Source organism: Pinus tabuliformis, chromosome 4_2 (assembly GCF_031772625.1).
Source record: "Pinus tabuliformis cultivar Carrire ecotype Pingquan chromosome 4_2, CPIR1, whole genome shotgun sequence".
Lineage (NCBI taxonomy): Eukaryota > Viridiplantae > Streptophyta > Pinopsida > Pinales > Pinaceae > Pinus > Pinus tabuliformis.
The window spans coordinates 889604857-889749035 of NC_142304.1; the positions used below are offsets into that span (position 1 = coordinate 889604857).

Below are 144179 nucleotides of genomic sequence, written 5' to 3' on the forward strand. Positions count from 1 at the left end.
CAAGTTTAATTTTTGTGTGTTAATTTACTGTGCATATGGTTATATGGCTTTGTGATTCTTCTTCATGTGGTATCAGAGATTATGGTTTTCTCTTTGAGAGTGACAGAGTAAGTGAGTAAAGAATGGTCTCTTTCTTCATTGTAATCTACATAGAGGTGTAATCTCAAGTGTGCAGACTATTGCACGAGAGGAGGATCTGTAGACTTAGTGTCGCGGTGAAACCTATATGTAGCGAATGGAGGGCTGACGTTTGTGTGTGAATATTCCTAGGAATTGAGAGTGCGTAGGCGTTCGATGGAAGCTGCGTGTGATACCACTTACATAATCGTAGAAGCATATTCATCTGCTAATTTTTAAGATGGAATGGAAAGCATAAGGTATCAGATGCTTGCATCCTTGGATATCTGACCGCTCACTATCACAGGAATTGCAGTCGAGCTTCTTGAAAGAAGAGGATCTACCTCTATAATTACACCATAGCCATGATACATCATTGGTGGCATCGAGACTCATCTTGATTTCTCATTTTGGGCGCTTCCCAAGATGGACACGCAAAATAAAATTGGTGTCGTATGAGATCCCTTATGCAAGAGCAATGGTGGTTCTGGCGCTGGATCACCCCTTGCTTCTGCCTGTGAAAAACCTTCCAGGCCAATCCTGTCATATAGTGATCGTTTTTCATCATCTTTCAATACCTCATAAGCACGTTGAATTTCCTGAATTTTTTTTCTCTGCATCTGGATCCGCTTTATTCACATCGGGATGATGCTTCTTAGCAAGTGCATAGTAGGCCTTCTTGAATTCGCCTGGAATGATAATTTGTGGAGTCATTTGACATCTTGGCAGAAGTGGAGGCATTGACTGTAAAACAAAATTCACCAAGTGGAGCCATCAAGTGCACCGATGAAAGAGAATGTTGAATGCTCTGCTTGACATAATATGCCAGCTGAAAGCACTCATTCCATTTTTCAAATTTGAGATCCTGTGGTATATGCAAGTCGTCACCATAAATGAAGAAACAAAAACAGGCTCCTGAGTTTCGTCGGTGGTATGTTCACGATCTTTTGGTATGTACATAGAAAAATTTACACCATCTCATACCTATCTGCAACTTGACATACAACTTCTCAGATTTATTGAGATCATCTCTTGAGATACTGTAAAGTAAAGTTCATCTGCTAATCCATGCTTAACATACAGTTACCTCATTAGAGATTTCATGGTTATGATCAGATGTCTCATTACCAACTCCAGTTTCTAGAATTTCGATTTAATTTTGATTTAATTAGCTTGTGAGAAAAGAATTTGTTATGTGTGACACAACATTGATTGTAGGGACCGCAACTGCATTGATTGTAGGGACAACAATAGCCACAGTTGCATTGACAGGAAGATAAAATGTTGCAACTAGAGGACCGACTATAAGTTTATGTTGATATTGTTGCAGGCATATATTCATTAGATAACTCTCTTCCTTCTCCTCAGTGCTATCCACTTTTGCATTGCGGATGCTAGATGGGACGAACAAAAACATGTTCTCCAACTCTTTGAGTTGCTTATATGTAAAAAGCTTACGAGCTTCATTGTTCACAAATTGCAACAACCTTGGAAATGCACTACACTTGTTTTGATTCTGTTGATTATTGCTCCACATATTTCGAACATCATATGCAGCCCGAATGCTCGCAAAGCTCTGTTTAACAAGGTCAGCTACACCGCTCGCCTGAGCAAGGGGGTATTTTCATTGAGACATTCCAAAGCTTAATGTAGTTGATGGAAAACGCTAACAAATGATTTCTGCGCACCCTTGAAAGATAGCCAATTATAGAGTGGAATGCGCAGTGTGTTTGACTGATATGCGTGGAGTATTTGGCCTGATACTACTCATTGTTGACGTGGAGCCCTTTGGTGATTCAAAGATTGTGCGTCTCATAGTAGACATGGTATCGACTACTGCATTGAAGTGGTGAAAATTTCCATTGTGGAGGACTTGCCTAAAGGTATGCGCCCAGAACATTACAAACAATTTGATACATATGGTGAATATTATTCAAATGCGTTTTCCCATTATTCACGTATGGTGAATGTTTAAAAGCAAAAATTTTAATTCACTTCTTTCAAAGTGATTTAAAAAAAATGAAGGAGAGATAAGTAGTGTTTGTAAATTTTTAAAGTAACTTATATTTTGAAGTGATGGAGAAATAAGGTATATTTTTTAAATGAGTGATTTTTTTAGGAGAGATAAAGAGAGGTAAAACAAATATTAAAGTTAACTTTGACGATAGAGCTTGGCATTATCATTGTTTTAGAGTCAGTTTTTGAAGACAATTTGACACCAAGGAGTTCTCAGTCTGTGCTTGAGATGCCTCACTGAAGACATTGTCATGATGATGCATCTTGAAGGTTAATAAAAACATATCTTTTTGTGGTGACCGTCTCCTAGATCCGCCTAAAATTGAATAAGAGGATCATAGGTACACTCAATGTCGTGAATGTGCTTGCATGATTTGAGTCGAATTGTAAAACACTCTCTTTATTATGCTTAAACAAAACAACTACATGCACATAAGAAAGTTTACATATACAAGTCATCGATCAAGCTCCTGAAATCAAAGCTCCCATAGTCAATTAAGTTCATAAGTACAAAGCGTCACATCATCAACTTCATAAAAGTAATATTCTGTAACAATATTTTACAACAGCTAATTCACGCCATCAAGTTAAGGACACTACAAAATCAAGCATTTCAAGCAAAGTTGACATCAACATCATCAGCACTTTTTGTATCACTTGCAAATAAACATTTTTTAACTAAATTGTACGGGTGCATTCTTGGTTGTAACCGACACCCTAATTTTACTTGTTAAGGTCAATACATTAAGTCAAGTAAGTCTTCAACTGATTCATCAAGATTGAACTTGTCATTTGTATCTTGGGTGCATTTTCGATAGTGTTCGACACCCTTTCCTTTTTTTACAAATCATCACATTTAGTGAGTACATTCAAGAAATCACAAGTGCCAGTAATCAATCAAGCAAGTTCAAGTGAGCATCAAATCAAGCCAGTGTTTAAAGCGAGTGTGTAATTCAACCAACAAAGCAAGCGAGTGTGTCATTCAAACAACCAAGCAAACGAGCGTGTCAAAATCAAGTGCGAAAGTTCAAATCTCAACATCTACAACAAACGAGCTAGTGTGAAGTTGATTGAAGAATTCAGAAAGTGTCAGTGAAGCATTCAAGCAAAGTAATCGTCATCAAGCAAGCATGAAATCAAGAGTTCAATCAAACAAGTTATAAAATTCTAGCAAGTGTTTACAGCATCAACGATAAGAAACAGTACCAGCGAGCCTGAATTCAATTGAGAAAGCTAACATAGCGACACACATTCAGCTGTCCCAAATTCTTACCAATTTGATTTTATCATCAACTGGAGACATGGTGAACACCAGCAAAACAACTCTTGCTAACATTCAAGTGCATATTCAACATGCACATGAAATGATTGAGTTCCTTCAACTAGAGGCGCAACTGTAGAGAAATGAGTTGCAAGAGAAGCATGTTGCTTCTAAGTCATTGACCAATCCAGAGACAACTGATCATTCGAATTCATTCATCCAACCAACTTAAAGTGTTGAAGTTGTTCCAGTTCAACTTTCTTCCAAACCCATCATCAAGCCATGGGAAGAAATTCAAAGTAATCGAAATCGACGTGGATTAGGATATGACAAAGATGAAAATAACCTGCATATCCCCGATTATTATAAGCCGATCAAGTTCATCAGTGCAGGGTTTCTTGATCAAATAACATCAACAAGCAATGAGAAAGTCGTAGACAAACAAACATGCGTACAAACTCAAGTTGCAGCCAAACCAAAATGTTCTCATTGTCAAAGAACCTGTCATCTGGAAAACCAATGTTTTGATCTCCATCCTTGTAGCCATTGCGGCAAATCAAATCATACATCATAGAAATTTTGCAACCAACGATAGTCATCTAGATTGAAGATAAATTATGCATGGATTGACCCCTAGGAATGGTCATCCACAGCCAGTAGATTGTACAAGTTTTACAATTGGATTCACTCACACATATTGTAGCCAACATTCAAATGAAGATGGTACTCTTGTGTAACTGAATGGGGGAGTACACTAGTGAAATACTCCACCTGCAGGGGGGAGTTCAGATATAATTTGGATAAGATTGCCTCTCCTTTCAGTTGACAAAGGGAGAAAAATTTCAATGAAATTGACAAGTGGTTGTCATACTGAAAGTCTCGACAACATCAGCCAAACAACCAGTGGGCATCTTCATCAGCCAGTGGGCGTTCATCAAATTGTGTGAGTGGATAACGGATGTTGTTTTCAAGCAAAGGACAGTTGGATCCTTTTATGGCTTGTCACATGATGGAGTTGTCATGCAACATTCAGAGATGTATTAGTCATGCAGCTGACTCATGGTCTCTTCATATTGTAGTTTTTTTAGCATCAAGCTTTGGAGGTTTTTCAGGCAAATGTTTTTTAAGGATCAACTTGAGAACTTGGAAGATGGTTCCTTGTTTGTTTTGGATTTATCATTTAGGGGGGGAATGTTAGCCTCACTCTCTTAAAAATCAATAATAAATCCAATTATTAAATTAAATAAATAAAATCATGAGAATTCCTCAAACTAAGGATTCTACTTTGGATGAGAGATTCTCTCCAACTAGCTCTCCTAAATTAGTGTGTAAGCTGAGAAATTGTCTCAACCAAGTGAGTCTAAGATAGACACACTATCTTAACACCACTTACTCATGTATTTAAATTTATTATTAAATTATTTGAATAATGATAATTACATGAGCATGAGAGACCACATGATGGCTCTATGCCTTTTCTGCCAGTTTAATTTTTGTGTGTTAATTTGTTGTGCATATGGTTATATGGCTTTGTGATTCTTCTTTAGTGACAAGAAGTTTGCTACATTGGTGGACACGAGGGCTACTCATAACTTAGCAGGAAAGAAGAAAAATATTTTGAGAATAAAGTTGAATTGGGAAGAGAGTGGAGTGCTTTTAAAGCAGTAAACTCTACCATGAAAGTTGTGACTAGTGTATTGAAGGACACTCAGGTGAGAGTGGGTTCATGGTTTGGAAACTTGGGCTTGAGGATTGTTGACTTGGATGATCATACTATGGTGTTGGGGCAAGACTTTTTGAATGTTGCATAAGCCATACTAATGGTGGACTGAGACATTCTCTTGATTACAACTGAAGGAAGAACTATGTTGGTTCCGATGAATAGGAGGAGTTGCTTGGGATATAGACCAAAGATGGCTTATGTGACTTTGTATCCAAATGATCTGAATGTGAAGCATGACCATGTGGAGAAAAGAGGGCTTGGATGGAAAACTCAAACAATGAAGAAAAGGAAGTTTGTTGACTTCGTTGCAAGAGCTAGAAGGAAAGATGAAGGGGGAAAGTCAATTTCACACATCTTGAAACACTTGACAGGTGCATCTTCTACGAAGGATCTTCACCATGGAGTTGCAGATGGAGGGAGTTTGAATAATTCTTCAAAGGTAGTAGTTGGGGAAGATTATGCAAGTAGAGATCCGGCTGGCATAGTGGATTTTTGTAGGTATGCCATGGGCATATATGACTTTCAGTTGATGAAAGACAAACTTGAGAAGCTTGGTTGTACACATGAGGAGGTTGAAGCTCTGCAAGTACTTGAGGACACAGTATCAATCAGTTTCATGGGTGGATGAGAGTCAGGGAGGGAACTTCCTAGACCTCCTTTCTTGATAGACAACCAACTTAGAGATAGGTGTGTGTAGGTCCTTGATTATCTAGGAGAAATGCACCACCTTTACAAGGGGCCTTGGAGATAAGGCTTCTTTCTTTTACAGGTTGATGATGCTTGGATGAATGCGACTGTATGACAGCACATTGGCATTAGCATCATGGGAAACATGTTGCAGACGAGATGATGGACATGTCATGGACCTGAGCATGGCTTATTTTACACTTGGATGGATTCTTGATCGAGTTGAGATTGTGACAGGATGCTGAGAAACAACCAATAGTGGCATGGGGAGGTACATTCTCATGGGTTGAGAATTACGGTTGGATTAGCTACCCAACTAGTTTGATGACATGGGGGCATGCAGTGCACCGAGTTTGTGTCAGATAGATGTCTTGGTTATGACTGAGATGTTGTGTTGGATGGAGTATTATGAAGTGGACCACATGATGACGATACATGATGAGAGTTATGGATTGAGGAGAATTCCTATTTATGGAGACATAGAACTTAGCGGTTTATGCGATATTGGAGCAGAGATGGGCAACATGAGCATTTTTGGATGTTGAAGCTAGTGACATTTTGCGACGATGGATGACGATGTTGTCGAGTATGACAATAGTTTATAGTGGGGGAGTATGTCATGCCCATGAGTTGGCATTTGCGATGTGCGATGGCTGGTGGCATGACTTTCAATTAAAGTCGACAAGTTGGCATGTGCAACGAGCTAGGTGTTCAGTTAAACGTGCCCACGTGAACGAGACATAAGTTGTGATGAGACAACACAAGGCTTGAAAAATCGAAGGGAGAAATTTGGCTAACTGTGGAGAAGTGTGACAAGTTTATTGGAGGGTTGAAAAGCCGAAGGGGTTGGTGGAGCTGACGCATGGTTGGGGCGAGCCGACTTAACACAGTGGTGCAACGACTGAACTACATGGTTGGCTTGGGCAAGCCGACCCACCATTATCCATGGAGGATGCATATATATTCGCGGTAGATGCATGGAGGAAAATCATCGAATTTCAATCATCCAAAGAAAAAACCGAGCTAACTCATTACTCGAGAAGCATAGGAGGAAGAACGAATGAAGGGGCCGAGAGTGCAGGCAGATAGGGGCTGTAGCAATTGGCCAAAAATAGGAAATAACTGAACTACAGGTAGTCGGACCGAGCGAGGGCGGAGCTACCTAGGCGAGTTGGGTAGACAAGCCGCAGGGCGAGCTGTCAGGGCATGCCTGCCCAAAGGTTTGAACAAAGAGTGGTTGAAGTGGAACGGGTTACACGGTCGGGCGAATAGCTGGACTATGGTGTGATGGGTGGTGGACAGAAGGGCAGTTGAGCTGAACGATAGTACGAGTGGTCAAATGAATGGAAGCACATTGCGGTGGATTGAATGTAGGCAGTGGCAAACAACGAACACAAAGTTGAATGAGTGAAGTGTTGGGTGAGTCAGACCCAAGCTCTAGGCGCTCCTGCCTGCGGGTGGGGCAACACAACATGACATGACACGGTAGTGCGGGCGAAGGCAAACGAGGGCACATAGGTGATGACCTGGGTGCCCTGCCGAACAACGAGTTGGGTAGGCGACCTGAAGGTGAGGGCACTCCTGCCCAAGCGTGAGTCAAGCCGGGGCAAGGCTGAAAGAAGGCCGAGTTGGCGAATTTGGCATTTGTGAAGGTGAATTTTGGGGTTGCCTTACAAAGGCTAAACATTGCAAATACTTGTAAATTGTATTATTATTATTATTATTCAAGCAAGCTCTAACCAGGGAGTTACCCCTCCCTTTGAAAGAGGTATGAATCCGCTATGCATATTTTTAATGATGATGATGAATGTTTTCACTGTGTAAAAACGAATGATGAATGCTTAGTAAAGTTGAAGGATATTCTAAGTATTGAATGTTAGGCGTCGTTCGTAATCGAGAGTATTGGTGAAAATAAATTGGGTAGTGGTGTTTCACCTTTCTATGAGTGGTTGAAAGACCACCGCCAGGATAAGGGTGTGACAGGGAGGGTTTATATATATATATATATATATATATATATATATATATATATATATATATATATATATATATATATATATATAGATATATATATATATAGATATTAATTTAAATATTTTTTAATGTAAATTTTTTTATTTTTTTTTTGAATTTTTTTTTTTTATTTCTATTTTTATAATTTAATTTTTTGTCTTATTTTTGTTATTTTCTTTTAATTTTATTTAATTTTATTTTGTTTTTTAATTATTTAATTGAAATATTTTTTATTTAATTGATATTTTTTTTTTATTTTAAATTTTAATTTTTTTGTCTTAATTTCTTTTGGTAATTATTTTAGTTTTTTTCTAACGAATTTTTTATTTTTTATTTATTTTTTTAACTTAAAAAAGTAAATAAAAATAAAAATAAATAATGTTTTTAGATTTTTCAACAACAGACCACCTCGTTACGCTTAGGATCATTGTGGAGGAATGTCACAATGATAAATCCAATCCCTTTTGTTGCTTTGTGGACATTAGAAAGGATTTCGATACGATTCCTAGAAACAACCTTTGGAACAGATTAGAAGAGCTAAAGGTTCCTTTTGAGTTGAGCGCTGCCGCTATAAGGTTATATGAGAATGTAATTGCCAAGTTAAAGAGAAATGAGGGTTGGTCGAAAGATATTAAGTGTAATATCGTAGTTAAACAAGGTTGCCCCCTCTCCCCTACCCTATTTGGCATTTACATCGACAAGCTGGAAGGTTGTTTAGAGGAAGCAGTATGTGTTGGCACGATCTTAGCTTGGATAGTCATCATCCTTCTTCTCTACATTGACATTATTGTTCTTCTCACAAGGTGCCCATCTAATCTTGATAAGCAACTTATACTTCTTAAGGGTTTCTTCTCTACCATGGGTATGATTGTTAACACTCACAAAACAAAAGTTATGATTATCAAATCCAAGAAGGACACTTACGCTAATTTTATCTATGACAATAGTAACTTGGAGGAAGTGTCTTCATACAAGTACCTAGGAATTGATAATCATCACAAGCTCAACTGGAACTATAGCATTGAGAAAAGGATTAATGGGGGATGGAAATCTTATTTTGGTCTTGAAAATAACTGTAAAACAACAAACCTCGTAATGTGGGATAGAAAGAAGTTCCTCTTTGAAACTTTTGTCACTCTGGTTATCTTATATGGATGTGAGGTTTGGGGTTGTAGCATCTCTAGAGAATCCTGGAGAAAGATTGAGCAAATCCAGAAGCATTTTATAACATATAGCCTCAAAATTAAAAGCAACACACGCTATCCTATTCTCCTTATAAAAGTGGGTCTTTCCCCTATCGAGAGCCTAGCTATGACTAGGCTTCTGTTGTACAAGCACAAACTCAATAACATAGGAGACCATAGACTTCCTAAGCTAGCTTTAAATTCCATCCAAAACCACCTAAAGTTCAAACAAGGTTGGTATAAAGACACCAGGGCTTGGTTAAACCATTGGGAGATCGACGAGAATGTTGCATTGCAAAACATTATAACATTAAAAATATTTTTACTTCTAAGTTCAAAGAAAAAATGTGGTGTGAGAAAAATTTAGCAGCTAAAATAAAATTAAGATATTATAAGGAGGTCATCAACCCCACCCTAGAATATCAAAAGTATCTCTCTATTTTAACTAGCTCAAAGAAGAAAATTAATATAGCCAATATTAGAACGAACTCTCATGAGCTCCATAGTGAAATAGGTCATTGGGTAGTTCCTAAAACACCATGGATGGAAAGGTTCTGCCATCTCTGTGAGAATACGAACATCGAGGATGAAAATCACTTCCTCTTAGAGTGCCCCGCGTACAACCACATTAGATCTCAGTTTCAAAATCTTTTTTGCAATACTAACCTTCCTAGCCTTTTACGTTGTCAAAATTATAGTGAGCTCGGGAGGCTTCTCTCCAAGCTTTTTGAGCATAGGAATAAAATATTAAATCAAACTAAATAATTCATTTCTTTAGGTCCAATAGACCAAAGTTTGGTCTCAGTGGATGTTAACCATCATCATCATCATCATCATCATCATCATCATCATATATATATATATATATATATATATATATTTTGAAAAAAAATAATTTATTTATTTATTTTTTGATATTTTTTTTTTCTGTTATTTTTTATTAATTTTTTTTTTACAAGTTAATTTTGTTTTTTTTTTACATTTTTATAGGTTTTGTTTTTTTCTTTTCTTTATATATATATATATATATATATATATATATATTTCATGTTTTTTATTTTTATTTTTATTTTGATGTTTATTAATAACATGAAAATCACAACATTTAAAAAAAATTATCCACACTTAATTCATTAGAAAATTTAAAGTGTAAAAGGTAAGCCCTCTAAACAAAAAGGGTTGATGCTCATGAGCACTTTCCAAAATCAAGATGAAAATCACTAGCAAAATAAAATGTTCACACTTGGTACATACAAAAATTTAATACATCAAAAATAAGAGGTCTAAAAAAATGTGTTGATGCTGCATCAACACTTTTCAAAATCAGCATGAAAATCACTAACATTTAAAAAAATTGTTCAGACTTGATACATAACTAAATTTAAAGTGGCAAAAATGTGCTCCAAAAAAGGGGTGTATTCTGAATCACCAATTTTCAAAATCGAGTTATTTTTTGTTACCTCAAAAAAATGGGTACTTGGTAATTTTCTTGTTTGTTCGGTAACTATGTTAGTACATCTCTTAGTTGAGTTTGCAGAACTGCTTGGCATTGTCATATCATCTTGTCTTCAGTAACATGCATGTGTGAAAACACAAAAGTCATTTCATGTGTTTCCTCTACATGTCTTGCTTCATTTTCGCTTGTTTGACCAACTGTCATCTTTGGCATGTTGATTGCTATGTCATGCTTGCGACCTTATTCTGGTGATATCAAAGGTTTGTCTTTGTGTGCATGAGTTGTTCTGACTATGTAAACACCCATCATACTCACACACAAAGTTGTAGACATTGTCGTGCAAGTGTCGTCACAATCATTCAATGACCCATCTTAAGTGTCGCACTTGTCGCTCTCACCTTTAGATGGTCACATTGAGCACATGTTGTCTTGTTGGTTTGAGGTGTCTTGTCGTCGAGTCATGTTAAGTGTGTGTTCACAAGGTCATATATACACGATTTCTTGTTAAGAAATTTACTGCATAACATAAATAATTACTAAGAGGAATAAATACAAAAATAACCAGCAACAACCATAAACACATAAACACAAATGTTTATCCAGGAAAACCCCAAATCTGGGGAAAAACCCATCCTAATAAGATCTCATTAGCATTGGCCAAAACCCTGGCCAATACGACCAAGTGACCCTTCACTGCTCACCTCCAGGTCTTGCATTACAATGAAGTCCTTCAAGCCGTTTATAAGCTCCATTACATATAATACCACGGGCAAAATACTAGGGGTGCACAATACCATGTGCTCCAAAACCATCATTGTTTAACCTGGTCAACTTTGACTCTATCCCGAGTCAAGTTTACCTAATAATTCCCCCCTTAAACTTGACTTGGAGTTCCTTGACTAACACCAGCCAAACCTGCTAAGTGAGACAATCTTGCTCATTCTAGCTCTTACCCCCCTCAGATTTTTTACCCGGAGTATTGTTAACCCAACATCCCCCCTATCACCTAGGTCTAACCCAAACTTTACCGGTGATTACCCAGGGGTACACATGCCTTACCAGGTCTTACAGTAGTATGCCCATTTACATGCAATAATTTTGACTTCATTAATTTTTTTGTTTGTTTATTGCTGCTGCGATTCTGATCCATCCTCTCTCAATTTGATTTGCTCAAAAAATTCTATCAAACTGCTCCAACTGCGAGCTCGACCAACTACAAGCCCGACGAGAACCTCGTAGATTCCAGCACCAGTGGCCTCACGTAGCAGAAAACGAACAATTTTCAAAGCTGCATGAACAATTTTCTTCTGCTAACCTTTTTTAAGTAGCCACATGAATCCCGAACAATTCGTCAGCATGTTCCAAACCGGTAAATATCGCAAATTCACTGCGATGCCTGGCAGTTATGGCACTATCTTCTGCACATTCTCCTCGAGTTTCTTCCGCGTATGATTGTCTCACCATTATTTTCAAACCCAGATCTGTAAAAAAATGTTGCATTGATTTCATCAGGCACTATAAAACCCTGGCATCAAAGAATCCCTTTGAAGCCAATATCTGGCTCTGATACCACTTGTTCAGAAATTTATAGCATAACATAAATAATTACTGAGAGGAATAAATATAAAAATAACCAGCAGCAACCATAAACACATAAACACAAATTTTTATCCGGGAAAACCCCAAATCTGGGGAAAAACCCATCCAAATAAGATCTCATTAGCATTGGTCAAAACCCTGGCTAATCTGACCAAGTGAGCCTTCACTGCTCACCTCTAGGTCCTGCATTACAATGAAGTCCTTCTAGTCTTTTATAAGCTCCATTACATATAATACCATGGGCAAAATACTATGGGTGCACAATACCATGTGCCCCAAAACCATCATTGTTTAACCTAGTCAACTTTGACTCTATCCTGAGTCAAGTTTACCTAACAGTTCTCTCGCTCATACACACAACCATTTTTCCCAAAAATTTGTCAACCGGACAACCTTCCATCAAATGAACCTCCACTGAGCTGCACTATGCAGTCTCAGCCCTCAGTGACTCTGGATTGTTTCCCAGAATTGCGCAAATCTTGAGGCTGTGCTCTTGGGAAGCCTGCACTGGGGCATTCTAGAAATGAGCCAACTGACTGTCTCCTAGAACTATAAAGAAGTTTTCCAAGAATCCATTCCAATCCATGCTTCCTGCAAGACCATTCGCCAAGCCTCCCTCTGGTCAACCGGAAGATCTAACTTGAGCTGTGACCCAGGGCTGCACTCATCCCCAAAATAATGCAGTAGTTTTCTAGCCTACCTGCCTGTACGACCTGTAGAAACTGTGCAGACATCAAGGACAGGCCTTTGCTGCTTGTCACTACATTGTCTCGAGAAATTGCGCAGTTCTTCCAGGGAATTCACCTGCTGGGCCGCTCTGCTCTCCTGCTGAAAACTGTGCAGTTTTCAATTGCAATCCTCCTGTTGCTGACACTCCACTCAGCCTAGAAACTACACAATCATGTCCTGCCTTGACTATCTCCTAGAACTGTGCAGTTTTGACTAGCAGCTCCCGCAACCTGATCGTGGAGTCCTCAGGAAAACTGTGCAATTTTCACTACTAGTACTTCATGCTGCCCGCACTGCCTCCTCAGAAAAATTGCACAATTATGCATCCCAATTGAGCCCTCTCTCACAGATGTCACTGTTGTCTCAGGCTTCTCAAATCTACCTCCCAATGACCTTTGCGTAGTTTTTCCTGACAATGCCCTAGAGTCTCGCATCTCGGCTTGAGTTGCGCTCTTCACAGTATCAGTACCTTGTCCTCCCTCCTGGTCACCTGGACCGATCACATAAGACAATGCATCATGGTAGATAAGGATATTTCTGGATTTGATGTCGTCTCGTCATGAATGATTGCAAAAGAAGGTACATGAATGGAACATGGCACGACAACGAATGAGATGAAGACGGAGAACATGCTAGAAGAGTTGCTCACAGTTGGACAAACACACAAAGCATACCAAGTAGCAAGCGAAGGAGATAGATATACATGCATGAACCATTAAGCAAATAACAATACCATCATAGACCCCGCACACTTTCTCATGCAGAGGTGAAGATATGATACACCAATAGCCTACTCATCACCCAGCAGCATAGCAGCTCGAAACAGACACCACAGTCATCATGTTCATGTCAGCAGAGTCATGTCGAGTTGTTTCATGAGTTGTATCGGCCACATCACTACTTTGGACCATACTTGTTGTAATCAATGTAATGTAACGTGGAAGTCCAACAGACCCATGGATGAATTTGAAGAGTCATGTAAGTCGAAGAGTCATGAGGGAACTCGAAGAGTCACAAGGGTCAGTTTCACCCTTGGTTATATATACCGCCTCATTTGTACATGCAAAGGAATTTTCACCTTGGCTCCTGCCACATAGGCTTAAGATTCTGTAATCTTTAATTTGAGGAGCGAGCAGCGGCTCCAACGCTCCACTATGGGGCTAGTGATGTATAGTGTACAAATGTGTCTTGGACCTTTTTCTTAATTCAGAAGCCTATCAGAGGCCATCAAGTTTTCATGCATGCGTTGTATTTGTTTGTAAGATTATTCTTTAAACACTTGTAATGCATGTTTTCTTAACTTGTACTGGGATAGTTGAACTACTTTGGTTATTCTAGTGCATATATATTTTAAGATGTGTTGTAATGGTTGCTATTTTTGTCTCATCAGTGTGGAATACTCCACTAGACACTAGACATATTTATTCTTGTATGTTTATTATAACGACCACCTCATCTTTGTGGACTACTCCACTAGGTGTTGTACGTGTTATTTATTTACCTTAGTGTTTGTGACTTCTGCATATGTGTGGACTACTCTGCCAGTGGCTGTGCAGATCCTGTTGTCTTGTGTGTGTCTCTACCTGAGGTGGGACTACTCCCTCTCAACCAGAGAATCACTTTCACCCTCCCTCTCTGTAGTGAAGGAACTTAGACATAAGTTACACTAAGCACTCACCAGGCACACACACATCGCTTTTTGAAGACCAAGTATATCACTCTCATGTGCTGACAAGAAAGAGATAAGGCATATCTTTAAGGTAATGACAACCAAACCATCCTACTAGATGGGGATCCTACACCAAATAGTGTGAGGTCTAGTTCAGACTTCATACCAGGGAGATCCCCTGAATGTTGGTAGGTCTATCATCACCAATAAAAAGGAAATTTACATCAAGTGAAACCATGCAGAGAGATGGATTGTATGAGAGAAAAAAAAATTCGACTTAGTTCGAGGGGCTTACCAGAGTCGTGAGATCTTGAAATAGCCATCAACGGTAGTTGAAGTGCCTTGACTCCTTGGCAGGTCCTGGAACTTCCCAGGATTGTAGAATCGCATTTTGAAGCTTGGACCAAATCATGCATGGTTTGAGGATAGTTGTTATTGTTTGTTTTAGTAAGACCACTTCTCATTGGATAGCAGCCATCTTTGTCACAAAATTTATTGGATTTTTCAACTTCAACAACCAGATTGCTCAATTCGGAAGACTCTTCTGATAAAAAATTCAAAGATAAATGAATTGGTGAGATCTCATGGGTAAGCTAATTTGAATAGTTTTCCTCATTCAATATAAGAGATGATGAGAGGTGGGAAGGGTTCTCTGTGATCTGACTATTTTCAATTTCATCATGGACATCCTCACCAGCTTATGTCCATCGATGGGATAACTCATCGAATGAATAAACGAAAGAGCATGGAGCATCTCCTTCGCAAGTAGATGCATTGCAAATGGTAGCACACAAGGGATATTGAGGTGAAGAGGAAGTTTTGATATGAACATCTTCTTTAACCGAACCAGATTCTAGATCTAAATTAAAATCTTCTTGAGAACCTAAAATATCATGTGATGTGCTTGGGAATTCATCATGACATATAACAATACAATCATCTTCATTAGAATGATTACTACGGAAGACTGGGGGTTTATTGAAAGAGTTTATTACATTGGATTGTCTACCAAGATTAGTATATTAAGAATCATCTAGGAGAGGAAACTAATTATTTTGACATGGAATATTCTAAAAAAGAGAGGAAATATTAAAAGCACCTTCACCTTTCTTCTCCTCTACCTCTATAATGTGACTGCTTTATACCTAATCGTAATTTGAGCCAACGGCTTGAGAATCAAGAGAATGTGAAGAACTAGCTCGTGGAGCATATTGATCAAAAGGGTCATGATACATAGAGTCAAGATATGTAGATGATAGAGGATAACAAAAAGCTGGATTAACTTTGAGACTAGAGTTGTGAATGGTGACATCATCTTGTAGAATGAAGGAGTGAGGCTTCACTGTAGGCTTCATGAGCGATTATGAAATTTCCTCCATTGAATTGGAATCATGCAAAGTGGAAGAGGAACGAGAAGATTGACTGGAGATTTGATCTGCATAATTCCTAGTTTTACAACCACCGCAGGGAGGCACCTGCATTGGGACTGGAAAGGGAGGAAGACAAAGAACAAAAGGGGTAGTAAGCTCCTCCTCTAAAATTTGAGGCGTCTCATTATTCACGAGAGTTGGGGGAGTGGAAAAATCAAGAGGTTCAGGTTCACCATATGAAGAGACAAGAACCAAGTGCTCAAACTCCTATCTCAAGAAATCCCAGTTCAGATGTTCTTAAGGAATTTCATTACAGAGGTGAGGGAATTGATTATAAAAATCTTCAATTGATTCATCAATCTTAATTCTTAAAATATTTATTCTTCCATAAACATCTCAGTAGTTATACTTATCAAAGGCTTTATGAAGCTTCTTGGAAAGCTAGTCGAGTGAGTGGATAAAAGTAACAGTAATGTATCACACCATCGATTAACATGAGCTTCGAATGTGAGGGTTAGTAATATAGCCATAACATATTTGGAATGTATTCTATTAGAAAGACAAAGATGAACAACTTGAAACAATTGTTCACGAAAAGTTGATTCACCCTCTACATCGAACTTAAATTCGGACAGGTTATGAATAAAATCTGTCGGGATGGTACAATTAAGCTCTTTAGAAAAACATTCTAGAATTATGATTTAGGGAAGAGCCATTTTAAATAGGAGATTCAAACTAGACACAACGGGCACAACCAATCGTCTGACCCTCCTTCTAGCACCATTTTATTGATGGTGCTGGAAATTCGTTAACCAAGGGGATCTCCTCGATAAAATCCCAATCAGACCTCACATTGTTTGGTGTAGGAGTCCCATCTGGTATAAAGGCCCGGTTTCCAAATCCTTAAAGACCTTTCACATTGGCTCCCCCTGCAAAGAATTAGATAGATCAACAAGTTCTTTGAGGAGCAAGGAGTGGCTCAAATGTCCCACTATTGGGGCTAGTGATGTACATTGTAAACATGCGTCTTGGAACTTTTTCTTAATCAAATAAGCCTTTTAAGGCCAACATGCTCTTCACGCATGAACTATGAACCTTTGTAAGACTATTTTGTGGACATTTGTATTTCATGTTTTCTTTCACATGTGAAAAGATAGTTGAACTATTTCATTTATTTTAGTGTTTATCTTATTGAGAATGTGAGCTAATGGTTGTTATTGTTGTCCCATCCTTGTGGACTATTCCACGAGATACTAGAAAAATATTTCCTTGTTTGTTGGTTGTAACGACTGTCACATCCGTTGTAGACTATTTCGTTGGATATTGGACAAATCTTTATGGTTCATGTGTGTCTCTTCCTCGGTGGTACTATTACCTCTCACTTAGAGGTTCACTTTTCTCCCGCCCTTTGTAGTAGAAGAACCTTGACATTGTTGCAACTACAAACTCACCACGCACACCTCCCTTTCTTTTCGAAGACACCATTGCATCACTCTTCTATTATGACAGCTAGAGCCAAGGGAAATCTTTAAGGATTTGGAAACCGAGCCTTTATACTAGATGGGACTCCTACACCAAATGGTGTGAGGTCTGATTGGGACTTCATATCAGGGAGATCCCCTTGGTTGACAGATTTCCCACATCATCAACACGCTCACACTTAAAGTTCCAAATAAAATACCTTGAAAATTGTTAAAAAGTGGTTTTCCTACCTATATTCTAAAAACTCTCTTTCTAGTAAACATTTTTTAAACCCTTTTTCCAATAAAATATGGCCATAACCTAAATGCATCTCACGTATATTAAACAATTTTACTACAAAACATGATCTCTTATTTTATTTTTAATCAGCTATAGTAAGAATACAAATACTATGGAAACTCAAGTAATATACAACCACTTTATGCTCACACATTAAAGTTCTAGAAAAAAATACCATGAAAATTGTTAAAAAGGTGTCTATAAACTATCCTTTCTATAAATATTTTTTCAAACTTTTTATCCAATAAAATATGCCCATAATCTAAACAAACCTCATCGATCTTAAGTTTTTTTATTGTAAAACAATATCTCTTAGTTTATGTATCCTTTCTCTAAATATTTTTTCAAACCCTTTTTCTGATAAAAGTATTACCATAACCTAAACAAATCTTTACTTGATCAAGTAGAACGATTTATATGCCTAATTTCTTCAAATAAAGCAACCACTTTGGAAAAAATAAAATTAATTAGAATTTTATGCCTTTAAATAGGTTACATTAGAGAAAATATGATGGGAAAAACCACGGGTTTTCAAAAAATGGAGTTCAAAAACCGTTGGTAATTTGATGGGGTCAGAATGTTTAGATAACATAATAATAACATAACACGACAAGACATTAGAATATCTTTTCTATAATAACACTTCTTGGCACAATAAAATTTAATATTTCAAATTGAAGTGTAATTAAATAAATATTTATGTTTATTTGAAATAGAAGTTTCAAAAAAAAAATTTAATTATCAATAATTATGTTTATAGATATTGTTGTTTGAATATGCCCTAAAACTACTTTTTTTAGCTAGAGCTCGTCTTCCTTAGATGTAAGGAAACAAGTTAATTCCAGAAGACCCAAAGACATTTGTAAGGAGTAAAAATATTTCCTTTTATGCACCTATTGATGGCCAAAACGTACCATGATCAACATTAGGGAGGTTGCTTGTTCATGACCCCAATTAGGCCTTATCAGTTTGAGATGTCGATTCCAACTAGTTAAAATGGGTCTAGTTACCCTTTTCGTAAAACTAGCCTAATCTAAAGTTAATCTAATCTAACTCTAAATATACCTTCTGCTAAATAATGTATGATATTACTTGTTGTTATAAACAAATAGAAAATAAGGCAATTGTTTGAAGAAGGTAAGGATTTGAGTTAGCTTAAACAAGGGCTATGCCAATCCACATTAATGTTTTCTCTTGTGAAAGTAGGCTTTTGAAAATGTGTTTAATCAAATTAAATGCAAAATGAAATCTACTTCAATATGCAGCCAATAAAAATAAATCTAATCTCTCTCATCACGAAAAGATATAGATATCATCCTAGTCAAGAGAAAAGATGAAAATAAATTGACCAAAATTGAACCTAAGATTAAGGTGGCCTAACAGATCTGTAGCTAATAAAGTAGATGTGTAGATATGAATATCTCTATAAATAGTTATGAAGATTCACTTAAACATATAATTAAATTCAATTATGAATGAATTCAAAATAAACAATGCCATTGCATTAAGCAAATAGTTCTCATAATATAATCATAATTAAAACAAAGATAAATGTGTCATGAAACCGCTAATAACTACATCAACCTGCTAATAATTATTAATGATATATATATATATATATATATATATATATATATATATATATATATATATATATATATATATATATATATATATGAGTTAATTGCTCAAATATCAATCAAAGTTTCACAATGAAAAAATAGTTTTCCAATTATTTAAATAAGCAATACAATTTAATGGAATTTACAATAGTGGAAAACTTGTAAATTAAACACTTATCTCGAGAAAAAAATAAATAAGAAATTGAATGAAAATGAAGGCAATCAACCAATCATTAACTCTAACAACACTGCACATGAGTTGTGGATCTATCTGAAGCATTTATAGTACATAAAATCTCAATAAATTTCATGATAACATGAAATTCTTGAAGTTGTAATATGTCCCAAAATTTTCAATTTCCTCCAAGGATTTGACTCCTAAAATAGTGTAAAGATCTTCCTCTCTTTAGAAATTGGAACTTCTCTCATGTGTTCCTCTTTCTCTTATAAAAATGAAAATTTTCTTTCCTTCATGATTTTGAGCCTCCAAAATCTCTATTAACCATTTGTAATCCAAAAAACTAACTATTTTAAAATCCCATATTATCTAAAGAATCAAATTAAAACAAAAATAAATGTTGGAGTCACGATTTCCGTTACACCAAAACCCATAGGTGTTAGTAAACAGACACATCGCTAGATTTAAGCACATGCCACGAAACACACGGGAGCGTTGGATCAACATCGCCATTAACAGGGAGCACAACAATCTCCCCCCTCAACACGAGCCAAGTGTGTTTCGAACTCGAGACCTTTGGCTCTGATACCACTTGTTGGAGTCACAATTGTCGTTACACCAAAACCCATAGGTGTTAGTAAACAGACACATCGCTAGATTTAAGCACATGCCACGAAACACACGGGAGCGTTGGATCAACACCGCCATTAACGGAGAGCACACCAATCTCCCCCCTCAATGCGAGCTAGGTGTGTTTCGAGACCTTTGGCTCTGTTACCACTTGATAGAGTCACAATTGCCGTTACAACAAAACCCACAGGTGTTAGTAAACAGACACATCGCTAGATTTAAACACATGCCACTATACACACAGGAGCGTTGGATCAACACCACTTTTAACAGGGAGCACAACAATAAAATCTAAACTAAAATCTAAAATAAAAAATAATAAAATACTATTAAAATATAATTATATAAAAAATTTAAATTAAAACTTTGACAATTTGAAAATAAAATAACTAAAACTATTTATTAAAATAACACTAATTAAATAATATTCCAATAAATTGAAATAAAAAATTAATTAGAGTAAGTTTATATATTTTTATAAATAAATTAGGATAAAGTAAAAGCTAAATTATAACAAAAGTGAACGTACAGTAAAACTAGATCCAAAATAAATTCAAGTTGAACTAAATTACAAAGCACTTAAAACTATATTAACAATAATAAATAAAAGAAATAAAACTATTGAAATATGAATTAAAATTAAAATTAAATAAAAGTAAAGATATAAGTTAAAACTACAAAACCTAAAAATACATTAATTTAAAACTAAATCCTAATAATAAAACAAGATCAACTTAAAATAAAGGTTAAAATAAACCAGATTACAGATTAGAATGAAAAGGGTGATTAAGACTTGGAAAAATAAATAACTTAAAGTGAAACAAAAAGGAGGGCAGCGAAGTCAACGGATCTCACAAATTTTAAGTTTAAAATAAACCAGATTACAGATTAGAATGAAAAGGGTGATTAAGACTTGGAAAAATAAAAAAAATTAAAGTGAAACAAAAAGGAGGGCAGCGGAGTCAATGGATCTCACAAATTCGCGTGAGAAAGGTTTGAAAAACACCTTCCTATTTTATGCTAAGGAATTCTTCTGCATTTCAACACATACAAAATCTACGTATGTTGATCGAGGTGGTTCTTGACCTTTATTTGCATGCACAACATCATTTTGGAACTGAAATAAGACTGATTGAGATGCATGTTTCCATAAATACTGCTTGGATTCTAGTTAAGAATAATTAAAACCGGAGGAATGAAATGTAACTGTTAAGAATAATTGAAACCAGAAGAATGAAATGTAACTGTGATATAAAGAAATTATTATGTGAAAATGGAAGGAGGGAGTTGTTTTAATCACGATTTTTTGGATTTTCTGGTATCTGAATTTAATTGAAAATTTTGAGGTGAAATCTTAATTTGTGTTATTTAAATTGGGATATATGGATTCAACATTGATATAAAGAGGAAATTGTTGTGCCAAAAGCAAGGGGAGTTGTTTTTAGTGCGATTTTTTGGAATTTCTAGTATCTGAATTTAATCGAAAAAATTGAGGTGAAATCTTAATTTGTGTTATTTAACTTGGTTGTTTTACTATATGGATTCAACACTGATATAAAGAGGAAATTATTGTGCCAAAAAGAAGGGGAATTGCTTTGGACGTTCAATCTAACTGAAAATTTTGAGGTGAATTCTTAATTTGTGTTATTTAAACTGGTTTTTTATTATATATGGATTTAACACCTTCAAAAACCCCTAGGCTCTTCGATTGTGCAAGGGTTACCCATCAAACTTGTGATTTCAATAAATTCTTGGTAGATTTTAGATAAATTAAACCAACCATCAGAAAAGCTTCTAAAAAATCGCACTAAAAACAACTCGAAAAAAAAGTATTAAGGCAACTAACCTAATCTGAAATAAAAGTGTTAGCTGAGCTAAAAACTGCAAAAGACAGGATTGGATATTTTTTTTTTCAAAGTTGTTGCAGTTTCCTCCTGATGGTGAAGATGGCCACTTGGCGTACTCCGATTTATTCACTAGTGACTAAAAGGTAACCCAAAAATAGCTGAATGAATGCTTTAGGATAGCCCGCCTGAGATTCTGTGTGTAGGACTCCAAATTCCGTGCATTATGTCTATCTAGGCCAATGACTGTTGCCGATTTCGAAATGGGGAAACTACCATTCCAGCTAGAAATGGCCTAATTTAAGAAAAATATTCCTTTGAATTGTAAATGGGTCAATGTGTCCACTGACAACGAGAGTGTATCCACCATGCCTTGGATATTATCCATGCCAATGATAATATGATTTCCATTTCAAGTAGTATAGAGGGCTGACAGGTATAGGTATTTAGGTGGGAGGTTATGTGGAACCAAGGTAGGGAGTTCTCCTCATAATGCCTCCCCTACCTACGTATTCTTGGCAGAAGAAATGGTGCCCAGGTTTATAAGGGATAAAGGCACTTCCCCTCCCTCCATATCGTAAGTAGGTTGAAGCATAAGATCTGGTAGAACAGGACCAACCTTTCCAAAAGACCAATTAATCCCTTGAAAAAACAAATCTTTCACCTTATTAAAGTCGTTCTAGATGTAAGAACCATAGTTGATCCCAATTTTTCCACTCCTGGTCCTATCCTCAACATTTTTGTGACGAATATATTTTGAGTTGATGATATCTCTCGAGATGCCTTCATTAAAGACACCTCTCCACAGGGATTTTATGATAAGAGCCAAGCCAAAAATCTTAATATCCAGGATTCCACATCCACCAACATCCTTAGGGATGGAAAACTTCTCCAATTTTATTAGGTGAAATTCGTGCATTCCCCTGATCCCAACCAGATGAATTGGACCATGATACCTTTAATCTTCATTATAATGGAATATGGTAAAATGTAGAGGTGTGCCTAATAAACCACCATCTTTTGTAAAATGACTTGTGTTAATATGTATCATCCACCAAGAGATAGCCATCAATGTGCCCAACAAAAGAGTCTTTTCCTAAATTTTTCTACAAGCCAATTGCAATCTGAAACTCTGTAGTTATTCAGCTTCAGGTGAAAACTGAGATAAGTAAATTTGTCATCTAAGGGCCGAGTGCCAAAATTAAAAATATGGGAAATGTGATTGATCTCAACAAATCTTCATACGAATGTAATATAATAGACTTATCCTCGTTAGTTATCATACCTGAGGCAACACCAAATATAATCAAAATATGTGAAATACCATCTATTGGGCCCTCGAAACCATACAAAATGTGAGCATGTCATCAAAAAAAAAAACTGTGAGTGATATAAATATCTTTGCCCAAATGAATGCCTTTAAGAACACCGTTGATTGGGCAACATTTAACTTGAGACTGAAGAATTCCATCACCAATATAAATAACAAGGCCAAGAGTGAATAGCCCGGTCGTAGCCCCCTCCGAGCTTTGAAAAAGTTAGAAGAAAATGATCGGGTTAACAAAGTGTACATTAGTCACACAAGCCATGATCCATTCAATATTCTGAACAATTAGATCAGTCTTGGAAAGTATGAGATGCATGAATGCTCTGTATACACAATCGTAAGACTTTTTTAGGTCCACTTTCATAATGAGAGCCTTCATTTTCATGGTGTGTATAGAGTGTATCACCTCCTGAGACATGGCCACAACATCATGGATCAGTCGATTTGGCAGGAATCCGAACTGTTCCCCAGAAATGACACTTGAGAGGGTATTGTTAAGGCGCGCAACAATAATCTTGGAGATAAGTTTGTATACAATATTACAAAGACAAATGGGCAAAAAATCAAGGAAATTATTTGGGATCAATACTTTAAGAATAAGAGCGACAAAAGTGGAATTAATGGATCCCAAAACAAAGTCAGTGGTTCTAGACCCTTCAACCAAGTGTAGCAGGTCCAATTTCAACAACTCAAAAAAGCGAAGAAATAATTTCAAAGTCCAGCTGTCTGGACCTAGGCATTTATCCAAAGCTAATTGTTGGCTTAATGGGCCCTAACCTAGGTTCAACGTTAAGCAGCCAAACAAATCCCTACACTACTGGCCCTTTCAGCATCAATCTGCGGAGCACGGACTGAAGTCTCACCTGAAGCAATATGGGGGGATGTAGGAACCAAGTTTCCGCACCCTGAGATGGTTGTGATGTGGGTTTTTAGACCTTCACTCTGTCTTCATGCATATAGATAAACCCTTTAGGGATTATCAATGTACTTATCTTATTCATCCTTGGAGCCTCCACGAAAGTCTCCGATCGTCCTTCACGGACCCTAAATAGATAGATCAAGTGCTTACGTGCCTCTGTAATTATCCTTACTTCTGTGTCTACCCACATTAGCTTAAGTATTGGCTAACTTTAACATGCATTATGGTTATCTTTGTGTAACATATATTCTTACTTGCATTCGTAGGACAGAGTGAAATGCATTGATTCACGCATCAATATAGCATTAATTCATAACCCCAGTATTCAACATAGCATAAATGCATCATTCACAACAAAAATAGAATAACACATACACATATGGAAAGTACACAACAATTTCAGAATACTTCTCTTTATTGATGATTCAGATTCTCAATACATACTCTATCTGCCCTGTGCACACAACTGCAGGGGTCCGTGCACTCAGCTACGGACTTCTACCCTAGGCCTCTACGCACTTAGCTGCAGAGCCTCTTCCTACGCTAAGACTCTTGCTCTTGGCTATTTATATACTCATCAAGTACTTCTACTTCCCCACTTTTTTCCCCTTAGACTCCTCTAAGACCTCCTTTTATACAATCCCATGGTCCGCAAACCAAGGGCGGATCTCCAAAACCAACACAACCTATCTAGACTAAGGACGGAAAACCCTTTTTGACTTTAGATATCTTCGTGCTCTGCGGCCACAAAAAGTGGAGACTTTACATTTATTTATACAATCTTCGGGCCTTCTACCCCAAAACTTGGGTTTTTAACCCCGAAATTGACCCCTAGGGGACTTGTTCCCAGCAGGTCCCCTACACAAACATGGTGACTCGCCCTCGAGTCACTCGTCTGGCGCGGAGATCTTGTCGTGAAGACCTCCCAGCTCAACTTGGAAAACTTCTACCACAGCAGCGCACTGTGTTGCCGCCTGCTTCATCTTCTCAACAACCTACTCTATCGCCAACCTTGCATTGTTAGACTTAATCTTCTGTTGAGTCTCCTGAGACTAGACAACTTTCCTTCAATAGTGGTTGTGATCAAGTAGGCCTTGTCCAACCAGGGCTTCAAGCGAGCCTTCAGAACAGTTTCCTTGTGCTGAGCTTCATCTACCTACTCTTTCAATGCCTTGGCCTCCTGCGGCTTAGCTAACCTCTATGTAATGGCGATAGTGTGCGCTATTGCTTTGACTTCATCATAGCACTGTTGCAACTCTCGTTCTTCTGTTTCCAGCTATTGTACCATAGGATCTTCTTGCAGGCAGGTCACTACCTCGAGCGATTGCTCGAAAAGAGTGGTATAATATTTTACTGCGCTCTCCACTACTACTACCTCGTCTTTCATGGTGGTCTCATGTTTCTCTCTAATCTCTAGTGGAGTCGAAGCCTGAGCCTTCAACTGCAATCCTACCATTTTTAGATTCAGCTCTAGTTGAACCTTTGCCAATTCAATTCGCGCATCTCGCACTCCAACAATGAGCTTCTGAACCCTCACATCGATCGACTCAGCCTCGGGAATGCCAAACTCTGGGACAGTCCTGCACGCCTCAGTTACGACGGTGGTAATGCACTAGTTCTTGTCTGTAATGTCTTTGACAAGGTTAAGGGCGGAGTCTCTCTGCTTGGTTAGCTAGGCATTGTTGATCTTCTATTCACTCATCACCTATAACGGTCGTTGTTCACGGGCCCGAAGTTCCATGATCATGTTGTCCTACAAAAGGTAAAGCGCCTCATTCAGAAGCACGGTCAGGTTGAGTCCAACTCTCTTTAGTGCGCTGACAATGGGTCTGTCAGTTTCAGTCTTTGTTGTTAGTGCTCCATCTAGTGACACTATTGCTTAGGGATCCCTTTCGTGCAACATCCCTTTAGCTTTTGAGGTGTCGGGCGCCAAGCTGGGTGACGGCGTGTTGTTCTATATCTGTGATGCGTGGATCTGCAACTCGCACAACCCCATCTGTATAGCTCCCAACGCTTGCTACTATTACTGCTCAAACTACTGTAGAAGTTCCTCAATGGCATCCCTCACCGTATCACCTATGTCGTTTAAGTCCCCCTCTGTTAGGGTGATCGGATCCAATGATGTCTTGCTAGCCTATGATTTCTTCTGTGGCCCTACTTTCTCTGGATCTCTGGTGTGCTTGGTGTGGAAAGGAGTTGCCTATAGGTCTGCTCCACCTTTCTATGTCTGATCATCTTCTTCCTCGGTCTCCAGGGATGGCAACTTTTGACTCCAGTCAGAGTCGCGCTCTTCTTCGCTTTCCTGTCCACCTGACTACTACGTGTCAATGTGCTCTACCTTCGCCTTGTTGTTAGCCTCCTTCCTCCTCTTCACATCCAATTGTTCCATATTCAGGTTGGTTTCGTCATTGTTCCATTGCATGGAGATCTTGCTAGACACCACCATCGAGTCCGTGGCATTGCACTAATCTACCCGCCAGTAGTCAAGGATTGTGACAATTGCATCATCGGTGGCCAAGTATGGCAATTCGTGCCATTTCTTCTCAGGGTCCTTTTGCGCCCATATTGACACATGGTGGAATTTAGCCTTGAATTCCCTGTATTCCTGTAACTTCTCAAAAAATTTAGGTGTAAATTGTGGCTTGTCGTTGATGGCCATATGTATGCTCATTTCCATCGAGATCCAAACTCATTTCCATTGAGATCCAGAAGATCTTGTTGTCTTTTATCTGTTGAGGATCCTTCATCGCCCATAGCGAAGAGAACTTCGCTGCTGCTGGTAGGTCCGGTGTGATCGGAGGGAATCAGCTATCGTCAAATCATGAACAATGACTTTAACAGTCACTTTTCGGCTATCCTATTCATTTTTTCCTTTGGTAACACAGCTCCCCGCGTGGTTATGTGGCCTTTGTTACATATCTTTGTTCCGCGAAGTTTCTTGATCGCACAACTCTCCGAACTGGGTAGTGTAGTTTATAGTCCCACACTTCCTTTTAGCTACCTTGAGTGCTAAGACTTTGCTTCCCTCATATAGTCACCTAGCTAGATCACTGGTGTATGGCTTCAATCTGCTGCCATTCACCTTCCCTGGGATGAGTTCTCCATTCAATTTAACTAGTTGAACTGCTCCACCATTAGTAATCTCCTTGATAACATATGGACCTAGCCAGTGCATCCAAAATTTCCCTGGAAATTTATCAAATTTATTTTCATATAACAAGACCAGATCTTTTACCTTGAAGGTGCACAATTTGATGTGCCGATTGTGCCATGCCTTTTCACACTCCTTTTGAACATGTTGATGAAATCCAACTAGAAATCAATCCTCCTCAAGCTCTGCTAGTTGTGCAAGCCTCTCTTCTAGGGCTTCGCGATCTTCCATTCCTGTGAGTGCCACTATGCATATACTAGGTACAATGTATTCCATTGGCATCACAACTTTTACGCCATACACGAGTCTGAAAGGCATTTGCCTAGTCAGCTTCTTGCAAGTTGTTCTGTAGGCCCATAGCATTGCGGGTACGCGCATATCCTAGTCATTTCTCTCAGCATTTCAGCCCTTCGTTAGTGCACTCTTCAGTATCTTATTGAATGCTTCCACCATCCCATTAGCCTACAGATGATAAGGCATACTTTTCCGATGATACACCTGAAATTATTCTGTCAACACGCTAATTGTTTCATTAAGAAAGTGCGTATTGCGATCGCTCATCAAGATCTTTGGACAACCAAATATTGTCAAAATATATTCAAAAATAAACTTTTTTGTTTTCACGCCTGTACAATCCTTCATAGGCCGTGCCTCCGCCCACCTGGTCAAGTACTCAGTCGAGGTGATGATGTACTGCACACCTGTCTTCTTTCCTTGAGCCTGAATTGGACCCACAAAGTCAATCACCCATTTCTTGAATGGTTGTACTGTCAGCTGTGGCATCAGAGATAGTCCATCCCTCTGCGACAGCCTGCTAGTCCTTTGACATGCGTCACATGCCCTACAATATGCTTTCGAATCCTTATGCAGGGTTGGCCACCACAACCCAACATGTAGAACCTTCTGTGTTGTTGCTTTCCCTACATAATGTCCTCCTGCAACTCCTCCATGAGCCTTAGCGAGGATGCTTCTTTGTTCAAAGTCAGGCACATAACATCGCAATATTTCATCTGACCCCATTTTGTACAAGTGCCCTGCAATGATAGAAACGTCTGCCACAAACACTACTAGTTCCTTCTTTTGTTTACTTGTATAACCTTCTGGAGCTGATCCTATCATCATGAAGTGGATAATATCTTCAAAATGACTGTCCACGATGCATACAGCAAAGAGTTGTGCATCAAGCAGCCCTTCCTCCAAATTAGTAGGTTCCCCTCTCGTTTCAATGCACGACAGATGATCAGGTCCTCCATTTAGTCATCCTAGCTTCACAATAACTTCAAATCCGTACTCCTAGAACAACAACAACCACCTACATACTACCCCACCCCAATACAGGCTTGTTGAACAGGTACTTCAACGCAGAATGATTCGTATACATCTTAAAGTTTTTGCCCAACAAATAGTGCCTGAACTTCTGGAGCGCGTACACCATAGCTAATCCTTCACGCTCTGTCGTGGAATAATTTTTTTCTGCTTTAGAAAAATTCCAACTCGCGAACGTTATAGGGTGATCCAATTCTCCCTCACTGGCTTGTGTCAGCACGACCCCCAACGCAATACATGATGATCCACATGCACATGAGATTCCTTCTTCTAGTCCGGGAAGACTAGGATCGACATGGTGACCATTTTCTCTTTCAGCATGTCCAAGCTCTTCTGACATTCATCATTCCAACAGAATGTAGCATCCGTTTTCAACAATTTCTCCATAGCCACGGTGATCTGGGCATAGCTCTTGATGAACTTCCTATAGTATCCGGTATGCCATAGAGTTGCGCACACATGTTTCACATTCCTTGATGCCTCCAGGTTGATTATCGCCAGGATTTTTCTGGGGTCTACAATCAATCCTTGTCTGCATACCACATGACCGAGCAAGATCCCAAAAGGGACACAAAATATACACTTCTTTAGATTGAGTGCATTCTAGTATCTCTGACATGTATCTAGCATCAAGCGCATACTTGCCACATGGTGCTTGACCAATCCAAACACTGTCCAATCGTCAAAGTAAACCTCCAGAAATTTATGAATGAAGTCTTTTAATGCCACAATGACTACGCGTGAAAAGATTGCTGGCGCATTCTTTATCCCAAAAGGCATTACGGTGTACTGAAAACATCCCCATTCAGTCACAAGGGTCATCTTGCTTCTATCCTTAGGCGTGATTTTGATATGATGGTATCCATAGAACCCATCAGTGAAAGAGTATGCTTCTTGGCTACCTATATTATCCAAGACCTCATTAGTGAATGGGGTCGGGAAAGGATCATGCACACAAGCGTCATTCAATTTCCGGAGATCCACGCATATCCTTATTTCTTCTTTTTGTGTCTCTTCCTAAACCACTATTGGGCTTACACAATCAAATTCTTCCACTAGTTCAATAATTCCTACCATGAGCATCTTATCTAACTCAAAGTAGACCCTTTCCTTATACTTCAAATTAAGGCGGTAAGGTCTTTGTTTCATAGCTTTCCTATCTGGTTTCAAGGTGATCTTCATGACACCTAGGTCTCCTATTATTCCATGTAGATCATAAAACTTCGTGGGGAACAAACCTTGATATTCACGTAGGAGCTCAGCGACCTTGTCTATTGTCGCATCATCCCAATTGTCCCCAATCTTTGCAAATTTTGGCTCTGCCTCTGTGTCAATGTTGACTTGCCTAGTTTTCAGCGTCGTGGTTATGTCTGGATCCTCTATCTTCTAACCTTCAACCTCATAGTGACCCTCAGTTTCCGGAATATTAATCTTTTTTGGATCCTCGTCTTATTCCTCAATGGTCACGTGATAGCATTCGAGCACGTGGTTCAACTGGGTAGTCCAATCAGGTTGAATCAGGTCCAAAGGATCCTATGGTATCATAAAGATCATTGCTTTAACCTCCTGTAGCGCCGCGTCAATACAATCAAACCCATCCTAAAACATGAACATCATTATATACCCCAGGCGCAAGATGTCCCATTCTTCAGTGCCATGGTGGAGCTCTATTTCCAAGTACCAATTCATTGGTATGACATCCAGGGTATGACAAAACATATGCACCCATTCAAGCTGGGGATCTGCTCCATAATCCTTAGTCCATTTGGTCAGGTGATCATGCGGATCATCCTTTCCATCATATTTGTTTGTTATCTGCACTTTCGGCTATCCAAAACATATTCTCATCATCCTCCTATAGTCGTACCAATCACCGAAATTATCCTTGTGTGTACCCCACCATCTTGCGGGCGTAGCGCATAGTTCCCAATCCAAGGCTCAAAAGTGATGCTTCTCTAACACTTCTCTCTCAAATGCATCCAAAAAGCAGTCATAATTAGTTATCCCATGATAGCGAGGCAAATTCCTTGCATCTATTGATACGCAGCGCAGTGGCTTGGTCATCATATTACAATGCAGCATAGATACTTCATGCAGCTGGTTTTTCCAGTGCTCTAATTATTCGTCTGAATTTGATGTGCAGGAGTTCTCGTGGTCCCATGCAATACGTCTGTCTGCTGTCGGATTTAGCAAGTCCCAGTCTCACACCATTATCTTGTAAATCTGGTCCAAATCGTCATCACTTTCATAATCACGGACTGCTTCTATATAGTGTGGTCCTTCTGCAGGATCTAGTGACACCACTATGCGGAGCGATTTGTTTTCAAATATCATCTTTCGCTTCTTCAAGTTGATTACCCTATTCATGTCAATGGCCCAATCGATTCCAAGGAGCATAGGGTAGGGATTGCTATCATCCATACTCTCTATTACCTCAAAATCTACCAGTGCGCTCGCACCTTCGATGTCAACTGTTATGCCCTGTAGCCTCCCAATTGGGATAATTTTATGTTGATTCGCAATCCTCAACTGGATCAGAGACCACTGGAGTGCACGTCACCCCATTCTTTCCCGTGTTTTTTTTCGTAAAACATTTGCATCGGACCCTTGATCCAAGATAACTTAGTCCATTTCATATTCGCTTATTTGCGTAGTGAGCCTCATCTCACGCCCAGTCATTGCCTTATGCTTGCCAAGATTTCCAACTATGCGCGGTTCACCATTAGCGCCATCCTTGCTAGCACACTGATTGATCAATTCCTATAGGCCCTTCACAGCCTTACTATCGTGGAGTAGTTTCATGAAGGTCTCCAAGAACGTGGTAATGATGGACGGGTCCATTTCTTCAACTGGTTTCTCCTGACTTCCTGACCGAGAGGCCTCAACGAAGCTTTTCTTTACTTCCATAAATGTTGCTTTCGCGTGCTCCAAATCAAACCCAGTCTCCTTTTCTGGTGCTCTATGAACCCATTCACCTTCTACATGCTTCTTCTCTTTATCCTCCCAGGTCGTCGTTCTGCTCCACAACATAATGTTTACCTTAGGGTCTTCCTCACGAGGCTCAACCCTCATCATCTGGAGGTTTTGCATCGGCTATGTCCCCTTTTCTCGAATCTTAGCCAACAATATAGGGCAATCCTCAGTCGCATGGTCAAACTGAGTACAGTAGCAGCATGAGAGTCACATCAGATTTGGATAGTCTCTCGCGTAGTGTCCTGGTCCTCAACAACTATAATAAATAAGCTGCCCTCAGCCTCTACCACGCCCCCCTCCACCTCAGCCTCAGCCGCGCCCTTGATACTCACCTCGTGTTCCCCCAACACCTTGGTTTACAGGCTACGTTTCTGCCTGCACCTGGTATGCAAGTGTCCTATCCATCATTAATTCGTAGCTATGGAAATTGCATTCGTCATGACCTACTGATTGACAAAAATTGCAGAAGAGTTGTTGTAGTTTCTGTACGAATTTCTGCAGCAAATGGAAATTGTCGATCGCATGTTTCCCAACTACTTGGCATATGGCACACCATAGCGTGGGCCCTACACTTGTCCCCACTGTAGCTTCCAACCTTAGAGGCATTGGTACCCCTACTGCAACATAGTTCCCAAAGACTAGACAATGATCCTTTTCATGCCTTGACCTTTTCATTTTAGGCACTAAACTTCTTCACACGCCTCTAGATGAGCTATTTTGTCTTTCTTCAGAATTTGCATTTCGAGGCAAAGGTTCTGCAACTGTGCATGAATTTGCTGAACCCCCATATTAGCATCTTGCATTGGTGTCTCATGCGGTCTCATTGCAATTTCTAGAGCTTCTCCCTGGGTCCCAATCTTCTGTTGTGACAGCGCAACCCTTAGGTGGGGCAAGAGCGAGGCCACAAACCATTCACGGTGCTACCCATCAGTTAGGTTCATGTTGGCTTCATGTATCATATACTTTAATCTTTGATCCAAATCCGAGGGCGTCTCCCCAAGATTCATCATGATCTCCTTGAATCCCACAATTGATTGTGCTTGAGACTTAGGTCTACTAAATTCTCTATTCAGTGCAGCTTGGATATCTGCCAATGTGGACGTTGGGTTATGTGTACTGTACTTAACGTACCATGTTAGTGTGCAGTCCTGCAAAGCACTAACCAGCATGGATTTCTTCATTTGGTCATCCGTGATACCTTGAGCTTTCCACACAGCCTTCGCGACGAACCAAAATTGGTCTAGATCTTCATTCCCTACACCCTTGAATAAAGGTAGCTTTACAAAGTTCACCATTTTGAACAGTGGTGGAGGTGGCAGTGGTGTGGGTGATGGGGTGAGTGGTGGAGGTGAGGATGGAGGTAGTGTGGATGGATGGGACGAGGATGGGTGTAGTGTAGGTATTCGTGGGAACCTTTGTCCTATCAGATGAATAGAACTCAGTGGAGAAGACTGCATTGCTCCTTCGTCATCACATAAAGGAGGTTCAATCAATGGGCTATACTCATGACCTTTGTTTCCTCTGTCCCTAAAGCTCCAAAAATCAAGGTAACTGCATGACCCACTTTTCACACAATAGCATCTTAATCCAAGTATTTAGTGATTTTAAATACTTACCTCGCGGTCCTTTGAAGAAGTGGCACTCTGCCTTGTTTTAACTGGCAGAAGTATCAACCGTGAACTCTGTCACAAATCCTCCTAGGATGCGTTCGAGCTAATGGTAAACAGCATGTGCGATATTATCTTCAGAGGATTCCAATCTCTTCACTAACTTCGGTGTCCAAGCAATCGAATTTTCAAGCCTCCACCTTCCTTGGCCATCTGCCAACTTCGCGATTCACTCGTATAAATCAACTGGGAAGGAACAGAAGAAGATTTCATGTATTTCTCTATTTAGATATATGTCCAACCATTTTTCTTTAATCAATCGGAGAATCTTGTTCTCTTGCGCTGTGAATTCGTGGATCCTTCTATCCAACCAGTTTTCAATCTCTTTCTTAGTTAGATTCCAATGATACAACATCACACATCTCGTTATGCAGGTCTTGTTCCCCGAAACGGAACCATTTGTTGGCTCAATGGGCTCTGACCCAGGTTCAACATTAAGCAGCCAAGCAAATCCCTACACTACTAGCCCTTTCGACATCAATCCATGGAGCGCGGGCTGAAGTCTCACCCAAAGCACTATGTGGGGATGTAGGAACCAAGTTTCCATAGCATGAGATGGTTGTGATGTTAGTTTTTATACTTTCGCTCTGCCTTCATGCAGATCGATAAGACCTTTACGGCTTATCAAAGTACTTCTCTTATTCATCCTTGGAACCTCTACAGAAGTCTCTGATCGTCCTTCACGGACCATAAATAGATAGATGAGGTGCTTACGTGCCCTGTAATTATCCTTACTTCTGTGTCTACCCATATTAGCTTAAGTATTGGTTAACTTTAACATGCATTATGGTTATCTTCACATAACATATATTCTTACTTGCGTTCACATGACAGAGTGAAATACATAGATTTGTGCATCAATATAACATTAATTCATAACCCCAGTATTCAACATAGCATAAACACATCATTCATAATAAAAATAAAATAACACATACACAGATGGAAAGTACATAGTAATCTCATAATACTTCTCTTTATTGATGATTCAGACTCTCAATACAGACTCTATCTACCCTAAACACACAGCTGCAGGGGTCCATACACTCAGCTGCGGAATTCTACCCTAGGCCTTTCCGCACTTAGCTACAGAGCCTCTTCCTACGCTAAGACTCTCCCTCTTAGCTCTTTACAGACTCATCAAGTACTTCTACTTCCCCCCATTTTCCCCCTTAGACTCCTCTAAGACCTCCTTTTTATATAATCCCATGGTCCGCGGATCAAGGGCGGATCTCCAAAACAGACAAAACCTATCTAGACTAAGGGTGGAAAACCCTTTTTGACTTTAGATATCTTCGCGCTCCGCGACCAAAAAATGCAGAGACTTTACATTTCTTTATACAAACTTCAAGCCTTCTACCTCAAAACATTGGTTTTTAACCCAAAAATTGACCCCTGGGGGACCCATTCCCAACACTAATGACTTCAAGACCCGATGGATTTCCTCAATATTGACAAGGCTGAAGAGGGCATCATTCTGAGCCTCCTTGAACATGTGAGGATAGTCTTGAATACTCCAAAGTAGGTCATCAATTCCCACCTACCTATGAGCTTGGAGAGAATTCTCCAAGTAGTGGGTTGCTTCTAATTGAATATCCTCAGTAGTGTATATCATGTCCCCATTCCTATTTTAGATCTGGAAGATTGTGTTCACATTCTTCCTGAATTGGAAAATTTGTGTAAATGTTTGTGTTCCGCTCTCACTCCAAGAGATAGATAACTCTTCTCTTCAAGCTCCAAGTAGATTCTTGGATGTGTAAAATCTATTATTTCTTGAATTCCAAAGCCTTGAGCCAGTCCCAAAATGGTCCCGAAAGATCCCCTTGATCTAGGGAGCGATTAACTTCAACAATGTCCTAGAAGATATTACGAAGTTCCAGGGAATGTTCATTATTTTTTCCCCTTTCCCACACTCTGACCCGACTCTTTAGTGCATGTAATTTATTAGAGAAATACAACATCAGAGAGGTACGCATCTTTCGCTCAAATGATTTCCAAAATTTTTGAATTAAGTATTTAAATTTCTCATCTTCTAACCATGTTCTGTTGAATTTGAAAGGAATGCCCAATTGGAAAAGCAGCTACCGCCACTGTAAAAAAATGTGAAAATGATCCGATAAATGTGTTCTTACCACGCAATATTTCAAAAACCCCATTCTTTCCAAAAGATTTATGTGTACATAGAACATATCCAGTATTTTCCCAATATGTGCCTCCCCTGAACGACTGTTGAACTAGGTTGGGGATAGAGGGCAAGGTCGAATGCCAACAATATGGTTGGAATAAAAAAGAGATTGTAGATAATCGGCGAGAGAATCAGTGCGACACCTCTTACCCCAATATTCCTCCCTCATTCGTATCACATTGTAGTCTCCCACCATTGTCAACGAACAAATCTTAAGGACATCACAGTCCTCCATCCACTTCCAAAATGTGGTTTTGTCTTTATAAGGGGCATATAAGTTTAGAAAATCAATTATACCCTGATCTTCATGGATATGCCCAGTCAAAATTATACCAGCAAAAAAACTGTAAGTTGTAAGGGATGCCCATATGTGATCCTAGAGTGCGGGCAAACTACCCGAGAGCCCAAATGAGTCCATGACCACCATATTCCAATCAAGGAGAGTTTTACTGAAATATGAGAAAACCTTATTTGAGAAAGACATCATTTCTTGTAATAAAATAATGAAAGGGCAAATGGATCTAATCTATTGTTTGAGGGATAATAGTTTTGAGTGGTTCCCCAATCCACACATGTTCAAAGAAAGACAATTCATGGAGGAGGTTGCAACATGGGCACATCATTTCTAAGGGCCCAAGGAAAAGAATCAGTAATGGGGATGTCACGCAAGTCCACAGAATCACAAAAGTGGAGGGATTTAGTAGATGAACCAGGCTTAAAGTATTGAGAACCCTCCCCCCCTTTCTTGCGGATAGTAATGTTCCGAGTGAAATTAGGACTAATAAGAATCGGGGATTTATGGGAAGGGCCCATGTGAATAGATAAAGTAGCCAAATCCATGGCTGGATTTACCATAAGGAAATCGATATTTTTTCCAACCAAATTATGGGGGGATTTTTCCGGGAACATCCTAGCAGGGGTAGAGGGAGAGGAAAAATGAAGAGGTCAAAGTGAGGTGTCTAGGGGAGGGTGTAAGTCCTAAATAGGGGTAGTGTATGGGTGGTGAAAACTAGAAATATCTTAGGAGGGGTGGATGGAGAGTGGATCAGGGGAAGTGGAAGGAAGAAGAGGAAGGGGATAATGTGGAGAGTGGGGATATGGGAGGGGTGAAAGGGGGATAGTTACAAGACGAGTCAAATGTTTTCTCATTATTAGCCCATCTAGGGGGGCACTAGGCTCAGAAGGTGACAAAACCGAACTGAGAGCATTATGGGGAGAGGAAGAAGACAGAGAGGAGGGAATATTGAAAATAGAAGGAGATTTATTAGAGGAGAATTTTGTACTTGAAGTCTCCAGATGGTCACAAGAATAACTAATATTGTGGCCCTGAAACTGTCCTTCCCAGCGTCGTAAAATCTCGCTATGTGAGAGCCTTTGGGGGCAGTTTTTCAGAAGATGGCCAGTGCAATGACAAAGGAGGCAACATAATGGGATGAACCAATAATTGATTCATTGTCGATGGACCACTTATCCCCATGCCAATTCAATCTGACCCAAAAGGCCACTAGAGAGACCCAATTCCACCAAAATCCACGCAACTCTTTTATCTTTAGCACCAAGGCACTTCAAATCAACATATATAAAATGTCCCATAACATTACCAATCTCATTCAATATCTTTCACATCCACTGTTCCAAAGGTAATCTAGGTAGATTTGCCCAAATATAGTTCTTATTGGGTGTGTCCTGAATTGGGTTGAAACCCACATACCAGTTATGGAAGTGTAATAATATTCATTCCCGAACACATGGGATTTTCTTAATCCTCTCAAGGATATATTGATGCATAAAATGGAAACTGAACTAGTTTTTCATTAGTCTACTAGCTTTAGCAGGGTAGCCAAGAATCATCTCCCACTTATTCTACACCCACTCCTGCATATCCAACTCTGAGAGATCCGCAAAATACCATCTAGCAACAAGTGCACGCTTTTGTAGCCTGGAAACTCTATTCCACATAACATCATAGCCAAAAAATAAAAGTTTGGTCTTCGGTACAGGGTTGATAGCTCGACGACATGTAGGTTTCCCATGTTGATGTGCAGCAGTGTGGAATGAAGCCCCAGAGTCTCGAGGCACCGCATGTGAACCACTAGGTGGGCATGTAGTGCAAGGTAGTGTGGTCAAACAAATTGGGTCCACCAGTGGATAAGTGGGGATATTATTGTGGAGGAGAGCACATTCTGCATGCAAGGTGGCCGAAATAAAATCTTCATGGGATGACACATCAGCGTCGAAGATTGAAATTATAGCATCAAGATTCATGAATGGATGTGGAGTGGCCGGAAGCGACATACAAAAATGAGAAAAAATATGGATCAACCATTCAAGAGTAAAGCATGAGGGTATATGAAGAGGTAAATGTTCGAAATAGGAAAGGGGTGACAAAGGGTTGAAAGAACAATGTGATTTCACTAAGAATAGACATATAGGAGGAATATAGTAAATAAGTCTGGACCAGTCAAACCAACAACTCCCATAAATGTCGCCAGTCTAGAAACATGCACAAAAATTCCACCGTAAGAAATACTTGGAGTTTATGGCCATCATTTTCCAAAAAAGGAAAAAGTGGGTGATGGGGGATGTAATATAAAGTATTCAAAAGCACACATCACAAGAGATCTCGCTTATCAGAAATCCAAAAATAGGCTAGGTCCCAAGAAAAAATATAAGTGATCGACCTTCAAGAGGGAGGAATATATTTCAATCAGAAATAGTAACCCACTAACTCATGCTAGACTCCCAACGTATAACAATTAAATCTGCCACCCTCAAGGAATCAAGATCAACAATTCCAGTTAGGAAATATAAGAATGAAATCCAACATTGAATGATCAAGCCAATAAATTAGAAACTTTTGAAAAATCGCTGAGAAAATATGTGGAGCCACACCAAATAAAATTCGGTCTATGATGAGGGCTCATGAACAACCCCAAGGCCACCAAAAGTCAAGGAAAATGTAGCACCAGACTAGGGAAGGCAAGGATTGTGTAAACATATGAATTAGACACAATGCTAAGAGTGAATCTAACCCCCGAAAAAATAGCCAAGAACCTATGTGGAATATGAAATCACAGCACCATGTTCCAACTATTAATTTTTCATAGTACTATATTGTTCTTCGCTTTGATAACGACATTTCTCGATTAACATATTAAGTTCACCTTAGAGAATAATTAAATTACTTATATTTACATCATTATTCATCAACATATGCAACTATGGAAAAATATAAATAACATCATCATCAATTCAGCAGAACATAAAGGAACAAGAGAAGAAAAGCATGCACACATAGAGACACCAGGATTAGTCGGAGACCAGGGAAAAACCCACTATGGGGAAACCCCTTGCAAATATTCTTCTAATATATTGTCATCAAATGATTTAGCAAAAGAGAGTGCAATGATCCATATCTTCAAAACAACTAGAATATCCATGAAATGCATCTACACATCAAAACTCTGATTTAGATAATTACAATGTATTGTCATTTCCTGTAGCCTGCTTCCGAACACTTATGTCATTGAGAGAAATCTTCAAAACACTGAAATATCATATTGGAGTCCCGGATGCAGGGAGGATGAGATATGCAAGCTACTATGACAAGCCTAGTCGCTCTTTATGAACTACATGATAGTGACTATGGTAGCTCAGACGCTCCCATACCATTCTGTGCGAGCAACTAGGGACCAAACTGACACAGACTCTCGGTCTCTCTCATAAAGACTCTGTGCTAGCATCTAAGGGTCCTTGGTTTCTCTCAAGACCATTGTGTTCCAATGTCTAGGTACTCAAATGCTCAGTTTTGTGTGAGCGTCTAGGAATCAAAAAACAATAGTTCAGTGCAAGCTTCACCCTGTAGCTTCATACCCTTGTGTGAACTTCCTCCGTTAGACCTATGCCAGCCAAGACAAAATAGAAGAGGAGAAGAGAGCTTGATCAATATGTCCAAATGAGCTCGAGGCATCTTCTATTTATATGCTTCCATGGGTTCCACTTGACATGTCCAATCATACATGTGCCTAGGGTTGACATGATCCTGAATATATGTATGAATAAAATAATTCACAACTCAACTTATTCTTTTCCAAATGAGGTGATATTTAGGTCAATTTTTGTCCTCTCGGAAAGAGGAATTTGATGCCATCATCATATCCATCAAATGAGTTATCCAAAGTGAAATTTTACCACAGTTTCATATTTTAACTCTCCCTTTCAACTATGGAGAATTCTGGTGGGCTCCAATATTGCAACAATAATGCTGCAACTCCTGGGGCTTCCTTCTTTACTTTTGTCAACCTAGTAGTTCATACTAGCTCTTACTGCAGGTTGTCACTTGGTCAGCTGGCGCAAGTTTTATAGGAGCTTAAGCCAACTTCTATGAGTTCTCAAAAGAAGCTTTTAACTATGATGAAAGGAAACTAAATCTATAGGGGCTATTCTACTTGTAGAAAGAGAAGAAAAACTGAAATGAAACGCAAACCCTAGCAAACCCTAGTTTACCTACTAACCCTACTTTTGCAAGAAAAGAGATGGAAACTAATGAAATGAATGCCATTGACTACTGAAAAGGTAAATTGCATTTATTTAGGCTACCTCTGAAAAGGAATGAGAAGAAATCATATTTTTTGTACTTTTGAGTGTTATTATGTGAAATTATTATGCTCGTGATTTATCTGGTTATGACTATGCAGAGGTTTGGTGGCAAAGGAAGATGGATTTGGCTTTTGCAGAGGGTGAGGAAGGTGTGGGGACATCCTAAGAGACCCTTAGTACCCTTCTGAAGACTTTCATAGTGATCGGACTTCGAAAATTCACTCACAGGAAGTTCTACAGGAGGTTGTAGGGGATCTACAGGAGGATCTACAAGAGGAGGGCGAACGCTGTTTTTGGAGTTTTGAAGGTGGAAAAATGATGGGAAATGGGAAATAAAGGCTAGATGAAGGTTTTGAGGTGTCTATAACTTGCCAAGGAAGATTAGGGACAAATGTGATGGTCAGATTTGTTCGAATGGCAAGAAAGCTGCTTTATGGAAAAAAAAACGCAGAAATTAAGGCAGATTGGCGAAATGTCGTGAATGAGTTGGGAAATATATGAGAAGTGAGCTGGTGCTAGCTATTTTATGGAGGGATGGTGAGCTGAGATATCCTACAATATATCTGCACATTTACTTATCGAAATTGACCAAAGAAAGAACTAAAAACTGAAATTTCTCTAGCTTGACCTAATTTCTGACCTGAAAAATAGAAAACGTTGAACAATACCTTATAAACAGAAAGGAATGCGAGAGAACTATGGTAAAATAATAGGAAATGATCTAACCAAATGAATCTGAATGAATATCAACCTTTCCAACTCAAACTATCACACTAGCAGTTGCATGGAAGAGCAAAAACTGTGTTTTTGGTGGCAACAGAAGTGCCTTGACCTCAAATCATAGTCCCAAGAAGGGAGAAAAGAGATCAAGGCCTACTGTTGGCCTTTTTGAATCTTTTTCTATCACTACAGTAACCTACTTGAGTAGCTGAAACAAAAACAACTATGCTAACCATCAAAAGCAACCTAGTCTAACAAAGTAAAATGAACCTATGCAACAAAAATTAACTCATGAATGGAAGAAAAAACATATAAGTACACAGAGGAGGTGCTGGGAAACTTGGGTTGGGCCTGAACCCAAGAGCTTCAGCCCTCTGCAAGAGATCAGTGCTGGTTCAAGAACTGTTTCATCTTCATTATCAAAAATAACAGTTACATTACATAAATTGTTCTCAAAAAGGAACTCGAAAATGAGCTGAACACAATGTTGCACAAAAGTGCGAAAATATAATAATAACTGACTAACCTACTGAGGCTCTAAGACTTCTTATTTTTACAAATGGGGACTTCCAACAGTCCTCCTAAAATCAGGGAACTCGGCCTCCTAGAACTCAAGATAAACGACAGTCCTACTTGACTTGCTCGATTGCCCCTTGGAATCATCAATGTGGGCCTTTGTGCTCAGAGTTGCTGATGGAGGATTCGAGGAAAGGGGTAATTAATGAAGGAGACACCCCCCTACAAGTCCTCTTCCCTGTTTTCCTCGAGTTTTGGCCGCCATTTTCTCATAAATTCCTTGTCTTTGTCCAAAAGTGTCCAAAAAATCTGCATAAAACACTCATTAGACAACGTGGCGAAGTGACTAACCCAATTCACTCTATTAGCATAAATATATTCAAAAACATGCAACAAACTAATGAGAATGGTGGATTAAGTTGAAATAAGACACAGAATGAGCCCATATAATTACCTATTTCCGTGGCTCATCAAATTCCACCTAATCAAGATGACATACGTCCCATCTCAAGTCTCTCATCATCTCCAATCGTCAATGTAAACCTCTTTCTTTTACTTACCTAACTCTTTATCCTTCTCATATGTTGAATATTCTTGAATCTAGAATAAGAATAATTGTCTACTAGAGGGGAGCTTAAGCTACCACCCTCTATTCATCGGGCTACAACCTGAAATATCTATTAGCGGGCTACTACCCGAAATATCTGTCAATGGGCTACTACCCAAAATATCAGACGACAGGCTACTACCTGGAAATATGTCAATGGGATACTACCCATAAATATGTCATAAGATAGCTACATGAAAATATGTCGCTAGATTACTACCTGAAAAGTCATCGGGCTACTACCTGGAAATATGTCATTGGGCTACTACCTGAAAAGTCATCAAGCTACTACGTAGAAATATCGACGGGGAATCAGATCTATGACCCACATCATCATTGGAGAGCATATCATCAGGGAGCACATCTCATACTAGAACCACATCAGGGAGCTACTACTCAACCCAGAATCTCATGGGGGAGCTACTACTATGACCCCATATCGTGCAATAGGTGATATGGGGGAGTTACTACTCAAACCATCCTATTTCCTACTAACCTTCCCATCAATGACCCTGAATAGTCAAGTGGTAGAACACCTACATCATAATCCTATCCTAGGCAAGATACCTGACTTACCAAAGGTAAGGCTCACATCCCCAAGCCTACTCAATTGTTGGCCAGACAGAGAGGATTAATCCCAACAAGCCCAACTTTTGGGTATGATGCCAACTAGGGTATACTCTGCAATAACCAAGATAGAGTGAGCCACTACTCCAAACCTATGGGTAACAGATAGGGGTAACACCCTATTGTCCAAAGTTCCCTCAACTCCAAGAGCACTCTATCTTAATTCCTCAGCCTAGGAGCTCACATAGGGGGGAAGATTATAGCTCAGTGTCCTTGATCAACGTTGATCTCATCATACTCATATCATCGTACTTCTATCAAGAAATCATCATCTACCAGTAACATTTGTCTCCTGTTTATAAAGGACATCAAATCAAATCATGTTAGAGCATAACTAATCATATAAATCACAAAATAATACCATAATCATCCTGTCAACGAGGTTCCAACCACAAGCCTAAGCTTATCTCATACAATTGCATAGTCTCAATCTATGAGAGTATTGCAGCCCCAAATATATATAGATATCTATATATATATATATATATATATATATCTCTCTCTCTCTCTCTCTCTCTATATATATATATATATATATATATATATATATATATATATATATATATATATATATATAGATATATAGACGCATGCACACACACACACACACACATATATATATGCGATTCGTTTCCAATCAGATCCCACTCTTTATTATTGCAATATATCCATGTGTTGTCTAGATCATGCTCATACAACTCTCTTGATCCAAACTTAAACAAGAAAGAAACAACTTATAGATATACTCATAAACATAGAGATGCAGTAGAAAAACACTTCATTTCATTAATATAAAAATATTGAACTATGCTTACAAATAGAATAGAAATAAGATAGCTTGGGTGATGGTAGCTTATCTCTAAGAAGAGATGTGGCAGCTACATGCCTTCGAACTGAGTTACAATGAGGCTCAAGGGTCTTTTTATTATTTAAAAATAAGAGAAAACCCTAAGCAATCAAAACCCTAATCCGAGGAGATGTAACACCAATAGTTTATGGGCCTTGTTGCGGTTAGTTGGGCAACCAACTTCTCGGGGTCGTAACTTTGTTATATTATCTCCATTTGACGTGTATGATACTTGTTGGAAAGATCTATCCAAAGACTACAACTGCTGATGTGATTACTCTTTAAATTTCTCGAGGAATTTTTCCAAAAAAATGTCATTTAGGGCCTCAAAATGGCTCCGGAAGTTTAGGACCCAAAAAACTGCCAAAAATAGTAAATTGTGCTACAATTAAAGAAACTAAAAAAATGAAATAAACAATGGTGAGGGTAGAAGTGGAATAGGTGGGTGGCCACCAATATCCACCTGGATCAGTCCTCCCCCCTTAGGAAACAATGGCCCCCATTACGTTGAGTTCCTCCATTAGATGAGGAAAATTCTGTTGAACTTGGTCCCTGGTGAGCCATTTGCCTCGGTGAAGGAGTTGGCCTGCTTTGACAACTTGATATAGCTGTATCCATTTTTTTTTAGTGTTCTTGATCTTTGTGTCCATGATATGATTAGTTGTGGCATGTTCCATGTAGTCTGGGTTGAGCTCTGTTGGTGTGAGCTATTCTGCAATGTCAGATGTGTCCAACAATGGTGGAAAGTATGGCCAAAGGCGATCTACATTGAACACTAGGTGCAGACCAAGGAATGATGGGATGCTGACCTTGAAGGAATTCTCCTTGATGGCCTTGGTGATGGTGTATGGACCATATCGGAGCAGGTGAAGCGTGCAGTGGGGTCCCACAAGACACTCCTTCTGCAAATGTAGCCAAACTTTTTCGCCCACCTAGAATTTGTGTGGCACTCGATGCTGATCATGGCACTGCTTGTACTTAACATTGGATCTATCCAATATATCGTGGACTTGTTGGCAGATGTGTTGAATGTGCTCAATGGAGTTGTTAGCTATTTCACCTTTGTACTGCACATGAGCCAACTCTACCTGAGTGGTTGAAAATGGTATGGCCACATCAATGGGCATAATGGTTGAAATCCCAACCCTACCTGAAAGGGGTTGTGGCCTATTGAGCTGTGGAGAGCACTATTATAGCTGTGTTGGACGTAGGGGATACTTTCATCCCATACGCGTGGATGCTTTGAGTTGTACATGTGCATAATATGTACGATCATCATGTTAACAACCTCTATTTGGCCATCAGTTTGGGGATGGAAAGTCGTGGACTTAATGAGTTTTGTATCCAATATCGACCAGATACTTGACCAAAATGCACTCAAGAAACTATTGTCTTGATCTGAGATAATGGACTATGGGATCCCAAATTGTACCCACACTCGCTTAAAGAAGAGCTTGGAGTGGCCTCTGCTTTTATACTCTTTTTGCAGGTTGCCATGATGGCCATATTAGAGAATCTATTAATGAACACGAAAACACAATCGTTTCTGTGCTTAGTAAAAGGAAGGCCTGACATATAATCCATGGATACAGATTCCAAAGGCCGACTAGGAGTAGGTATAGGATTATACAGGCCTTGCTTCTTGATGGTTGGTTTGGCAATGGCGCAGACGGTGCATGATCTTGATGAAGTTTTGGTCAATAAAAATACTTTTTCAATACCACCACAATTTTCTCTACTCCAAAATGTCCAGCAACCCAGCTGTAGTGCACCTCAAAAATCATCTTGGCATGCTCACTTGAAGGAACACATATGTGTCCCAAGTGGCATAACAGTGCATCTTGAAGGTGAAAATTTGGAACTTTCTTCCCTTCTAGGAGTGTCTGGTAAATGCTACCAAGTTATGGATTGCCCTTGTAAAGATGTAGTCATCCTGATGTCTCGTGCCCACAGGAGTCGAGCATAATGATTATCGCCATGACTGGTGGTTGGCTTAGGCAATCAGCCACATTATTGGTGTTTCCCTTCTTATACTTAATGTTCAATTAGAACTGTTACTGATAGGTAGACCCTTTCTGATGACGATCATTTTGCAACTTCCCTTGTGTTTGTATGAAATATAGAGGTCGGTGGTCTATGTGGATGACCGTTTCTTTCCCCAGAATGTAGTGCTTCCATTGATGAAAGGCCTGCACAATAGAATACATTTATTTGTAGTAAGTGGGGTACTTTCAGACTGTGTCTGAAAGTGTCTCACTGTGGTAAGCCACTGGATGCCTATGTTGAGTAAGAACTACACCAATAGCATAGTCGGAGGCATTTGTCTCAAACTCAAATGGTTGTTGCAAGTCTGGTAATGTGAGCACTAGTGCAAAACGGAGGGATTCTTCAACTCAGAGAACACCCGCTGCTAGGTTTCTGACCAAAAGAACTTGGATTTCACTTCACCCTTAGTGACTTGACTTAAAGGCCAAGCGATATGAGAGAACCCCAACACGAACCTACAATATAAATTGGCAAGACTGATGAGCACCAGTATTGCAGCAAGAATGCTGCAACCTCTGGGGCTACCAACTTTACTTTATCAACCTGAGGTTCGTACAAACTTGGAGGTGAGAATGTTGTATGCACAATTAAATGTGATGGGTTTGCTCTTAGTCACTACTAAGCTGGTGACAGACCACTAAGGTTTTTTAAACCGGGCTTCTATTGATTCAGAAGAAGCTTGATTACCAATGAGGAAAAGAGAAATATAGACTAAAAGAAATCTTGTCTACAGTAGTAAGGAAAAATACTGAAATCAAATGCTTAAACACACCATTCTTATAATTAATTGCTAAGAGGCTTTTCTTGAATAGAATGCTAAGTTAACATGTATGCAAACCTACTTTCCTAGGCATGCAAATTAAAACATCAAACATTCTAACGTTGTGCATGTAAATGAACAAAATAACTTTTTTTTTTGTCCTTTTTTGTGTGAATGTGTGAAAGCTAATTTATTTTGGTGATGTGGAAGGTGGCTTAGGGATGATGGTGAATGGTAAGAAGGCTTGGGAGGCAAGTAAGGGTCATTTTCTAGCTTTCTAAGGGCTTTTTCCACAATTCAGCCTCAAAACAGGCCACTACAGGTCAACCCACAAGATTTCCTAATGCATCCTACAGGATGTCCTAAATTCCTACAGGATCCCCTGTATTCCTACAGGGTACAACCAAGATCAAAAGGAGGGGTTTAGAAGGTGAGTAAGGATTTGGGAAGGTGGTTGGTGGATGGAATGAGGCAAGGGAGTGCCTAGGATCACTACAGAGCTCAAAATCAGAGTTGTGAGATGGTTGGATTTGCTCAACAAGCTTGAAGAAGTATTCTTATGGAATGATGAATTTGGTGAGGGATTTAGTGAAAGAAGATGATAATCATGGATGGATGAAGTTAGGATGAGGTTGCTGATCATGAGATCCCACTGTACTTCCGAAACTCCTGCACTGCGTCAATCATTGACATTTATCCATAAATCATGTAAAAGAGAAGGATTTCAATTAACTAAGGAAAACATAATTTCATGAGCTAGCTGCCTATTTCATGCATGGGAAAACTTGCAGAATAATATGAAACCTTGATGAGATCTAATTTAAGACTGAAGATAGAAGAAATGGAAATCAAATCCTATTCTTGCAAACTAATAAAATGCTAGCCTAAGTAACATAAAACCCTAAATTCCATGAGAAATCATAATTCTATATTTTTGGGGCTACATAGGGGTTCCTTCCTCAAACCATGATCCCTGAAGGGAGGAGTGAGGCCAAATCCACCTAGTGAAATATATTTGATATTCCTTTATCTCTTCTAAGATACTGCTGAAGTAAGGCACAAATGGAAGCAAACTAATCAAATCCACAACTACTTGCAATGAAATAATGCTAAAGACAATTAAATCATTAATTTATGAAATCAACTAAGCATAAAAATACAAGAAGAGGAGCCTTTTATGCTATGGTTGGGCCCTAACCCAAGAGCTTCATTCCTCTGAGTCAACTCAGTGCTAGATCAAGGAAATTCTCATTCTCATTATCAAAACAGAAAATTATATCACAAGGTCTTCCACAAGTCTTGAACTCGAAAATGACTAGTGTTTTTACAGCAATATTTTTCAATCAAAATAGAAGGCTTTTATATATTCTTTTCACTTTGAAAATGTTGGAAAATATAGATCCTACCTCCTTATCACTACTTGATGAAGCCAACCTCTAGATTTTCCCTTTAAAAATGTTCACTTCCAATCTTGTAGGTGTTGTTCTGTCTCCTGTATGATCCTGTAGGTTTTCCTATAGGATCCTGTAGGTGCTCCTGTGTTGGAAGAAAAGCTCACTATCTTTCATGTAGACTGCTCTAGGGACAGGAGAACCTTTGATTTGGTGTAGCCTCAGGAATGTGAATGCCTCTTATGTATGGGAATCAACATTTTATTTCCTCATATGGGTGATTTGAGTGGGATGGTGTGCTGGCAGTCGAAGTACGAGTATCCATTTTTGGATTATTGGTCCCATTACCACATCATCATTCTCCTTACCTCATAACCAACTCCCACTTCAGGCATCTGTAGCTTAACCACTTTCGACGTCATCTCTTCTTTCTCTCGACTTGACTACTGCCACGTGTGAAATAACTAACTGTACTCTCCTCGTTGACTGAGCGAAGGTGGCCAAGTTAACTGGCCACCTTTAAATTATAAAACCAACTCTTTCACAACTTTACATGTTTGATCATATTATTCTATTGAGACAGTGGAGGTGAGATACATACTTGTGGTACTGATGCCTTGATGTTGTTTTATGAAGAGTCAAGTCCTTGCTATGTATTAGCTGCATGTGTGTGTGTGTGTGTTTTATTATCCTCTGATAATTTTCTCTGATGTGTAGGTACTGGATGTTGATGTTGATGATCCTGATGTTGTTGCTAAGCTCTAGAGGAGCTTCTTTGACCTTTGGATCTTCATGCTGAAGCTGACTACAACCTCTGTTATTTTTTTTTTTGTGTGGGATAGGCTGCTATAGGATTTCCTACAGGATGTCCTATAGCTGCCTCTCCCTCAATTTTTTTAAGGAGCACGAGGATGGTTGGCAAGGGTAGATAAGGGTTCTAGGGATTGGTGAATGAGAGGTATAGCTTTGAGGTGTTGTCCCCTTGTTCTATGTCTTCTTCATCTTTTATCTATTTTTTCCATTTGAAAACTGTAAAAAAATTTGAAACTAAATTTATTGGATGAATGCAAGGGTGATCATGGTGGAGAGAGGCAGGGTGATGAGATGGTGAAGTAGACATTTGTTTTTGACATAAGCATGTCATTCCCTTGCTCTAGGTTTACTTTCTTTAGGATTCCCAAGCCACTATAATTCCTACAGGATCATCTTGTAGGTTTTCACAGAATCCTGTAGGTTTATAGGGAATCCTGTAGAAAACACAAAACCCTTGCAACCTAAGCTAAATGAGTAAAAAAATGGAGGGAATGATGAAATGATGAAGGATATGGAATGAAGGAATGAAAACATGAATTGTATATCTCCTTTTGATCCTCTCTTGTTGCTCTGATCCTTCTCCTGCTAACCTGCAAACGATATTTTCGAAGTTTTCTTTTCTCTTATTTATTTATTTATTTTCTTTTTGAAAGAAACTAGTCTGCCTCCAAGAGGTGTTCATCCTAGGTGCTTGTTGTAGGTGCCTCAAATGAGGTTTTCACCCAGAGATCTTATTGTTTCTATCTTTTTTTTTTCGACACCATTGGGCCGCTTAAGAGGTTTTCAACCCAACATTGGGACTTAGGTGCCTTATGGAGGTTTTCACATATCTCCTTTTTTTTTCTTTGAGTGACTAGATGAGGTAGAAGCTGAGACTTGCTCCACCACCATCACTGTCTTGTTGATTCCATCAATGAATTATTTCTTTGACAAGGGCTTCTTGTAAACCTTCAATCTGTGCCCATTATCAAGTAAAGGAATAGCCTCTGTATCAATGGTTCTTATCCACACTGAACCATTATCATGATATTTCTCTATGACATAAGGCCCTAACCATCTAGTCCTTAACTTGCCATTAAAATATTTGTATCTAGAATCATACAACAAAGCCCAATCACCTTCTTGAAATTGTTTGTCCTTTATGTTCTTGTCATGCCAGATCTTGCTCTGAACTTGAGTCACCTCTATGTGCAGGAGGGCCTGCATTCTAAACTCATCTAACTCATTCAGTTGGAGAAATCCCTCTTTCTGTGCACTGGTGAGATCTAGATCCAGTTGGGCTGCCATCCTCAATGTATTGTACTCAAATTCAATGGACAACGGGGCCTTCTTCCCATAGACCAACTCATAGGGATTGAATCTAGTGGTGGTCTTCCAGGTGGTATTGTAGGTCGAAGTGGCCTCAACTAATCTATCTGCCCAATATTTTCTGCTACTACTAACCACTTTGGTCAGAATGTGCTCCAGCGCTCTGTTGGTCACCTCCACTTGCCCATTAGCTTGTGGGTGATAAGGAGTGGATGTTCTATGCTTGATCTTGTGGTAGCTTAGCATGTCTTCAATCACGTTAGATGCAAACTGGCTTCCTTGATCGACCAATTCTCTAGGGTACCCAAACTTATAAAATACATTTTCCCTTAAGAACTAAACCACTTTCTCCTCTGTTGTTGCCTTGATTTCTTTGGTTTCAGCCCACTTGGTAAAATAATCAGTGCACACAATGATGTACTATTTTTTCCTAGATGGAGGGTCAATAGGTCAAATGAAATCCATGCCCAACTTGTCAAATGGCTCGAAAGTCACTTGAAGTTGCAGAGGCATTTCATCCCTCAGAGTAGGTTTTCCCATCCTCTGCCATTGATCACACTGACTAGTATACCTTCTCACATCCTAATGAAGAGTGGGCCAATAGCAACCAGCTTGTAGCACCTTGAATGTTTTCCTCTTGGCTGCAAAGTGGCCTCCATAAGGCCCATCATGACAGGTCAGAAGGATGTCAAAGACTTCCTCCTCCTTGACACATCTTCTCAGAATTTGATACGGGCCTATCTTGAAGAGGTTGCCCCTAATCCAAGTGGATGGGGCAATCTTCCTCACAATCTTTCTTTTCTGTTTGGAGGAAAAAATCGGTGGGAACTGTGCAGACACCAAGTAGTTTGCTATGTTAACAAACCATGGAGAGAGAACTGAAATGGCGAATAGGTGTTCATCCGAGAACTAATCATCGACCATTCCTTCCTCCCCTGCAGGCAAAGTTAATATAGATAAAAAATCTGCAATAACATTCTCCTTGTGAGGCTTATCAATAATAGTTAGATCAAACTGCTGTAATAAAAATAACCATCTAATAATCTAGGCATTCACATCAGGTTTATTCATCAAGTATTTAATTGCAACATGGTCAGTATGTACAAATTTTTGGTAACCTGTAATGTAATGCCTAAATTTTTTCAATGAATGCACAACAACTAGGAGCTCCTTTTCGATTATTTTGTAGTTCAGTTTGATCTTTGACAGATTCTTACTGATGAAGTAAATGGCATAAGATAACTTGTCATCTATCTGGCCTAGAGATGCTCCTATGGCTTTGTGAGAGACATCAACATGTATATGGAAAGGAAGGGCCCAATTTGGGCCTCAAAGAATAGGTGTAGTGGTCAACTTGTCCTTTAGGGTGTCCAAGGCCTCTTGAAAGCTTTTTGACCATAAAAATTCAGAGTCTTTGGCCAAAAACCCAAATAAAGGAGAATATTTTTTATTTATGTAGCAAAGTTGTTCAATCACCCCTCCAGTTCCCTGATACACATCTTTTAGTCCAGGTAGAGAAGGGCACTTGCCTGTGGAGTGGCTTTTTCATAGACCGAGAAAACTTCAATCAAATTTAATGGACATTCATTCCTAGGGTGCCTCCTTGTGTATCTATGGTAGAAAATGGCTAAGGCTCTCTCTTCCTCCTCCTGCTTTCTCTTGATGTGCATAGTGTCCATCTGTAGGGTAAGGGTTTGCAACATCTCACTCTTGAAATCTTCTAACATATTTCCAACTTCACCCTTGAAGGATGTATTGGAAGAGGATGGACTTACCATAGGTTGACTACCCCTACCCTTTTTCCTAGCCGCCCTAGAATGATTTCTAAATACAATCTTGATATCTTCATAGGGTATCCAATAGATGTCCCCTCCTACTAACAAGTTTAGGGTATCCAGAGGATCTTCCATTACCCCTCTAAGTAGGACTAGCTTCAGTGACTCAAGATCAAGTGTGAACCTAGCCCTTTTGTAGCTAAGCTAGAATCTTTACTCATAATACTCTAGGGATTCATCATGCCCTAAGGTCATCCTAAAAATTTTCTCTTTAGTGTCTTTGGACCTACAGTAATCTCGATACTTGTTGTTGAATGCTTGCTGCATCTCAGGTTAGGTTGTGATGCTATCCCCAGGTAAACCCATGAACCAGTGCAAAGCTGCATCCTTGAGAGTGGATGGGAATAGTTTCAACTTCTGCTCATCATTGGTGTAATCATAGGTTCTGCATATGACAACAAACTCAAACAAGAAAGTGTCTGGATCTTCTGAGGTTAGGCCATGGAAATGAGGAAGAGCAGAGGGGCTTATATTCTTCATCTTGGTATCCCCATTAGTTTCTCTAATGGGAAAAGCACCCTCAACTCTTTCTCTATCTCCTCTGTCATTTATATTTTCAGCCATTGGGTCAATTGGAATGGGTTCTACTTCTTCTTCTCCCCCTCAAGGATCTTCAAATATATCTGGTTGTTCACCTAAGGGGTCCTCCAATTCACAGCCACCGAAGAAGAGGGAAAGTTGGCTATTCGAAGCGATGGGGGTATTGGGTAGAAATTTTCCAAAATTATCCCTATTCATATGAGGCATGAAAGAGGTGTTTTTGTTTTGTTTTGTGTTTTTTTCAAGATTTGAAAATAATTGCAGAATTGAAATCACAAACTGAATGGAAACTAACTGACTGAATGAAATCTCACTTGCAGAATGGAAAAGAAAGAAAACTAAATTACTTTTGTATAAATGAAGCTAATAGCAAAATGTCAGAGATAAGAAATGGAAGAAAGAAAGCAGAAATCACATACTACTCAGACACCTCCCCAAAAACAGTGCCAAAAAGTGATGAGCACTAGTATTGCAGCAAGAATGATGCAACTCTTGGGGCTACCAGCTTTACTTTATCAACCCGGGGTTCATACAAATTTGGAGGTGATAGTGTTGTATGCATAAGTAAATTTAATGGGTCTGCTCTTTGTCACTACTAAGTTGGTGATAGACCACTAAGGTTTTTCAAACCAGACTTCTATGTTTAAACACACCATTCTTCTAATTAACTTCTAAGAGGCTTTGCTCAAACATAATGCTAAGTTAACATGTATACAATCCTACTATCCTAGGCATGTAAATTAAAACATCAAACATTCTACTGTTGTGCATGTAAATAAACAAAATAAGTCTGTTTTTCTTTTTGTCTTTTTTTGTGTGAAAGTGTGAAAGCTAATTTCTTTTGGTGATGTGGCAAGTGGCTTAGGGATGATAGTGAATGGTAGTAAGGATTGGGAGGAAATTAAGGGTCCTTTTCTAGCTTCCTAGGGGATTTTTCCACAATTTAGCCTCAAAATAAGCCACTACAGGTCAACCTACAAGATGTCCTAATGTGTCCTACATGATGTCCTGAATTCCTACAGGATCTTCGGTATTCCTACGGGATACAACCAAGAGAAAAAGCAGGGGTTTGGAAGGTGATGTAAGGCTTAGGGAAGGCGGTTGGTGGATGGAATGAGGTAAGGGAGTGCCTAGGATCACTACAGAGCTCAAAATCAGAGTTGCGAGATGGTTGGATTTGCCCAACAAGCTTGAATAAGTATTCTTATGGAATGATGAATTTGGTGAGATATTTAGTGAATGAAGTTGATAATCATGAATGGATGAAGTTAGGATGATTTTGTTGATAATTAGATCCAATTGTACTTCTGAAACCCCTGCACTGCATCAATCATAGACATTTACCCATAAATCATGTAAAAGATAAGGATTTCAATTAACTCAGGACAACATAATTTCATGAGCTAACTACCTATTTCATGCATGGGAAAACCTGGAGAATAATATGAAAACTTGATGAGATCTAATGTAATATTGAAGATATAAGAAATGGAAATCAAATCCTATTCTTGCAAACTAATAAAATGTTGGCCTAAGTAACATAAAACCCTAAATTCCATGAGAAATTAGGATTCTGTCTTTTTGGGGCTGCATAGGGGTTCCTTCCTCAGACCATGTTCCCTAAAGGGAGGAGTAAGGCCAAATACAGCTACTAACAACTTTTTTATATTCCTTTATCTCTTCTAACTATTGTTGAAGGTACAAATGGAAGCAAACTAATCAAATCCACAACTACTTGCTATGAAATAATTCTAAAGACAATTCAACCATTAATTAATGAAATGAACTAAGCATACAAATATAAGAAGAGGAGCCTTTTATGGTAGGATTGGGCCCTAACCCAAGAGCTTCAGCCCTCTGAGTCAACTCATTGTTGGATCAAGGATATGCTCATTCTCATTATCAAAACATGAAATTACATCACAAGGTCTTCTGTATGTCTTGAACTCGAAAACGACTAGTGTTTTTACAACAAAAATTTGAATCCTAATTAGGCTCTAGGCCTCCCTATTTATACAACTGAAGTCTCCAACGACTTCCTTAAATATAGGAATTCTCAGCTCCAAAACTCGAGATAAACTGACTCTTTAACTATCACTGGCTCAACTGCCTTTTGATCTCCATGACTTGGCTGCTTGTAACTCCGAGCTAGTGTGATTGATGGAGGAATATTCGAATGAGTGATGAGTAAATGAGGAAGATCTGTCTCCTACAATATCTCATCCTTGTCTCATTTGAGTTTCAGCTCTTATTTAGCCAAAATTTCCATGATTTTCTCTCAAAAACCTGTAATCAATGCACATTAGTCTACTAGTCATAATATCTCAATTTGACTCATCTCATTAACAAAAATACAATCAAAACATGTAAGAAATTATGAGAAGAGTTGATTTCAATAATCTAGGAGGTGTATTAAGGTCCATATAGTTACGAAAAGATGAGGCTCATCAAAGACCCAAAAATATGCGGAGCTCTGTTAGGGTGGTTGGGGTTAGCCAATCCCGAATGACTTGTATCTTGGATGGGTCCACAAGTACACCATGATAATCAATGGTATACCCCAAATATTGAACCTGGGTCAGGTCAAAGGTACATTTCTCCAAGTTAGCACACAACTTTTGTCGTCGAAGGGTTTGAACGACTTATCGAATATGGTGGAGGTGCTCTTCCCAACTCTGGCTAAAGATCAAGATGTCATCTAAATACACCACCACGAATGCATTATTGAAGGGATGCAAGATGTCGTCCATCAGTCTCATGAAGGTTTCAGGGGTGTTTTTCAATCCAAACAACATGACCAACCATTCAAAAAGGCTCTCCTTGGATTTTAAGGCAGTATTCCACACATCGGAGGGTTCGATAGGCACCTGGTGATAACTTGATTTCATGTCAATCTTGCTGAAATATTTCGTCCCCTTGAGCTGGTCCAGAAGGTCATTAATTCGTAGGATTGGGTACTTATTCTAGACAATGATATTGTTCAGTGCCTGATAGTCAATACAAAGCCTCCAAGTCCCATCCTTATTCTGTACCAATACAATTGGGCTCCCACTAGGTGATGAGCTAACATCATGTCATTTCCATTAGTGTGGTTGTCCTAAAAATGCATCAAAAACTTCAAGAGGAGAAAGTTCACACAATACCTCATCTGTGAAGGGCTTGATGCTATAGGGAAGGTGACATTGCTGGCTGACGTGAAGATCTCATCCTTGGTGAAGCCACCCGATGGTGTACGACTGTGGATGTGTTGTAGTCTTTAGGCCATGACACTTCACGACTTTTGATGAAATGAGGTTCTTTTGGCTCCTGTTGTCAACAATGAACTGCAGCGGAGAACCCTTCACCCACATCTGTGAGTAGAAGAGGTTTTCCCCTCCTCTGGATCTTCGGCTCAATTTTCTACATCTTTTTGGTGGCCACAGTGGCACTCAACTCCACATTAATGATATGCTTCCCTTTGTCACTCCCCTTGTCGGGTTCTGATTAAGGGCTGGAACCTGCATCTAATTTGGAAGCCTTTAGCTCAGCCACAAGTGGCTGCTTGGACCGATACTCACTTGTATTGTGAGTGGATATCTTATGGAACTCACACCATTTTCCCGTATCCTTCTTCTTCTTCATGGTGTTTTTATTTACTTGGGGCTTCAACGGGTTGACCTAGGTAGCCATGCCTTGGCTTGTTCCCTTCTTCTACGGTTTGGGGGTGCCTTTTCCTCGCTTTGGATTCGTAGATCCAAAGTCTCGCTTCTTCTGTTTAATCTTCTTCTCAATCTTTATAGCGTGCTGATATGCCATGCTGAGCGAGGAAATATCTAGGAATTCCATCTTGTCCTGGATGTACTTCTGTAGACAGTCACGGTACTTGAGAACCAAATTCCTCTTAGTATCCTTGATACCTAGCTTTGTGTGAAGGGTATGGAAAGTATTTGTGAACTGCGACACATCTTGGTCCCTTCTCTTCCGTAGTGTGGTACACTTTATGTATTTATCTTCATAGCTCTGGACAGGGTAATATTGTTCCTTGATGGCATCTAGGAAAGAATTCCAAGTGGGGACAACTGAAAGAAATAGGGTTCACTCTTGTCCTTTTGTTCACAATAGGTTTCCCACCAGTCCTTGACGTGTGGGGTGGCTTTGAGAAGTGAAAATGTAATATTTTCCCGATTAGAAAAGTCATGAACTGAAAAATATCCTTCGAATAGGTTAACCATTTATCTATGACATCTGGATCTATGAGGCCTTCGAATATGGGAATATCGAAGTTAACTTGTACCTTAAAAGGAGTGGTTCCTCCGGAGTGGCTACCGAATGAAGATGCATTGCCTATGGGTAGCCATTGAAGGATTTGGGAAAAGTTATCCATCATCGCGTCCCTCTGTCGCTCGAGTGCTTCTTCGAGCAACATTTTGAAAGGATCTCCTAGTCCCTCATCTTTCTTTTCTTCCGCCATGGGAGATCATCTGGTTTTGCGAGGCCGATCCTGTAATGGTTCAACTAGATCGAGCCCTAACTCCTTATACCCTGACCTCGTTGGGGACATTCAAAGAAAAACAGAGAAAGAGCAGGCCCCTCTGATACCATGGATCTACATTTAAAGAGGAATACAACAACTTAGATATATACTCATAAACACAGAGATGCAGTAGAAAAACACTTCATTTCATTAATAGAAAAATATTGAACTATGCTTACAAATAGAATGGAAATAAGATAGCTCGGGCAATGGTAGCTTATCTCTTAGAAGAGATGTGGTGGCTACATGCCTCTAAGATGAGTTACAATGAGGCTCAAGGGCCTTTTTATTATTGAACAATAACAAAAAACCATAAACAACCAAAACCATAACCCGAGGAGATGTAACACCAAGAGTTTATGGTCCCCATTAGGGTTAGTTGGCACCCAACTTCCCGGGCTTGTAACTTGGTCATATTATCTTTGTTTGATGTGTATGATACCTCATTGGAAAGATCTATTCGAGGACTAAAAATTTCAAGGTGATTAATTTTGTAATCGCAGGAGGAATTTTGCCAAACAAACGTCGTTTAGGACCTCAAAATGGCTCCGAAAGTTTAGGACCCAAAAAACTGCCAAAAATAGTAAACTGTGCTACAAGTAAGGAAAATTATAGAAACAATGGTGAGGGTCCAAGTGGAATAGGCAGGTGCCACCAATATCCACCTGGATCATCTCTAAGAAGATTCTTCAACTTTCTCATATCTAGTCATGTTAACAACATCATACTTAACCTGGATTGTGCCACAGACTTATCATCATGTCATATTTCTTACTAAGGCAACACTCATATGTGTTCATCAATAATCAACATCGGCATCTATATATAGTCATATATCATAACAATATCTCAGACCAAGAATAGATCGTATCATGCAGATTCTTTACGACAATCTGTATGAAGCGGATCAATCATGAACTTATTCAGGTTATATGCACATCATATATATACATATGGATGTTCAAAATGGAACATCAATGCTTCAATCCACTGTCAGGTTCCAGGTCAAGTTCAACAACATTTTTAGCTTCAAATTAGAGTGCCCAAGGATTTTCATTTCCAATTTTCAATTTTTCTTCAATAGTTTTACAATATAGATTACCTTTTCCCAACTTCAGAAATCAATTCATCATGCCAGGATACATTATTACGATCTTCACAATCCATCTCCCTCTTACTTATATCAATAGGGGTTCTTTACCTGACAAAAGTAGATCATCAATATATAAAAACCAAAATCAAAATCAAAGTCATACCTTGGAAGACTTCTGAGGTAAAGGCTTGGATCAACACATCATCTTCGCTTCATCAGATAACTGTCAATGCGGACATATCTGGCTCGGGGGAACTTACTTCATGCAATTCTCACTGCAACCATAACACTTTACCAAACCATCAACCTTTCATAAATTCTTATCGTGCAATTAAATCATATCATCAAAGTTTATAAAGGAGATCAATACTAATATCAAATGTCATCAATATCTTAGTGTCAATTCTTTGAATCAAATGACAAGTAGGTCTGTCATCAAGTCATGAAATCATCTATTATCATGCCAACAGGTTGTCATCAACCATGCAATAATCAATTAATTCCCACAATAAAAATCATTGGAAGTCACTATGCTCATATATCGTTGTCATCAAGTAAAATCATCAGTCGTCAAGTCAAAACATTAGACATCATGTTAATATCCAAATTTTCTATCATAGTAAATTCTATAGTCCAAGACGTATCTCAATCATTGAGTCAGAGATCTAGCTCATCATCAGACATCATACAACTCATATATATCAATCAAATAAATTATGTCAAACTCTTATTGCATAAACTCAAAAAATAATGACATATCTATATGTATGTCATGGTTACCTGCAAACATTCAAACTTCCCTGTTTTCATATCTTTCAAATATATGCTACTTGTATGTAGAACTGACATCCTCTAGGTAAACATATTGATTTAGAGTTCAGAAAACTTCAGAAATATTCAAATGATGTTCAATTGTAGTCAAACCTCTAGATTCTCCCTTCAGGTTAGCATGTGAGCGACTTTAGATGCCTGGATGCTACCTGGGCCTTAGCATGCGTGCGTCTAGGAATGAGTATTCCCAATTCTATGTCTGCGACTGGAGCAAAAACCCTAATTTCTATACAGGTTTTAGATCTGATACCTTGTTGTAGATCAATAATGTCAGATTGAAATAGATCATATACCAACAATACATAATGAAAATAGTAATTAGACAAAGAATATTGAGAAGAGATTCTCCCTCTGACTGGGAATATACTTCATTCGTCTTCTTTCATGTCATCAACTTATCTTTACTATATTCACGCAACATCAGATCTATTAGATCATGGAATCAAACATATATCCATCATCATCATATCAACTACTACATCATCACATCATGAAATCGATATTTCATCAAAAGTTTAAATTCACATGATAGGGACAGTGGACAGGTTTGAAAACATACTTCAAAGATCATGAACACAATATCACTTCTATCAAGTCAATCCATCATGTTTAGGTAATTCATTTTTACAATATTCCATTATCAAGGACATGACCATGGTTAATAAGAGATCTAGAGTATCAATCTCATAGTCCTATCATCAAGGTTACCATAGGACCAAGTCAAGTCATTCAATAAAAAATTACCAAAACAACAAGAGTGTCAACATCATTTCATCATACTTATCACAAGAATTATCAGTATTAATGAGGTATCCTACTATAAGAAATCCATCTATCTTATGCATGTCAAGTGTCAAGAGTATCAAGGTACTAGCCTTCTTCACAGAATCAGGTTCTCCAAGAATAATATATGTTAGCCAAACATCAAGTTATGCCACTATATCCAAGATTGGCAATAAGTAACCTCATAGAATCAAGAAGATTAACATGATCAAAATTTTCAATAGTAGGTGCATCATTTCATCATAGGAAACATACATCCAAATTTATTTCATATGAAAGCCTGAGCCATTTGTGAAGGATACATTCTCAACATACCATAAGGATTACCTAGTCATCCAATGTTGTAGCTAAAACATAACATTCAAGAAATATACCTTTCATACCTTGTAGTGTTCACATACCTGTGCACCTTCTCATAGGTAGCTTGTAGTGCTTGTCACCTTTTCATCAAGTTCCTCTTTACTTTTTTCCAATCTAGATTTTCTTTCCTGTATGTCGGATGCTCCTCAAGAGGGATATACTTATCACATCTCATCAAGGATGCTAGATACATCCATACACTCAAATACATATGCAGGAAGTATAAGCAATGATCAAAACAATAATCATAATAATCAAATTCATAATTCTAAATAAGAGTAAAGACACATAGTACCATCATAAGTCAAAGAGAACTTATCTTCAATGGGAGGTGATCCTCTCCCTCTTGAAATAGCATTCAAGAGTGATTGCGATCCATAGCCCACATAAGATGTTGCCTTCAATCAACTTCATGAACAAACAGGCCATGTTGGGCTTCATCAAATCTGTCCCAGGTGCTTGAGCATATTCACATAGACCATGCTAGATTTTCATACATCAAATATCAAGTATTTTCCATAAACCAGGGTTTCTCTCAAACCATAATCATCAAATCCTTATGCACTAACTACCTAGGGTTTCTTTCATACCATATCATTCTTTTAGGCCTCCGCCGTCCTCTTCTTGCTTCCATCAAAAGTTTCTCCATGGGGGTGATCTCCATGGCTTTTCTACAACCTAGATCTGAAACCATGTTAATTTTTCATAGGATTATATTGTTCTTTGCTTTTATAATTGCATTTATCCATTAAAACATTAATTTAACCCCGTAAAATCATAAAAGTATTCAAATTTAGATCAGTATTCATCAGCATATGAAACTATGTAGAAACAACAATAACATCATCATCAATGCAACAGAACATAAAGGAATAAGAGAAGAAAATCATGCACACAGAGACACCGGGATTGGTTGGAGACCAGGGAAAATCCCACTATGGGGAGAACCCTTGAAAATATTCTTCTAATAGATTTTCATAAAATGATTTAGAAAAGGAGAGTACAATGATCCATATCTTCAAACAACTAGAATATGCATGAAATGCATCTAAACATCAAAATTATTATTCAAATTACTATAATGTACTGTCATTGCCTGTAGCCTATTTCTGAACACTTCTCTCATTGAGTGAAATCTTCGGAACATTAAAATATCATCTTGGAGTCTCGCACGGAGGGAAGAGGTGATATGCAAGTGACTATGATAGACATGGTCTCTCTCTGCGAATTGCATGATAATGACTTGGTAGCTCGGTCACTGCCATACCATTATTTGCGGGCGACTGGGGACCAAACTGACAAAGATTCCCAGTTGCTCTCATGAAGACTTTATTCCAGTATCCAAGGGTCCCTCGTCACTTTCATGACCACTGTGTGTCAGCATCTAGGGACTCAAATGCTCAGTTCTATGCCAGCATCCAAGAATCAGAAAACCCTAGTTCAATGTGAGCTTCACCTTGTAGTGTCAAACCCTTATTCGAGCTTCCTCCATCAAACCTATGCGAGCCAGGAAAAAATAAAAGAGGATAATAGAGATTGATCAATATGTCCAAATGATCTTGAGGTTCTTTTATTTATAGGCTTCCATGAGGGTCCACTTGACCTGTCCATTGGTACATGTGCATATGGTTGGCCTGATCCAAAATATATGTATGAATGAAATAATTCATAACTCAACTTCCTCTTTTCCAAATCGAGTGATCTTTAGGTCGATTTTGGTACTCTTGGAAAGAGGAATCTAATGCCATCATCATCTCCACAAAATGAGTTGTATGAAGTGGAATTTTACTATAGTTTCATATTTTAACATCAACATCAGCGAATGCTCCATATCATGAGAACTTCATAGAGATTTGTTGACACATCAAGATCAACCCTAAACAAAAAAATTCAATCTCCTCTACGAGATATTATAATTCAAGCCTCTTACACCAGTGAACCCACCCAATACCCAATCATTCCAATTCCAAAACATAAATCATCAACACAAAGCAACCAAAATCTAGTCCTCATACACCATCAAACCCACCCAGTACCGAGGAGTGCCAGATCCAGAAGATACTTTCTAATCAAGAAAATACAAAAATACACAATTGATATAGTAAACTAAAAACGTTAAAAAAACCTTTAACCCAAACATTTCCACCATCTGCAAACTAGACCTTAAGAAATTTCCGTGAGAAGTAAACTAACAACAAGAACAACATCAACACCCCCATCACCTCCACCATTTATGGAAACATTTGAAACTTAAATAATTTCATGGCCGTGAGATGTTAAAAATAGGAATTCATTTCTTCCAGGGATAAATGAGCTTAGTCTGGTCCTAGGGGATCCTAGTCTTGATGTGCTCCTCCAATTTTAATACCCAAAGAAAAACCTTTCCACCTAGACATAGGGTCTCCTAAGCTGAGCAACACAGTGTTTAATGAATATTAAATAGAGGATATAGATATCTGCAAGGAATAGTAGTCCAATATGAATAATCTCCAACACGGGGAAGTTAAAAATCCCTTGTATATGTACGGCCTCCGAAAATCCTAGGAGATGACACAAACCTTAGGTGCAACCCTAATGACAAAGTCCCATTATGTCCAATATGGTCTATGTTGCCAATCTAGTGACCCCAATTTTTAGTCTTCCGGACTTTGTTTCTCTCACTGATGGAAAAACTCTGGTGCAACCCCTATGAATAGATCCAGCTCCATCTCCATCCCGATATCTAACTTAAGTATATGTCCTCAGGCCTAAATATTTTTGCAACTGACATTATCAACATCATGGAGTTATTATTCTCACATTAATTAATAAGAAGGCCACTAGTTCTGGCACTTAGATTGACTTCCTACCTATTTTGATTTCGATTTTTTTTCCACTAGTGCATTATGTTTCTACGCGACAAACGTTTTGAACATGGATTGATATGAAGTTTTAATAAAAATGAGCCAAAGAAGTTGAGGGTTTTGATAAGGTTCGTCAAAAAGTGTTCCACCCTGTTTTGAAATTAAATTGTTTAGTTGGTCAAGGCATTAAATATAATCATAGAGATAAGTAGCTAACATATTCTTATTGATGCATGCCACATTATTGTAACAGGATTTGGAATGGAATAAATTAAAGCCGAATTTTCCATGGTTAGTGAATCAAGCCCTATGTATGCTTTTAAATTGTTTTGAATTCTTTCACAATAGACATTTTTTAAAGAGTTGTTCAATATACTGGTGTGTTTAGCTGTCAAATGCTATAATTGATTCTTTCATATTTTATTTAAATATTTTTGTAATCTTTCTGAACAATATCTAGGCCAATCATTAACACACTTCTGCAAATTTTTTCCCAGTTCTGTATTCCAAAATGAGAAAAATTCAATGTTGTGATGCACTTAATAATTACTATTATGATGCAATCAACCCAAAGAATACCAAAACATCCTATCTCCAGTTCAATTTAAAATAACCAATTTAAGCAGTGTTGGGATCACATGTGGTGCAATTGTAAACATAGTTTTCTTCTCGTTCTCAGATTTTGTACCAATTGAAGAGCCAATATTCACAATGGTTTAAAAAATGAATAAATAGAAAAGTAAAGGAGTCATATAGATCCTAAGCTAAAGTGATTGTTTCACTCAAATAACATACAACCGACAAAATCCAAAGCATTAATATCGGGACTACATGGGCACAACAATAACAATAATGGGGTTACACTAGTATTATAGGGACCTAATATGCCCCTCTCCTTCAAAAACGTGTTTTCCTCAATGCTTCAATAGTTATGGATGATTCTGTATAAGATTCTCATCCTCCCATGTGGAATCTTCAATGCGTAAGTTCTTCCACTTGATGAAATACTCTGAAATTGATCGATTTCGTAGTTGTCGAGTTCTTGTTTCTATCATTGCTTCATGTTCTAGTATGATATTTCCTTCCTTGTCAAGTTCTAGCAATATTGTTTCAATTGAGATATCATCACCTATAACCTTATTTAACCATGAAACATGGAAAACTGGGTGCACTCAGGAAGATGCAAGAAGCTCCATTTTGTATGCCATAGTACCATTTTTTTGCAACACCTTGTAAGGACCATAGTACTATGGTGATAATTTATTATCCTTCTTAGATTGTTTGAGGGACATTTGTTAGTATCGTTGTAGCCATAAAAATACGTAGTTGCATACATCAAAACTTCTTTCGCTACTACGTTGATTTGCCTGTTATTTCATTCGATTTTTTGCCATAGTGAGGTTATCCTTTAAGAATTAGAGAACTTGTTTTTGATGGTCAATGTGATCTTTCACTGCTCGAACCTTAGAAATTTCTCTTAAACATGATGTGATGGATGGTGGATGATATCCATAAAGTGTCATAAATGTGGTTATTTTTTGCTGTAATATGGAAGGAATTGTTATACCACCATTTAGCCAGAGGTAACCACTTGACCCATTTTGTTTGTTTATCAGATAAAAAGCAACAAAGATATCCTTCCAAACATGTGTTCACTATCTTAGTTTTCTCATCAGATTGAGGATGATGAGATGAGCTATGAGGTAATTGAGTACCCAGACAAGAAAATAATTTCCTCCAAAAATTTCTAGTGAAAATGGGACCTTTATCGCTTACAATAATATTTGGGTTTCCATGGATATTTTCAATTGTTTCCATAAATGTAGTAGCAACTATACTGGATTTAAATGGATGAGATAATGCAAAAAATGTGCATACTTCATAAGTGTATCAACTACAACCATGATGACACTCTTTCCTTCGGACATGGGTAAACCTGTGATAAAATCCATTAAAATCTCCTCCCAACATTGACTTGGAATGGATAAAGGTTGTAGTAGACTCAGGGTCTTAATTGTCTCAACTTTATTTTGTTGGCAAACCAAATATTCAACCACAAAATTTTGAAAATCAAATTAACGGCCATCCCAAAAAAAATCCTTCTTAACCTTGTGGTATGTTTTTAAAAATCCTGAGTGCCCTCTTAACGGAGAGGTTTTCGATTCCAAAAGAATATTTTGTTTGACTGGGGAATTCTTAGAAAGATATAAGTGATCTTTGTACCATAATGAATCATTTTTCTCGCTAAATGTATTATATGTACTGAGATTTTGCTGCAAATTTTAAATGAGTGTCCACACTTCTTCGTCATTCTTCCATCATCCCTTGCTTCACTTATCCAATATGATTGAATAATAGAAAAGGCACAAAGAAATTCTTCCACCTCTTCATCCTTTCTTGAGAGTGCATCTGCTACAACATTTTGCTTCATTTTTCTGTAGACGATTTCAAAGTCATAACCGAATATCTTTGTCACCCATTTTTGCTACTCTTCTGAAGTTAATATTTTTTCCAAAAATTATCTAAGACTATCATGATATGTTTTTACCTTGAAGTGTCTTCCCATTAGGTAAGGTCACCATTGCTTTAGTGCATGTAGTATTGCCAACATTTCCTTCTCATAAATAGGTTTTTGTAAATACTTTCCTTTTCTTGGATGAATTTCAAAATAAATGGGTCTTTCTTCTTGCATTAAAACAACACCAATTCCATTTCCTAAGGCATCACATTCCACAATAAAGGTTTTTGCGAATTTTGGTGTAGCTAAGAACGATGCTTGGCACATTGCCTCTTTAAAATGTTCAAAGGCCTTAGTTGCTTATGGAGTCCAAGAAAATGCATCTTTCTTGAGTAATGTTGTTAGAGGTGTTGCTATTCTCCCATAATTCTTAACAAACTTACAATAATACCCTGTCAACCCGAGAAATCCTTGCAGATGCTTTACGATTCTATGGATTTTCCATTTCTTAATGGCTTTAATTTTTTTAGGTCTACCTTAACACCTTCATGAGATACAATATGACCCAGATATTCCACCTCTTGTAGTCCAAGAAAACATTTGGAGGTTTTTGCATATAATTTTTTCTCCTCCAGTAGTTTGAGCACCCTATCAACATGTTGAAAATGAGCCTTCCAAGACTTGTTGTTGATTATTATATCATCAAAAAATACTAACACAATTTTTTTATGGAAGAGTTTGAAAATGGAATTCATCAAAACTTGAAATGTAGAAGGTGCATTGGTAAGGCCAAAAGGCATGACCAAAAATTCATAATGACCCTCATGAGTTCTAAATGTTGTTTTCAGAATGTCTTTAGTCTTCATTCTAGTTTGATAATATCCTAAATGAATATACAACTTGGTGAATTAAATTCCTCTATGTAATTCATCCAATAATTCATCAATGTCAGGAATGAGAAATTTATCTTTAAGAGTGAACTTATTTATCTCCCTATAATCCCGACACATGCACCATGATCCATCCTTCTTTGACTAGGTTGAATTATACCAACCTCTAGCATTTCTGCAACCATACATTCAATTTAGCTCTTTTGGGCATAGGGATATGTATATAAGGTCTAATGTTTGGAGGAACACTTCCTGGGATCAAATGAATAGAATGATCATGATCAAAAATAGGTGGAAGGCCTTTGGGAGTCTCAAATACCTTGGAATGATTGTGAGTACTTTTTGGAGATCTAGAGAAATAGATGATTTTGGTGTTTGAACCTCTAGTGAGAATGATTGTGCAATTACGCCTTGTTGTTCTTTCTTTAGAAGATTTGTCATGCCATTATAGTTGATTATATTTCCTAGTTTCCCTACGATACCCCTTAATTCAAATTAATTTCCTTCCCAAAAAAATATCAAGAAAAGTTCTTGAAAATTAAAAGTTATCGTACCCAAAATTTGTAACCATTGGACTCCTAGTACAATATCAGCACCACCGATTGGAATGGAAAGCATTCAACTATTCAATACATATTCCCCCATGGTTAGCTTGATATTATGGCACTTTATAGAGCAATTTATAGTTCCTCCATTTTCAACCATCACTTGAAACTTTGGTGATGGATATAGGAAGAAATTCAATTCCTTGGTTATCTTACAGTGAATAAAATTATGGGTACTACCCGAATCAATCAACACTATTGCATTTTTCTTCTTTTATGTCCTTCTATCTTAAGAGTTTTAGGAGTGGTATTTCCTTCCAATGCATTACAAGATATTTTCAGATTCATTTCTTCTTTCTCTAAGGTTTATTCCTGGTGTATATCCTCTTCTTTTGATGTTTCTTGTTCCTTTTCTTCCTCCTCTTCACAATCTATGTAAAATAATTTCTTCTTAGCACACTTATGACTTTTAGTGTATTTTTTATCATAACTATAACAAATCCATTTTTTTATTTTTTCTTCCAATTGTTGTGGTGTCAACCTTGTAGGTTGTGGAAGGCTAGGAGAAACAACAATTCCATATTTATAGTTGTGAGTGGTAGACTTACCTGTTGCCATAATTTTTCTTTCAAATTTTCTTGCCACCCTAAATACCTTCTCTAGTGAATCAGGTTCCCAAGGGCGAACCTCATGTCGGATGTTATCCTTTAAAGTTCATATGAAGCAATAAATACTATGCTCCTTTAGAATATCATTTACTCTTATATTCAATTTTTGGAAGTCCTCAATGTGCTATGCCATTGAACCCTTTTGTTTGAGTCTTATCAATTTGCTAACGAAGGTGTTTCTCTTTGTATCCTCATAATGTTGTAGCATTTCCTCTATAAGAATTGACCAATTGACAAGTGGTTTATGAGAACAAAATCATTGATACCATACAAACTGATTAGGTTTGAAATATAAAGTTGCAATGCGTACCTTTTGTGTTTTTTGCACATTATGGAGATAAAAATATTTCTCCATTTGTACTGTCCATGTTACCAGATCCTTGCCATCAAAATTCCTCATATAGATATTTGGAATATGGTGGGTATTCAAACCAAAAATTAGATTCTATTAAATCATGACTAACATTTCTTTTGTTCCCATCATGATTTTCATATAATATATTTTAGCCATTACGAAGCAATTCTTGTAGCAACTTTGCCAAATCTTGTTTCAAACCTTCCATGTCTACTTTTAAACAATCCTTCAAACCTTCCATGTATGATTTTAATGTTGGCATTATGATTCTGGTCTGGCTCAATATTTCAGGTGTTGTACTTGATGACAACTCACTCAAGTGGCAAAACTCTGTTCAGGCTCTCAAAATGATGGAAAATAAGAGGTTCGTTGGTGCATCGTTCAAAAGGTGCGGACCCGTAGGTTCGCCGTTCAGGAAGTGTGGACATACCCGCAGGTTCTCCGTTCATAAGGTGTGGTCCCCCAGTTCACTCTCTCCAATGCAGAGAAGCGCGTTCACTTGGGGTTTCTTATGTTTGGGCCTTGGTATTTAGCCCGTCGATTCATGATCCTATGGTTTTGGCCCATGGTATAGGATCTAAATTATTGAACCCCGGTTTGGATCCCTTGTATTGGTGTTTGATGGTTTTGTCCCATGGTGTGGATAAGGGTTTGACTATAAAAAGGGGAAGGAGATCACTTGGCAAAACACTTGTGTAATTTGAATATCTTAAGATCTGAAATTTTGGGTGTTTGGTTTTACAAAGATAGATCTAAATCAAGGAGAAAACTCAAGGTGAATCTATTGATAAGTCATGATCTCTCGGGCACATGATCAGATCTGTGGATCTGACTGTCTATGACACATTGGAGGACTGTTAATTTGGCCCTAATCAGAGGTTCGCAAGTGATCCACGGCGTAAGTGCGGGGGTACGCAGCGTAGCAGAAGACGCAGTGCGGGGGTATGCAGCGCAACAGAAGGTGAAGTGCGAGGTACGCAGCTCAGAAGAAACCACATTGCAGAGATGCGCAGACGCACAAAAGGACCAGTGTGGAGGTACGCTGTCAAACAGACAGTGAAGGTGAAGATCTGAGCTGAGGTACGTAGTTCAGCAAAAGGAGTAAGTGCGGTGGTACGCAGAGCAGCAGAAGGAACCAGTGCGGATCCGCGCAGTTCAGGCATAGAAAGACTGCGGATATACGCAGGTTTATATTGGTGAAGTTGTGGACCTGTCTTGAAACATTTGTTGGTTGTCTTTTATCTATTGCTACAGAGTTCTGGGTTTAGATTTTTGGTATTACTTTTCTGTTTACAGCATTCTGAGAAGTTGGGTGATTCATTGGTTGATTGTATAAGGAGATTGGGTGATTTGCATGTACTTGATGATTATTTTATCTTCTTGGATCCAGTCTGAAAATTAATGAAACGTGGTCATTAAAGAAGTAGAAGAGCAAAGGGGGTTGTAGCTCCCTTCCAGGAGAGACTGAAAGTGAGAGAGAGTTGTAGCTCTCTGCAGGTTGCAGCCTGCGTACTGGTAAAGGACTGCACGAGTACAAAATCCTTGTAAAAGAAGTTTCTAATTGAAAGAAGATAGAGACATATTGCAGCAGGTGGTTTTCACCCAATGTGTGTTCTTTGGTGTTCTTATCTGTTTTTCTTGTTCTTGTTCATTATTATATGGCACTGACATAAAAATTAATGATCAATATCTGAAGAATAAATTAAAGTATAAACCTGGAAGGCATATTAAAAATAATTTGATAATACTGATTCTCCCCCCCTCTCAGTATTATTTGCAACAATTGGTATCGGAGCAGGTTCTTCAGAAACTATGAGAGGGAAGCATCAATCAGGCCACCAATTTTTGATGGAACAAACTTCGTTTATTGGAAGGTAAGAGTTATTGCCTATCTTCAATCTCTTGGTACAGGAGTCTAGGATATCATAGATATAGGGTATACTTTTCCATCAGCAACTCCTGCAGATCCATCTGAGAAGAAGAAATATGAAACAAATGCAAAGGCGATCAATACTCTATTAGGATTCCTATCTCAATCAGAATTTGTCAAGGTAATGAAGTTTAAATCTGCAAAAGAGATATGGGACAAGATTGTTCTGAGCTATGAAGGAGATGATCAGGTAAAACGAGAAAAACTTCAAACCCTCAGGATTCAGTATGAAAATCTCAGGATGTATAATGATGAAAGTGTGGCTAACTATTTTGTTCATGTAGATGAGATTTTTAATTGTATGAAAAATTTGGGTGAAGAAATAAAAGAGGCTGTTGTGGTTGAAAAAGTTCTAAGATCTTTGTCCCCTAGGTTTGAATCTAAAGTTTCTGCTATAGAAGAAAAAGAGAATCTACAAAGACTTAAAATGCCACAACTGCACGGAATTCTAACTGCTTATGAAATGAGGAAAGGAGGTCCATCAGACAGGAGAGAAGCTGCCTTCAAGGCTTTAGGCAAAGGTGAGTACTACGAGTCAGGACACGTGTCATAAGAAGAAGAAGAATCAAATTTTGTCAGAAATCTTCAACGGGGTACTGGACGGTTCCAAGGTAAGTTACCTTCCAAATTCTTTGCTTGTGGAAGAGTCGGTCACTATGCTGCCAAATGTCCTCACAAGGATAAGATTGAGAAAGGGAAGGAACCTGTTAGATGAAACAAGAAACAGAATGCAACTAAGAAAAGTTACTACACTCATGAAGACAGTGATGGCCTACCAAATAGTGACGAAGATGAACGAGGTAATGATTATAAACTTTTAATGGCTTTTGAAGATGATGATTATATAGATGCTATAGATGTGGATGACTTTTATGAAGAGATTTCTAGACTCAAGACATGTTTAGAAGAAAAGAATGTGATTATTGATACTCTGCAATTTCAACTTGATGAAAAAGAAAAATCTCTTGAGAAGTTAAAATGTGAAATTGTTGGCCTTAGAAAAGAAATTGAGAAAACAAAGGTTCTTAATCTTAAGTTTGTTAAAGGATCTGAAACTCTGGATGAGATTATCAATGTACAACGTTCTCCACTAATCAAGACAGGTCTGGGTTATAATGGAGAAACATCTCAAGCATCCACCTCAAAGAGTTATCTTGATGCAGCAAGGAGGAATGAGCAAAATCCCAATGGAGATCATCAGGTAATGCAGGGACGAATTACATCAAGAACAAACAGAGACTACTAGGTAAATCAAGGGGAATCCATCTTAAGGGTGAACAAAAGCTACAACCAGCCATAGGTAAAAACTTCTCAATTTACTTCAATAATGGATGACAATAGAAATTACAATCATCTGGCTGGTAGATTTGATAATCACAGAAGTTTCTTCAATGGCAAATGTTTCTCTTGCCATAACTTTGGTCACAAAGCAGCTCAATGTGTTGCCTATAAGACAATCATGACTAGAGAAGCTCAAAAACAAAGAAGTATGACCGGGATTACGAAAAGGAACTATAACAACTTTTAGGCCCTTGAAAATGAAATTGAATGTTCTATTTGTAATAACTCCGGTCATGAAGATTCTGAATGTAGGAGCGAGTTTCGGCAGACAAAGGAACAAGCCTCAAGCACCCGAACATGGAGAATAAAGGAACCACAACCAGCGTGATGTGGGATAGCTTTTTATGTAGAAGGATAGGAAAATCTATGGTACATCGACAGCGGATGTTCGAAGCATATGACAGGTGATAAAGAAAAACTTGAATCATATACTGCTTTAGAAAAGGGTAAGAAAGTTTCTTTTGGAAATGATACCCCTGCAGCCATAAAAGGAAAAGGCACTACTCAGTTGAAAGAAAAGGTCAAAGCTGGAAATGTTTTGTATGTTCATGGCTTGAAGCATAATCTACTGAGTGTCAGTCAGATGTGCGATCAAGGAACCGAGTTAATATTTTGATCAAATAGATGTAGCGTTTGTGATCTTGATAAAGGAAAAATAGTGATCAAAGGCAGAAGAACTCCAAATAATCTATACATATTTGAAGAAGGAAAACAACAATGCTATTTGAGCAAGGATGATGAACATTGGTTATGGCACCGGAGGTTGGGGCATCTAAGCTTTTCACAGATAAGGAAAGCATGCAAATACCAAGCAATTCGTGGTCTTCCAGATATCAAAATTTTAGACAACACCATATGTAAATCATGTTAGTTTGGTAAGCAAACTAGAATTAACTTGCCTGAGAAGGAAGGATCAGCCAGCAGGCCTCTTGAACTAGTCCATACAGATGTATGTGGTCCATTCAGGACAAGGTCACCTCGAGGAGAAGAATACTTTATATTATTCATTGACGACTTCTCCAGGATAGTTTGGTTGGACTTATGAAACACAAGGACGAAGCATTCGAAAAATTCAAATCTTTCAAAGCCTTGGCTGAAAATGAATCAGATCACAAAATTAAGTGCCTCAGGTCCGACAGAGGTGGGGAGTTTATCTCAAATGAATTTTTCGATTTTTGTGAAGAACATGGAGTAAGAAGGGAATTCTCTACAGCTAGGACTCCTCAGCAAAATGGAGTGGTGGAAAGGATGAACAGAACGGTCCAACAAATGGCTCGTGCTATGCTTGATGAGTCTGGGACTCCCACAACCTTCTGGGGTGAAGCTGCATTTGTTACGGTTGTTATTCTCAACAAAACAAATGTCCGAGTGAACAACACTCAAACTCCTCATGAGCTCTGGTATGGTGAGACTCCTTCGGTAAAGCATTTCAAAATTTTTGGGAGCAAATGCTATATTAAGAACACTGATGAACAGCTTGGCAAACTTGAACCTAGAGCAGATGAAGGCATTCTCCTTGGTTATTCTCCCCACAACAAAGCATATAAGTGTTACAATAAAAGACTTGGAAGAATTGTTGAAAGCATTGATGTAGTGGTTGATGAAAAAGGATACATCCCCAGGCATGTAAATCATGAAAATATTGAAGAGCATGAAGACTACTCTCCAAATTATACAAATGATGAAGAAGAACCTCAAGAGGCACCTGAGGAGCAAATAAGGATAGAAGAGAAGACTCCATCTAGGTACGTTCAAAAGAATCATCCAAAATCTCAGATTTTGGGGCAGAAAGAAGCAGGTGTACAAACAAGAAGAACAATTGCAGAAGCCTCAAGCTATTTGGCATTGCTCTCCTCCACTGAACTACAAAATGTAATAGAGGCATGCAAAGATGAATGCTGGGTCAAGGCGATGGATGAAGAACTTGAGCAGATCAGAAAGAACAACACTTGGGAATTGGTTCCTAGACCAAAAGATAAGAATGTCATAGGGACAAAATGGATCTTCAAAAATAAGTTGAATGAAAATGGAGAAGTAATTAGAAACAAGGCCAGACTTGTGTGTAAAGGGTATGCTCAACAACAAGGAATAGACTTCGAAGAAACTTTTGCTCCCATTGCTAGACTTGAGGCCATCCGAATGTTCCTTTCTCTCTCAAGCTTTCAAAAGTTCAAAGTTTTTCAAATGGATGTGAAATCAGCCTTTCTGAATGGGGACTTAGAAGAAGAAGTGTACATTGAGCAACCAGATCATTTCATCCTTGCGAATGATCCAAATCTTGTATGCAGACTAAAGAAGGCTCTCTATGGTCTTAAACAGGCTCCAAGGGCTTGGTACTACCGTTTGGACAAATATCTTCATCAACAAGGTTTTTCAAAGGGATCGGCAGATAGCAATCTTTACATAAAAATTGAAAATGACAAATTACTAATACTTGTTGTGTATGTAGATGATATTATCTTTGGCAGCAATGAAGAAGCTATGAGTCAAAGCTTTGCCTTGGTGATGCAGAAAGAATTCGAAATGTCTTTGCTTGGAGAACTGACATATTTTCTTGGATTGCAAATCCAACAAAATGAAGGTGGGATCTTCTTGTCTCAAACCAAGTATCTCAAGTAGATTTTGAAGAAATATGGCATGGAAGATACAAAACCAGTATGTACCCCCATGGTCACAGGATGTAGCCTCAGTGCAAATGATGAATCAGCGACAGTGCATCAACCAACCTACAGATCTATGATTGGAAGTCTACTTTATTTAACAGGTACCCGACCAGACATCATGCATGCAGTGGGAATAGTTGGAAGATTTCAGGCAAATCCAAAGGAAACTCATCTTCAGGCAGTGAAGAGAATTTTCAAGTACCTTCAAGGAACTCAAAACTATGGCTTATGGTATCCTAGAGATACATATCTCACACTTCATGCTTATACAGATGCAGATTGGGCCGGAAGCATGGATGACCGGAAGAGCACAAGTGGTGGTGCATTCTTTATGGGTTCCATATTAGTATCTTGGTTCAGCAAGAAACAGAGTTCGATTGCTTTATCTACAGCTAAAGCGGAATATGTGGCTGCTGCATCTTGTTGCACTCAACTCCTTTGGATGATGCAGACCTTGCAGGATTTTCAGATCACTTGTACTCCACCTATCTCCATCTTATGTGATAATACAAGTGCAATCAACATTTCAAAGAACCCAGTCATGCATTCAAATACCAAGCACATACCAATCAAGTATCACTTTCCCAGGGAACAAGTGCTTCAACAAAAGGTCAAGTTGGAGTATGTTCCTTCTAAGGAACAAGTTGTTGATATACTCACCAAAACATTGCCCAGGGAGACCTATGAATACCTCAGGCAAAAGCTGGGGGTTGTTGATGCATCATCTTGTTGTTCAATCTCATCTGTTTCAAAGATTGTTGGTTGTACGCAAGTTTCATATGGGGTATACGCATACATTGGTCGAAGATCGAATAGCACAGGTTAAAGGGGAGCATATATTCTTCTAATAATGCATTGTTGGCATTATGGTAGAAGATATTGGAGGAAGTACAGAAGCAGAACATGGATGTTGATCTGAATATTGCTGCAATATGTCTCTATCTCTTTCATGGTCATGTATGGTGGATTATGGTTCTTCTTGAAGAAATTTTTCGTCTGCAGATCTAATATTTAGTCAGGAGGAGCATGATCAGCAAAGAAAAGGCCTAAGCATGTTCTCAAGGGGAGCATAACCCTTTGCCCTTGATGTCAAAGGGGGAGAATGACGTTGAGGATCTTGAGGTTGCCATCAAGTCCAAAGGGGGAGATTGTTGGCATTATGATTCTGGTCTGGCTCAATGGTTCAGGTGTTGTACTTGATGGCAACTCACTCAAGTGGCAAAACTCTGTTCAGGCTCTCAAAATGATGGAAAATAAGAGGTTCACTGGTGCATCATTCAAAAGGTGCGGACCCGCAGGTTCGCCGTTCAGGAAGTGTGGACATACCCGCAGGTTCTCCGTTCATAAGGTGCGGTCCCCTAGTTCACTCTCTCCAATGCAGAGAAGCGCACTCACGTGGGGTTTCTTATGTTTGGGCCTTGGTATTTAGCTCGTCGATTCATGATCCTATGATTTTGGCCCGTGGTATAGGATCTAAATTATTGAACCCTGGTTTGGATCCCTTGTATTGGTGTTTGATGGTTTTGTCCCATGGTGTGGATAAGGGTTTGACTATAAAAAAGGGGAAGGAGATCACTTGGCAAAACACTTGTGAAATTTGAATATCTTAAGATCTGAAATTTTGGGTGTTTGGTTTTACAAAGCTAGATCTAAATCAAGGAGAAAACTTAAGGCGAATCTATTGATAAGTCGTGATCTCTTGGGCACATGATCAGATCTGTGGATCTGACTGTCTGTGACACATTGGAGGACTGTTAATTTGGCCCTAATCAGAGGTTCGCAGGTGATCCACGGTGTAAGTGCGGGGGTACACAGCGCAGGAGAAGACGCAGTGCGGGGGTACGCAGCGCAGCAGAAGGCGCAGTGCGAGGTACACAGCTCAGAAGAAAGCACATTGTAGAGGTACACAAATGCACAAAAGGACCAGTGCGGAGGTACGCTGTCAGACGAACAGTGAAGGTGCGGATCTGAGCTGAGGTACGTAGTTCAACAGAAGGAGTAAGTGCGGTGGTATGCAAAGTAGCAGAAGGATCCATTGCGGATCTGCGTAGTTCAGGCACAGAAAGACTATGGATATATGGAGGTTTATAGTGGTGAAGTTGCGGACCTGTCTTGAAACATTTGTTGGCTATCTTTTATCTATTGCTGCAGAGTTCTGGGTTTCGATTTCTAGTATTACTTTTCTGTTTACAACTTTCCGAGAAGTTGGGTGATTCATTGGTTGATTGTATAAGGAGATTGGGTGATTTGAATGTACTTGATGATTATTTGATCTTCTTGGATCCAGTCTGAAAATTAATGAAATGTGGTCCTTAAAGAAGTAGAAGAGCAAAGGGGTTGTAGATCCCTTCCAGGAGAGACTGAAAACGAGAGAGAGTTGTATCTCTCTATAGGCTGCAGCATGCGTACTGGTAAAGGACTACACTAGTACAAAATCCTTGTAAAAGAAGTTTCTAATTGAAAGAAGATAGAGACATATTGCAGCAGGTGGTTTTCACCCACATTGGGTTTCCACCTTATATCTGGTGTTCTTTGGTGTGCTTATCTGTTTTTCTTGTTCTTGTTCATTATTATATGGCACTAATATACAAATTAATGATCAATATCTGAAGAATAAATTAAAGTATAAACCTGGAAGGCATATTGAAAAGAATTTGATAATACTGATTCACCCCCCCTCTCAGTCTTATTTCCAACATTTAATCCATCCTTCAAACCTTCCATTTTTTATTTTAAACCATTCTTCAAACCATACATCTTAGCTTCCATTTCATTTTTGGATACTCTTTGCAAGAGCGAAATTTGTTGCACTTGGTCTTGTAACTTTGATATATCATGTTGTATTTCTTCCTCTTCTTCATGCTTCATAGTAGAGCTTTTTGGTTCCTAAATAGGTGTTTCAATTTTCTTTCTTTGAGTCAATTTTGGAATCACACAATGATATTTATGCTGCACTGTGCCCTTTTCAATCATTAAAAATTGTTTTTCAAACAAAATTTATGCAAAATTTAAAAAATACTCACCTTTTTCTTTCTTTTTAGGAGCTAGATTTTTTAGTTTTTGTATCTCTATAATTGAGAGTCTCTAAGATACAAAATTTCTTCATGTAGTATTCCTTTGAGTCTTATTTTCAAAATAACAAGTTACACCAAGATTGGATTCTTCAAGAAAGATTTATTCCCAATCTCCCACGATGACCTGACTAGAGACTAGTTCAGTAGAGCGAACTTGTACAGAGTGACACGTCATTGTTTCAATATTTGACGCTAAAATTGATACCCAAAAAACTACAGTATGTCCTTTTTCCGTCAATTTTTACAAAATTCAAATCCGATGCTTAGAGCGAGAGAGTTATGATGATTTTTCCTAGGTCACCTATTTGATATAGAATTATGGAGCCTACAAAAACCCTAACTTCCTCAGATCATATCTCCACAAAATATAGCGAGAAAAGATATGAAATTCGTACAAAAAGTTCACCAAGATTTTGGCTCTATGTGGTTAGAATTTCAAGTTCTGGAGCTTTGTAGAAATTCTTTTATAGTGAAAATGCCACAATGGCTTGTTTAAAGCATCGAAACCCTAGAATCCAAAGCTCTGATACCGAATGTTATGCAACCAACTCACATAAAGATAGATCGACGACTTAAAAATTATCCTCTTCGAGGGGGAAACCTCCTTTACATTACATAAATGAAAAATTCTTGGATGATACAAATGACAAGACCTCCTTTATATATATAGGAGTCTAAGGGGTCAAAATATAATAAGAGCATACATAACAATAATGATGTAAGGGCACAAGAATAACAATAGTGGGATTCAATGGGGCACAATAATACTAATCTGAGGATTACATGGGCACAAAAGTAAAAATAATGGGGCTACACTAACAATAACAATAAGGGGATACACTAGTAGCAGAGTGACCCAATAGAGAAGACCACAATGGATGACAACAAAGGGAAACAAATTTCTGATTTGTTCCTGGTTTCTTAAGGGACCAATGCTACATTTTTTTTTTTATCATTTAGAGTATGGGAGGAACTTCTCTAAGTGAGGAGAACTTCAAGATACCTTTGGGGGGCTAGACGGATGAGATTGGCTTTCTCTAGAGTCCCTTGATAGCCTAGGGAAAACTTTTATCCCTTAGAGTTCTAGAAAGAGGTTATGGAGTGTCTTTTGCTTGTTCCATTTGGTTTTGCAGTGTATTCTCAATTCCCCTTGTTGGGTAAAAACAATGTGTGATATGTGCAGCATCGAGGTTAAGCCTCTCAATTCCATGGAGCTCATTGGTTTTTGAAAAATTATATGGTGGAGGTAGTGGTACTCTCAATTCCCTGGAGCTCAATGGTTGTTGAATAACTATAGGGTGGAGGTAGTGGTCCTCTCAATTCCCTAGAGCTCATTGGTTGTTGAAAAAATGGAGGGAGGAGGTAGCAGTCCTCTCAATTCCCTAAATACTTGTTGATTACTATCTAATTTGTGGGTGGAGGTAGGGTAACCTTTAGAGTGTCTATTTCATCCAATAGCTATTCTACAATCCCTTGAGAAATCCATCTGTCTTTGGAATCCGGCTCGAGGATGCTAGCTGCAAGGGAGAACTAGTTATAGTTATCTATTGTTGGGTGGAGATTCATAGTCCTAAGCTTAGTTTCCCAAATCGTTCCAAGATAAGTGCTCTTATGTATTTGCAATGCTAGTGAATGTAAGATTGCATTTCTAGACTTGATTGATGCATGTAACTATATCGACTATTGTTTATTTTCTTACTATTTATTTGAATGACTAATATATTGTGCAATGTCTTAAGACATCAAAATGGCATGTAGGAATATTTATTTAACTATATAAATATTAGCATGATAACTTCTTTTTATTATGAGAAGATGAATGCATCGATAAAACTTGCATTGAAATAGTATATATGTTACTCTGATTTGTGATTTTATACAAGGAAATTATTGAAGCCTTCATTTATGTGCTCCTAGATGATGGGTATACACATCCATTTTCCTAGGACTTGGTCCAACATATTTATGTTCTGTATTGTGTATGGCACAACTTCATAATTCGATTTGACTTGATTTGTACCATTGCATCTTCTACAATATGTGTTTCTGTTGTCGATGCATTGATCTTGAATCTTCCAAGGATAGGAGCCATATACTATCTGTTGTCCTAGTGTTGGGATAATGTGGTAAACCTAGCTTGGAAGGCTTGCTACAACCATGGTACTCATCTAGAGTGGAACCTTGCCAATGTTTATTTATATATTGGTCAATTCTATTAGTAGGTTGTCTGGAAACCTTCCATAAGTTGTTTTGTTCTTGCCTTTCATGTAGGAGAGCATTTATATCTATATAGATAACCACTGTGAGGTTGTAATATGAATTGAGTTAGAATTGGAGTGTGTGGTATGCATGTTGGATACCCTTCAAGAGTCACAAAGCGTGTAGCAAATGGTATCTAACAAACATATGTGTAGTCCATGTGAACAATTCTTAGCCATAATAAGGAAATTCTGGTATGCTTCAAATATTATCATTCATGCACGTACAATTATTATTTATTCCTTCAATGAGGGAAGGGATCTCTATTTACCTAAGGAGTTATAATCTCCTTGTGGTCCTTTTGGCACCATATGCCTTATGGTGACTCTTATAAGCTCGCGGTAATTTTTAGATCCTTAAATGAGACTTGTAGAACTATAAGCCAAGACATGAATGACCTCGATAAGGTATTGAGGACCTTAGGGTCTAGAGATCCTTGAGGGCATAAATGCATATTTCCATTATCAATGTTCTTTGCTTCAGACACTGAGAATTTAAAGGGAATCGTTTTGATGCAAGATCAAGAAGGATAACACCACCAGGTGTCGTAGAAAATCTTAGCAACCATCGTTGGGCCTTGTTGTAAGCCCAACCTTTTGTATAACCACTGAAATCTGACCATGTTGAATTTCCTTTGTGAAGTCCATTATGAAAATCACTGGACTCAAGAATGCACATGACACCCATAGCCATGTTCCAAAAGAGCCACCTTATTTGAGTCATGGATGAAGCCTCTCAATGAATGGCTTCATGTAAATATAAGCATAAGGCTTAGTATTCCAGAAATAAATAATTTATACCTTATATGAAAGGCCTAACAGAGGCTCTGCATGGAAATGACAAATTGGGTGGTTAGATTATGACTTATTTCCAAAAGGTCAACGAAGGCATAAACCTAGAGGTTATAAGGCCACACAAATGGAAACAAGTGAAGTAGTTCATGGAAAAATTCACGTCCCAAACTCTATCACATCGAGGCAAGTCTTGGCACATTTAAGAGGAGAGCTTGGATAAAGGCGGGACTTGGCATACCTAGCAAGACACCATCAAAGATGAGTTCTACTAGCCAAGTGCATGCCAAATCATTGGGAGGAAGGCCCTAGGATGACATGTCCTAGGAGTTCCATCCTGAAGCTAAATAAAAAATGCACAGAGGAGGAGGTTTCTAGGAAAGTAAGGCTAAGATGACTTGGCATGGGGGTGTGTGGACCCACAGTACAGGTGTTATCAGGAAATCTAGTGTCTATGCAGAGCTGCTAGTCCCACTAAGGCTGGTAGCTACGTTAGAAACAAACAAACTAAAACCACTTTCATTTTCCTTTATGAGAGATAGATAAGAGGGGAAAGAAGGAGACCAACCTCTGTCTTGCGCTTGGTTCCTTTCTTGATTCCTCTCCCTTCTGGTAGATCTTCGCCACTTGCTTCCTTGTTTACCCAGCTTCAAAGAGTACCCGTAGAATCAAAGCAGCATAACACTATCAAAGAATAGAGATCTACTATCATAAACAATATAGGACCAGATATATATTGACCACACAAATGCATATATCATCAATCATACAAGAATGTGGAGGAAAACTCGAATAGCTTTATTAATAATCAAGAATAGCAAAGAGGATTACAACCAATTGTTGTGACCCAGAGTCATCCTCTCAGCAAGAAAGCCCTTCTTCACCTCATGAAAAGCTTAGATCACCCAACACTATGATGTTACACCAAGAAACCAGCAACACTTCCTTACAAGATACAAAATTCCAGCGTCTAGATCTCTGGCATGAGGGATCCATATATAGATGTTTGCAAGGGGGGTGAGTCAGCTTCTGAGATTTGATTAGTGTCTTCTCTCTGATAGTTCTTGATTCCACTTGGAGATTGATGATCTCTTACTCATCCCTGGGCGAATGCAGAGAGACAAGTGTCACAGGAGAAGTTTATGGAAGATTCCATGATCCTCCACCTCACAGATTGACCCTGCCATTTGTCCACTCTTGCCCATTGCACCCCATAGAAGGTCTTTTCAGCATGCATCGCATCTCCCGTGTGCATTTAGGTGGGATGCAACGCACTTTTACCATGGAGCAGGTGAGATGGTCCAGTTTTGACCAGTTCTGAGTAGTTTTTCATGGAGAACTTCTGGGAGATGCTGTAATCAGTTGACCTTGTTCTTTTAGGGGTTGGAACAACACTTTTAGGGACTTAAGAGCCCTTGGTTTATGGACATTTATGATTGGGTTTGTAGTGCCCAAAAATGTCTATAATAGTTGCCCCCTAAAGCATGAGGTTGTTAATATTTTTTGATGTCGGGTGAAATGCTTTATCATGAGGATCCGAAGTTTTTTCAAGCTGGAAGGCGAACTGTAATAAGATACAGTACAACACATTATCTTCATAACATTTTCATGATCTAGCTGAGGCAGGCATTCTCATGCTCAACTTTATAAATTCATTTTCATGTACATAAGATAAACAATCGTCTGTGTGCAGACTGATGATTCTTGTAGAGCCATCATCCCTTGGATTGGATGATTATCTGTGCAGCAATGATGTACATTTGATGTCTTTATTTTCTTGAATATATATTGCAGCCCGGATGGATGAAACTACATCCGGGGTCTTCAATCTCATTTGATCTTCACTCAAAGTACAAGTCAATCCATGTGAGAGATGTTCTGGAGTCGAACATGGAAAGACATCGCCTGATTACCAGCCAATGATGTAAGCTGTTAACAGGCGCGAGAGGAATCACCGATAATGATGATGACCCTCAAGGTACTATAGTACAATTCACGTGGTGTGAATAAGGGACTTGGCATCGAACACCATGAAAAATATTTCTGTCAAAGGCCATTGATGTAAACCTGTCGCCGGAAGTGAGAAACTTGCCATTGAGGCATGCAAGCTTCAAAGTACTGAAAGGGTTGTTCCTAGATCAACTTCCTGGATAATTAGCTGATGTCGACAAGAAGCGATCCGTCATAGGAGGGCCTTAGTGAATCCCAAATCAATGACACATAATGGAGCAAATGATTTTAATGGAGGTGAAAACGATCTGATGACATAAGATTCAGGGTGGAAATCATGAAAGAATGGAGCGTAAATGTATTTCAGTGGATGAGACACAGGTGAATTCTCTGAGCGAGTTCTCTTGAACATATCGGCGACACTGACATGATGGATTGGTAGCATTAACCCCAAATATGGATGGTGTGATGGACCAATGGTGATATAACTAGTGAACGAAACAACCCAACCCGACTCGGATGCGGAGTGAAAGTGTCACGTTCAAGAGCAACTTGCTACAAATAAAGTTTCTTCAAGTTTTCTTCCCAATTCTTCCCCAGTCATTGCTAACCAGTACCTCTTTATTTTTTTCAAGCTTGAGGATGATAACATATGCTTGTTCTATAATCTGCCCTTCAGGAAAACCAACCGCTATGTTTTAACGAGCCTAGCGATAGTGAAACTCGTTCTTGTCTATATGGACAAGTTTGTCGCTATTCGGTTTTAACAAGTTTAACGACAAAGATAACTTGGTCCTTTTCAATTTTAGAGAGTCTAAAAAAGGGACGTAAAGAAAACTCCAATAATCCTTTTTCGTCATATAATCCCTTAAGTCCAAAAAAGTATAAAACAATACAAAAGGGATGATTTTTCAGTACTTTTAACGAGCCGAACAAAACAAGCGCTCGATATTTTTGTGTAATAATCCCTCAGGTCCAAAAAAGGTTAAAATCTAAAGGAGGGATAGCACTTCCAGTCACTTTAACAAGCTGGAGAGGTCAATTGCTCGACAATCTTTTCATATTTTATGAGTCAATTGAAAAGAGCTTAAAGGAGACTCGTTTTTTGACGAATGAGTGATAAATTTGGGTAGTAGCTAATTCCAGGTAAGGTTTGAAATTTTCCAATCACTTCAGTGTCACAAGGATGGCTAATAGGATCACTCTTCCCAGTTGTTCCTCAAAAAGGGTAAACAATCAAATGGAGGTGAATGATCGGCCCAAAAATAGAGTGGAGCTGATGATGAGAACACGACCAAGGCTTCAAAGGCTGATGATAATACATTCACGATGGTTATTTACCGGAAATTATATCATTTTTTAATGAGCTTAAACTTTGGGGGAACATTTGCTCATTTCTTATGTTTATATTTTAACAAGCTCGAATTCTGCGTTAAAACTGCTTGATCCAGTCATATAATAAGGATGTCTCATTTAAAATGGCATTTTTTCAAAGCTTTGCCTCGCATCCTTTCTTTGTGCAAGTTAGGAAACGACCAACCCTACGAGTTTAAAGGGTTAGAGGACCTACAAATTTAGCTAAAAATGGTTGCTCTTCGCTTGCATGCCAAAAGGCTTGCATGCCCCCAGGTATAGCGAAAAATTTCCGGGTTACCAAAGATTGTTCTATCCATACTTCAGGCAAAACACTTCTTCGGCGATGTCTACCGAAATAAACAAAGGTGAGTGGCGCAACTAGCTCCACTCACATAACTTTGATGAAGGAATCTTATTCCAGTCTAATTTCATAAACTAGTCATATATCCTTCGCAGAAACCCACCCTATACCCAAGGTTTTCCTGTTGAAACAGGCCAGGGTGCATGCCCCCTGGGTTTCAGTCATGTCCTCCGAATCACCCGCACTCATCTAGAGGACGGACTGGGGATTGATGAGACATTCCTTGTGTGAAAAGACCATTTAGGGATGGTATTTGACTATTTTCTATGTGTGAACCGAGAAATGAAAGCTGGTCTACGAGCTTGACCACCCTTCCTTCATGCAGAAAACACATTACTCTAAAGAGTGAGGAGACAATGGCTCCCATGCAATAAATATAGTCGCGCCCAAGGAGTAGATTAAAATCCAGGGGTCCTTGGACTACCATTACGTTCATGTGAACGATTTTCCTTCTCAATGTTATCGGCACATTGGGAAGGATCCCTAACAGTCGACTAGTTCCTTTGTCAAAGCCTGTTAGATTTCTCATTTCAGGCAAAAGCGATGGCGAACCAAGCACTTTCCAAGCAGTTGAGGAAAGGATACTCATAGAAGCCCCTTTATCTATGATGGTACCGGCCATGACCATTCTATATATTTGAGAAATGATTCGAAATTGTACACTAGCCGGTAAACGAGGTCTGCCTAGCAGATTCCAATCGAAGGAAACAACTAGGTTGCTTGGAGGTGGGACCGAATAAATGGCCAGATACGACTCTGACAAACTTCCTTCCTGCGGTAAAGGAACGGGTAGACTGCCCCCATGTTCATCGAAGTCTGTGCTTACGAAGAAAATTTGGACGGTGTCGTTCTTGTTCTCTTCGATGACTATCATCTGAAGATGGATCCTCTTAAGGCAAGACCGGGTCAATTGTCGCCTCGACCTTTTGACTTTCATTTGGTGTGGATTCAGATGGTTTATCTTTAATGATAGATGCTTCAGCCGACCACAATGGCATGTAAGATGGATTCTCAAGTAGTGACGGACTCGCCAAGAGTTTCTTATATCTAGGAGGAAGCCGTAACGGTCAAACCGGACGGTCGTCCAAAACTCTTTTAGCCTCATCTAAGAAGGGACAACGGTGGGCGGCGTGATCACCTTCACACATTTTACAAGGAAATTTACATTTTCCTTTTAGTCCAGGGGCTTCACTTTTACTAGCCGATGGTGTATTTTCAACATGATCATCAGAGGTTGATGACACCGGATTGTGCAAATGAGGAGACCAGTCCCTTAAGATCTGAGGGATGCAAGGACAATCTCGATGATAGTGGTATTCTTTGGAAATAACACATGGCGATCTAGGCCTGGATAGTGCAGTGTGTGGATTTTCAGTAGACGATGCCTGGTTGCCCCTTTTCGCCTTTGGCTCCTTCTTCTTCTTCTCCTTCTTCTCAGTTACTTGATTTTTGGCTTTATCAGCTTTATCAAGCGAAGAGGAAGGAGGAGAGGGAGAATTGGATGAAGTAGAAGGTTGAGGGGTAACTTTGGTATCGTTTAGTTGCTAACTTGATTGTTCAGGAATCACAGTGTTCTGAATGAAAGAGGTCAAGAAGATCCCTACGGGCAAGCCGATTGTCAATACGGGAAGCAACAATGTGGCCACATGGGGTGCACCAACATCTCCCCAAGAGGAGAAAGGACTAGGATTTCCCCCAAGGGGAACTCCTTGGTTGGTGGACTCCATTTTCTCAACCTAAGACCAACGTAGGAAAGGTGATGTTTATTCCGATTAAAATAAATTTTAGACGCTTTGACACAACTTGTTTTTTCAATTTTTAAGAGTCGAGAAAAAACAAAAGATGACTCTAGTCGCCTTCGATTTTTAATTAGCTTGAAGTGACAAGTGTTTAGATGGACCTTTTCCTTTAAGGAGTCTGAAAAGGAATGAAAGAGACTACTCTATAAATCTAGATAGAGGGATTACCAAACCAATCACAAAACTGCAGAATACTTTTTATGGTACGACAGTCAATCTTCCCGAATGTTGTGTTCAGTGCATTGCGATCGATAGGACAGCAGACACGGCTTCCTATGGATAAAGGATAAAGCCTATTGTGGTCTCCCAATGTATACTCGACGGTACGTGGGAGCACAAGTCCGTACTGGCACTTATCGTCTCAAAGTGGAGGAATCACCCAACCAGCAATGAAAACAACAGTTACGAGGCTTTACGACACCGGAATACGTCTCTAGCCTAGACTTCTAAGTGTTGTGCATTAGGTTCCAAAAAGTTTTTAGATTCATTAAATTTATTTTACAGTTGATCTTGCTTAAGAAATTTTCCTTTCAGGTTCACCATGTGATGTAGATATACAATTTCCTAAAATGAAATCTAAGATGATAAACAATCATTTAATCTTCTTTTTGCAATGAAAATCCTAGCTACTAAGGAAAGAGAGATGATATTCCTTCAACATAGAGAAAAGAGCACACACTATATGCACTGTCCTAAATCAAACCAACAAACAGTCTAAATGAAAATGCACATGCATGTATTTGTTTTCAGCCTTCTTAATGTGTGTATGATAAAAAGAAAGCTAAGCACAAATCTGAATTATTTTTCAAAGCGACATTACTAACAAGTTTCTTTTCAAGACAAAATGAAGACAATGACGACACTTTGTGATTTAGAATTGAAAACTTTCTTTCGACACTTGAAAAAATATTATTTCAAATCAAATACAAGAGTAACAGTGTAATCGACTATCAAGAACAATCAGATTCTCTTTTATGACTGAAAACGACACTTGCGACACTTCCAAATCAAGAAACGACAGTTCAATTCGCTACTTCTTTGTAAAAGAGAACTGAAAATGGCTCAAAATACATAAAAACATTGACAGTTCTTTGCACAATGGAGGCGGAATAATGGCAAGGAAGGGGGTTTCAACAGAGGTATACTGACTACAGACAGAAAAACTCCTGAATAGAGCTAAAAAGAGTGGACACAAAAACCAAAATCTAAGAGCAGAAGAGGCCTTGTCTGATCAGCGCACCTGTAACATAGGGAAAGTGAGATGCAGCACACCTACCACACTTGGGAAGTGCAATACATCCAGATTCTATAGAAGAGACAATGTGATGATCCAGGGATGAGACTTCAACTCGGTTCTGGGTCACAATTTGCAGCTTAGTTTAGGGATTTAGGCCGAGCAAGTGGTAATCAGTAAATCAATCACAGGGGTAGATCTAAGGAGGTTACTAGAGCCACCACAAGGGCAATTAGAGAGCTTGTAAATCAATTGTTCAGTTCATAAACAAAACCCAGAGATAGACTGAAGAAGCATTGATCTACTTTGCACTTGCATAGCAAATGCAATTTGAAGGCTAGCTGGCTTGACTTCAGGCTCCGTCTGTAAGTTTATAAAGCAAACAAATATCGAAAAACAAACAATCTATTCTCTCCCCAGCGGAGTCGCCATTTTTTTATCGGTAAATCTAGTGTCTATGCAGAGCTTCTAGTCCCACTAAGGCCGGTAGCTACCGTATAAACAAACAAACTAACACCACTTTCGTTTTCCTTTATGAGAGATAGATAAGAGGGGAAAGAAGGAGACCAACCTCTGTCTTGCACTTGGTTCCTTGCTTGATTCCTCTCCCTTCTGGTAGATCTTCACCACTTGCTTCCTCATTTACCCAGCTTCAAAGAGTACCTGTAGAATCAAAGCAGCATAACACTATCCAAGAACAGAGATCTACTATCATAAACAATATAGGACAAGATATATATTGACCACACAAATGCATATATCATCAATCATACAAGAATGTGGAGGAAAACTCGAATAGCTTTATTAATAATCAAGAATAGAAAAGAGGATTACAACCAATTGTTCTGACCGAGCATCATCCTCTCAGCAAGAAAGCCCTTCTTCACCTCATGAAAATCTTAGATCACCCAACACTATGATGTTACACCGAGAAACCAGCAGCACTTCCTTACAAGATACAAAATTCCAGCCTCTGGATCTCTGGGATGAGGGATCCATATATAGATGTTTGCAAGGGGGGTGAGTCAGCTTTTGAGATTTGATTAGTGTCTTCTCTCTGATAATTCTTGATTCCACTTGGACATTGATGATATCTTACTCATCCCTGGGCGAATGTAGAGAGGCAAGTGTCACAGGAGAAGTTTTTGGAATATTCCATGATCCTCCACCTCATAGATTGACCCTGCCATTTGTTCACTCTCGCCCATCGCACCCCATAGAAGGGATTTTCAGTATGCATCACACCTCCCATGTGCATTTAGGTGGGATGCAATGCACTTTGACCATGGAGCAAGTGAGATGGTCCAGTTTTGACCAGTTTTGAGTAGCTTTTCATGGAGAACTTCTGGGAGATGCTGTAATCAGTTGACCTTGTTCTTTAAGGGGTTGGAACAACTCTTTTAGGGACTTAATAGCCCTTGGTTTATGGACATTTATGATTGGGGTTGTAGTTCCCAAAAATGTCTATAACAATAGGCGAGCCCAAATGCCACTTCCTAGAAGCACAAGGTGGAGCAGTCAATTGAAAAGGTGGTAAGATGACATAACCCAGGATGTAGTGGAAATCATGTGACTGTGTTAGTCCATTCATTGGCGTAAAAGGGGCCCCACAACGAATGTTATCCCAAAACATCATGCTTAGATTAATTAGTGATTGCGCTAGTAGAATGGGCTAGGCTAATGGACCTAGGAGATGGTGAAAGTCTCAATTAGTTGACGACCTTCCATATATATATATGGCATAGTTCGGTTGGCAACCAAAACCATCAACAAGTTGGCAGCCTATGTGCTCATGCTAGGTAGCAGTAAGAGGCTGACTAGAATGCCATTGTCATGTGGCAAAAGGATAATGAGGCAGTGGGAAACTATACATAACCTTAAATCTTGATCCAGAAGCCAAGTTAGGAAAAATTTTATATCACCAAAAATGTCTTATCATGATGATTACAATAGTGATATTCATTTTGACTACTAAACATAGAAAAGAAATTGATTTTATCTCATTTCTCGAACTGTACAAGAGAGATCGGAATACCAAGTGAAAAATTTCATGCTCGAATTGAGGTGGGGGATGTTTACAGGTAGTATCAGAGCATTTAGGTTCAGCGTTTGGGTTGTATGGTCTCTATCATGGGCAAATGACCAGTAGGGTACCTATAAAGGGTTTGATATTGATTTTTAGAAATTATCTAAATGAATGTGCAGGTGTTAAAAGTTGGCATATAATTGATTTATTGCATGCATGGATGATGTGGTTATATTTTGATTTAGATATGTAGCATGGCACTAACAGTTTGTATTAACTAATATTTGATTGATGAATATGTAACACAGAGGAAGTGATGCTTGTGGCTTGATGTTGATTATCATGGATATACTAACATGTCCTATTGTGTTACAAAAAAATTCAACATGGAATCTTCATAAGTGCAAGTTCAGGCTTATGATTGTGTTTATTAATTTGTCTCATGACATATCTAACAGCTGTGTTCAGATGAAAACACAACAATAACAAAAAAATACAGTGAAACACATAGAAATGAGGATCAGAATGGTGCAATATAGCTCCGACTAGTCACAACATGGAAATGAAAAGGCTAGATCAAATGAAGAAGAAATATCAAATGGCTAATGGGGAGGGGAAAACTCTCTGATTAGCTAGATACTTTGAGGATCCTAAGGGTTGAAGTTAGAAGTGTAACCACCCAATCCCACATTTACCCATGTTCACAACCTACCAAGGTAAACATGAGAACAAAGAGTTACTATGACATGACCTGACCTCCAAGATCAATTTAAGGAAGTGGGTCCTACAATTGACCACGAACTGACAACTCACAACATCCCTTAGGGCTACATGTTAAAATTTGCAACTAAGGCCAAATTCCACCTTGGGACAACTCATTTTATGGAGATGATGATCGAATTAAATTCCTCTTTTCAAGAGGACCAAAATTAATATAAATATCATCCAATTTGGACAAGAAAATGCATGTTTTTGAATTTATGCCCACACATATGCAAATTATTTAGGTCATCCACATTATCATGTATGCTCATGAATCCCAATGGACGTGACTCTTCACCCTCAATGAATTGTATAAATATAATTTTCCTCTCACCTCATTTGGAATCATCATCACTCACACATTCTTCTCCTTCCTTCTCTCATTGGTTAATACAACATTGGGTATTCTCTCTCTCTCACATGTGTGGCACAAGGAGGTCAAATTTGTAGACAAAATCGTAGGGCCAGAAATCTCAAGAGTTGACCCAGCTTGGCTAGCGTTGACCGTAGACTCTTCGACCATCTTTGACTCCGATTTTTGGTGGATTATTTTTGTTTCTTTAGGATTCTTTTTGGACATAGAAATCAAGAGAATTTCAACAATTTTGACCAGCGATGACTTCAGGGTTGACTACAACTTTGACCACAGAAAATTACAACAAAATTTCTCTATACTTTGACTAAATTTGACAAGACTATTTTGGGTTGATTTTGACCAAAAAGGAATGGTTAATTTGACTGTGGTTGACTGAGCTCAAGAAGGAAGTTTTAACAAGTGTGTTGACCATATTTGACTTTCTAGTTAGGGTTGAGTTTGATTTTAGTTGACTATAAATTTGACAGGGCTAGTTTGACTTGAATTTGGCAAGTCAATTTCGAATTTTGTACTCTCTCTCTCTGTTGAAAATTTGATATAATAATAATAAGAATTGATCAAAGAGTTTTCCCCACATTGGGGTTTTTCCCTAGCATCTGCCAAATCTGGTGTCATCTTGTCTTGGCTTCCCTTTCGCATTCTATCTTATGTTTTATCTACAATTATTCTCAATGTGATTTATGGTTATGTGATTGCTATTGGAATACTAAATTGGAAATTGTCATTGGGCTGCTAAAGGAACATTGACGTAATTGTGCCAAGCATAGAATATACCATTGTTAAACAAAATTAACACTACATGACACTTAAGGGCCAAAGAACCACCCTAGGTGACCAAACCCTTAGGTGGGAATATTTTTGAATTACTTAGACTCCCAAATGCATGCATGATAAGCCCTGGTTGTGGTTATAGGCGTCCAACACAGAGAAAATTTTAAGAATGGAAATTAATTTTAAATTTTAGAAACCTCAAGGAATCTTCCTGGTTCCTAATATCAAAACTATAAATATTTGGAAATATCTCAGTGAAAAATTTCAAATTTCTAATGATTTTCTATATAATATCTATAAATTTTTGGCAATCTTTAAGGTAAAATAATTTTATATCATAAAGTTTGGGCGAATCATTTTTACAAAAAATGAAAATTGGCAAACATTTTTTTTTAAAGCATGGAAAATTAGCCCACTTACGAATATGATCCCCTAAAATTTTCCATGCTTCAATTGCATGCAAAACGCTACCTGACTGCAGTTGTGACCCAACTTGCCTAGTTCAGAGGGTGCGATCCTGATATCTGAGCCACAATTCCAGATCAGCCTCCATACCACTACTCAGAACTGCCTCAATCTTTCCAAAATCATAAATGACATAATGACGATGTTATTTATACAAAACTCGAATAAGAACACGACCTAACTAGGTAATTCATTTCATCAAACTTATGGTGAACATGTAACCTACAGGTCATGAATGAATTTCTGATCATATTAGTCTGAAACTTATATGAGAATCACCAAGAATGTCTAATTCCCTCTCATAATAGTTGGAATAACATTTGTTAGTCCATGCATTCATCAAACATTCATACATTCATCAAACCATGTGAAGAGTCATAAGTAATATACATCACGTAACTAGCATATAACCAACAAATAACCAACATAGAACCCATGGAAACTCAACCATAATATTTCCAACATAATTGCTACAAATGTTCATACATAACAATAAGGAAATGTCTCATAATAACATATGAAAATAACAACCAATCAGGGACTTTGACGTACCACCCGACCATAGGGTGGGATGAACCAAATCTCACTTTCATCGAATCACCCCCATTCCATATTCGAAGCATGAATGTGGGATTTCATGGAATAAACCAATCCAAATCAAGCCAAGGGTTCTAGAGGCCAAACCACCTCAACCCTCAACCCCAATGATTCCACCTTAACGGTTGGACATTACTAACACCAACTATATAAGTATTTATCCAAGATGTCCAGGGATCCAAGAACTTGTAACTCAACCCAAAACCTTCTAGGGTTGTTGGCTTGTTGGGGGCCTCACACATGTTTGGAGTTAACTAGCAAAACAAATCCCTACACTACTGGCCCTTTCAGCATCAGCCCGTGGTGCGCGAACTGAAGTCTCACCTGAAGTAGTATGGGGGGATGCTGGAACCAAGTTTCTGCACCCTTGAGATGTCTGAGGTGTCAATTTAGTCCAACAGTGCCTACCTTAGCACATGTCATTTAGCGCACTATCCTGACCTGCGAGACCTTCGCGATCTGTTAGGATCGCCTTTCGCGCAACCCTAACCAGGGGCTGAGATGATTTTGTGCTGCTAGGGTAGCGATCTGCACTATTTCGCCAAGTTACCCCACGTATCTTACTTATCTTCTTACAATTGTTAGTTAACTTCGCCTAACAAGATACTTTATCTCACATTCACTTAATGAACACAATCATATATGTTTGTGCAATGTATAAACAACAAAAATGCAATTTATACCCAATATATCCAATCCAAAAAACAGGAAATAATTACATACAATTGATACAAAAACTTCTCTTCATTAATGCTTCCATGGTTACAGACTCGACTCACCCTGCACACTCAGCTACAGGGGTCCGCGCACTCAGTTACAGACTACTAGGCCTCTGCGCAATCAACTATAGAGCCTTCTCCTACTATATGACCATTCTTCAAATTCACCTACTCCAATAATAATCTATTTATTAAATTATTTCTAAAATCTAAACTCCAAACCAATAATTCAATTTACCACATATATTATATAGTGAAGAAATTTTCTATACTAATTACTTATAAAAATTTATAATGGATTATTTGAACCATTTAACATTAAACCAATGATTTAATCATTTTTATACCTATCACATTTGATGAGCTAAATTTATAAAATTCTATCAAAATATATTCCAATAATAACCTATTAATTAAATTAAGTCTAAAATCCAAATCCAAATCAATATTACAACTCAATCACCATACCATATATATTATAGTATGGAGGAGTCTTCCATACTAGATACCTATACAAAACCATACCACATATATTAGAATATGGAGGAATCTTCCATACTAGATACCTATACTATTGGATTATCAAACCATTTAACATCAAACTAATGGTTTTATCATTTTTATCACATTTGATGAGTTAAATTTTGAACAACTTGTCAAATATGTTCTCAAACAAAAATAAATCATTATGTAAAATGTTAAAAGTTTAGGCATGTTTGCATATTATGCTTTTTGGGAATTGGAAAAATCATGATTTTATTTTTAATTACTTTTTATTCATAATAATGATTTCATTTTAAAATTATAGTGTGTTTAGATATCAAATTAATACCTGAGACACTTTTTCATTGAATAATGGATCTCTTTTATATAATGATTTGACTACTGGTTTTATACACGTATTGATATCGGTTGGTTCATTATATTTTTTTCATCTATATCAATGCTTTTAGAGTGGAAAAAGTGGAAGAATCAGCTCATAGGACCATCTGTCGATGGGAACCAATTTATCAAATTGGGGTCAGAAACCTTCCAAGAGCATTTCCAGGCATCAAATGACATTTTTGGGTAAAAATTTGCTTCTTTAGATTTGCACCTTTTTTTCCTATTCTATACATAGATACCTTTCCAATGACACAAGAAGCATATCAATCAAATTCCGTATGCAAAAGTTATGTCACTTAGAAGCTGGCCTTTATGTTTTCACCACCATAATTTGAGAGGATGCCTCGTCATCCCTTATTATTCATGGAAAAGGGGTTAGCCACGTGATTATCATGAAGAATACTCTAGAAAAGTTCATAATTTAACTCTGGTTAAGAGTCGAGGTAGTCAAACTTAACCACTAGTAGGCTATTGGGTTTTGTTATAATTGGGCTACTAGGAGAAAAGGGGGTTCCATTCTTCCAAGTGCATTTGTTTTGTAGATGAGAAAAAATAGTCGACAAGGATAGGAGATAGAGCACATAGAAAGGATTTGTGCACTGTAGTAGCCCATGAGCCGCAAGCTATACTTTTTCGTAATCACATCCAACTTTTATTCAAAGAAAGATAGTGTTGCAAACTCACCTTCAAGCTGATCTTTATTCAAAAAGTGTTTACCAAGTTATACCTTGTGCCAAATCATGGTTTGTGATTTTTATTTCATTGTTCTTTTTTTTTTTTTGCATAATTTTAATTTGCATGTATATGCAATTAATAATAATCATCAGATCCATAAATTTAAAGAGAAATATAGCTTTAGTAGATATGTTGTGATAAGTTGTCCAATGGAATATCCACGATAATTTACAAATCAGTTATACATTGTTTATTTCTCTTTGCAATTGATCATCTAGTTTTAAGAAAGAAAAAAACATGTTCTTAACTTATAAAATACTTAGAAACGATTTATTTTACTTTTAACTCTCATTACAAGGAAAACTAGTTTTAGTGAAGAATTTAGTGAAATCCCTTTTCCCTTTAGTATAGATTTAAAAAAAATGATCTTTTTGGAATATAAATGTTTGAGTGCATAATAATCATATAAGCACAATGATGTACTATATTTAACATTTTGCTAGTGCATCAAAACTAGAGAAACCATGGTGGAGAAATTAATTTGGTACTCCACACTCTTATATTTGCACAAGTGAATAATGCATTAGGGAACTAAAATGCGTGGCTCATCATATTTAAGGTAAAAAGTAAATAGCAATGGGTTTATAATTTTTACCATTTTAAATGCATTTTCCCTTTTGAATTATCACAACTTCTATCTTCACTAAACATAGTGTGAAGTATGGTGCTTATGAAGTTCTGAATTTGGTCCTTACTCTTCATTTGTGATTTAAACTAATTTAAAAAAAAAAAAAACAACAACTTCTATTGAATTTTTACATTTCTAAAGACATTTTTCATCTACCATGGAAATAAAATTACATAATTTTCATTGTTATGGCTTATTTCACATTTCCATATTTTTTATTTTGGTTTTAATATAAATTTTATTAAAGTAAAAAATAAAAATAAAATCAAATATTGGTAGTATGCTTATATTCAGATGTTTTTAGTTGTAGATTGAGTATATATAGGTTGCACCTTCACAATGTAAAACATTATGTATTGGACATATTGTTTTTTCTAATACATCACATATTCTTCTATAAAGCTTAATACATTATTAAATTGACATGCCATCATTGATATGTTATATCTTTGATATATTATATCTTACTTTAATACTGATAAATCCTTACACCATAAGAAAAAAACTAATATGCTCAATATACATCACCGAATTCCTTTTAAGCTAATTGAAGACACTTTCTACCATATATAACAAAAATAAAATACACTAGATCATCAAAATGCATCATCATTTTGATGTAATTATGTATTCATGATTAGAGGTATGTTCTTTCTATGTCAATGCTTCTCAATAACGAAAGAAATATTTATACTATGATAAATATAAAAACAAAATCATACAACTTGCATTTTGATGTAATTATGTATTCATGATTAGAGATATGTGTTTATGGTCACATATGTAGCATGCACGAGATAGTGTTTATGCTCACATACTGTAAACCCAGGTAACAACTTTGACGAAAGTAAAAATAAATGTAAGACATTATTGCCCATGTCACCAAGTAAATGAAGGGTGGCATCATCCCTCTGGAGAAACATAAAATAAGGTGGCTTAGTGTCATGCCCGTTGGTCGTTTGACATTTCCATCCTACATTTATAAATTTATATTTATATTGAAGTTCGATCGTGAGTGAATCCTGAGGGAAAATCAGTACACTTGCAAACCTGGTGGATAGAAATTTATATCCAGAAAACCATAATTTGTGATTTTCAAGTTTTACCTTTTTACAATTTTCCTATTGATTATTATGTTTGGCTTTCAAATTCCTATTCCTTTGTTTAAAGAATGCTTCATACAAAATTAACTAAAGTAATGTTGGTTCCTAAGAAACATCATAATATTTTATTTTTTCGAAATCCTCATTCAACACTGGACTAGAGTTTGATTACAACATAAAAAAACCTCACTTTCATAGAGAGTTTTAATTACGAAGGTTTATCAAAAGTTTTGATTATGAAGGGTGGTTTCTAAGATTGGCTATGCGGCTCTGCACTGGGTACTTTGTTGGTAGTTTCTGAAATTGTTAGAGTTTTATTTTTTAAACTCTTTCCAGTCATTTCCCAAACGAATATGGCTCCCTATAATTCATCCTCAGGATTTTTCAAGCCTCAGGATTTTTCAAGCATTCACTAAGGGTTTCAGGCATTCCCTTAGTCTTGTTTACTCCTTCACAACACATTCTAAGCTACGACGAGAATTGTGGGCAATGTTCCATGTCTCTTCATCGGGTACTCTTGCAACTAAATTTGTATTGCCTCTGTATCACCATCTTAATTTCCTGTAAATTATTTTAATTTCTAGTTCTGCTTACAGACCGTTCTGGAGACTCCAGCCCTTATTTACCTCAAAATACAGGTAATATTCTGGGTGCTCTTTTGTTGCAACAATTACTAATTATGCTTTTCTTCCTTCCATGAATTTTACTAACAGTAACCCTTGCATACTTTCAGGTTTGATTCACAACCAGATGTTGTTTTAAAGTAGAACCACACTATGTTACCAGGTTCCTTAATAAATCCCCTCTTTTGTTTCATTGTGGCAGGCCCCCTTTTTTGGTGACCATACCCTGACATGTTTCTCGACATTTTCTTGAATTGATTGATTGCGTTAGAGTTGGCGAATAGTTCTATACATGTCGTGTGGTTATTACAAATTATATAAAAAGGCCTTTTGTTATATACTTCTTTTGTGATGTCTCCAAACACAGTCCATCTGCCTTAAACTTACATAATCTCAATTGGATACTCTAAGTTATGTCTGGACTTTTATGTTAGGGTTTCCTTTGAAAACCCTTGTTCAAAACACTCCAATTTAGAATTTGATGATAGAAAATATGAACCAAATATAAACCAAGGATGCCAATTGAGAGCTTGAAATATACTAATAAACTCTTCGGAGGAACTGAATCTCAGTCAATGATCTAGAAAATTTGAATGTCGATGAAGCACGTGCTCTTGAAAAGGCCCAGAAAAGACATATGTTGAGGACCCATGTGTAGTGCGACATGATTTAGCAAACCAAAAGGTGAAGGATGCACATGCAGCTTAAAAGAGTATGTCAAAGATAAATGGTGCACTTTGGGGGCCTGCCAAACAACTTTAGCACCAGCCTCAAGAGCATCTTTTCCTGGTGAACAAGGGCAGTTGAAAAAGGAGACAAGAGATACCCGTAAAGATAAAGAACATGGATCTAAGGACATTGAAGGGAAGAAAAAGGCAGTGAGGAATTTGATTTAGTAGAAACTATTACCGAGAAGAATATAACCGAATCTAAAAATGATGAAAATAAATTCCGAGCAACAAGAAAACACAAAATGAAGAAATGATGGCATAGCTTGAAACACCGATGAGTGTGCATAGTCACGCTTGGTATGAGACAAAGAGAACTATATTTATATTCCCAAATATTTGATGTCTATTTCACTTGATTAATTTTAATCCTGAAAGGACATTTAACCATATATATTATGGCTATGGAACTCAATTTATCAAAATCCTTGCCATTTTAGAAATTCCCAAATATTTATATTTATTTCACTTGATTAATTTTAATTCTGAAAGGATATTTAGCCATATATATTATGGCTATGGAACTCAATTTATCAAAATCCTTACCATTTTAGGAATGGAAGTCTTGCTGAAGTTTTTCTAGATTCTCTTTGTAGCTACATAATTATGAATGAACCCTATTTCCTTGTTTCACAAGCACCCAAGGAAAATTTATATAAAAGGATGTTATAACCCCAAGGTCATTTTGCAACAAGATGTCATGTGGTTCAACTTGGTAACTATTGTACGAAGGTTAGCAATTGATCAAAATTTATTTTCTTGGTTATATGATTATTATATTTCATCTCTTCTATGTCTAGAAAACAAATTACAATTAACATGTTTGAAAGACATAAAGTTTAGTTGCAAACTATGGTATGTGCCATTACAGCTACCGTGATAACATTCACATATATCCTAGTACCATTATTATACTACTACTCTGCCTATGCCAATAATCAACATGATTAAATAATGGTGTCTTTCATATGTATGTGTATTTATTAGCACAACTCACTTTTGTTGAGTCTTATTGGAAGCCATTCTTTAGCATGGAAAATCCCTATTTTTTCATAGATAAAGTCCAACTATAGGAGTACCGAGGATGCACAATTTCCATATTAACATCACATCATATCCCACCTTTACACGATGGCATCATACTATCTGTGTCAAACTATAGGAAATGTCGTAGTTATCCATAATCACACGTGACTTGTCTTCATAGAGTTTTGAAATTTCAATGGTGAAGCAATTTTATGGTTTGAAAGTTTCAATAAATATTTTTTATATTAGAGTGGGGATGATTAGAATGGATTGGTTTTTGAAGTTCGCAGGGAGGGGCCATGGTGGGTACATGTAATGAATGTATGAGGCCAACGTGGTTGTGGGGTAGATGCCTACAATATTTGAACTTTTTCCCTTTTCTCTGCATTTTGATTGTGCTTATCGATGACTTTTGAAGGCCAATTGGCAGTAGGATTTTTTTTTTAAATGGATAAGATGACATTAGTGGGTGTATATTTTAAGTCTATTGAACATAATGAAATGGGTTTTATTGAATATGTTTTGAGCCTATTTAGCTTGGGTATGAATAAACTCAGATGTTTGCTCTTCTTTTATTACACCCAAATAGTTACACCTCAAAACAACCTACAATTTCCTTATTATTTGTTTTTAATAGTGTATATGTTAGATACATAATCTAATGACATAAGTAATCACTCTCTCCCTGATCACTGGTTAGAGCGAGGCTTGAAATCCCCCCAAAATAGAATTAGTTTGCCTACCAAAGGCTTGTTCTAGAGGAAGGTGTATGGGACTCTACTCATCCCTGTGAGTGGGTTATATAGTATCTTATTCTCGGATTCAGAATAAAATTTTAGACAAGGAATTTGGTATGGGTGTAATGCACAAAGAATGCAAGAATTGATCATTCTAAGTGAATAAGGTTAGTAGTATAGAGGTTCATTGCAGGTCTCAAGACTGTATCTCTATTCTAGAAGGATTGTCACAGAGTGCATTCATGTAAAACTCTACTGGTTGTTGTCTATATTTCAGTTCTTTTAATTTCAACAAGTAAGAACTCAATCTAAGAACTTCATTATCCATTACATATATATAAAAACTTCATCTTTTGAAGCATGAGTGGTTGCATGTTGCGTTAATGTGTGTTTTTGAAATTTGAAGGGTTCCTACATCCATTAAGGCTGAAAATTGGGTTAATGTGGGTTATAGTTGTATTTTTTTTGGTATTGCACATTGCAAGGGAAAATGAGGAGGAGGTATCACCACAACCAAACCCTAGAATTGGTGTAACTATGGAATAGAAGTGAACAATTTTCCATCACCAAAGCAGGTAGCCAAGGTTCTTGGAAACACCATTGTCAATAGAGTCAAGATCTACAACTCATATCGCTTTATACTACAAGCATTTTCCAACACACACATTGCAGTTGTTGTGAATATTGAAAAAAGGAAAGTGCAGAGGATAAGTTCTAGCCCAACTGTAGGCCAAGCTTGGGTGGGTCAGAGGATTTCTCCGTACTACACTTCAAACTTAATAATTATGATCACCGTAGGGAATGAGGTCCTTACAAATAGTGATGGGTCATTAGACTCTGCTCTAGTGCTTGCAATACATAACATTCATTCTAGTTTGGTTTCTTTAGGCTTGGATGACAATATTAAGGTATCTACTCCACACAATATGGCTATCCTTTCAAGTTCCTTTCCTCCTTCGGCCTCCACATTTTCTACTAGTTTGCTACCAATTATGAAGCCTCTCGTCAAGTTCTTGTATAATATAGGTGCTCCATTTATGTGGAATGCATATCCTTATTTTTCATACAAAGACAATCCCAAAGAAGTTTCATTGGGCTATGTGTTGTTTGGGAATTCTCTAGGGATTTCATATCGAAAAGGGTTCACCTGTAACAATATGCTAGATGATTGAATTGATTCCATTTGATTTTCTATGGTTTCTTTGGGTCACAATGACATTATCCTTGTAACTGTTTTTGAGATCGGTTGGCCTTCCAAAGGAGACCGAGATGATATAGGAGTGAATCTTGAGAATGCTAGAAACTATAACAGAAGAGTCATCACACATGTTACTTCCAATGAAGTAACTCCAATGAGGCCTAATAAAGTCATAAAGACCTTTATTTTTTCACTTTATAACAACAACCATAAGCCAAGGCCAATAACTAAGAGGAACATTGGGCTACTAAACCCAGATGGTTCAAAAGTATATCATGTATATTTGAGTTGTGGTTGGTGTGCATCTCCTCCTCCACCATATTCACCTCCTGCAAGCCCATCGCCTAACCCGATTTCTTTATTCTCAGGACCACCAAAAGGTTCAAGGGGAGGCCTTGGTAGTGTTGTTTATTGCATTGCCAAACCAAGTTCTGATCCATCTGTTCTTCAAGAGTCTTTGGATTTTTCTTGTGGGTTGGGTGGTGCAGATTGTGCTTCAATTCGTCAGGGTGGACCTTGCTATAATCCAAATACCATTCATGCCCATGCTTCATATGCAATGAATAGTTACTATCATATTCACAATAGAAACTACTGGAATTGTGATTTCAAAGGCACTAGTCTGGTCACATTTACTGATCCAAGTAAGGATTCTTCCACTCATTTTCTCTTCTAGGGAATGTCTTCCTTTACTTTTTCCTTTTTTTTTCTGGCTACTTGAAACATATGATGCATTATTTGTTTTTGTGCTTCATATTTAATATGATTCAATACATCAAATTTCCATATATTGGGCATTGGACATGGAATTATTCTTCTATATTCCAATTTATGCACTATAATCACTCATAATGTATAGTTCAAATTTTTAAACCAAAATTTCCATGAAGATACCAGCTTGCAGGTCACTAAAATTTCAATATAAACTATTAAAATGAGGGTCTGACTAGTTAGATCATGTGTTATTTTGGTTTAGGCTATGGATCTTGTCACTATCCTCAAGAATGAGAATCAAATAAAACTGGCAAGGTGCTTTTAGTAACTAAGTGTTATCCCTTCCTCTTGGATTTCAATGACTGTAAAAGCCAATCATTTTTCCAAAACAATGGACTGATTGTAATACTCATTATCTGAACTAGTTGGTAGTTGTGATGGTGTGCTTACAAATGATTTTGTCAGCTTGAGGAATTTTAGCAAGTTATCCAAAATGCGATTTAAACTTAATTGTCACATGTATTAGTAGCACCACTGGAGCTTAATCAAAATATGTATTTATAGTACCATTGCCTAGATTTGAAATTCAGGGAACTTATTATCATTTCTAATCAATTGGGATCGAAAGTGTAATGCGTTTGAATGAATTGTGCGAATATTTCTAAAGCAACACATCAATTGTGTTATGATATTGGTTCAGGGTAGAATGAGGAATCTCTTTCACCCTTGGGATAAGGGAAACAGGGATTCAGTGGGATAATAGAAGAGGTTGGTGGAACTTTCATACGTGGGTGAATAATTGGTATCTAATGATAGCGCCCCATCTCAACACCTCTCTGAAGCTTAGGAATAGAATATATATGAAGACTCATAGCCCATATCCATTGTGTGTGTTTCTCTTTTAGCCTCGTTGAAGTTTTTCTACTCATGATGGGAATTGTGTCTCTATGAAATCTAAGCAGTGGTGGTAGTTAATGCATTTTATTATTGTTTGGTCTGCTTGATAGTTGGGAAATACCCAAAACTTGGTTCTGCATAATACTTTCTATCTTTATAATGCATAAACTGTGTATTGGCTTTGTCTAATTGTATTTTCGCTTTTGGGTGTTGTTGCAAGATATATTTACTGTATTAGCTTATGTTTAACACATTCTTGAAATGGGTAGTACTACCTATATACAATTGTAACCTTAATACAGATTAGGACTTCCATTTTTTCTAGGAAACTAGCTATTTAGTTTCACTTTGTTTAACATAGCTTATACTTGAGCTTCTTGTGTATTATCCTCATTTTTTATTAAATGAGTGAATCTACATTGAAATATTGTTTGAATTCTTAATTGTATTTGTTTTAGGCATGCTTATCAGTTGGTTCATTTATTTTTCTTGTCACCCTATCCGTAGTAATCAGGTCCCATGAAGAAGATTGTTTAGTGTGTTTAATTGAAATTTGTGGAGATTCTTTTTTATGTAAATTCCAAGCGGCTAGTTAAATATTTTATCAAATTAAGCCATCTAATTAAAATTAATTAATACTGACATGACTTGACTAATATGAATATATTGAATCAAAACTAGTTTTTTGTGATATAACTTAATTGATATGAATCCAATTCAATGATGGGTGGCTTGTTAGGTTGGTGAAATCCTCACTTAGGATACACATTTTATCTTTCCAGAGCATTTGATTTCCTTCTAAATTACATTTGACCAATATTTGTAGCTAACTTGAATTCTAATGAGTACAGTTGTTACTAATTACATCATGTTATCGAATTAAAGTATTTTCATTCACCATGGTCCATAAGAATCGGTTATAAGTCATGACGAATATATTTTTGAAAAAATCCTTCTTATGGAGGGAATATACAAGGAAAGTGCTTATAAGAATGAACACACATTAATTAAACAACCATATAAACCTGCTATCTTCTTGTATCTTCAGCTCATAGTGTATAGTTGTATTGCATTGGTGTTACAATGTGCAGTAGCTATAAAAAAAAGAGAGTGAGAATAGTGAACGACAAGTCTTGAACTAAGGGAAAAGTGGTAAGAATGTAAGAATGTTTTCCTAGCATATAAAGGCCTCAAAGGGGTTCAAAGATTGTTACAATGTACATTCCCTTAAAAAAACAGTTGAGAGTAAGAATAGTGAAAATCAAATCTTGAACTAGGAGAAAAGTAGTAATGATGTTTGCCAGGCATACAATATGTTCAAAGAAATCCTTCTAGAAAACTATTTATACAACATACATCATTATACATGGAGAATGGTTTATGTTTGGCCTTCCTATTGGGATGTCATATTTTGAGTCGGTCTGGATGCTCCTCATCAATTTTTTTGTTTTTTTATCTAATGCCAAATCAAGCAATAGATAGGGGTTGTAAAGTGTTTCATTTAGTTGACTTGAATATCCATTTTCATTTTCAAGTCAAGTGTCTTCATTGAATTTGACTTAAAATTAAAATTTCCAACGTGTGTTGAATCATATCTTTGATTTTGAAAGAACTATTGTTTGAGATAATAAAACATAGTAAATTAAATTTTAAAAATATTTGGTTAAACCCAACAAAAATGGCTAATTTTGATCAAAATTTGTTGATTTATAGTATGATCTTCCACCTTCTTGTATTTAATGGAAGTCTTCATCGTTGAATCATTCGACATTGGTGAAATTTTTTACTTGATTTGTTATATATATTTTCTATATTTGACCATATTGTTCCCCATAGTGTAAAATCTTGTGTTTGGTGGATTTGTTGATCAATGGTGGAAGCAAGGTCCAATATTAATTCTAGGTGATCTTGATCAATTTTTCCTAATTGTTTGAGCAATATTGAAACATATGGTTTGAGAATTTTGTCATTGAAAAATGCATATTACTACACATTGTTTATAAATGAAAGTGTAAGGTCCATACTAGGGTCTCTAGATTTTCCATTTTGGGTCTCTGAATAATGCATTTTGCAAGTTTAATTGAACAATATCTTTAAGTTTGAACTAATGTATGAAGTTGTGGAAGTTCCATTACTATTTATACCTTTATTATTGTTAATTGGACTTATTGGTTGGTTGATGCAATCCATTGGATGAATTATTTATCACACTATGTTAATTATTATTCTAATGTTATGTCTTGATCGTATTTGCCTTGTTTGAGTTGCCAATGGAGATGGTTCTTTAAAGACAATGCTATGAAATATTGGGATTAGAAACCCAAACATACTTGGAAATAAATGAGCCATGGTGTGTTGTGGATAGCCCTTTATGTATTGGGTGCGCATGGTTGTAAATTTAGCATATAGATGGTTGTACATATGTGATATATGGACAATTCTTGATCAATTTTGTTTTTCTCTATGATTAGGGATACGATTTTTTCAATTCATTGAGTTGGGTGCTAAGCACATATGAGAATATTTCCATAAGTCATTCATTATCATATTTCCACCTAACTGACATCTATAACTAACCTTAATTCTAATAAATGAATAAATTATTAATTACATCATGGTATTCATTTAAAATGTTTTTATCTATCATGTGCACTAGGTACAAATAATTTTTTTTTGACAAACTCCTGCCTATAGTGTGATATACTTGTTCATGAACAATAATTTTCCCTCTTGGGAATTCCATTTGATAAAACTACATTGATAGAACATGAATTATCAGATGAAAATCCACAGTTCCCTTTTATGATTTCTATTTGATTGACCAATGTTGATAGCTGGCATGAATTATTATTTGTATAATAGTTTCTATTATAGCATGTTATCAATTAAAGGTGTTTCCATCATGAGCACTAGGTGTTATCAATTAAAGGTGTTTCCACCAAATATTATAAGCCCTAAGAATAATATTATAAGTCCAAGGGATTATAAACCCCAACATTAATATTATTTTCTATAATTAATATTATAAACAGTAAAATTAATATATCAAACCTAAGATTTAAACCAAAGAGAATAATATTAAACCATAAGATTTATATTATAAACCCTAGGATTAATATTATAAACCCTACCATTATAAACCTTAAGATTATAAACCCTAAACCAAATATTATAACCTACAATAAACCCTAAACCTTAAACCCTATGATTATAAACCATAAACCCAATATTATAAAGCACAATAAACACTAAACCCTAAACCTAATATTATAAAGAAGAATATTAAAACATAATAAATTCAATTTCATACTGAAACATTTAATAAATTGTAATGTAATATATCATTGTGACAATGTCTGTCACGTTGTTTATCCAATTGCGATGATGCTTATCACACTTCGATGTTGCTTATCACAGTGCGACGTTTCTTGTCCCATGGTTGACCACAGTTGATTATGGTTGAACATGTTTGATCATGGTTGACATTGATTGACCATAATTAACCATGACTGACCATATGTAACCATGACTAACTAAAGATTACTATGGTTGACCATGATTAAACTTAGTTGATCAAGGTTTACCATATTCAACCATAGAGACTTTGATCACGGTTGACAATGGTTATGACTATCGTTGACCAAAGGTGACCACAACCCAAGGGATTAACATTATAAACCCAAGGGATTAATAAACATAATCGATTAATATTATAAACCATAGGGGTAAATATTATAAACACAAGGGCTCAAAATATCAAACCTAACATTAATATTATAAACACTAAAATTATACACCCTAATATATTATACATATTAGAGATTAATATTATAAACCCAAGGAACTATTGATATTATAAACCAAAGGGGTTAATAAACCCAGTGGAATAATATTAAACCGTATGATTTATATTATAAACCCAAGGGATTATAAACCCTAGGATTAGTATTATAAACCCTAAACCCAATATTATAAACAGGAATATTAAAATCTAATCTATTTAATGTCACAATGTGGCATTGAATAAGTTACAATGTAATATATCATTGCGACTGATTATCACACTACTTATCGCATTGTGACAAAGATTGTCAAATTATGATGTTTAATAGATTTATGTACCATTCCAACGCCACAATATTAAACCCTAATACTATACCAAATATTATAAACGCTAGGATTAATATTATAATTCCAAGGGATTATAAACCCCATAATTAATATTAATTTCTAGAATTAATATTATAAACCATAAAATTAATATATCAAACCTAAGATTAATATTATAAACCCAGGAGAATAATATTAAACCATAGGATTTATATTATAAACCCTAGGATTAATATTATAAACCATACCATTATAGACCTTAAGATTATAAACCCTAAACCAAATATCATAACCTACAATAAATCCTAAACCCTATGATTATAAACCATAGACCCAATATTATAAACCCATAATAAACCCTAAACCCAATATTATAAAGAAGAATATTAAAACATAATCTATTCAATGTCACAATGAAACATTGAATACATTGCAATGCAATATATCATTGTGACAATGTCTGTCATGTTGCTTATCAAATTGCGATGATGCTTACCACACTTCGATGTTGCTTGTCACAGTGTGACCTTCCTTGTCCCATGGTTGACCACGATTGATTATGGTTGAACATGTTTGATCATGATTGACATTGATTGACCATAGTTAACCATGACTGACCATATCTAACCATGGTTGACCAAACATTACCATGATTGACCAAAGATTAACATGATTAAACGTGGTTGATCAAGGTTTACCATTTTCAACCATAGAGACTTGGATCATGGTTGATGTGACTATGGTTTACCAAAGGTGACCACAAGATTGTCACCATGGTCGTGACTAAGGTTGGCCAAATATGAGAATGATAGACTATGGTTGAACTAGGTTTCGCACGGTTGAAAATGATTGTCCATGGTTTGATATATTTAGGCATGGTCAACCATACTTTTCTATGATAAAATATGGTTATCCAATTTTACAGTGGTTGACCACGTTCAAACATAGAGAGCATGGTTGACCATGCTTGGCCACTCTAATATCCGTTGATCCTAGTTGGTCATTAGGAAGGGGTAGAGCAACGAGTTTTCTAGGTTGAGAGGGATGAGCATGGTTGACCAAGGTTGACCATGGATGAACATGGATGACCAAGGTTAACCATGGTTGACTATAGCTAACTAAGATTGTGTATCATTGAGCATGGGTGACAATGAGTAATAATGATTGATCATGTATGACCATGATTGAGTTTGTTTTACCATGTTTGACTTTGGTTGGTTTTGTTTCTCCATATTTAATTATAATACATATATAATCAATATTATTTATTAATATTTATCCCAATAATAACAATATTAATATTGAAAATGTTAATTTTAATATCTTTCAGCTAAGACTTCTGTGATCCATAATATTATTAGCAACATCTTCCAGAAAAAATCACATAGGAAATATTCTTATTGACGTGTTTCGAACCATCTAGTGTGGTTCATCTTTAGGATAAGATGAGGTACCAGATTTGGGCAATGAAATAAATAGATGTAGAGAGCTGCTAACTAGTCGTATAAATAGATGTAGAGAGCTGCTAACTAGTCGTTAGTGAGTAACGACTAGTTTGGTTGAGGACAGAGGAAAGATTTGAATTAAAAAAATTTAAGTTAAATCAATTAAATGTTATTTTTTAGTGGAGGTGGAAGGGGTGAAGATGGAGGTGAGGGAGGTGGCATGGGTGGAGGTGGTAACTATGGAATACATTGCTTTATCAACCGGATCACACTTCTCAAAGAGAACCGAGTGAGCTCTTCCTCGCTCTCTCACGATGGTGAAATTAATGGACTGTTTTCTAATTCCTTGCTACCTTTCTAGATTTTTCCGCTCCACGTTGTTGCAAACATTAATGTATTCGCATGACCCACTTTTCGCATAACAACATCTTAATCCAAGTATTCCAAGATTTAATATACTTACCTAGAAGTCCTTTGAGAAAATGTCGTTCTGCTTCGCTGTAGCTCACGGTTGTGTCTATCATGAACTCAGTGATGAATCCCCCTATTATCCGGTCGAGCCAGTGGTCCACAACTCTCACGATCTTGTCTTCTACTGCCTCTATTCTACACACTAATTCCGGATTCCACACTATGGGTTGGTCGAGCTTACACCTTCCCTGGCTGTCGGCTAATCTCGCAATCCACTCATATAGCTCAGAAGGAAAGGATGCGAAGAAAATCCCGTGGATTTCTGTATATACGTACCAATCCAGCCACCTTTTCTCAGATGCTTGCGGAGTTTTGTTTTCCTGTGTCACGAACTTGTGAATCTTTTGGTCCAACCACACTTCAATTTCCTTCTTTGTTGGGTTCCAGTGTTCTGACATTAGACATCCCTTAGGCAGATCCCAGCACCTGCAATGGAGCCATTTGTTCGCTACGTGGGGCCTGACCCAAGTTCAGTAGTGAGTTTAGCCAAGCAAATCCCGATACTACCAACCCTTTTAGCAACAGTCCGCGGAGCGCGGATCGAGGTCTCACCTGAGGTAGTATGGGAGGGTGTTGGAACTAGGTTTCCGCACCCTAGGGATGTCTTGTTGAGGATTCTGGAGGTGCGCGATCCTAAACTGTGCACTGCATTGCCCTCCGTAGCTTTCTATCCTTTGCAACCCATGCACTCCTTGGTGAACACAATATTATCCTACTTCCGATCTTTACTGTGCTAATATATTAGTGCTTTTAACTTAGTTTGTGCGAGCCCAGTGTTCTTATAACTTATTCACTTCTCGATAAGTGTGCATAACCAAAACACATACTAATGCATAAAGATAAACAGTTTATAGAAATCCAGATATACAAATAGATGCAAAATATTTTGAATCAACTTATCTTTATTAATCAGCCTTTCCAAGTTCAGTACATTACAGACCTGACTTCGCCCTGCACACTCAGCTGCAGGGGTCCGCGCACTCAGTTGCGGACTCTACTAGGCTTTTGCGCACTCAGCTACAAAGCCTCTACCTACTACTACGACCCAAAACACTTTAGATTCACTCCTATCTTCTAGTCAGGCCTTCACATCTATCTATTACTTGTTCATCCAACAAAACTTGAGACTCTACACATAGAGCCTCGCTCTATTTATACAATCCCATGGTCCACGGACCATGGGTAGGCCGACACACTTTTCATTAAACTATATTATTTTAGGGCGGACAACCCTAGACTCTCACGCTCCGCGCCTGCATTTTGCAAGGTCTTTACATTACATTGACTAGAACTTGGGCTTTAAGCCCCAAAACCTTGCTATGGGGGGATTTTCTACCCAACAGTCGTGTATGTTTTCATATGATGAAAAGAAATGGGACAAACTCAGGAAAAGGCTCTAATATGCTTCAGACAATTATTATTTGTTTTTCTTGTTTTGATGATTGATGATTATAGTATGTTGATTCTATTTAGAAGTGGCTTTGGATTTTTATAAATTGTTGATGCCTTGATGGATAACTGATTGATGAACATACTTTCATTTCCTTACTGATATATGAGATAATATGATCAGATCTGATAGTGAACAGTTGGCACAGGTTTAGGGGGAGCATTTTCTATGCTTCTAATAATGCATTGTTGGCATTATGTTTGCTTGAGAATTTCTTGTTACGTAATGATGCTTATATTAGTGATGCTCATGTTCTCGAAGTTTTGGAATGATGCATCATTCTTTTTTGTGGTTATGGGTTTTATTCATGGATGATTACTTAAGTTGCATATTGATGAAGTGGTGTTGGTGTGATAGTTATTCTTGCATGAAGAAAATGGGCCAAGAGAATGATGTTACTGTAGGTTTTATGAAGACATTTGCTAAATGATGCTTGGAGACATGTCATCCTTATTCACATATTGATGATGTTGAGGAATGATGCTACTTTTCCCTATATTTCTTTATGATGATATGCTTGGTTCTCACATATCTTGGTTGATGCATGAAAATATATGTTTCTTTGATGAACATTGATTGAGGCTATTCCTACAAAGGGAAAGAGAAATTTGACTTTGATAACGCCAAGAGGTCGAGTTGATAGCGGATCTCTATGGAAAAATCTTATGATGGTGATGTTGCATACTTGGTCACAGGTTGATGATATTGAATCTAAATTGTCTTATCTTGCAAATTGATGATGAAAAATGTGCTACTAACAGATGCTTATGGTGCAGATCCTGTATGGTGTATGATAGTTGCTGATGACTATCATGGTCTCTTTGAGGTTTGTTTGGTCACGGTTATAAATTTAATATATGTCTTTTGATGTAAATTTCATGTTAAGATCTATGAAGTAATTGTAATATTCAGTCATGATTGAACTATTGAGGTAAAATCTATTATGAATGTAATCCCATTTTGGCTAGTTGATGTAATAATGAAGTCAAGTATGTAGCCCCACTGTGATTGGGTGATTGATGTAAGTTTGAGTCCTTGGTAATAGGAAAATTTATATTCATAGAGTCATGTACTTCATTGCACATCCTTTAGAAGTTTCAATGTGTGCTTAGAGGGAGCATGGTCAGGATTCAATGTTCATACTCAGCAGATCAGATCTACAACACTCATGTCAACAAAGGGAGAGAAGCCTTCATTCATCATTGGTCAGGCCTTTGCCCTTGATGTCAAAGGGGGAGAGTAACTTGGTGTTTGAAAATATTGGTGCTTATCTTGATGTGTTTTATAGGTATTTACAGGTTGTGGTGACCAAACACCAAAGTAGTTGCCATCAAGTCCAAAGGGGGAGATTGTGGGCATTATGACTAATGTGTTTTCCTTCACGGAAACCTACTTAATGAAGATGTAAACAAGATGTGTCTACATGTGACAGAGAGTTTAGTCAAAGGAATAGAAGTTGAGAGATAGAAGAATGATAAAGATGAATCATGAAGAACTATACGCGGGTTCTATGAACCAAATTCACGTACACACGTCGGTATGAAGAAGAAAATGCATGTATGGTTTCTTTACCATGGTATTCTAAATACCAATGGTCTTTACCATAATATTGACCCATGGTATTGATCCCAACAACAAATATTTGATCCAGTCAAAGAATACCGTCAGTGTTAGTGTGGTTTTGACTTGTGGTGTTGGATAAGGGCTAAGCTATATAAGGAGATGAATATCAAAGCATTTTGTGTGCAAGTGATGGATATTTCATGAATAGTTAGATCTAAATCAAGTGTGCATGTAATGGACTATTAATAAATTGTTTTATCTGAAACTAAGTGTGCACCCGAGAATTTGATGATGGATCACATCCAATAGATCTGAAATAACTATATTGATATTGGATTGATTAGATCTGTAATATTTATGTCTGAGGCATGGTTTTTTTATGTATGCGAAGAGATTGGTTTGTTATGAAGATCTGATCTGCAACAAAACTAGAAGTCAGTAATTGCAGATCTATACGTGGGTTTGATAACATAAAAGGTGCATACATACGCCGGTTTAATACTGGTAAGTCGCGTATCTATTCAAATCTATATGCGGGTTTTATTCCTTAAAATCGTGTATACATCCGGAAGTGTTTTGAGGAAAGAACATACATAAGTTAGGGATTTTGTTGAATAAGATATTTGGTCAGTCTAGTTAGTCTTGTTGTGTTTCTGTTTTCTGTCAATGAAGTCTTACTTGATGATCTGGGTTTAAGAGTGATGATTGAAGTTGAATTGATTGATTGAATAGTGATGATGATGCTAGCTATATGTGATTGAAGATTTGTGATGGTTATGTCATTTTCTCATAATGATCCAGTGGTTCAGGGTTTAACTTAGTGCATGTTTCAAAATAATAGTGATTCTGTTTAAGGGTTCATTATTTTGATATTTGTACGCGGGTATGCTTCAAGGAAGTCGCGTATACATGCAAATTTTCTAAAGTAAAGTAGCGTATGTATTCTGACATTTTATTGATCAAGGTTTTCAGTTGGTTCATTTGGCTGATGAAATGTTTGGGTTCAGTATTGGTATTCTAGTTACAGTGATCCAATTGCTTTGATTGCTTGAGAATAAGTTGATTGATTTGGGTCTCAGCTGGTTCAGTGATCAGTTGATTTAGTTGGTTCAATGATTCAGTGATTTTTTGTAGTGAACGGTTTCATTTTTTATAGTTGATATTGGGCTTAAATGATGGTAGTGGGTCTAGTATGAAATTTTATGAAACATGTCCTACAAATTTGATGTTTTGGTTTAGGTGGATCCAGTGTGAAAATTTATGAAACATGGTCCACAGAAGTACAGAGGGTTGGATCCTTCAGTAAGGGAGTCGAATCTTCCTTCCATTGGTAGTTGGTCAATCCGATCATGGGGTAGGAGCTCCCTTCTGGTGGGTGTTGGTAAATGAGATCAAGGGGTTGGAGCTACCTTTCAGTGGGTGCTGGAAAACAAGAGAAGGTTGTAGCACTCTATAGGTGGGTACCTCCGTGATGGTATGACTCTACACCATTACAATATTGTAAGAAGTTTTTCATTATAATAAAAGATGAAGACAAACACGACAACAATGGTGGTTTTTTCCCACATTGGGTTTCCACCTAAAAATCCCGGTGTTCATGTGTGTTGATGTGTTGCTTATGTGTAATGGTTTATTCTATTCTTACTCCACATGGTTACTATTTAGTTAATGCCTATTGAAGTACTGATACACTGGTTTAAGTTAAACAAATGATGAATTAACTGAAAAGTAATTTAACTCTATATATGCTAGTTGTCTGCATAACAGTGGTGTATATACGCAAGTTTCTTTCAGTAAAGTCGCGTACAGAAATATGAAAAAAGAAATTAAAGTTTAAACTGAGTTTTAAATACACTTCCCTCCTCCCCACTCTTAGTGTTTTTTGCCAGCACTATGTTGTTTTTTTCAGTGTCTAAGTGTGTGATCACAGTGAAGTTCTATCACTATTCACATTAGTTTCACCGATCCCACACTTAGTCAAATTTCTGAAAATTCCCAGCAACTTAGCCTCATCTAGCCTTTTTGAACTGCGCATTGTGCAGTTCCAACAATCAAGCTGCAACCTTACCTCTTGAAATTGTGCAATGCATAGTTCCTTTCTCCCACGACTATAAAATAAGCCGTTTCAGTGCTCAAGCCCGAGCCTTGGCCTCCAAAATTACGTAATTCAGCCCTCTAGCTTGGCCCCAACTATGCATTGTGCAATATATGGGCTCAAGCTCAAACCCTGATCTCTTGAGCTACATAATTACATAATATCTATGCCTACTCTTCCTCCTCGAAATGTGCAGTTGGATGAAACAGTACAAAATCCCTCATCCTGGCACACTAACTCCCAAAACTGCCTAATTTCTCTCGCTTGCCCAATTAGTACTGCGCATTGTGTAGTCTCAAGGCTTAAGCCTCAACCCTGATCTCTTGAACTATGTAATTTTGCAATCACCTAGGCCCCTTTATCCTCCAGAACTATGCAACATGTTGATCTAGTGCCCATCCCCTTATCCTACCACACTAAGATCCTAGATTGCATAGTTTTATTCCTTAGTCTAGCCTGAATGGTGCATTGTATAGTCTAAAGGCTCAAGCTTCACCTCTAATTTTATGAGATGTGGAATTGCACAATCATTGAGCTTCTTTCCCAGCCTATCACCCAGTTCTGACTCAGTCAGTGGATCAATATGCACCATATTAGACTAGGGGTTTATCAGAGTTATGTTGTCTTGTCATGAGTGGATTGCAGATGCAGGAACTCTATCATGCTATGGCAAGGTGATAAAGAAGGAGATGGATTAGGAGGAAATGATAGAAGACAATTCTATAGCTAAGGAGATAAGATGATCATCAAGAAAGAAGAAGAAGGAACACCAGATAATAACAGAAAATGAAATATCAAGACCACATGGAAGTCTCCTTATCTTCAAGTTATAAGGAGGAGGAAGAATAAGAAGATGCACCATATTTTCGAGAAGACACAAAGAAAGAAGCAACAAAGAATGGATTGAAATTTCCATGTCGTTATGCAGTCCATATCATCAGTGTCATGTCATGTCATTTCATGTAATTTCATGAGTCATCATGTGCCACATCATTTTGTAAAATATGTAATTCAATATTGGATAAATGTATTGTAAAGTGGAAGTCCAAAGGACATGTACAAAATATTAAGAGATATAAAGTCTAAAAGTCATGGGAAGTCAAGCAGTCATGAGGGTAGTCAAAATGTCACAAGAAAGGTGAAGCATCACCTCCCCATTGGTTATATATACACCTTCATTGCGTGGGTAAAGGAATTTCACCTTGGTTCCTCTCGCAAGGCATTAAAGAGACCAACTAGTTCTTTTGAGGAGCAAGGAGTGTCTCCAATGCTCCACTAATGGAACTAGTGGTGTTCATTGTATACATGTGTCTTGTAATTTTTACTTAATATCAAAAGCCTTATGGCCAACATGTTCTTCATGCATGGATTATCAATATTTGTAAGATTGTTCTGTGAATTTTTGTAATTCATGTTTGCTTTCATTTGTGCTAAAGTTGTTGAACTATTTCAGTTATGCTGGTACTTATAATATTGAGAATGTCATGTGATGGTTATTATCACTGTCACATTCTTGTGGACTATTCCGCTGGATATTATACAAATATTTCTTGCTGTATTAGTTGCAATGACCTTTGCATCTTTATGCACTATTCCACTAGATGTTGAACAAATTATTCTTGTTTATGTGTGTCTCTACTAGGGTGGTACTATTACCTCTCTCTTAGAGGCTCACTTCATTTACCCTTCTGTAGTAAAAGAACTTTGACACACATATGAACAAACACTCACCAAACACACCCTGTTTCCTTTCGAAGAAACATTTGCATTCCTCTCTCTTTGCTAATAATTACAGCCAAGGAAAATTTGTAAGAATACATGTTAACCATGCCAATACTTTAGATGGGGATCCTATTTCGAATGGTGTGAGGTCAACTGGAAGGAGGTTCTTGCATCTCTCTTGTTATTCACTATTTGGGAGCAGTCCTTGGTGGGCTCCTACCTATCTAAGTGGTTTGTGGAGAATAAGAAATATAGATTCATCCCATTCTATATCATATGGGGCATCTAAATGGCACAAAATGCTTTGATTTTTTATCAGAGGGAGATGGGCGTGAGGGATACTAGGATCAAGATGACACACTACTTTCTAGAGAAAGGAACTATGATCCATAAACATCCTAGAAGATGCATTATTATGAAGGATTTTAAGCACAGTTTCTTGGTCATATTTTTTGATGGGGATGCTACTTCAGGGGTTTGTGGGAGTGGAATGTTGAATTTTATGAGTCCTATTGACTTCTATAAGTTTAAATGGTGTAGTGGCTATGGCAGTAATACTAGGGAAGAGTTAATTTCTTATTGGGGCATCCTCTATTGTGCCATGTGGCTGGAAATTGAAGTGATCAATATATTTGTAGACTCTAAGGTGACCATCAATTGGAAAAATCAACGTTCATATTTGCAAGCTCCTTCCCTTTCCCACTAGATGATTAAAATTGGGTCTTTGTTTTCAACATTTCATAGGCTATCTATCTCCCACATTTATAGTGAACAAAATGTTGAATAAAACTCGTTATCTAAAGAAGGTTTTAGGGTGTCTTTAGATAAGATTCATTTCCAAGTATATTCCAATAGCACCTTTATGTGAGATGGAAAACTAGATATATGAGGGGATCCTTTACTTGGTATTTTTTTGCATAGTTTTGAGGATTGGCTTCAGTTTATTAATTGAAATATCGTGGATTTTTGTTACTACTTTGTTTTGTGCTCTAGTTTATTTTGGATGCAATATTTGATCATCATAGGACAAAAAATGGGATAGATGCGGCTTCTTTTTCTTCTCTGGGTTGGAGGAGGTTCACACCCTCATTTTGTTGTATATTTTTAGTATCATGCTATCATATATATTATATAGGTTCCTAAAGGGATGATGTCATTGTTAAACCCATGCACATTGTAATTTTTTCATACATGAATGAAAAATTCGTTTTTTTCTCTTGAAAATAATAATAATAAGATATATATATATATATATATATATATATATATATATATATATATATATATATATATATATATATATAGATATATATATAACTTGAAAAGAATACATTTTTATGGTTAATCATTTCAATGTCTTATCATCCTATATTTTAGTTCCTTTCAAGAGTCTACAAAGATTTCTTAGAATTGCAAATTTAACCTATACACAATCTCGGTGTCCAATGCAATTTTTAAAGCATTGATTCCATTTATGCATTTTAATTCAAATAATTACAATTACAACAAAAACATGGTGAATGTTTCAATCTCTATCCCAATATAAATATAGCGAAGATACACTACAAAGAATGAATGAATAAGGTAGTTAAATAATTAAAGTAAATGAACACTCATAATTTCAATTTTGAATATTGTACAATTTTGTTAAACCTCATACAAATTATTGGCAAAAGTTTGAAAAATTTAAGGTTTTATATACTATCTACCTAACAATCTAGGAAATAAATTAATACTTTGCAAATGAAATATAAAGAATACATAAGATGAAAATATATAATAATAAATGAATCTTGACTAGAAAATTATTTTGATCATATATACAAATTAAAAATAAAGATGTCCTTAAACTACACCATTCCAGTTTCTAGTTTCATTTACACATAAAATGACGAGTGTTCTTGCATGAACAATACCTGAAACTAATTCTTCATCCTAATAAAAATGAATAAAAAGGTTTTAATAAGTTTTTTTTTTACATAAATAAACAATTTAATTTAATATTTTATGATTTGTGACTTATCATTTTAATCTAAAATTTAACATGATTTCTCAGATTCATTTTTTTTTTTTTACCTTGACCCAAATTGTAATCACTATAAAAATTTGAAACAATAGATTAGAGGAAAATATATATTTATAAACATTCAAAACAAACCATCCCTAAAAAAAATTCATCAAAATGTTATTCAAGATCCATTTTTAAAAGAAATAGAAAATACAGATGTGACAAAATAAAAATATAGATTAATTTATTTTACAAAAATGACTCCATAAGAAATACTAACATAAAAATACTTTTCATAATAAATCCCTACATTAATTATCTATCAAAATTTTAACAACACTATCAATAAACATGTGTGGGTTTCTTTCTCAAAATTTGTCTGTAATAGTTCTTAACCCTTCAAATCTATTATAATTGTTTGAAGAAATAGATAATTTAGAGAAATTGTAAACTTTGCCACTCATTAAAAAAAAATAAAAAATATATATGATTGCCTGACTTTGCAAACCCAAATATGGATAAAAAAATGTCATCAAAATGTTCTTGAAGAAAATAGATTATTTCAAAAATTTGAAAATAAATAAATTATTTCAGGAGTAATCTTGAGGAAGTAAATTATTAAAAATATTCTTCAAGAAATATTTAGTAACACCTAGAGGGACACTATTGAGACTTATTTATTTGTCAAAGTTGTTATACCTGCAAAATGCAAATTAATTATTCATAAGATCGTCTCCTTTTTTCTTCAGCCATTGATTACTAACAAAAAAATACATATACGTATAGAAATACAACATAAGGAATGTAACAATCTCAAACATTACCATCCAAATCCAACGCACAAACCACTCAAAGCATCCAAACACAAACACACAAACTATTCAAAACATCCAACATGGACTAGGTTAAAGAAGATAATGATAAGTTCATCTTAGGAAAAGAAAATATAATATAAAGGCACCAAAAAAAATTTTAACAACAATAAAATGAAGAGAAAAAAAAAAACATGATGTGAATCCATGACTAAACTTTTTAGAAACTATAAAACAAGGAAAAATAAAAACATGATTTAAATTCACAGGCTTACCATGAAGCTTTTTAACAAAGACTTAATGTAGAAAAAATGCCTACATGCTTTGTGTATAATGACAAGATTCAAAATTATAAACTCACCAGTCTTAATCCAAGTCTAATGAGGATTGTATCGACACATTATTGCTTTAATCTTCAGGTAGATAGATAATAATAAACATGTAAATTCCAAAGTATGAAGTTTATCTCAAATATTTAATAATAATGATAATGTCAAAATGAGACATTGTTGTCTTCAAGTAGAACCAACCTAGATCCATCTAACTCGGGATCTATCATGCGCCAAGATAGATCAAATCCCTCACAATGCAAACCTTTCATCAAGCTCTACACTCCAAAAACAAGGTTTGCACCTGGAGGGATTTGATCCCTCTTGACACATGATAGATCCAGAGTTAGTTGGATATTATTTATTAAAATTAAACTTAATTTATTGTGTAGATAGGGGCATTCTACAACTTGATACGAAGGAAATGTTTAATTTCTTTTATGTTCAACTAGAGTTGACACATGTCCCTTTTAAAATAAAAATAAAATATTCGTTAAATTAAAAAAATAATGTCAGCTATAATTAAAATAAAAAATGAATATACATATTTGGTTAGTTTTACTTTAAAATATTATTAAACATAGTGCTACTCTAATTGTACTCGTTGAATTTGTTGTTGATCTTACAACCCACAAAAGAGATATTGAAAAAATATTTTTCTCTCATTCTCCATTATGAATAAAATATTTTCATGCTTATTTTTATGTCAATTTTTAAAATTATTTTGAAGTAATCAAAATAACAAAAAAAAAGATATTATTTATATTTTCATATTTCAATAGAAGATATAAATAAACTATTTGAATATCCATGTTAACTATTTTATTTTAATACCAACGATAGAGAAAACATAAACATATATACATAAACCCCAATAAAATATTTCAATGTCCAATGAGAATAAATAATTGAAAATAAAAAGATACAAATGCCTAATTCATTCAGTGCTTAATATAAAATTAATGTATGACATTTAAAAATATTAATAATAATTAAAAATATCAATATACAACATAAATAAAATAATTCAACATATACAATAAAGTAATATTGAAATGTATGTAAAATATATTAATGAAAACACCTTTAATGTGGGATTTTTTTTTATATATATTATATAAAGCAATTGAAGATTTAATTTCTTATTGCGCAACTCAATGTCGACTATAATAAAAAAGAAAAATTAATATACACCTTTGGTTACTTTAACATAAAAGTATTATAAAACATAGTGTCACTCTAATTGTGCTAAGATAGTACAACCTAATATTAAGAAAATATCGAAGAGATATGATAAAAATATTTTACTCTCACTCTTACTTATTAACAAAGTATTTCCATGTCTATGTGAAGTAAGATATTTTTATATCAATTTCTAAAATTCTTTTAAAGTAATTAAATAAAAAATATATATAAAAGATTGACTTCATATTTCAACACAAGATATAAATAAATTATTTGAATATCCATGTTAACTATAACACACACACACGAACCTCAATAAAATATTTTAATGTCCAAAGAAAACAAGTAATTGAAAGTAAAAGGATATAATTCCTTCATAATAACAATACTAAGAGCGAGATGCGAAATTTATTTAGTTATTAATATAAAATTAATATGTTACATTTGGCAGGCGGAAACAACTAAGTCGCGCGCCGGGTGAAAGAGAGTTTGAAGTCGATACCCATAAGAAAAAACGAGGGTTTCTGAGTAACTGTAACTGTTTCAGAGCTGGAAGTGAACAGATCACGGATAGCAGCACTGTTAAGCAGGGGACAAGAGCTGACCGTCCAAAAGGGTGCAGAGGGGTCCATTGGGACCCCCACCTATAAACAAATAATCATGCAGAAACAGAGGCAGCAAGCAAAGGAGGGAGTCAGAATCTCAGGGAATGACAGGTTCAAGTAGAGTGGCAGGAAAAACAAGGAGAAAACACAAGTGGAAGACATTGAACCAAGCAGCAACACAATAATTAAAGGAAAAGAAGATGAGGGTTTGGAAGATAATGAAGACAGAAACGCTTCAGGACAAAATCTGACAGGAAACAAGGAAAAACAACCAGGAGCAAATGGGGAGCCCACAGACAGCAGGCGGGGGAATAAAGAGAAGGAAGGGGACACAAGCTCGAACCCCAACAAAGACTCAACAACAAACGATATTTGTAAACCAAGGAAAGCTGAAAGTCTCAGAGTTGTGATAACGGATCCAGAGATACAAGCCTATAGAGAGCACATGGCAGAACATTCAGTCATATGCAAGTTCATGGGAATGTGGCCAACTGAAAGAGCCTTGTGTCAGTGGATCAGACAGCATTGGAAGTCCAGAGGAGATGTTAAACTGCACTTGGGAGCCAAAGGTTTCTTCACAGTTGTGTTTACTAACCTAGAAGACAAGGACAAGATTTTCGATGGAGGCCCGTATTTCATGGCCTTAGTTGGTCTATACATGCGACCATGGAAACCAAACTTTGTTCCAGAGAAAGAATCTTTTACTCAGGTTCCAGCGTGGATCTGCTTGTTCTCTCTCTCGATAGACTATTGGGGTCTGAATGCTCTAAAACAAATTGGAGATCAGTTGGGAACTTTTATCAAAGCCTCAGAGGCAACATTGCAGAAGAAATACACCTCATACGCAAGAATATGCGTGGAAATGGATGTATCAGGAGCACTGTATGAGGGGCTATGGCTCGAGTATAGGGATGAGGATTATTTTCAGGCAATAGACTATGAGCAGATCCCGTTTCGATGCCGTAAATGTCATGAACACGGACATTTAATAAGGGAATGCCCTATGAACAAGAAGGAGGAAGATACTAAAACAGAACAAGCAAATAAAGGCAAAGATAACTTTATAACCCCGAAGTCAAGGCAGAGAGCCAACAGAAGAAGGGCATACAAAGCAGGAACAGATAGAAACAACAACAACAACACCTTTGAAATCTTGGATTTGGAAACAGACTCAGAGGAGATACAGAAGACCATAGCAGCAGATAAGGGGCTAAGAGACAAGGAGGAACAAACCAGGAAAGAAGAGGAAGAGGACAAAAACAACAACGAAATCCAAATGAGGGAGCGACCAGAAGAGCCGGAGGAGGATACAGACATGCTGACTAGTGATGGAGGAAGCGAGGACATTGAGCTGGAGGAAGCTTTAGCCCGGGAAGGGATGAATCTACCCGTCATAGTGGAGAACTGGAAAAATCAAGGTATAGAAACTGCATCGGAAGAAGAAATCAAAAAAATCAGTGATCTGTTTACAGTAAGGTAGAAAGCAAAACTAGAAAGGCAACACAGGAAGCTAGGCATAGCAAGAGGAAATGGTCTCCACCCGAAGATTCTTCTATGGAACTCATCAAGCTCAAGGCAAAAGAAGAAAAGGGGCTGAAAGACAAGCAGTGAAGCTCTGCAGGAGCTAGGAATGATAATGATCAACTCAGGGAAGATGAAGAATCTTAGCGCCTTCCCGTCCTTTCAATAATACCTCAAGTTTGTCATGAAGATCATATCTTGGAATGTAAGAGGGCTAAACAGCCAAGCAAAGCACAAACTACTGAAACGCAAATTCCAGAAATATAGACCGGAAATCATGTTCTTACAGGAAACCAAATGTAGCAGCTCTAGTATGGAAAGGATTGCCAAGAAGATCGGAAGGCACATAAACTTTCTAGAAGTTGAAAGTCAAGGCAGAGAAGGAGGCCTAGAAACACTATGGGACACAAGAGAAATTCAAATACTATCTGCAGAAGCAAACAAGCACTTCATTGCTGTGGAAGCTTAACCCACAGGTAATTCTGAATCATTTTTATGTGTAAATGTTTATGGACCACAGAAGATAGAAGATAAAATAAGTTTTTTGAATTCCTTAAATAGACTTATTATTAGGCATCCAATGTCCAAGTGTATTTTGGGGGTGACTTCAACATGATAACAACCCTTCTAGAGAAGAAAGGGGGTCTAAGGAAACTTAACAGGGATGCGGAGTCTTTCACTAGTTTCATTGAGAACGCCAAATTGGTAGACATTTATACCAAGAGTGGCAATTTCACTTGGAATAACAGAAGAGGGGGGAATAGAATGATAGCCTCTCGCTCGGAGAGATTTTTGATTTCTGAAAGCATCATAATGGATGGTATGCTTGTAGAGTTAGACATCCTTCCTAGTGGAGGATCGGACCATTGGCCAATATCGCTCATAGTTGTTGTTCATGGCACACCAAGGAATAAACCCTTTAGATTTGAAAAATTTTGGTTGGATCATCCCAACTTCTTTCAGCTGGTAGAGAACTGGTGGTTAGAACCTCTGGAAGGTAAGGGTTCCAAAATGTTCAATTTGCAGAAGAAATTAAGACTCATCAAAGATAAGATAAAAGAGTGGAATAGAACAGTTTTTGGAGATATCTTCAAGGAGAAAACCCTTATAGAAGATAAGTTGGAACAAATTCACAGAGAGTGGGCAGCTGGGAAAAACAGTGAGGAATCTATCGAACAGGAAAAAACTCTAACTCAACAGTGGCATAGTCGATGTCGGCAGGAAGAAATTCTCTGGAGGCAAAAATCAAGAATTCAGTGGCTAAAAGAGGGAGAGCAGAACACCAAATTTTTTCACAGATCTGCTCTAGATTACAGAAGTTCAAACAAAATTCTTGAGATGAGAAATGAAAATGGGGAGTCAGTGAAGAACCACCATGACATATCAGAGTTGCTCTCAGCTCATTTCAGCTCCATAGCACAGGAACCACAGATAAATAGAGGGGAAGCCATTAGGGAACTTCTAAAAGCCATTCCTAAAGCTGTCACCTCTGAGCAGAACTGGGCCCTCAGTAGGGAAATCACATTGGAAGAGGTGGAGGAAGCTGTCAGAAGCATGCCAAACGATAAAGCCCCTGGGCCGGATGGGTTTACAATCAATTTTTACAAGGCTTGCTGGAACATTGTGAAGCAGGATGTTTGGGATGTTGTAGAGGACTCTAGACGCTCTGGAACCATTCTCAAATCCATTAATTCAACCTTTATAGCGCTAATTCCAAAGGTAGAGGAAGCCAACACTCCTGAAAAGTTCAGACCTATTGCTCTCTGCAATGTCATCTATAAAATAATATCAAAAGCTATTGCCAATAGGCTAAAGCCCATTCTTCCGGGCATCATCTCTGAAGAGCAATCAGGCTATGTAGAGGGAAGGCAGATATTAGACAATATTATTCTTGCTCAAGAGATGATCCACACTCTCCATTCAAGGAAAGAAGCAGGGATGTTAATGCATCTTGATCTATCAAAAGCTTATGACAAGGTGAGCTGGAATTACCTTGAAGCTATTCTGGACGCTTTCGGATTCTGCAGGCATTGGGTTAACTGGATTCTTGCCCTCATCAAATCATCAAGGTTCTCGATCTTAGTTAATGGAGCCCCCTCTGAACCATTCTCACCCTCGCGAGGAATAAGACAGGGTGATCCTCTATCCCCTTTCCTATTCGTTATCCTCATGGAGGGTCTCAGTAGAATTATAGCCAAAAAGAAAGCTGAAGGGGTAATTAAGGGTCTTCAACCAATCCCGTCTATACCTGCTACCACCCATCAGCAGTTTGTGGATGACACTATGTTACACGGCATCCCCACAGTGAAAGAGGCCTTGGCATTCAAGGAAATCTTAGATCTCTTTAGCAGGGCCTCAGGAATGGAAATCAATTTCTTCAAATCTACGATTTTCTTCTTCAACACTCATCATGCTATTCAGGCTCACCTTTCTCAACTTCTAGGTTTCCGGATAAGCGGTTTACCTTCGAGATATTTAGGAGCTCCCCTTACTCTCCGTCCTTGGCAGAAAGTGCACTGGGAAAATACCATAGCCAACATGGAAAATAGATGCAAACACTGGACGCACAAGGCACTCAACTTTGCCAGAAGATTAATCCTCACCAAGGTTGTGTTACAGGCTATACCGCAGTACTTATTATCCATGCTACCGGCAACTAAAGGGATACTTCAACAAATTAGAGCTATACAGAGATCCTTTTTATGGAATGGAAATGGGGACAAGAGAAAATGGGCGCTCGTAGCCTGGAACAAATTATGCAGGTCGAAATATATGGGGGGACTAAATTTAGTGGATTCGTCAGTCGTCAACATGACCTATGGTGCAAAGCTATGGTGGAGATGGATTAAAGAGCCCAATATGCCATGGGCCAGACTTTGGAAAGAAAAATACATCCCAAAATGCAATCATCAGGATCTCATAAGATTGTAGGAGGTTCCGAAGGGCTCGCCCATATGGAATCTTGCAAGACAAAACCGTAGCCTAGTGCAGGAGAATAGCTTCTGGGAAATACGCAATGGAAGGTTGGCCCTGTTTTGGGAAGATGCATGGCAGCAACTCCCAAAATTGGACACCCCAGAGCTAATCTATCTCAAACAGATCAGCCAGAATGAAGGCAGAAATAGAGTCTGCCATTACTAGAATCAAAGCAGCAGAGATGCAAGCTGGAGAGAATGGATACATCTCAACGCTGACAACGACATTGAGGGAAATGAAAGCACAAAACAACTCAACAGTCAGATTCTTAAAAGAAAGATAAGGAAAACAGAGGAAGATGATCAGCTAAGATGGGGCATGACAGGAAATGGAAATTTCTCACTAAAAGAAGCAAGGGAAATGATAGAAAAGGCAGAACAGGAGGAAGCAGTGCCCTGGTGCAACAAAGTGTGGGACAACCTATTTTGGCCGAAAATTAAAACATTCCTATGGCTACTAATGCGGAACAAAACCCTGACATGGGACAATCTGCGCAGAAAAGGGTTCGGTGGACCATCCAGATGCCCAATGTGCTTAGGAGAAGAAGAAACTATAAACCACCTATTTAATTCTTGTGACTGGGCAAACCATTGATGGAACTGGATGGAGGGAATTCTACGAAAATTAGACCGTGACAGAGATTCCATCCGAAATACTATTCTAAATTGGCAAAACAATTTTTCCAAAAACCAGAGAGTCAGTAGCATCTGGAAAGCCATGCCAGGCTTCTTACTGTGGACAATATGGAAAGAGTGCAACAGGAGGATATTTCAGGATGAATACAGAAATACAGAGCAATCAAAAGTAACTATACTAACAAATATTAAACAATTAATTCAGACAAAATGCAAGGTGGATCCCAATGAGAAGCCATCGGCTCGGGACTTACATATCTTGAAGTGCTTTCAACTGGAAGCCAACCACAGCATAATGACGTCGAGACACCAGCAACAACCAAACTCGGAGGCCAACAAATGGAATTGTCTGCCTGAGGGAGGTTTGAAGTTGAATTTTGATGGTGCCTCCAGAGGCAACCCCGGGATAGCTGGCATAGGAGGAGTTATTAGAAACCAGGAAGGAGAAATTGTGCATATTTACTGCAGGGCGCTGGGAGAAGGCATGAACAATGAGATGGAGTTCGCGGCGTTAGAACAAGGGCTGAGAATTCTAAAGAATTTACAGAATAGCAATGCAGTGGTGGAAGGCGACTCGTCCCTGGTCATCTCAGTCGCAAAGAAAATTCAGGGAGGCACTCAGGCTTGCAAAGCTACGAGACACTGTAGGCTAGCTAAGGTGACGGAGAACATTGCACAGTTAATTGGCAAAATGAAAGGATTAGTCTTTCAGACAGTGAGGCGTAAGGCAAATGGGCTCGTTGATTACTTGGCAAACTACAGCATTGACAACCAAGACAGGGGATGGGACAGCTGTTGGCAGCAAGTGGACAGTCCGAGCCTTAAGGAGAGATGCTTACAGCTGGCAAGAGAGGACTTGGGCAATTCAAACCGGGCTTAACCGGAAAACGGTAGAACATTACGGCACCTCAAAATGGAACACACGGGAGATGATATGAGTGGTGAAAGTTGGCACAGGACGAAAGGACAAGTTCGGCGAAAGCATTTATGGCAACAGAAGGTGCACAAAGATTATATCTACAATATGATATATCGAAGGGACTACTGCAGCTGCCTCTTCAGCAGGATGGACACTTGGCACGAACACATTCATGAAGGTATAAGCAACATTTATTTTCAGATCTGGAGGTATCATGTAGCATTCACAGCCATCTACAGAAACTATGATGATAGTACTCCCACGACGTTTCGCGAGGTGAGGCTCATCATGGGAAACTTCAAGGTGAAAGGCTATTTAACAAACAGTCAGAGCAACGAATCCATCACTCTTTCTAAGGGTATTACTCTGGGTTACTATTTTTCTTGGTTCCAAGTTGGTCATCAAGAGACGGATAACAGGGGCAACATGGATACTGGAAGTTGTCGAAGCATAAATGCAAACCAGAAGCTTCATACTGCAAGGAGCATGTATAAGACCCGAACGACAACGAGAAACAAACGAAGGATTGCTGATATGGAAGCTGCGGTTAAGGAGGAGGAACGACCGCGCACAGAGGAGGACATAGCAAGGGAGGTCGACTGGTTGATGGACCCAAAGACATTTTTTCTCATATCAAACATGAATGCACAACATGAGAAAATTTTACATAGATCTACCATTACATAAATGATTTGCAATCAAATAAAAGTATTCAAATTACAAACTAATGAACCCTGATTTCTTGCTCCGTTTCTTTAAATCTGATCTCCTACAATCTCCTCCAAAGTATAAACTTTGCTGTTAAAAGCAAGAGTTGCAGTGCAAGTTTTGCTTCTCATACATAGTTCAGAATGAAAAAAGACAAATCCCAATAATCCATGGATATGAGATTGATCCTCTCTACCTACAATAATGAAACCCCTATTACAATAGTGTTTTAAGAATTCCAGAATTGCAGAAAAGAGAAACTCTTTGTTCATTCTACAAACCCTTATTTATAATTACAAAAATGAATTCAAAATAGGAGAGTTGTTGAAGAACAAATATGATCCAACAAATTTCATTGGTCAAAATTTGTTTTCTTCTATTGTGGGAGCAATTCCATTGATTGAAGTCTTCTCTTCCTCATCTCTTTAAATGTTCTCCTACCAAAACTATCAAAATTTAATTAAAAAACAAATTAAAATAAAAAATATCAAATCTGGAAAATAAAACATCTTCCAATCAAAACATAATTAAATAAATAACTAAAAGGAAATTAGAGCTTTTCATTGATCCTTGTAAATATCTTATTGGTCAAAGAGAACATAGTCAAATGGATCTACATTTAACAGAGGTTATGAGCAAATGAAAATGCAAAGAATTAAACTCAGAAAATTCATTTTGTTTACAAATTCAGAGCTTGATTTTCTGTTAAATTTTAGACTAATTAAATGAGCAAATCTGGTCATGAAACCACTTTGGAAATATTCTCCATGATTTTATCTATCTAACGACTCGACCTGGGCCTTATTTTTCTAAGTAAAACTCAACTTATGAGCTCCCAAAGTTGAAGTGTCAAAATTTCTAGAATTCTAGAAAAATCATTACCTCGACCAAAATTAAGAGATTTTAATTAAAGTCTAATATTAAATTAAAAAACAATTTTTACTTAATTAATATTAATTTAATTATAATTACAAAATTAAATTAAATTAATTACAAATTAATTATATACGACTTAAAACAAAAGTTAAATGAATTAATTATATTGATTAAAATAACACCTAAATTATAATTAAAATATATTAACATTAAAATTAATATATATATATATATATATATATATATATATATATATATATATATATATAAATTATGATTTAAAATATAATAAAATTATAATTTAAAAATCATTTAAAAATTTTAACAAGTGGCATTGATTATAAAATTAATATATATATATAAATAAATTATTATTTAAAATATAATAAAATTATAATTTAAAAATCATTTAAAAATTTTAACAAGTGGCATTGATTAATATATATATATATAAATTATGATTTAAAATATAATAAAATTATAATTTAAAAATTATTTAAAAATAATAAAATTATAATTTAAAAATCATTTAAAAAATTTAACAGGTGGCTTTGATTAATATATATATATATATATATATATTAAAATTATAATTTAAAATATAATAAAATTTTAATTTAAAAATCATTTACAAAATTTAACAAGTGGCTTTGAGATCCATAATCCATCCATCGAATAAAAAATTCGAAGCGGATTTAGATCCATAGGATGGATCGAAAAACAAAGGAGGGGCCGTTTACGTGAGGGGGACATAAGGAAAGATCGCCGATCGAGTGTTTTTTTTAAAACACAAAACCTATGGCATAAATAAAATGCCGATATTTGATATGCGAGCTTTTATATATCAATTTATTTTTATATCGGGATTTTTTTGAAATATCGAATTTTTTTTTTTTTTAATCGAGGATGATTTTTATTTTTATTTTTATTTTTTCATATCAGGATTTTTAAAATATTAAGAATTTTATTGTGTGTTTTGTATAAGAAGTTTTGATCGAGATTTTTATTGGGATTTTTTCATCGGGACTTTTGTAAAAGAATAAGGGAGGAAGTGAGGTGATGTGGGGCCCGCTTGGAGTGGAACACATCAATTATAAACTACAGGGGCTTTGTAATTGGAAATCCGATAAAATAAACTACAACCACTTTCCAATTTTGAGATTTCTGATTTCATAATTTCTTTTAAAATTGAGAATTGGAATCAATTATCGAGATATCGAAAACACATAATTTCAATTGTTCTACACTTTGGCTGGATGATTTTATAGGACCATTAGTGAAAAATGAAATTATTAGTTAAAATTAACTAGGAATCAATATTTACAATCAATTACTAATTTATTTACAAAAATTAAAATAATCTATATTTTGTACATTTTTTTAGCCCAGGGAGTGAAAATTATTGAACTTCGGATGAGCACCATTTGCAAACCATGTAACCAAATGAGATGAAACAACTACCGATGAAAAGCCAGAGAAAATTAAAACTCAACAAAGCAATCAAAATAAAAATCTAATGAAAATGAAAAATTGGCAAAATTGTAGGACACTTAACCAAAATAAAATATTAGAAAGGTGATTTAGCCAAAAATTTATGGAAATGGTCCCCATTATTTGAAGTAAATAAGTAAAAAATGGGGGTGTTGAGTTTTCACTACAGCACTAGCGACACATCAGAAAGAACCGTTATCTCTGGTTAAAGATAATGAACTTTAATTTACCCAAAAGTTAAAAATAATGGATTCCACAAAACTGTCTAATAGTAAAAAAATTAAAATGGGTCCCACATAAACAGATTAAGCAATATGAGTTCAAAAATATAAGTACTCATAGCAGACTTGAATAAAAGTCATGAATCCAAATTTTGGGCAAAAATTATTTTAAAATGTTCTCGTATGAGAAATAGAAGAAGGTACAAATAAGAGTTTTTTGATAAAGCATACGTCCATTGTTATGAATGGTCTTTGACATCTCTTCGCTGCCCTCGAGCCTAAATAGTACCCTGGAAAAATTATCTTTTATGCCATACAAACATAGCCCCGCTGCCAGCGAGCATTCATAGCCCCGACGTGTTTACTTGTATTTCTCATGCTTCCTCTTTTAATCACCCTTTTGATAAGTGCATTTGCGAGATTTTAATTTATGATGTACTTGAGTGAAAGAAGTAGGATGGTAATAAAGACTTATGTTAATGGATATAATACTTCCATAATGTTGACTCCAAATTCTTTTCTCGTGACTATCAATTAAAGGATTTTATAAAGTGGAGGGATGAGAGGGTTTCATTGAGTTAAACTTAGATCAGTTCTTTCCTTGAAAAGGTGAATTATATTATTTATAAAGGATGTGTTTTTCTCCATGAAAAAGTTTTTAAAAAAGAGGGCTTTTTAGTTCCATAAATATATATCTTTAATTATAAATGAAATTCATTGAAATAGATAGAGTAAAGATTTCTCATGTATGCCAATTGTTGTTAAGGAAAAGGCCTTCCACATAAATCATAGCGGCGTCATCAAAATCAATCCAAACCAAAAGAAAATGAAAATGAATTCCAAATTAAAGTGAAAAATAAATGAACAAAGTCCAAAAATATAAAAATGAATAAATAAAAAGCTAAAAGAAAAAATCTCAGATTTAAAAAACCAACTCCAATAAGATTAACTATAAAATGTCTCAACAAAAGAAAAAGAGGAAAATCATGTGTGTCTGTGCTATGTTGAGAATCTAGTAAATGTTATCCTGAGGAGTTATAAGTGATTAGGCTTATGAAATTAAAGGGTGAATAAGAGTCTTTAAGTAAAATTTAGCCCAAATAAAAAGTCTTTGTCTGCTCCAAAAAATTTTGTTTCAAAGAAAAACTTGCATAAAACCATCTTGACAATTTTCCAATAAAAGCAATGCTTATGAAACAAATACAAAGTTCAGGGACTCCCCAGTTTAACTAATTTGATTAAGATCATTACTGTTGCTCCAAAACCCGGAAAAAATGATAAAGAGAATGAGTTCCCAATATGAGCTGGGAGATGAGTAAAAACGTTTATGAAGAGCATTGGAAAATTTTGTTTGATCTTACCTTAGAGATATCATTTTCTCCAATAAAAGTAAACTATTCTTTTGATTAAAATTAAAGACATAAAGAATTTTTTTTCAATGTAGTTCTCATTGGCCCAAAATCATCATTTATTAAATCTAAACTAAGGCAAACAATGAACAAGAAGAAAACAGTGTTTCATGTCCAAGGAATCTGAGGTAAATAAAATCCATTCATAAATGAGAATGATGATGTGATTTTGCAGCGATGATTTTCCTCTCTATATTTCAGATTTCATGTCAACTCCATGATTATCAAGACCAAGACCAAAACAATGTGAGCAATATGTGTAGATGGAGAGGTCTTGAAATTTTTCATACTAAATATAAAGTGATATATCAAAACACAAATATAAGAGAAATCAAACATGATTTAACCATGATCCATTAACTTTACTTGTTCGAAATTCCTTACCAATTTTTGCATTACCAAAGTGGTTTCTCAAGAGTTCCTTGAAAATCAAATGAAGATGCACACTAAAAAGATGATTGAGATAATGAAATGGGCATCCAAAAGTGAGAGAGGAAAAACATAAACGAACCATAGGTGATGAAATTTCTAATTAGCTAAGAAGTTTTCTGATAAGAGTAAAAAGAGGCCCATGTGCACACACCATGAAAAATGTATATCCCCAAAGTCACAAAGTCATCGTGATTAATGAATACTTGGATTTGATGAAATTATAATTAAAATACATCCAATCTTTTGACCACCATGATAACATGAAAATGAGCATATATATACAAACATAATCAGATAGGACTTCATATAACCATAGTATAAGATCAAAATGAATTGATCGAACACCTATGAGGGTACTTAACCCGAAATTTTGAAGTTCTGAGGTTCGGAGAGAATCAAAGTGAAAGATAAGAGCTTCGATAAATAGGACTTCCGAAATGGGATCAATCATCTGATAGATAAAATTCCGATAAATAAAGATTTTTTTATTTAAATGTTTTTGGTAGAATTTATTTTCAGAGGCTTAATTGATTTTTACTTTCAATATCATAAGTCCAATATAAATTTTATTGTAAATCTTTTAAATAAGATTTTTAATAAAAGGAAGCCCAAAATTAATATTGGATAAAAACATAATATCGGAACTCGAATACAGTAATAAATCAATATGATGTCTAGATTATGACATCGAGGAATTTGAACAGATAAAATAAAATAGGACTTGTGGATCTTAAATAAATTCCTCATAAAGTGTTTTCAATTGGTTCTGATGTAACATAAATGTTGTTGGGAAAAGTATCTACTCAGAACGCCCCTATCCCACTCTAAGGTGTGACAGTGCCTTAGCAACAAACAAGGAAAACTACTTTCGTATTCTTCTTTATGAAATGTAAACGAAGAGGAAGGATGAACCAACCTGTGTCTTGCGCTAGTTTGTTGATCCAATCGCTCTCCTCTTTGTTTGCTTCCCGCTACCTGCTCCCTTACTTGCCCAGCTTCACCAAGTTCCTGCAAGATCGCAGAAGAGGAAAACTACACAAAGACATAGATTTACATTCATAAATAGCTTAGGATCATATTTAAGCTAAACATGCAAATATAACAAAACATCATTGATACACAAGCATGTAGGAGAAACTCAAATAGTTTTATTGATATAATAAGAAGATCCAGGAGGAGATACAACCAAGTGAGTCCCGATCCAGCATCTACCTCCCAGCAAAGGAATCCCTTCTTCACCTCCAACAAAGCATAAATCACCCAATGCACTAATCTCAATCTCAAAACCAACAGCAATTCTCTGCAAACTACAAAATTCCTGCCTCTGGATCTCTTGGATGAGGGATCCATATATAGATGTATGCAAAGAGGATGAGTTAGCTTATGTTTTGACTTGTGGCTTCTCTCTGTCAGTACTTGCTTCCACTTGGAGACTGAGAGCCTCTTACTCATCCTTGGTCGAACTCAGTAAGGCAAGTGTCATTGGGGAAGATTCTGGAAGCTTCCATTGTCTGTCCACCTCGCAGAATGACACTGCCATTTGTCATTTCCCGCTCAGCGCACCCTAGTAGTGCATTTAGGTGCGTTGCAACGCACCTAGCTAGTGTACTGGGGTGCTATGCAACGCAGGTAGCTAGTGGAGCAGCTGAAATGATCCTGATTTGACTGATTCTGAGTAGTTTCTGGTGGAGAACTTCTGGGAGAAGCTGTAATTGGTTGACCTTGTTCCTTTAGGGGTAGGAAAAACACTTTTAGGGACTTTGGATCCGTTGGATTATGGACATTTCATGCTTAAAGCTGTAAGGCACAAAAATGTCTATAACAGTTGCCCCCTAAAGTATGAGGCCATTTATCGGGTGAAATGCTTTATTAGGAGGATCCGAAGTTCTTTCAATGCTAGGAGGAGACCTGTAATAGGATACAATACAATACATCATCTTCATACTATTTTCATGATCTAGTTGAGGCGGGCATTCCCATGCTCAGCTTTATAAATTCATTTTTATGTACATAGGACAGGCAATCGTCTGATGGTAGACTGATGATTCTGGTGAAGTCATCATCCTTTTGGTAGGATGATTATCTATGCTGCAATGTTGTACATGTCAATGTCTTTATTTTTCCTGAATATATATCGCAGCCCGGATGGATGAAACGAGATTCAGGTCTTCAATCTCGTCCGATCTTCACTCAAAGTACAAGTCGATCCATGTGAGAAATGTTTTGAAGTCGAACATGGAAAGACATCGCTTGATTACCAGTTGATGATGTAAACTGTTAACAAGCGCGAGAGGAATTACCGATAAGGATGATGACCCTCAAGGTACTGCAGTACAATTCACGTGGTGTGAATAAAGTACTTGGCGTCGAACACCACGCAAAATCTTTTGGTCGAAGGTCATTGATGTATACCTGTCGCCGGAAGTGAGAAACTTGCCATTGAGGTATGCAAGCTTCAAAGTACTGAATGGGGTGTTCCTAGATCAACTTCTCGGATAATGAGCTGATGTCGACAAGAAGCGATCCATCAAAGGAGGGCCTTGATGTATCCCACATCAATGACACGGAACGGAGCAAATGATTTTGATGGAGGTGAAAACGATCTGATGATATATGGTTCAGGGTGGCGGTCATGAAAGAATGAAGTATAATGTATGGTAGTGGATGGGACACGGGTGACTTCTCTGGATGACTTCTCTTGAACATGTCGGCGACACTTGTATGATGGATTGGTAGCATTTACCCCAAAAGTGGATGGTATGGCGAGACCATGGTGATGTGACCGGTGAATGAAACAACCCAACCCGACTCAGGCACGGAGTGGAAGTGTCATGTTCAAGAGCGACTTGCTACCAATAAAGATTCTTTGAGTTTCTTCCCAATTTTTCCCCAGTCATTGCTGACCAGTACCTCTTTATTTTTGTCAAGCTTGAGGAGGATAACATATTCTTGTTCTATAATTTGCCCTTCAGGAAAACCCATCGCTATGTTTTAACGAGCCTAGCGATAGTGAAACTCATTCTCGTCTAAAGACAAGTTTGTCGCTATTAATGTTTTTAACGAGTTTAACGACAAAGATAACTCGGTCCTTTTCATTTTTAGAGAGTCTGAAAAGGAACATAAAGGTAACTCCGGAATTCCTTTTTCGTCATCTAATCTCTTAAGTCCAAAAAAGTATAAAATAATACAGAAGGGATGAATTTTCGATAGTTTTAACGAGCCGAACAATACAAGCGCTCGATCTTTTTGTGAAATAATCCCTCAGGTCCAAAAAGATTAAAATCTAGAGGAGGGATAGCACTTCCTGTCGCTTTAACGAGCTGGAAGGCCAAAACTCGACAATCTTTTCATATTTTACGAGTCAGATGAAAAGAGCTTAAAGAAGACTCGTCTTTTGAGGAACGAGTGATAAAAAGGGTAGCAGTTGATTCCAGGTAAGGGTTGGAATTTTCCAAGCACGGCAGTGTCACAAGGATGGCTAGTGAAATCACTCTTCGCAATTGTTCGTCAAAATGGGTAAACAATCAAATGGAGGTGAATGATCGGCCAATGGAAAAATGGAGGTGACGGTGCAAACACGACCAAGGCTTTAATGGCTGATAATGTTACATTCACGGTGGTTATTTACCGGAGGATAGTTCATTTTTTAACGAGCTTAAACGCGGATTGAAACACTTGCTCGGTCTTATGTTTATTTTTTAACGAGCATGAACTATGTGCTAAAACTGCTCGATCTTATGTTTATTTTTTAACGAGCTTGAACTATGCGCTAAAACTGCTCGATCTTATGTTTATTTTTTAACGAGCTTGAACTATGCGCTAAAACTGCTCGAAAACATGGTCTAGTTTTGATTTTTTACCATAAATAGCTTCGTCCTTTCAAAGATAGTACTGTACTTTCAATTGCTTCATCAAACTAGTTAGAGATGAACAACATTTGCTTGGAAATGAGATTAAAATGCTAATATTTTACTTTGAACTACGTAAAAAGCAATTAAAAAGTGTTTTTACCTCTCATTTTACCATTTCATTTGAACTTGGTTTGTTGGAGCTTTGGAGGTGCCTCTTCCCCCTTGATTTTCATCAGATGATTTCGGGAGATTCTGTGGACGATTCTCGGCGTCGTCTGGACCAGGTAGGAGCTAAACCTGAGCTCTTTCATTTCATGGTTTCCTTTCTGCATTCTGTGCTTCATTCTCTACTTTTCTGAGCCCCTGGGGTTTGATGGGTTCGTTCTGCCATCAACGCACCCTGGGTATATCGAAACCTGCGCTGAATGTTGACCAATATGAAGGCAGTTTGACATTCAACGCAGGTGGAACACTGTGCAGGTGCGTTGGGCGCAGAAAAGGAATTTGTTGCACAGTTTTTGATGAAAACTTTTGCCTGTTTCTCATCAAAATCAGGATCTAACTCCTCTCTTGTTTGTTTTTTAGAGATCTCGGAGCAAAATGACCCTTACATGGCGAGAACGAGAACATGAAGAAGAGGACATGATTGCCCTACATGATCCGGTTACACTGAATGTGCTGCGGAACTGTGGCTTGCTGAAGTTCTTCCCTCTCTCTAGCATGAGACAGCAGATCAACCTACTGCAGTATTTGCTCGATGCTTGGGATCCTATCAATCAAGTTTTCCAGATTAGGGGAAAATCTATCCCCTTGACTGCAGTAGACATTTACTTCTTGACTGGCTTGTCGAGGCGGGGTGCCCCCATCTCTTTGTCAGGTTCGGCCCGAGGGAGTGACTCTGTGAGAGATTATGTCCGCCAGTATTGCAGGGAAGGATCTCAGCCAAGTAAAGACGACAAGATCATCATCCGTGATGTCACTGACAGGTCCCTTAGGTCTATCCTGTTTACTTTTGGTAGGATGGCCGGTAGTGCGTCTCTTCATGTAGCCAACAGATCCTATATGCAGCATGCCTTGGAATGCCTCCAACCGAAAATATTCAACTGGTGTGATGCATTACTTCTTGTGATGAAAAATCAATTGACCAAGATAAAGGATGGGAGGTTGAAGAACTTTGGGTTCGGTTCTATTATGACCGCCTTTGCCTTGGAGAAGATACCACTGATGCAACCGCAGTACATTGCACTTGACTTACCTTCTCCTACTGAACCACATATGCAGAGATGGGTTGACCACATGTCTAGGCATGCTGGCCAATCTCAGATTTCATTTTCTGATACCTTCTTCAAGTGGTTTGATCGTCAGGAGATGACTTATGCCGAGTATCCATATGCTGGCATGGACTTCTGGGGTGATCCGGATTTAGTACTGCCGGATGGCGAGCAGTGGGGTGCTATTGGTAAAATCTTTGACCATATCACTGTTTATTGTTTTTATTTATAATGTCCTTGTGCTTTATTCTATCAAGACTTTAATCAAACTCATGTGTGCATGCAGATGTTGGTCCTGTTCGTCCAGTAGTTCGCCTGAGAGTGCCAGCCATTGCCCCAGTAGGAGAGGCCGCCGGGAGGGTTATCCTTCATGACCTTGATGTGGCCGAGACTCTCACAGCTGTGCAGGAGCAGGTTGAGAGCCTTACTCTCGGTATTCCAGATGTGAGGATCGACGAGCTACCTTTGCAGTTATAGCGACATACTACTGGTGTGCCTAGACGATGGACTCGTCTCTTACGCATGATCGCACAGGCTGTAACTTGCTACCACGAGCATCACTAGGCTAGGGTGCCCCCTAGCATTTTGAGTTTTTGGGTCATGTGATCGATTTTGTCTTGGTTACGGAACATTATATGTAAACCATAAACAGCTATATATATATATATATATATATATATATATTTTGATTTTCGGGGTTTTATTCTGGTTGAGCTATATGATCTACATGTAAAACATTGATGATGTGTTTCTTTTTATAGATGTTGCAAATGTCTATCTAACACATAGTTTGCTAATGAGTCGGTTAATGTGTTTAAGTTTCTGGAAATATGTTGGTATTGAATCAAATCAAATTGTCTTTCCAAAATCTTAACTCTTAGGAACATGCGATAAATGGCTGGGTTTCGGACGGAATATATACCATTGAGTTGTAGTATTACGAGTTGTGAGTCTAGCTTGACGATTAGTCGGTGTATACCATGGGTGATGGCATCAGAGAGAAGTTCTATCAACGCGCTATACTCAGCGATGTTATTCGTTGATTGACCAATACATACACCTCTGAAACTTACTAACTCGCCGCTTGGATCAAAAATGGCCCAAGCTGCGGAGGACAGGTTTCGCGAACTACGACTCGCTCCGTCGGCATATCCAACACATGTTTCCAAAAGGTTTGACATCTACAATAAATGTAAAAAGGTGGATTACTCGACCAAAACGAACACTTTAGTGAAAACAAAATACAACAAAAGCATATTGGTCACTATTTAAGCATAGTAACGCTTGAGGTACAACCCATTACGAGGTTGCGCCAGTGGAATTCCGTCATAATCCATTAACTCGTAGGCCCCTTTTGCTAACACCCGTTTAACAATATAGGGGTCCATCCATAAAGACTTAAATTTACCTGCTCCTAATTTATCGGATTCTTGGTCGTAAAGCAAGACCAAGTCACCTTCTGAGAAGACACGGGGTTTGACATTTTTGTCGAACTGCGCCTTGACTCGTTTCTTATGGGCTTCATTAGCCAAAGCGGCATCACGAAGGGTTTCATCCAATTGGATTAATTCCAAGAAACGGGCCTCTTATTCTGAAGTTTCGGGGAGGAGATCGATTGCGAGTTTAAGAGACGAGATTTCGCATTGGACTGGTAAGACTGCTTCCAGGCCATATACCAGTTGGAAGGGTGTGAACCCGGTCGCATTCCTTACCGATGTTCGGTAAGCCCACAAGGCTGAGTACAGGATTAGGTGCCACCTTCTTTTGTGAACTCCAATCATCTTTTGCAACATACGCTTCAGGACCTTGTTGATTGCTTCAACTTGTCCGTTGGCTTGCGGATAATACGGAGTAGAGCTGTCGTGAGACAATCCTAGTTTGGCAGCTAATTCAAGCATCATGTGATTGCGAAAATGCGATCCATGATCCGTGACTATAGCCTGTGGTACGCCGAATCTGGCGACTACATGATTGAAAAAGAAAAGGGCAGTTGTTTCACCAGTGTTATCTAATGTAGGCATCGCCTCGGCCCATTTGGTAAAATAGTCAACTGCGACTATGATATACCCATGCCCCCCGGTCGAGGTGGGGTTACATGTCATGAAATCGATGCCCCATTTGGCGAACGGCCCAACAACAATTATTGGCTGTAGAGGTGCGGGTGGTCTTCTGGTTTTGCTATCAAAAATTTGACAAGCATGGCAACTTCTGACTGCGGTTATGCAATCTTTGAACATTGTTGGCTAGAAGTATCCTGCTCGTAAGATTTTTTGTGCTGTAGCATATCCAGATTGATGCCCCCCACAGGCCCCTGAATGACACTCATTTAGGGCTTTTTCGGCCTCCTCATGGGTGAGGCACCTTCTCAGAACTGTATCGATACCACGACGGTAAAGTGTATCACCGACGATCATGTAGTCTTTTGCTTGGTATCGTATACGTTTCTGTTCAGAGTGAGAGGTATTTGGCCCGAATTTTTGGGTCTGGAGATAAATGATTATATCTCCATACCACTCATTGCTTGCGGATATCAGAAACAAATTTTCATCCACGATTGATTCTTCTGATGTTTCATCGTTGGACGACGATGGGAGATTGCATAATAATTTTGCAAAAACTAGAGCTTTCTTTGACTTGGATTTTACAAATTCCAGATCAAACTCTTGAAGGATTGCTATCCATTTTGAATATTTGCCCCCCAGCAACTGTCGCGACAATATATAAGTCATGGGGTTGCAATCTGACAGAATGGTAGTTTTCCGGAAGAGGACATAGTGTCGAAATCTTTGTATCGGAAGAGGACATAAGAATATTTTCTTTCTGTATCATTTAAGTTTTTACTTAAATAATATATAGGGTGTTCAATTCCATCGACTTCTTGAACTAAAACCTTTGCGGTGGTTGTATCTGCTGCAGCCAGATACAGGTTAAAATCTCTTTGATAATCGGGGGCGTACATTAATGATGCTTTTATTAAGGAATCTTTTAAAGCATCAAAGGAAGCTTACGCAACCTGATCCCAGACGAAGGGTACCTCCTTTTTCAAAAGACGTGTATAACCTTTAGCAAGTTCTGCGTAATTTGGAATGAACCTCCTCAGAAAGTTTGCTTTCCCTTGTAGTTTCTGAATCTGAAGCAAATTTGAAGGTGGAGGCAAATTTATGATTGCCTGGACCTTGCACGGGTCGAGACGAATCCCGTCCTTGGAGACTACAAAGCCAAGTAAAGGACCAGAACCGACGCAAAATACACATTTGTGCGGATTGAGTCATATCTTGTAGTGTCCACAACGTAGAAATATCGCTCTTAAATGCTGCGGATGATCAGTCCGCTTTCACGAATGAGCCGAAAGGTCGTCGAGGTATGGTTGAACGATGTTTTTGATGTCGTTGAAGGCATAATTCATTGCCCTCTGAAATGTCGCCCCTGCGTTCTTTAAACCAAAGGGTAATTTTCGATATGCGAATGTGCCCCACGGACAAATGAATGCAGTCTTTGACTGGTCCTGTGGGCGGATATTTATTTGATTATACCCCAAAAATCCATCCATGAATGAAAAGATTTCGCATCCGGCGCATTCATCAATTATCTGGTCGATGAAGGGTGTAGGGTAGTTGTCTTTCGGACAAGCTTGATTTACATCCCTATAATCGACACACACTCTAATTGTCCCCTGTTTCTTCATAACAGGGACAATATTCGATACCCAATCAGTTAGAGGAACCGGGTAGATGAAACCAGCATGGAGAATTTTTTCAACTTCTGCCTTAATGGCAGCGGCTTTCTTGGGGTGCACCTGCCTAAGCCGTTGTCGTACCGGTTTGACATCTGGATACATCTTAATTTCGTGTTCAACGATACTCGAGTCAATGCCTGGCATTTCATCATATGACCAAGCAAAGACATCTCTGAATTAGCGAAACAGAGCGTTGTATATTTCCAGTTCTGAAGGAGAACAACATTTGCCGACATAAATATTTTCTACAACATTCGTTTTAGTCGAGATATTTATGGCTATAGTCTCTTCAATGTTGGATAAGTTTCGCTCGGAATCCACCGTATTTACAGTATTTGATAGGAATTCAAAAACTGAAGGATGATAAAGGTTATCTTGAGTATCTTCTTCATAATCCGGAAGAAGGGAACGATGGTGGCAATCACTCCATGGGGCTCCTTCAGTCAACATTGATTGTACAATTCCTTCGTCGGTTCCATGCACTCGCGACCAAGGATCTGAAGGGGTACCATATTCTCTAGACCTATCTACCCAAATGCTTGATGATCGTTGATTCGGGTTTGCCTCCCATGCTAGAAACATTGATTGCTATAATATTTCTATTGGGCTTGGGGGCAAAACCATTGCATGATCCATGTTGATATTGTTTTCTGAGATCTTTGTGGAAGATATCATATTGCAGGTTCCTATCGACGCTACTTCCGCCAGATTGATTGGAGGTGGAAGAGTGAAAGTTCCCATTAGTATAGGATCTTTTAGTAGGCCTACTCCAATATTCTGAAGCGAATGGGGGCTTCCATGGATCATGGGAATGCTTCCTGTAACCCGAGAACCATTGGGGAGGAAGTTTTGCTGATCGACGATTGTAATCCCTCCTTGAAATGGAAATGCAATCTTTCTAAAATAGGTCGATACAACAGCTGCCATGGCATATATCCACGTTCTTCCTAGTAGGATGTTGTAATCAAGATTCCCATCGATGACTTCAACATCTATTTCTACTGTTTTTCCCCCTAGTTCAACTTTCAAGTTATTTAGGATACCATATGGGGTATATGTCCTTCCGTCAAATGCTTTTAACGTCGTCGAAGATCGCGACAAGGTTGGAGATCCTAAAGTTTTCTAGCAACTCATCGACATAATACATGTAGATGCCCCCTCATCAATAATTGTTCGATGAACAGTTTTGTTGAGGGCTTTCACTTGAACAAGGAAAGCTAGTTGAGCTGGTAACTGAGGATCGTATCCTTTGTGGTCGAAGGATACAAGATTGGAATCCTTAGGATCTATCCCACCAATGGCTGATAACAAAGCCTGCCTTTGGGATGGGCAATTTTGTAGTACTTCAAGAGTCGACATAGCAGATGGCGATTGGGCCAAATCTTCCACTATGTTATAATGTTGCGCCGCTCTAGCGCGGGGATTAAATGTCAACTTGTGTACTACTCCCTTCGGTGGTTTTATTGTTAATTCAGGAATGATGGGTGGTACAACTTCTGTCGAAGTTGTTGTCGAACTACTTGGTTGATCTTTATCCTTGTTGTTCGACAGCTGAGGATTCCCGTAATCTTTGTTCCTTGTCGAGATCAAAGCATCATTTTGTTGCTTCGAAATTGACAACATTAGCACTTGAGACGGGGAAGCATTTCCACTTTCAACCATATTTGTTCCTGGATTCAGAAACGGATCGGTTAACACTCCTGAGGTTTTCGAACTTTTAAAGAATCTCTTAAGCTCAGCTTTGTATGGACATTGTGAGGTCCAGTGATCCTCATCACATATGTGACATCCTGTAGGGGGTTTCCTATTTCCAGGAGGGTTTGAAGAAGGTTTTTCAGGAGATGTCTCATCCTGTTTCATCTTCTTCCCTTTGCCTTGTTTCTTCTTGCTTCCTGGTTGCTTGGTTTCTTTGCCCTTATCTGTCGATACGGCATTTACTTCCGAAGCAAGAAGTTCGTCTTTTTCATTTTGATCTGAAATCTTACGGGCCTTCTTAGATGTAGCCTTTGTCGATTTCGTGTCTATTTTGCCAATCACGCCATCGCCGGCGTGAGAGTCATTGTTCGATTTAGGAGGAGGAGGAATTGAGAATTCTGGTCTAGGGGCGTCGGGTATTTTGTCGTAGAGCGTGCCAGACTGAGTATAGATTAAGTCCAGATATTGCGCACGAGCTATAACTTGCTCTTCCGTTACGACTCCCCCCTTTGCCACATCTTCCGTGATGGAAGGTAATAACAACTTGATAAACCATTCAGCTAATAGCTGATCGGGAACGTACATTTTTACCATCCTGCGACGACGTCGCTACTCATGTATATGATCAGATATGTGAGTGGCCGTTGTCTGTTTGAAGTTGGTGAGGAGTTCCGTTCCTGTTTCATACCTTATCGGTAATTGAAAATGGGTTAAAAAGGTTGTGGATAAGGTACTGAAGTTGTCGAATGAAGCTCTAGGAAATTCAATATACCATTTTGCCGCTGGACCCGTTAACGTCCTCTGAAAAAGGCGAAGCCTTATCGAATCATCGTTTAGGGTGTTTGATGAACACCATAGATGAAACGTCATCACGTGATTCGATGGATCTTCACCCGGATTTCCATTAAATTTAGGAATATCTGAAGGAAGTTTATGCGGAATCGCCGGCCACCAAGGGGCGTAAGAAATTGGATCGTTTGTTAATCGGTGTAAATCAGGTAACTCTAAAGTTGCCACGAATGGTAACTGTTGATTCAGGTTAGGTGAAGCATACCCAGGATACGATGGAATCGCCTGAGCAGTTGGCCTTTGCATACCAGCATAATGCAGTTGATGCTGGTATGACTGATACGGTTGGTGGACATGACCATTGTAAAATGGTTGATTTTGACCATTTTGAATGTACGGTTGTCCACAGTTCGCAAAGATCTACTGCTCAGAACCTTGGTATACTTGTTGGAATTGTGGTTGTTGGTATTGCACCAGCCACGGTTGTGAAGCCATGTGTTGTTGTGCTATACTAACCGTTGGACCAAGGTGTGGGGTAATTGTACCCATCTGGACCTGTGTCGCCCCACTAGTTGGCGATTGTAGTTGAGTCACAGGGTCAAGGGGTTGTTGCATTACAACCTGAGAAATATGAGGTTGGCATACAATAGGCAGCGTTTGAACCTGTGACACCGTCACAATAGCTGGTGTAGTCGGGATGTTTGACATAGGTACACATTGTTGCATTGAATACACAACTCTTGGTTGTTGAGGTAGCATAGGTACCCAACCACTTGAGGTGATTCCAGTGTAACCTGAATATTGTTGTGAACTCCCGTATGGATATCCTCCCGGAGGTGGTAATGAAAAGGCATACTGCCCCCCATACGGTGGTAACCCGGAACTCAAGGGGATTTTCTGCCCTTGGCGACTAGATTGCCCAAATTGACCTCCAAATGGATCAATTTGTTGAGACTCAACATAAGAGTTGTCGGATATTATTCCGGAGGAACAAACAGGAACGGACCACACTGTTGAAATAGCCCCTGAGTGGGCTCTTTCTAGCGGTTGAGAGCTAGTTGGGATAGATGGTATGCCGGCGAACATTGTCGGAGTGACAGCAGGGAGTTCTGTTGTCGCTGTGTCAGTCGACACAGTCCTAGATGTTGACGGTTGTTCAGACATTTGGAGTCTATCCAAAAGATTACCTAACGATTCTACAGGAACTTCTACTGGTGGTAGACCGACTTCTGATGAAGAAGGAAATAGAGTGACCCCGACTCCAAAGTGTGTTGGAGTACTTGTTTGAGGATCTTCTACAATTTCTTCAATCGCAATCAAACCAGGTGGAAGGGGAAGACCGTCAGGTCCGTAAAATATTTTTGGTGCCGAAGAAGGGGTTGAATCGACAACGACAGATGTTTGAAGAGCAAGACTCTCCGAACCGGTTGTGGATGGAACTGGTTCAGTAACACAAGTGTTTACTCTCAGACTAGGATCAGTATCACTGTCCCTCTGTGGCTGTTGAACTTCCTCTGTAGAGGCAGGGTTTCCAGAAATGTTTGGAGTAACCGAAATCTCGGACGTTGTTGGAACACTTGTTCTAACTTTAATAGGAGATTTGGAACCGGTTAAACGAGTTCGCTTTTTCCATACTGGTTTCGATTCTAGAGACAAAGACGGTTGACTCGTAAGCCTCCGCGAACGACGGGGTTTCAATTGACTTTCTTCCACGATTGCGGATTACTCGATTAACTAAAATACAAAAGGGGAAATATGTTTCCGAATTAAATGAATTTTAGACGCTTTAGACACAAATTGTTTTTTCAATTTTAAAGAGTCGAGAAAAAACAAAAGATGACTCTAGTCTCCTTCGATTTTTAATGATCCTGAAGTGACAAGTGCTCATATGGACCTTTTCCGTTAAGGAGTCTGAAAAGGAACGAAAGGGACTGCTCTGGAGATCTAGGTAGAGGGTGTGCCAAACCAATCGCAAAACCGCAGAATACTTTTTAGGGTATGGGCGGTCAATCTTCCCGAATGCTGTGTTTAGTGCATTACGATCAGTAGGGCGGCCGACACGGCTTCCTATGGATAAAGGTTTTATGCCTATAGGGGTCTCCCAATATATACTCGACGGTACGTGGGAGCACAATCTGTACTGGCACTTATCGTCTCACAGTGGAGGAATCACCCAACCAACGGTGAGGACAACAGTTACCAGGCTTTATGACGCTGGAATACGTCTCTAGCCTAGACCTCTATGTTGTGCGTTAAGTTACAAAGCATTGTTAAGTTCATTCAATTTATTTTAGGTTGATATTTCTTAGAAGTTTTCCTTTTTGGATCACCACGAGATGTAGATGTAATTCATAAATGCAATCTAAAGATGATAAGCAAGCTTTTATCTCTTTTCAACAATGAAAATCCTAGCTACAAGGGGAAAAGAAAGACACAATCTTTTCTCAAAGAGCAACGAGCACACTGTAAATGCACTTTTCCTAAATCAAACCATACAAACTGTCAAAATGCAAATGCACTTGTGCATGTATTTGTTTTTTCACTTTCTTAATATTGATGCCTAAAAAGAAAGTTGTTGTACAAATTTGAATTCGATTTCAAGTGAAAACACAAACAAGCTTCTTTTCGAAAACAAAAAAAGTAGAGACGATTATGACACTTTATGATTTTGAAGTAAACACTTGTTTCGACACTAGAAATTCACAAATTCAAACCAAAGACAAAAGTAAAAGCGTAATCAACTGTCAACAG

The 144179-nt window shown here is 37.6% G+C and overlaps 1 pseudogene; it reads left to right on the forward strand.

Annotated features, from left to right (window-relative positions):
- Positions 1–24973: 24973 nt before the first annotated feature.
- On the forward strand, positions 24974–100500 carry LOC149172560 (glucan endo-1,3-beta-D-glucosidase pseudogene; annotated as a pseudogene).
- The last annotated feature ends 43679 nt before the right edge of the window (positions 100501–144179 follow it).